At 42.6% G+C, this 142,980-nt stretch overlaps 10 protein-coding genes across 30 annotated transcripts in view; 5 read left to right on the top strand and 5 right to left on the bottom strand.

Moving 5' to 3' along the window:
• LOC105697346 (metabotropic glutamate receptor 1) overlaps positions 1-1,376 on the bottom strand; it is a 30,335-nt gene extending 28,959 nt beyond the window's left edge. For both annotated transcript variants that reach the window (XM_012420592.1, XM_012420593.2), the window contains exon 1: positions 1,130-1,376. The gene's annotated coding sequence lies outside the window, so the exon portion shown is untranslated. The remainder of the gene's footprint in view (positions 1-1,129) is intronic.
• Positions 1,377-8,457: 7,081 nt separating this feature from the next.
• Positions 8,458-49,656, top strand: LOC105697328 (5'-3' exoribonuclease 2 homolog). Of its 3 annotated transcripts, XM_012420554.2 has the most exons (17): positions 8,458-8,719; positions 8,976-9,103; positions 9,178-9,289; positions 9,367-9,540; positions 9,651-9,813; positions 9,894-10,354; positions 10,436-10,642; positions 10,750-10,902; positions 10,985-11,142; positions 11,577-11,745; positions 11,848-11,937; positions 12,164-12,320; positions 12,418-12,640; positions 12,755-12,961; positions 13,045-13,127; positions 46,875-47,191; positions 47,701-49,656. In XM_012420554.2, exons 1-17 carry the CDS (start codon positions 8,645-8,647, stop codon positions 47,743-47,745), a joined length of 2,922 nt encoding a protein of 973 aa, XP_012275977.1. In that variant the 5' UTR covers positions 8,458-8,644; the 3' UTR covers positions 47,746-49,656. The 3 variants fall into 3 exon arrangements, with proteins under 3 accessions (XP_012275977.1, XP_012275979.1, XP_012275980.1); XM_012420556.2 differs by lacking the exons at positions 46,875-47,191; positions 47,701-49,656 and adding an exon at positions 13,204-13,343; XM_012420557.2 differs by lacking the exons at positions 46,875-47,191; positions 47,701-49,656 and adding an exon at positions 25,072-25,106 and having other exon boundaries at positions 8,459-8,719.
• Positions 49,657-78,979: 29,323 nt separating this feature from the next.
• LOC105697227 (homeobox protein Nkx-2.4-like) lies at positions 78,980-112,289 on the bottom strand (the record flags this gene model as incomplete). Its single annotated transcript, XM_012420357.2, has 4 exons — positions 78,980-79,318; positions 90,054-90,140; positions 103,181-103,482; positions 111,566-112,289. Coding segments are annotated over 4 exons (1,452 nt in total), but the record flags the coding sequence as incomplete, so codon positions are not given.
• A 3,562-nt stretch (positions 112,290-115,851) lies between these two features.
• Positions 115,852-118,252, top strand: LOC105697357 (receptor-interacting serine/threonine-protein kinase 1). Of its 6 annotated transcripts, none has more exons than XM_012420617.2 (5): positions 115,856-115,941; positions 116,018-116,125; positions 116,474-116,785; positions 116,897-117,210; positions 117,303-118,252. In XM_012420617.2, exons 3-5 carry the CDS (start codon positions 116,482-116,484, stop codon positions 117,441-117,443), a joined length of 759 nt encoding a protein of 252 aa, XP_012276040.1. In that variant the 5' UTR covers positions 115,856-115,941; positions 116,018-116,125; positions 116,474-116,481; the 3' UTR covers positions 117,444-118,252. The 6 variants fall into 6 exon arrangements, with proteins under 6 accessions (XP_012276042.1, XP_012276041.1, XP_012276040.1 ...); XM_023431865.1 differs by having other exon boundaries at positions 116,003-116,125; XM_012420616.2 differs by having other exon boundaries at positions 115,856-115,945.
• LOC105697356 (deoxynucleoside kinase) lies at positions 117,741-120,142 on the bottom strand. 3 transcript variants are annotated; one of them, XM_012420611.1, is made up of 4 exons: positions 120,038-120,142; positions 119,384-119,580; positions 118,963-119,212; positions 117,741-118,882 (listed from the first exon to the last, which is right to left on the bottom strand). In XM_012420611.1, exons 1-4 carry the CDS (start codon positions 120,048-120,050, stop codon positions 118,551-118,553), a joined length of 792 nt encoding a protein of 263 aa, XP_012276034.1. In that variant the 5' UTR covers positions 120,051-120,142; the 3' UTR covers positions 117,741-118,550. The 3 variants fall into 3 exon arrangements, with proteins under 3 accessions (XP_012276034.1, XP_012276036.1, XP_012276035.1); XM_012420613.2 differs by lacking the exon at positions 120,038-120,142 and adding an exon at positions 119,836-119,986; XM_012420612.1 differs by lacking the exon at positions 120,038-120,142 and adding an exon at positions 119,756-119,846.
• A 1,202-nt stretch (positions 120,143-121,344) lies between these two features.
• On the top strand, positions 121,345-125,984 carry LOC105697291 (adrenodoxin-like protein, mitochondrial). Of its 4 annotated transcripts, none has more exons than XR_001103813.2 (5): positions 121,345-121,624; positions 121,749-121,800; positions 121,912-122,159; positions 122,307-122,471; positions 122,672-125,984. XR_001103813.2 is itself a non-coding variant. In XM_012420487.2 (4 exons), the coding sequence occupies exons 1-4, from the start codon at positions 121,519-121,521 to the stop codon at positions 122,408-122,410; spliced, it is 510 nt and encodes a 169-aa protein (XP_012275910.1). In that variant the 5' UTR covers positions 121,345-121,518; the 3' UTR covers positions 122,411-122,661. The 4 variants fall into 4 exon arrangements, 1 of the variants encoding a protein (XP_012275910.1); XR_001103812.2 differs by having other exon boundaries at positions 122,603-125,984; XR_002762141.1 differs by having other exon boundaries at positions 122,307-122,527; positions 122,672-124,823.
• Positions 122,535-132,195, bottom strand: LOC105697290 (sprouty-related, EVH1 domain-containing protein 1). 4 transcript variants are annotated; one of them, XR_001103811.2, is made up of 7 exons: positions 131,996-132,195; positions 130,838-131,168; positions 130,585-130,753; positions 130,141-130,202; positions 129,499-130,046; positions 128,652-129,082; positions 122,535-128,044 (listed from the first exon to the last, which is right to left on the bottom strand). XR_001103811.2 is itself a non-coding variant. In XM_012420485.2 (6 exons), exons 1-6 carry the CDS (start codon positions 132,013-132,015, stop codon positions 128,926-128,928), a joined length of 1,287 nt encoding a protein of 428 aa, XP_012275908.1. In that variant the 5' UTR covers positions 132,016-132,195; the 3' UTR covers positions 122,535-128,925. The 4 variants fall into 4 exon arrangements, 2 of the variants coding, with proteins under 2 accessions (XP_012275908.1, XP_012275909.1); XR_001103810.2 differs by having other exon boundaries at positions 128,713-129,082; XM_012420485.2 differs by having other exon boundaries at positions 122,535-129,082.
• An 878-nt stretch (positions 132,196-133,073) lies between these two features.
• LOC105697302 (putative OPA3-like protein CG13603) lies at positions 133,074-134,988 on the top strand. 2 transcript variants are annotated; one of them, XM_012420508.2, is made up of 3 exons: positions 133,074-133,321; positions 133,559-133,747; positions 133,898-134,988. In XM_012420508.2, the coding sequence occupies exons 2-3, from the start codon at positions 133,606-133,608 to the stop codon at positions 134,413-134,415; spliced, it is 660 nt and encodes a 219-aa protein (XP_012275931.1). In that variant the 5' UTR covers positions 133,074-133,321; positions 133,559-133,605; the 3' UTR covers positions 134,416-134,988. The 2 variants fall into 2 exon arrangements, with proteins under 2 accessions (XP_012275931.1, XP_012275930.1); XM_012420507.2 differs by having other exon boundaries at positions 133,553-133,747; positions 133,898-134,984.
• Positions 134,989-137,042: 2,054 nt separating this feature from the next.
• On the top strand, positions 137,043-140,684 carry LOC105697301 (N-terminal kinase-like protein). 2 transcript variants are annotated; one of them, XM_012420506.1, is made up of 12 exons: positions 137,043-137,180; positions 137,278-137,424; positions 137,561-137,689; positions 137,875-138,086; positions 138,182-138,272; positions 138,347-138,829; positions 138,933-139,154; positions 139,224-139,476; positions 139,565-139,735; positions 139,822-140,084; positions 140,209-140,314; positions 140,390-140,684. In XM_012420506.1, the coding sequence occupies exons 1-12, from the start codon at positions 137,067-137,069 to the stop codon at positions 140,533-140,535; spliced, it is 2,337 nt and encodes a 778-aa protein (XP_012275929.1). In that variant the 5' UTR covers positions 137,043-137,066; the 3' UTR covers positions 140,536-140,684. The 2 variants fall into 2 exon arrangements, with proteins under 2 accessions (XP_012275929.1, XP_012275928.1); XM_012420505.1 differs by having other exon boundaries at positions 140,387-140,684.
• On the bottom strand, positions 140,674-142,592 carry LOC105697304 (probable glucosamine 6-phosphate N-acetyltransferase). 3 transcript variants are annotated; one of them, XM_023431864.1, is made up of 6 exons: positions 142,122-142,592; positions 141,763-141,877; positions 141,611-141,673; positions 141,413-141,540; positions 140,974-141,239; positions 140,674-140,830 (listed from the first exon to the last, which is right to left on the bottom strand). In XM_023431864.1, the coding sequence occupies exons 1-5, from the start codon at positions 142,134-142,136 to the stop codon at positions 140,997-140,999; spliced, it is 564 nt and encodes a 187-aa protein (XP_023287632.1). In that variant the 5' UTR covers positions 142,137-142,592; the 3' UTR covers positions 140,674-140,830; positions 140,974-140,996. The 3 variants fall into 3 exon arrangements, with proteins under 3 accessions (XP_023287632.1, XP_012275933.1, XP_012275932.1); XM_012420510.2 differs by having other exon boundaries at positions 140,674-141,239; positions 141,763-141,984; positions 142,122-142,591; XM_012420509.2 differs by having other exon boundaries at positions 140,674-141,239; positions 142,122-142,591.
• Between the last annotated feature and the right edge of the window lie 388 nt (positions 142,593-142,980).

The raw sequence follows: 142,980 nt of genomic DNA, 5'->3' as shown, positions 1-142,980 counted from the left end.
TTATAAAAGCTGCGTTACGCAATTAGAAATATCGAGACAAGAAATGTTCACATTTAATCTGGCCCGGAATAATCTGAATTCCTAAGATTTTCTTGTCCGAAAACGGAAACTCATTCATGATGGTCTATTCGCGCGCATCGAGTGTACTTCTTTCCGAGTTTCGTCGCTTCATTTTACTTTTTATCGATCTTATATTACTTAGTTTTATGTATTTCTTTACTCTTTAAGTGGCGCACTTTCTTTTTAAAATATTTAATTAGTCCTGATTCGTTTGGACTACTTTCATAATAATATTAATATTGAAATTCCGTGAAAATGTCGCCTCATTAATGAAGTCGTATTTTTTAATGGAAAAAGATCTTCGGTTCGAGGAGGTAGAGCAAAACTAGGAGCTATAACCTTGGCTTTTCTGCAAATATGCATCTACTGAAAGAACCTCGTTTTCGTGCAGCGGACTTGACCTATTCTGTCACTGTCTAGACCTACATATCAAAAATGTAAGTCACGATCATAACTCGAGGGTAAGTCTTACAATTAAAATTCGTTCATCGCCGGAAATCGAATATTACGAACTTTCACTTTAAGTTTCATCTCCATTTTTCCCTGTACTTTGTAATAAAGCGATCAGCACAATTTTCGCGTGGTCAACGTCACAGTGAAAATTGTATCAATTAAGATTTTAAAATAAAAATTCGTAAATTACTAACGTGCATACACGGACTTTCATTTGGAATAATTTATACGAAATGTAACGAAGACGTTTTTGCAAGTACTTGACAGGTTTCACAACAATTAATCAATCATCCGCTTACCACATGGAACGAAACTATCTCAAAAATTGTCCAAACAATTCCAAATACCCCCTCAGTTAATTAATATTCCCAGAATTTCGGCGGTTAACGAAACAAAAGTTCTCTCTAATTGACGCCTGACAAAAATGCCGGTCGTCAGTTTTGGGTAAAATTCGTCTAAAAATCATCTGAAATAAATATTGGTGCGTGTAAATATCCATTTCTTCCGCACAGAAGATGTGCTTTAATTTATCAGTTTATAAAAAATTAGCAATCCCTCAGAACGGATTCGAGTCGATTTTGAATGATAAGAGCTGCGCGAATGGCCGTCAACTTACATCGAAAACCGCCGCAACACTTGAGTAACGTTCTCGAATAACGGAAACACAAAAGCGCGGATATTAAACGATCCGCAATTTTTGGGGAGGTTTTACGGCGCGTTGTTTCGGAATCTTTAGCGAAGACTTTCGGCAGGCTTCGTGGCGGCTTCTTTGCGAGGCCGCGCGGACTCGTGTATATCGCAAGACTTGTTAGGAGTGACAAGTAATTAAGCGCGACGAGACAGCCGCTCGTTAAAGGGAAGGAACCGAGAGACGCTTCCGCGGATCGCGCGGCGTTTTGACTGCGACGGGCGTCGCGACGCGCCTCATTCTAAAAAGAGTAGGCACAGGACGCGATTCGACGCGACGCGCGATTCGGAGAGCACATGCGCCAAAAGAGCACATGGCGCGCGGGGTCACTGGAACGGGTTTCCCCTCCATGTTTCTTTAACGGATGATTATGTCTAGATCTTAAGGTGAGATGAAACCCCCTCAAATTAGTCGATTCAAATAAAACACTTTTTTTAAGGGTGTTGGATGGCGGGGTCAGTGGAACGGGAATTGCCTCCCCCCCATGTTTCTTTAACGGATGATTATGTCTAGATCTTAAGGTGAGGTGAAACCCCGTCTAATTAGTTAATTCAAATAAATCACTTTTCTTTAAGGGTGTTGGATGGCGGGGTCAGTGGAATGGGAATTGCCCTCCTCCCCCCATATTTTTTAACGTATGATTATATCTAGATTATAAAATAAAATTTAAAAAACTGTAAAACTGTCGATATCCCATGAATTCATTATTCTAACGACTGTTTAGGACTAACGTCGCCATCTGTGATGTTTAGCTGCGACTAAATTTTTGCTCTAAAGACACGTGTTAGCCCCGGGACACGCAGTTTTGCAATCGTTGGTAACAGTATTTTCCGTATTTTCCCATCTGACTGTAACATTCCATTTCTACGGTATCCTACATTTTTCGAGCTTAGTCCCGAAACTCTTCATTTCAGATTCTAAGCCTCCAAGAAGCGTAAAACATCGAAAACGTGTACGGATCACGCCATGTTGGTTCTAGTCCATAATAAGTAAATAAATTGTTGGTGAAGAATGAAATATCATGAGTTTCAGGACCTACTTTAGGGCTTCCATAGTCCCGTGGTAAAATTTGAAACGAATCGGTGCACTCACTTCGAAGAATACTTTCATCAACGATTTGACCTCATATATGTATAGGCTGTCTCATATCACCTTAAGAGCCGTTTGCCTTTGATTTCATGCGATAAATGCGATTCGGTAGCAAGTGACATTCGGCTTTAAAATTGTGACAGTATTCGATGATTTCTCCTTGCGATTTGTAGCTGATTTCCACAGATTTCGAGCATGAAAATCCATGATTTCCTGTGTGATTACCCTCCCAAGTACTTATAGTACTTATTCGTAATTCGAATATTGCGATACCGTTGTGTTCATACAAAGCGCCTTTTAGAGGACGCAAGATTTCTTTACAGTTAAACAAATTTTGCGTGTAATTTTTGTCCACGACATGATTTATTTATAAAACGTATCTGTCTCATTGAGTTACTGGCTTGACGAATCGCCATGTTTCAGAGAGCGGTGGAATTGTATTGGATTGTTGATAAAGAATTTTGTTGACCAAAAATCAAAGGTTTTCTAGGGGTTAGCGAAATTCACTTGAATATTACACCTATCTCAGAATATTTTCAATAACAACCGACTTGCATAATGAGCAGCAACTCCGTTTAGTATTTCGTGAAATACCGGTAACAAATAATCTTTGTCTGACGCATTCGTAGATGATACGTAGTCCGTATGTATATAAGTTAGATAAAAAGCACATGGCCAGTGGAATGACTGAAACAGCGCTTTTACCTCGACCATTGAGCATGAAAAAGCCATGTTTCAGTTTTAAGCAAAGACGAACGAATAAGATTCAACAAACGTTGCGTGGATTTTTATACACGCGGCGCGCTATTCAAAAAGCATATGTACTAAAAGAACATATATCCCGCGGGGCTTTCAAGAGGCGCTTATTCTCCACGTTCGTTTAACGGGCGTTATATTTGTCGGTTTCTCGTCACGTGACGGTGTCGAATAAACGGCTTTGGATCGATATTGCGTAGATTTAGTGTACTCGTTATCCGAGCGATTCCCACGAAGGGCGGTCATCCCTTTGTGAAGTATTCCGTGAAATACCGATTGGCGAATCATTTTTCCCGGACTGTTTTACGTATCCGGCATGTGAGACGAAAAACACGTGGCCTGTGAAACATCTGGAACGACACAGATCACGTCTGGGTTTTAGGAAGTGAATGACGAACAAGATTCAATAAATATTGCGTCGGCTTTTGATACATAGGACACGCGGTTTATAGAGCACGTGGTCAAAAAACATGGCCTACAAGATGATTTTTAAGTTTATGTAAGCGGGCACACGCGTACGTATAAATACAAGGCTTTTGATACATAGGACACACGGTTTATAGAGCACGTGATCAAGAAACATGGCCTACGAGATGATTTTTAAATTTATTTAAGCGGGCAGACGCGTACGTATAAGTACAAGTTTACTCACTGTGGCAATAAAACCGCACCTAATCGAATTAAAAGGAAAGAATTCTGCAACTGGGTCAATTTTGATTCAATAACGTCTCGGAGGATGAACTTTGAAAATATCAAGTCTAAGTCGTAATTCTTCGACCTATTCCTTGTAGTTGTATCGAGGTACTCTTTCTGGCGGCACGATCATCTAAACAATTATACAATTTAAAAAGAAAACATCTATTGAGAAACTTAATTTGGCTGGATTACGCTAGGATTAAAATAGGAAAATACGGAATACGAGAAACAATGCGATTGCAGATAGACGGAGGAATTCCATTCTTTAGGAGGAATTCCTGGGTTGTACTCGTGACGAATTCAAAGGTACGTAGAGAATCAAAGTTGACGTAAAACGTGCTAGTATAGGGCCTCTATCATGGCTGTGCTCATTGTGAAAAAAAGGATGCTTTTTTGCAAAGAACTGTGATATGAGGTACATGTAATATAGATCAAATGAAAGCTCGGTTGGAGCTTCGGAGGTGAAACTCTTCAACAAGAGTGACGAGCGAGTATACTTGGTGTATACAAGTAGTTAGTTCTCTTTGGTTGGTTTCAGGCCTTGCCTTAACCACGATTTCATTTGTTTTATTGTATTATATTTTGAAACGTGATTGACCCCTCTGTTTTTTCACTGTTTCAGTGTTTTGTCGTGTTATATCTTTCTTTAATCGGAATTTCGCTTAATTGCATAGTTGGTACTGAAAACTCCCGACGATGACGGACATCCGTCCACCACCGAGATCGCCGAGCGAATCGTGTATACAAGTATATAACGAGTGTTGCAATGCGATACCTACCGTGGAATACGCGCGATATTAAGATGATATGAAAGGCGCTGAGAAATTTAATCGAGGTCGATAAATTAAAATTCATCTATACCCTTTTCGTGGGGATACTACGGTTTCCGAGGCGCCAAGGCTTGACAATTGATTATGATTGCGTACGATATGGACAAACATCATATCAAGTACCCCTCATTCGGAGAATACTTTCATCAACGATTTGACTTCTCAGAGATATATATACATAGGCTGACTCATTCATATCATCTTAAGAATGTCTTGGAGGATTATTGACTTATACCCTTGCATAAAAAACAGGGAAGATTTAAACGACAACGAAGGAATTATATTTGATAAATATATTTTATCGCGCATAACATCCGTGACGAGTATTCTTTAAAACAGTAGAGGTAGAAAATGATGATAATAAAAACGAAAAAGATAATCGTCGCATTCAGCCGCCGAAAAGAAATTGATTTAGAAATCCCTTATTAATTTCACACGGGATGCACACAATGCAAGTGCATAGAAAACAATCAATTCATCGGGTTCAACCGGAGCTCAATTCTTCCCCTCCACTTTTGTTCCGTTCAAGGAACGCACACGCTTGAAAGAAATATTGTAGTTACTTGTTCGTCATACACTTAAGTCTAATACAAGCGAACGGAAGATGCCGAGTTCGCAGGGGGGCGTCGCGACGCCGATCCTAAAGCGGCGCGTTCCAAAGCACTGGTCGCAGCTTCCGATCAAACTTCGGGTTTTCCGTCGACATCGGAGCTCTTCGGCAGCCTCTTACTCAGAGTGTAACAAAGTTGAATTTCATAAACGTTTAATTAATAACCTGGTAAACGAATTTGGTTTGTATAAAAGCGCATATGCATCTCAATTTTTCATTTTATAGCGCAAAGTCCACGCCTGCCTTTGTACCGTAAAAATGAGGCGGTTTAAAGTGAAGTAAAACCCCCCTCAAATCAGTCGACTCGAATAAGACTTTTTTTTAAGGGTATTGAATCGAACCGTCTGAAAGTTTGACACATGATTCGTGAGCATCTAGGAATTATCCTGACACTACCGAAATTCCGATTTTTTAAACAAATTTTTGTTAACTTAGCCCAGACCAGAAACAATATGGCGTCGAGCTCTCATATTTCGATCAATATACAATTATCGAAAACTCTAATATGAAAAACGAAAGGGTCAGGACAATTGTACGAAAATTTAAAACACTCTGGTAATCGAGACACTCGCATTTGAACGGGATAAAGGCAAAAAAGTGTCTTATGCGCTTCTACGCTAAAACTATGGGAATTTAGGGTCTAAGAGTGAAAATTTAGTTGACATGGAAATCACAGATGGCGCAGGGGGTCCCTTTGGAGTCAATTAGGGCCTCAGAAAGCATGAATCCAGAGGATTTCTGGAGTTTTACTTCGATTTCTTTATAATTATTGTACGAAAACGACAGGTGAAGTATGCCACTTAGTACAATACCCAATATAATCCGATACAGCTGTCAATATAAAAATGAACGTCGGCAACGTAGGTATTCGGAAGAATCTTTTTTTACCAACGTCGAACAATTTCCTTGACATGTTTCATTTCACCTTAATTATATTGCAAATGGATCTACCACGAAACAATTCGGAGCAGGTTTCTCTTTCGGAAGCTGATTAATTTGTAAATCGGAAAACGTCAAAAGTTACGTTCCATCTCATGTTGGGTGTGTCTGCTACATTATGGGTGGGATTTAATGCAAATAGCGGTATTGTGTTTGTACATGTTAGTGCAGTAATGCAGTTTGAAAATCGAAGCATGTAAAGTTCGGGGGAATTCTCTGTTTTCGTGAATTAGTGATCGACGGGTCTTCAAAAGGGGATTTAATGAGAGGCTGTACAGGCGCTCGTTAAATGGAAGGAAGTCAACCCGATGAGACACATTCGCGAATCGCGTGACGTTTTAATTACTATGACGTTCAGACGTGTGATTTCAACGAGCAACTTCAGGCCGAGCTCTAGATGAACCGAAGTATGCGCGTAATTGAAAAATACATACAAGACTCATCGGGCCTTTGCAACGACTCGGTAAAGAGTGTCGATGCGCCTCAACATTTCAACATTGTGTTTTATATTGTTACATTGATATATTTTCGAGTCATTTCATTCTCAACGTTTTTCATTTTCAAGCCGTACTTCAGTTTCTTCAAAGAGACTCAAATAGTTTCCCTTACAGAATAATAAATAATGTATGTAACAAAATTATGTTAATAATTTTTCAATTTCAATACATTGTTTTATGTACAAGCAGTTATACTATCTGCAGTACGTACACGATGTATTCGTTATGTAAACGAAGACAGCGAATATATGTACTATAATTTTTACACATTTAAATGGATGAAATAAATCAACAAATTCCGAATATTCGTAGATTTGCAAAATTCCTTATTTCCTGGATATCAAGCAAGTGCTTTAAAATAAATGATGTTCACTGGTTGTGTACCATTTTTTAAAAAGCCTTTTCGTCCGTTAAAGTATCGCAAATACTTTGTTATGAGATATTTACTGTTTTTAATAAATGATAGGGCGTGTTTATCGCATAAATTACAGTTCGTGTTTAAGGAAAACGCATGAAGCATTCTGTATTAGACCAATTCTGACTTTGAGACAGGTATGGGTTTGCAAAATATATGGAATTGAGAAAATAATATACATGTTTTGTTGGGAACCTTATTTTAGTTGTTTGTTAGGCAATGCCTGTGTTCTTGTACTAACACCGTTGTAGTTAAGAAGTCGATCGTTAAGTCAAGAGTGTCATCGAGCGCTTTTTGCATATATATATATGCATATAAAACTCCGGACTACTTTAATCTCCGACGATTCCCTATTTTCATATTATATGTACTCTAAAACCCAGCAAAATATTAATAATAAACCGAAATTCTTGTTACGAAAACAGCCATGTCTAAAGGTATAAAAAATAATGAGTAATAAATGCTATTTCTGTTTGGAACTTTATACACATTATTATGTAAATAAGTGCTAACGTTTTAAAGTGAAGTGAAATACGTCGAGGAACTTAATCGACGTCGGTAGAAGAAATGTTCTAAATACCTACGTTGCTGTCGTTCGTTTCTATATTGTCATCTGTGTCGAATTATGTTGAGTATTTTACTACATGGCATACGCCATCTGTCGTTTTCGTATAATAATTATAATGAAATCGAAGAGAAAACTCCAGAAATCCCTTGGATTCATGGTTTCCGAGGCCCTGCGATGTATTTTGTGCAATTGCTATGAACTGTAACACGTGACGAACAAAATTTGCGTAAAAAGCCGTACCCACCCTTCCCTTCCTTCAGAATTTGAACTTGCGACACGTACGTTACACCGAACGTCCTACCGACTACGTCAACCTATGTGTTGAGTATCTCCTTCCACCTAAGTTTTATGTGTTCCCTAGGAAACATTCATTCTTTTTTTATTGATTTCCGTAGCTTATAAAAATTGTATATAAAGTACTATTCAACTCTCGAGCACCCACGTTGTAATTTTGCCTGTATCATTTGCGGATAAAATAAATAAGGTAAGTGAAGGATAAAGTCAAAGAGGGCGCCACGAGTGTCCTTCCCTTACCATCGAAAGCGAGCAGTGTCGATAAGCGTAAGTAAGCCATCACCGTCAACTGTGCCGCATGGTATTGCCATCACGAGTACGTGAGCCGCCAACGGTGACTGGTAGATGGTACCGCCATCGCGAGTGCGCGAGCTCCTATCAGAAATTCGTTGTGCCGCCCTTGGGGGCAAAAAACGGTGAAAGCTAATGTACGATACCAGAGAGCAGCACAGGATGCGATAGCACGATCCTGCCCGTGAGCAATCTCCCAACTCATCTCTGGCTGGAACTAACTAGCATGTGGAAACTCACCGAAAGTCGGATCTATCCAATCCGGTATTGAATAAATACCGATGGTGGAGACTTAGTAAATGAGTGTTTATTTTACGTCCGTGTATCCCGTCGCTCTTTCAAGATGTACGGACCAAAATACATATTACATTAACGTACCAGAAAAGCGTTATATTTTGGAAGAAACCATTCGTAACGGAATAATTTAATAACGCATTTAAGAAAACGCTGTCTTAAATATGGGTGTACCAGCATTCTTTCGATGGTTAAGTCGGAAGTATCCATCTGTTATTGTCAATTGCATTGAGCAGAAGGTAATATCTTAAATTTCGTCATTATTGAGTTTTAATGCCACATTAGGGTTCTGATACTTTTTTTTTTAAGCAGATTTACTTTGCTCAGGCAGTATTGTATGGTCTTTGCGACATCTTTGTGATTTATAATTTTATAGGTTAGGTTGTTCAATGACAGTTTTAAAATTTTGAAATGAAGCTTACGGTTGTTTGTCCCAGAATTATTTAAGATATTAATTATGCAATCAATTTGGAATATCATATCTTAAATTTGTAGGCTGTATCAAGTAATGGAACTCGAGTTACAATCAATTCGGCCGATCCAAATCCTAATGGAGTTGAATTTGATAATTTGTATCTGGACATGAATGGTATAATTCATCCTTGTACGCATCCTGAAGATAGGTAATTGTATAATTTAGATATGACCTGTCTGGTTTGTAGAACTTATAATTTAAAATTTGGTATTTATAATATAGACCTGCCCCGAAAAATGAAGAGGAAATGATGGAGGCGATTTTTGAATGTATCGATCGATTATTTCGGATTGTTCGGCCAAGAAAATTGCTTTATATGGCCATCGATGGTGTTGTATGTATTTTTAATGTAACATAAATAAATTATTTATTTAAGAAATGTTACCACTTAATAAATTTATATTCCTATAGGCACCGCGTGCAAAAATGAACCAGCAAAGATCCAGACGATTCAGGGCTTCAAAAGAATCTGCTGAGAAAATAAGTGAAATGCAAAAAATACGTCAAGAATTATCACAGAAGGGTGCAAATGTGCCCCCAGAAAAAGCAAAGGAAGAACATTTCGATAGCAACTGTATAACTCCGGTATGTATTGCATTATATATGCAATGTGTTATGTTCCTTCTATTTACTTTATGTTTTTGTCTCATTATTTCTTCACTATTATTCAAATGTTCTGTATTAATGTGTTCTAGGGTACACCTTTTATGGCAAGATTATCAACTTGCTTACACTATTATATTCATGACCGTTTAAATAATGACCCAGGTTGGAAAGATATAAAAGTTATTTTAAGTGACGCAAATGTGCCTGGAGAAGGAGAGCATAAAATCATGGATTACATTCGTCGCCAAAGAGGTAATATTTTATAAACTAAATAAAATTTATTACACATTTATGATTCATTCTAAATTCATTGGTTAATTAATTGTTAACAGCTAATCCAGATCACGATCCAAATACTCATCACGTTCTGTGTGGAGCTGATGCTGATTTAATTATGCTGGGGTTGGCTACACACGAACCTAACTTTACTATAATTCGAGAAGAATTTAAGCCAAACAAACCAAAACCTTGTGACATATGTGGGCAATTAGGACACGAATTAAAAGATTGTACAGGGACAGAGCCGGATCCGAAAAAGGCAGATGAATCATTTGCAGACGAATGCCAGTACATATTCGTTAGATTAAATGTTCTTCGGGAATATTTAGAACGAGAATTACAAATGCCCAATTTACCTTTTAAATATGATTTTGAAAGAGCAATAGACGATTGGGTGTTCATGTGTTTCTTCGTAGGAAATGATTTTCTACCACATCTACCATCCTTGGAAATCAGAGAAGGAGCTATCGACAGACTTGTTAATTTGTATAAAAAAACGGTGTATAGAACAGGGGTAATTGCTGATACATTTTTACATTTCTGCATGCTTTTTAAGACAATTTTCACAATTCATTATGACACTAAATTATTTTAGGGCTTTTTAACGGATAGTGGTGACGTTAATTTGGATAGAGTACAAATGATAATGTCAGATCTTGGAAATGTTGAAGATGAAATCTTTAAGAAACGACAACAAAATGAATTAGCATTTAAACAACGTGAAAAGGACAAGAAGAAAAGAATGGAAGCTGTTAGTAACTATAAACCTAAATGGATTCCAGCTGGACAATTTGCACCCACTGTTAGTATTATGTACTATTATTTATATTCTATTTATTTTATTTTTTTGTATTGTGAGAGTTTATTGTATTGTTTGTATTTATGATTTATTTCTGATTGTGTGTAAAGCCACTAGGTGAAACAGTGAAACCAATACAGAATCCTAGATATGAGGCTTATCAGATGCGTGTGCAAGGAAGAAATTATAATACTTCTGCTGCCGAGAGAGCTCTAAAGGGGACTAATGCAAATGCTGCATTGGAGGCCATGATAGTTCCTGAGGTGTGTAATTTTTTCAATGTAATAAACTTTCATTGATTTTAATATCATATTATTAGTTAATACTCTGTATTGTTTGCAACAGGGTTCAAATAATCGTGGGCAGAAAAGAAAAATAGATCAAGTAGAGAAAGAAGACGATGATGATCAGGCGCATGACGAAGTACGGCTTTGGGAAGATGGTTTCAAAGACCGCTACTATGAATCTAAATTTGACGTGTCACCGGATAATCTTGAATTTAGGTTAGTTTTATATTTTCTAATTATACAGATCATTAATTCTTTTAAAGTTAATGGCATATTATTTGCATCGTGGACCAGATTTTAAAGGTTAGTACATATAGGATGGAGCACAGCACATTGTATCGCACCATAAGTTCTGCTCCATCCCAGTGACCTATTCCGCCAACAATATGCGATGATTCATATAAAATGTATGTCAGCGATCTGTGTGGATTTTTACATTGCAATACTATATGCTGTGATCCATCATAATATGTGCAAACGTACAAAAAAACAGAAAGACTCCAATTAGATTAAGGAGTTTGTATGTATCCATACTTACGGAGCTAGAACTAGGTCAAATTGAAAGATAGAAAGTTTTTTTTATTGATTAGGAGTAACATAATAGTAAGTTTTGACCATTTGCTAATACTTTGTTTAATTTTATTGTTTAGGAACAGTGTTGCTTTGCAATATGTACGTGGCCTTTGCTGGGTCTTGCGTTACTACTACCAGGGTTGTGCATCCTGGAAATGGTATTTTCCATACCATTATGCTCCATTTGCAAGTGATTTTATTAACATAGGAGGACTTTCTACTGAATTCGAAAGAGGAACGCAACCAGTAAGTGATTCCGAATAAACAAACATATAAATAATGTTTAAAAATCATATGATCCTATTTATTTCATATCTCTTCATTTATCATTTACGTATCTCTTTCCAGTTTCGCCCATTGGAACAACTTATGGGAGTATTTCCAGCAGCTAGTAGCAGTCATGTACCTGCTCCTTGGGCTAAATTAATGACTAACCCCGTAAGTATTGACTAAACAACTTATAATTTTCAAAACGATCTAGTACATTAAAGGGCCGATACATAAAGTGTTAGAATGCAGTCAAACAGAAGACCTGTTGCCGAAAAACTTACTTTTAAAATCTAGTACATCTCATGTTTGCCATTTTCTCTTATTCGTTGCATTACCGGCAATCGTAACATTTAAATCAAATATATCCTACAGTTTCATAACTTTATTTTTTCAGAATTCACCGATTATAGACTTTTATCCAGAAGACTTCAAAATAGATCTCAATGGTAAAAAGTTTGCTTGGCAAGGAGTAGCATTACTTCCTTTTGTTGATGAAAAAAGATTATTTAAGGCATTAGAACCATTATACGAATGTTTAACTGATGCTGAAAGTAAGTAATTGTAGATACGTTGACAATTCTACATACACATCTATTCGTAGGAACTTAAATCTATTGTCATTATACCGGGCCATTTAATTATTTTCAGAGAAGCGAAATATACGTGGTGATGATCGATTGTATGTAGGCCTGGGAAATGGCAACTATAATTTCGTAAAGGAACTCTACACTAGCCGCGTGACTGCAGAAACTGAAGTCTGTATGGATGGTATGCGTGGTACGGTATTATTAGCAGAAGACTGTGTTGGTGAAGGTGCAACATTGCCTTCGCCTATTAATGGTCTGCCGGTTCGGAACAACAAAGTGTACTGGTGAGCTTATTATCTAGATTAATATTTGATTAATCTGTACCAATTGATGAAATTGAACAACGTAAAAACAATCCTTTACATGCGTAGAACTTACCTTAATATTTATTTTTTCAGTATTAGATTCAGAGATCCTAATTATGGTAGCGATTACATCTTTCCGGCTAAAAAATTGAAGGGCGCCAAGGAACCGCCGAGAGTGCTGAAACCTCAAGATTTCGAGCAGATGAACCGGAATAATAATAACCAATGGAGGCCGCAAGTTGGTTTTGTACGTACAAATCAAGTGGCCTCGATTGGAGATGCTGGGCATCGAATGTTAGGGTAGGTTTCTATCAACAAATTAAAATCCAAATTTTTGCTATAGCTTCATGCATTAGTTACATTTTTCATATTGTCTACTTCAGGTTTCATACGAATCTTAACAGAACTGTTCCTCTGTACGGAATGGTGCCGCCGCCACCGCAACCTCAATTTCAACCCAATCGCGGTAAGTCATTTTAACATTTACATGAAGATAATGTACCATCTTATATACTAGAAATGTTTTTTTTTTTTTCCCATAGCTTTGTCTTACCAAGACATTAAAAATCTGGGTTTACAGAAATTCATTTTTAACACATGCAACGTTGACGAACAAAGAACATAGCCGCACTAGATATACTGTTCATTGAATCAATCATATTCTATCCTATTGGTATTAAAATATTCACTATTGATGTGCAGTGTTAATGCAACATAACGGTGAATATTGTTAGTCACGTACTAATGATGCAATTACAATAATATCTGATTCCACGACGAAGTGAAACTTTATTTTTCACAAACGTAATATTAATCAGTATCTTCAGTAAATAAGTCGATACATCAGTAGCTCATCGATATTGACTGAGTAATGCGCTTTGTTTGGTCATGCATAAATTCTAATCCTATGAAAGAAAAACACTTACATACTTTTAAATAATCTTACTGTCTGCTTCTAAGCGATAGACGAGTATTTAACGGAATTTGTTGGACTCCACTAGGATCGAATTCCCGTTCTCTTTCGCCCCTACTTATCCAACTTAAATCCCCATAAGTCATCGGTCATTGGTCATGAATAACGACGAACACCCCCCACGGGTGGCTTATCGATTAACGATAGGTCTTGAGAGGCCAGGCCGCAGTCCCGAGCGTAGGTCCTGTGTTTGTGCATACATATTTGCGAGGGTGGACGAGGGTGTACGGGAAGGGTGGATATCGCGGCCCCACAAGCACGGGGTAGTCAGTCAGTCAGTCAGTCAATCGTTCTCTAACTCGGCCCCGGACTCTGAGAGGTCTCCCCTTACCAGGGATTACCAAAGTAGAATTAAAACGCACGCATGGCACCGCGACTTCACGAGCTTCACGGCTGACATGCTCCACGAGAGTTTTATTGTTTCCCGCCCTCGGGGATTCTGTAATCACCCTCAGCCCTCCGTCGAATTGTTTTTACATTTGTACATCCGTGACCCTGCATGTTACGAGGACGAATTACGTTTGCCGTGACCGGCGCCTCTTTTGCGAAGATTTAAACAACCCTTTTTCTTGAGGCTAGTTTGTGTACATGTACATGTTGCAATTAACGGGAATAGAAGGGTATTGATGATTGAACCGATAATTGTACAAAAGTAGCTATCGGATGTTTTGTTTAATTAAACCTCCAATTTGCAAAATATTAAATTTTCACACTAGTAATTATTAAGTACATTGTAAAATTCATAAATCTGTATGTTCAATAATGGCGAATCGCACCATGTGCAGGGTGGGACACAACTTGAGACACAGCTTGGTGAACAATTTGTTTAGACAGAAAAGTGTTGAATAAAAGTGTCTTGATTTTGAGGAGGAAGTATAATGGCAATATCCATTATTTATTTAAAGTTCAATTTCAAGGTCAGTTTAGGGTCAACTTTAGTTTTTTTTTAATGGGAGTCCTACTTTTTTATTTCGGCATTGTATTGTATGGGAAAAGGGAAGTCGCTTTTATCAGAAACTTTTTTGTACAAGTTCAATTTCACCAAAGAAGGACAAAAATAATGTAAAGAATTTCCGTTCCAAGTTATGTTGTTCAGTAACTCCGTTTCTCTGTTTACGTCAGTCAGCCGTTATGTATATCTTTATAATTTTCACAGACGAATTATTTACCAGGCTCTCAAGGTGTAATCAGTAGCAGTAACAAGTAGTCAAGATGCAATAATATTGTAATAAAGGTGGATAATTGTTAGAACTATTAGAATCAGAAGAAATAGAGAACTCCAAGAAACCTTTTCTCTACGGCAGCTTGTTTATAGTTCTCTTTTTTTCTGATTTCTTGTTAACGAGATTTATTGTTTCTGCAAGGGGTTATTAACCCTGCTTTTCGTTTTTCGCCACTTTCTCCTTGTTGTTTATGATGGCAAATATTTGGTGAAAGTCCTTCATCGATTCTTGCCGATTTTGAGCAAGCCTTCGGAAAAAAACCGTGATTATTCGGAAGAAATTTTCTTGATTACCAATTAAAGTATTGGAGCGTGGTCGAAAGTGATCAATTTCTTAACTTATCAGCTTCAATACGAGGTTAAGAGAGCCCCTTTTACCCTGAATGAAAAAAGTACTTTCTTTAAAAAAAGGAATTCTCGTGATGAAAAGATTTTTCCTTGTTATTATATTCAATTTTCTTGAGCTTAGCTTCATAAAACTTTTATTATTCATTATCAATAGTTCTTCTATGTATAAATGTCTTGGAATGAAAAGTTGATTTATTTCAAACAGTAAAAGATTTTGTAAGAATTAATAATATTCTTGTACCAGAGTAGAATTAGGCAGATTTATAGTAAATCTGACGTTTTCTTTCAAAGCTCTGTCACTTATTAGTGGACTCATTCTTGAATCAACTTTGTACACGAAATTGTTGTCATGAAAATCATCCATTTGATAAAAAATTATCATCATTTGACTTGCAACGTCGACGATTCGCAGAAAATTAATTTCGCTGGAGTCGACATTTTTTTCCAGTAAAAAATGTTTAAATCGCCACAAGCAATTAATTTCGTCTAAAACGAACATTTTTCGTTTAGTGCAGGCTACTTTTTCTCTAAGGAAAAGTGCTTTTTTTTAATTAGAAACCTTATTTATCTTACACTCCTTTACATAGCGACACTAAAAACCTTTTTCCAATCTTAAGTTCATTTTTTAATTTATCGTAAGATTTCAACATTGTCAGATAATCGTGAAAATTGATTTCCCCGTTCACCCTGATTATATATAGTACATTAAGGATTGACCAGTCACCTAGATCAATCTTAATATCTGTCATCCCTATAAAGAGGTGTACACTTTCGTTTAGTTACATCCCTTCCTTCCTGTCATTTGTGTATATTGTCACAAAGTGTTCATACACTATCCTGTTATCCTTACAGTGTCTGAAACCGGAAGGTATACATACAACACATTTGTACACCAAAATTCCATACCATGTATTTTGACAACTACGTAACCTTAACCTTTTCCGGATACCAGGTGGTCGACACCCTTCACTACTTCGTTATTTCTATAATTTTGGAAAAATGGAAAAGTTTTTTTTCCCCTCTCCGTCCACTCTCGCTGTATCTACAATATTTAAGATAAAGTGAAATACATCGAGGAACTTGATTGACGTTGGTAAAAAAGGTTTTTCTAAGTACCTACGTGGCCGACGTTCGTTTTTATATTGACAGCTGTATCGAAGCATTTTGAGTATTGCACTAAATGACATACTCCATCTGTCGTTTTCGTACAATAATTATAAAGGAATCGAAGTAAAACTCCAGATATCTGGATTCATGGATTCTGAGGCCCTAATTGACTGCAGAGGGACACCCTCCGCCATCTGTGATTTCCATGTCAACTAAATTTTCACTCCGAGAGCTCATATTCCCATCGTTTTAGCATAGAAGCGCATAAGACACTTTTTTTGCCTATATCCCGTTCAAATGCGAGTTTCTCGATTACTGGAGTGTTCCAAATTGTCGTACAATTGTCCTGACTCTTTCGTATCTCATATTAGAGCCTTCAATAATTGTAGACCGATGGAAATATGAGGGTTCTCTACGCTATTCTGATTCTGGTCTGGGTTGTTAAAACATTTTATTTTTCAAAAATCCAATTTTTAAAAGTGTCGGGATAACTTCTAGGTGCTCACGAGTCATGTGTCAAAGTTTCGGACAGTTCTATCCAATACCCCTAAAAAAAGTGTTTTATTCGAATCGTCTGATATGAGGGGGGTTTCACTTTCGTATGAAGACATTTAGGGCCCGTTCACATCGTTTTCGAAGGCGGGGTAGTTCACGCAATGACACGGATATATTACGTTTACAAGCGAATGCGCTTTGCTCGTGAAAACGCGTAGTCGCTTGTAAACGCAATACACATACCTGTACCTAACCGTTGCATGAGCTAACGCGCTATATGTATGGACCCGAAGAAGCCACGGAGGTTAATCTTCAGGCAGGAAGCCGCAGGTGCGCCTCGAAGTCGGCCTCCGGAATTGATTCCGATTCTCGGGGCGGTTGTCGGCTGCCGGTTGCTGCAGGTGGGAGGGCGCGACAGCGCGGGGGGTCCCGCACCCCCGAGCGGACTAGGGGGCGCTCGGGGGGATTCGGGGGCGCTCGGGGGCGCTCGGCCTCGGGTGGGATTAGCTGCGAGGGTGGTTCGTCACGTAGCGCGTGACTCGGCCCGGTCGTTGTTTGGCACGTCGACCGAGCGAGCGCGCGGGCGCTGCCGTGCCGTTCGTTTCGCCCAATTATAAAACAAACGCGCTGCACTCCGTAATTATCCAATTAGTGGATGTTCCCTCCGTCGTCGCCGCCCCCGACGCACCCCCGACCCCGGCGCCGCCGACCTCCGCGCCCTCGCACCCTCACCCCTCGCGCGATAACCACTTCCCCAGGACTTGTCATCGACTTGCCCCCTGATTTGCCCCCGTAAACAAACTTCCTCCGCCTAAACCTCGTGAACGGGCGACCCTTAACTCGCTGACGTTACATCCAGCCCCGCCCTCGCGACCCGATGCTCTCCTTAAGGTGAGATTTCGAGGCGAAATCCGCTGGGAGATTCACCAGGGCCTCCTGTTCGTCTTTCATTCCATTTCCGGGATTTTTTCCCATTTTTTATGGGCTTTCCCCCTTTTGGAGCGGGAATTACCTTCGTTTCAGATGTTTGGGCCGTTAATTTGGGCGGGCACAGGGTCGCGAGGTTTTTAAATGGAACGCAATTTTGTATCATCCAGGGAGGACGTAGATGGAGATCGCGCGAAACGAAACCTTTAATTCAAGATTCTAGATAATTACAGCAGATGAAAATAATGAGTAGATAAGCGATTTTTCATACCGGATAATCTTGTACCTAGGAATACCCAGTGATACTATTATTTGCAGAAATTGGCGAATAAGATTTGAAGATACTCTTTCGTGGTACCGGGTATTAATCAAAAAGTACTCACGGTTTTTTTTTCGTTAACCAAGCACACGTTTACTCCGTTTTGTACGGGGTGGAACGTCTATTCTCCTCCCCAGAGTAAACATTTTAAATGATACGTGTCAGAAAGAATGAAAATAGGAAATCAGGCATGTTGCAATAACATAACGTGCAATATTCCTGTGCGTACTTGATACGGTAAAACGTAACGGTACCCTACGTGTATTTTTTAAGTATGTATCGCTATGAAATGAAATATTGAAACTTTAGGTTTTTCATTCCTCTGCTTAAATGATAATGTTTCAGATGTAAAAAGCTTACGTAGTTTTAATTGGTATCATATAAAATTCAAAATTTCTAGCTCGGCAGGCTTTACAAGCTCACAGTGTCGCTCGAGACTACACTGTTAAAAAAAATCATAAAGTTCATACACTTTTAGTACATAAGGTTGCAGTAAAATTATACATTTGATGTCTTAATAGGGAATTAATATACATTTATTATGAAATTCTAAGTAAATTTCTAATTTTATAACAGCGTGTTGTAATTTTCTGAAATTTCGGAGAAAAATTCTAAATTTGACATTCGAAAGTCATTTAGTACGCATTCTTTGCAAATTTTTTCGATGAGTTTTTAATTTTATCATCGTTTACATAAGTTTACGGTTAAACAAACTTAATCGAGAGATGACAAATATCGGTGGTACTGGTGGAGAAGCATTGTAGCGACATTCATGAGTCCGAGGAATATTTTAATAATATTTAAAACAATTCTTACAATCAATAGAAGACTCCGGTAGCATCATGGACAACGGACCTGCTACTTTCCCGTGAGTTTCCGGGTTCGATACTTCCGATAATTGCAAAAGGATTATTTTCAGCGTTTAAGGCAGGACTGTCTCTAAAATCTTCCTCGAATGTGCCCGGAGCATATGTCAAATTTGTTTGTCTGCAGAAAAACCGTTTAAAATCAAGTACCGATCAACACAAATTTATAACATACATTATAAATTTATTACACATATGTACTAAATTTGTAATATATGTCGTACATTTTATTTCAAAATAAAATTAGTACACCATGCCTGAATAGAACTTCCAACAAATATCTTATAAAATTAACATATTTTTTTTAACAGTCTATATGTGAGCGAGCGTTGTCTGTAAAGATGTATGTAGAGGTGTGTAAAAACAAAGTGATGGGGTCCATCGGTCTCACGTGTGATTGATTTACTGCATGGGGAGTAAATGCCAGGAACAGACGAGGGCGGGTGAGCAGAAAGCTGCGACTTGAGCCGCGGGGAAGCCGCGGATTCGGTTGCTTCGGAAAGGGGGACAATTTTTTTCCGAAACCCGGGAAACTCGAGAAAAGATGTCAACTGTTACACTCGGGGAGGATCGAAGGCTATACAGGGGCTACATGTCGACTTTTCTAAAGATCAAAAGTTTCGTGGAGTTCGAGTTCTTTCTTGCTATAAGTTAGTTCCTAGACGAGAGTTTAACATTTACAGAAGATTTTTAGAATACCGTTGAAATTGTTCAACGCACATTTTTAATCTCCTCTAGAAATGAAGATATGCAAACTGAGAGGAACTCCATTGAGCGGTCGATTAAGCTTCATATGTTTCACGCGATTTTATTCGACTCAAACGATCTTTAATCGACTTAAGGTGATATGAATGGGTCATTCTATCTATTAAAACGTGAAAATATTTATAAAGCTTTTCTCCAAACTGGGTGCACCGAATCATTTGTCAAAGAAAGTTGTTTTTTTTATTTAGCCTTGACTAGAACCAAGATCACATTCTTTTGTGAAAAATGAAATTTCACGAGCATCGCGTTCTTCCTTAGGGCCTCCATAACCACGTGTTGACGTTTCAAATGATTCGGTGCACCCAGTTTGGAGGAAAGTATTATCAATATTTTGACGTTCTGATATATAGAATGACCCTTTCGTAACGCCTTAACTCGTACATACTTTACCCGTTCTCCGATCAAACCCCAACATTAGTGCGACTAATAACGCGCAAGCTTCGTTAAATCGTTTTGGTCATCACTCTTTAAGTCCCCAAGACTGGAATCGAAGCGTAAACGCCGCATCATAAGATCAGGACAACCCTAGGATCAAGCTAGGGGCCGGCGCATAAACGAGGCATAACACGACAGGGGGAGGACCGGGCGAGGAAACGGCGAGGTAAACGCTTGGCACGAGCAAGGGGCAGGGCCACCGTCGAAGGGAGAGCTCCGTCCGTTCGTTCGTCCCCCTGTCCTTCGGATGACAGGTGGGGCCCCTCGTTAGACAAATTAAGCTCCCGTTGGTGCTTCTCCGAGTCGGTGGCGGACTCCCGGAGCTCGTTCGGGACGGGGCCTCGAGTGGACTGCAAACACTCGAGCCGAGCGCGGCGGACTCGGCCGACGCAAGACGGAACTGCGGCCTCGCGGAGCTGCCGGTAGCTGCCGGTGGCCCCTGGTAGCCACCGGTAGCTACCGAAGCTGCACGTTCCCTGGAAACTCGCCGCCTGCCTTTCCCAAAGAGGAATTCCACCTTCTATCCGGCGGGTTCCGAAAGGAAGGAATAATATTCTACCACTGAAGCATCGTTATCGCACGAGATGCCTGTACCCGATAACGGCCGATTGGGTTTCCGGGTATCTAAACGGTTGTCAAGAGTTAATAAGGGCTAGAGGAGAACGGGTAGAATTGTAACGAGGTATGATTGTAACATTGGTTATAAGCATGCCAGATTTTCATGTAAAAGACTGGCAACGATGTTCACATGGGTCTGATGTTGCCTCACGTAATCGCCACAATTATAATGCCACGAATGGGACTACCTACTGAACTATACAGCTGAACAGAAACACTATAGAGTGTACTATAAGTATAATTTAATTATGGTACTAGCTTGGCATTCAAAGTATGATGTATGGGACGACAGTCTGACATAAGTTATGAACCCCAATCATTTTTGGAGTTCGTACATGAATTTATTGGGTTCATTCCATTGGTTAACAATTCAATAACCGAATATCCAAATGCCAAGCCAAGAGATTCCGGGTTGGAGTTGGTCGTTCGGAGAAAGAAAAAAAAGAAACAGAAGGAATCTTCGTTTACTAAAAACATCACACAAGCAATTGTAAATAACGTTGCGAGAATTTATTTTCCTTATTTTTAGATTTATTACGGCCAATATTGTGCCAATGCTGAACCAGGGGTGGCTCGATAATGGGGAAACTGTGAGGTATGGGTTGTGGCCCAACTATGGCAAATAAGTCCTCCCTTACTAAAATCTCCATTATCATTCCATATCTGGACTAAACTTGGTTGTCTAATTTTGCTAATTCTGGTTGTCTAATAATGTACAATATTGTGCCAAAGTTGGATCGTGATTCAGTTGTCGCTTGAGATTTTACCCTGATTACTGCAACCTCCTATCAAGGTTGTCCTATATGTTGCCTTGCTAAATGGTTACAATTGCCACAATGGTGGTTTCCTTGTCCATTCTTATTTTACTTGGACTTTTGGGAATTATTTTTCGCCGGAAAAAACGTCATACCCGCGGTGGCATCTTTCGAATGATTTGCCCCCCTCTATCTCTGGATGGTGCAAAACCAGGTTGCCCCCGATCCGAGGGTCGCGGGACGCGCGAGGGTGACACAGGCGTCACCGGCAGCGCCGCGGCTAATTTCCTCGGCATTGAACCGCATTGTGCTCTCTAAATCGGTCCTCCCGCCCTCGAAAAGCAGCCCCCACGCTCATTGTCGTCCCATTCAACTTGCCCATGGGCACCGTAACCTACGCTGGCAGGCCTATCCACCGTGCTTCCTGAGGCGCTCCATTAAATCGCCGCGCTACTTTGAAAGCGCTATCGTTCGCCTCGCCTCGGGACCTGTTCCCGGGCCTCCTGGTCAGTATCCTTTCCAAAGAGTCCCGAGTGTCCTTCCGAGGATCCCGCTCGAGCCTTCGGAGAAATCTTCCTCGTACCGTCCTCCGCGGTTTCCTTTTTGCATTACCCTAGAAGACCATCCACGCCGCAGCCATTGTCGCACGGTGCACGCAGAAAAATAAATTCAGTCTTAAGATGATATGAAAGGCGCTGAGAAGTTTGATCGACGTCGGTTAATTAAAATTCATCTATACCCTTTTTGGCGGTAACGTCATTTTGAATACTCAAGCCATGACATAAGCTGGCGTGTCCCGCTACCGACATTAATATTTTTCTTCGAGTCTTTTGCAGTCTATGTTGAAAATTATACGAACCGAGGCGTTCCGTGCGTCATTTCAGTAAAGTAATGATAAAAAGATCTATGTGAAAATGTCGAAATCCCGTGAATTCTTGACTGTTTATATTTTGACGGACCAAAGTCGCCGTCTGTGACGTTTAACTGCAACTAAATGTTTGCTCTAAAAACACGTGTTAGTCACGAGACAAACCAGCGTTCTCTTGCAATCGTTGGTGAAAGTATTTTCCATATTTTCCCATCTGACTCTGTAATATTCCATTTCTACGGTATTCTAAATTGTTCGAGCTAGGTTCTGAAACTCTTCATTTTCGATTCCAAGCCTCCAAGAAGCGTAAAACAGCGGATACGTGCACGGACCACGCCATGTTGGATCTAGTCCGTGATAAATAAATACATTTTTATGAAAAATGATATTTCATGAGTTTTAGGACTTTAGGGCCTCCATGTCCACGTAAAATTTGAAACGAATCAGTACATCCAATTCGGAGAATACTTTCACCGACGATTTAATCTCTAATATATATATGCTGACTCTTTCATATCACCTTAAGTCTAAAAATTTTAAACGCGAATTATAATAGTTTTTTAACGGTGCGGGCTTAATAACATGCGATGTAAAAATGGCAAGTGAAATTGCATTCGAAAATTAAATAAGACGTTAAATAAATGTAAATCAAGACAAATGTCTTTTAAATAAAACACGAAATAGTGTTCTGTATTCGGAATACGCTGATACGTAAAATGTATTCGCGCTTCTGTTAAATTTCAGACATTTCATATACAGACTCAGGAAAACCTAATTAATCGTTTCGTTATTACCGTAACTGAATTTCTTCCTGGTTTAATGTCTCTTATCGATAAAGCTCCGCCTTCAACGATCTTGGGCCGAGGTCGTTTCCGGAAGAGAAATGGTCCAAAGTTTTATGGAAGAATGGTATTCGTGGAGTAGGCCACGTTAGGCAGACGTTAAGAGGTGGAACAGCTCGCTGAGGAGGGATTAGATGGATCGATCATTTTCGCACTTAGAATGAACAACGATATCGCCATCGCGGAGAAATCATTAGAACACTCCCCCAATAGAGAACAGGGATGCCTTCGCCGTTCGTCTCGGTAGGCACCACCCCGTCAGGGAACCAAGACAAGACGAAGGGGTTGGTAGCGAGGGCTGCGCGAGAGAACCTCCCTCGCTTCCTGAAGAGCAGCCAACCCACCAGACAGTCTCACTAATTACGCCGCGCCTCATTAGCGTGGAGGCCTCCCGCGCTTAGGAGAGTACGCGAACACGTACAGCTCCTCCGCGCCCTCGTCAAAGACATTGATTTTGCGATAACTTTTTTTTTTTAGATTTTTATATACGTATAATAAGCACGATTCTTCGCAGATGTTTGAAATACGGTCGTACTACTAGTTTTCGATGAAGGGATTGATGTCCCCACGAGCATCAAGCACTGTCAGAGCAGTCTCTTCAACCACGTGGAGATGCACCCTCTGTACTTTCTTTTATATAACTGTTGTACGTGTAATTATCGGAAAAGAAGGTAACAGAGTTACGAACAAATGATTTATTCTCGTATAAAACTCTAATACTAGTCACCGGTGTTTATTTCTTTCATTTGTGAAAATGTCAATCACTGTTAAATCATTGATTGTAGAAGTACATGTAGGGAATAGCGACGATTTCTAAGTACGGCGAGCCCACGAAAACTTCCAATTGAAATAGCCGATTTAGTCTTAAACATGTAGAATACCAGAGAACGGCAGGGCAGAAAATCAGCGGGTCCGTTCCGGCCTCGATAACCAATTTTTCGGTTGATCGATTTCGGTTGACGTTGCCGATTTGCGGACGGGGAATTCGATTATCGGCTTCGCTCGATTCGTTTACTCCTCGTCGACGGCCATCGAGGGGTCCGTCGCCTGATAGCTAATGGAAAGCTTTTCGAGATTGCCCTTCGGTTACGAAACTCGAAGGGGGTGTATTTAATTCGTTTAGTTTTGCTTAAACCTCGGACCTGGTCCGCTTTGCAGTTGAGAGGGTCAGTGGCCAGCGCCAGTTAAATTGACGCGTATTGACTTTCTCTTCTCTTTTTAATTATTTTCTACAATCTATTCATACACTTATTCTGAATGATAGCGACGAGGCGATTTTCCTAGATTCTCTTAATCGTCTCAGCGTCAGTAGACCCCGACGTGGACATGAAAAAAGCACGTAGTACCTTGAAATGAGAATTCGTATCCGAAGAGAAGCCACCAAACAAGTTGACTCATTATATGGTCGTAATTTAGTTTTTAATTATTCCTTCAAATGATGTGTTTATTTTCTTCCTATCTGGAAGATTTCCCCAAGGTGTTTTTTAGAATCTTTCTAACCGTCACTTTATCCGATAAGTAGTTTAACTATCTATATATACGTATTCGATCTCAGAATACTTGGTTATCCATATAATCAACTTGCATAAAAATATCACTATCACAATTTAAGTTTTCGGTCTTCGGAAGGGATTGTGGAACTTCATTAGTTGCAGATTATGAGATGAAAGATATTACTAGGATTTCAATTATGACTAGAACGAGCCTTTGATATCGATAAGGTCCGAAACCAACCCAATGACTAGGTCGGGTAATATTTATTAATTCCGTTTATTGGGGGTCGTAACGTATAAATTCGGTGGCAAGAATATAAATATGTTCTCATTCTAACCGAACTTATTTATGTTACGACCCAATGCATTATTTCCAGGATTACTTTCCTCAAATTAAACGATCATTCCTTCCGGAAGGCACCGGCAAGATGCTTCTTCTGAGAGCGCTTCTAACCGGCTTATTGTCAATAAAGACCTTGTTGTGACCATCTAAGGGGCACGTAGGACCTAGATCGAAGATCGGGCCCGAACAAGGGACACCTTACTTTCGGAACAGCACTTATGGCATTCACGAGTGAGAGCTTTATCCCGGGTCCTTTCTGTGCCGGTCCATCGGGCTACTTCATAGGATTCTCGAGAAGGTAAATGGTGCGCATATCCTTCGAAGATGGGCTCCGTAAAGTCGAGGGCCCAGTCGCAATTTCACCTGTGGCGAAACCTCTAATTTTCTGCCTTCCCCGTCGTCACGGGATCATTCATTGGTGCCCTTTGTGATATGCGGCCTAAGCTGCTCCGGGTAATTTCGCGTATCTTTTGAGAATTTTCCAGAATATTGAGGCCTGCTGCGCATCTTTCCTGGCTTGGTAAACGCAGGATCTTGAAATATTTCTAAAATTCATTGAACGGAAATGTAACAAATTTATGCAGATCGCATTCTGCGAGACGCAACTATCGTTCGAATCACGACGACATGGTTAAGATTAATATAAAAGACTTAGCGGCGTATCTTGTTAGTTAATATCGGATCCCCAAATGAATGCATTAATCCATTTCTCTGAATCATCTGGACGGTACACGGCATGGCGCCTCCCACGAAGCCGTGCACTTTCTTTTCGGGTCAGCCGTGCCCTGACCCCGAATTTCCTCGCGCTCGGCCATCTTGGAACAGAGGATCCGCCATTTGAGTCCGGTATTCACGTCGAGCATTCATTCGCGCTTTTGCGCCGTGCATTGCGACTTAATAATCCACTCCGGCGTTTAGCGCACCTCGGAGCGCCATTCGCTTCTTAGAGAGACCTTCCGCGTCCCTCCTCGCTCTCTCATCCTCCCCGGCTTTTCCCTTATACCCCCTCCTTCTCTCTCCTTCTCTCCCACGCGAGTAAACGCAGAGCGTTTCACGTACCATTAAATATAACGTCTCCGCGAATACCTCCACTCCGGAGGGTGTTTTTTTTCCCCTTTTCTCTCTCTTCTCTCTCTCTCTCTCTCTCTCTTCCTCCTTTTTTTATTCCAATTAACCTTGAAGCAAGGAGGCCCCTGCGGAGGTAAGGCACAAGAGGTGGCGCATAAAGGAGGCAGTCGAATGAGATTAATTCAGAAATGATGATGAGTTCTTTAGTCCTGGCTCGCGCGCCAGAGGGAGCGAAAGAGAAATGGATGCGGGAGAGAGCCGGATCCTCCAAGAGAGAGGAGGGCCGGAGCGAGAGGAGACGAGGCCGAGCCAGGGAGAGCGAGAGAGAGACCCGAGCGAGGCCGACCTACCCTCGAACCGCCGACACAAAGGTGCGCAATCGCGGCAATGCGATGAACCGCGCCCCCCTTGCCTCACCCCGCGACCTACCGCCCCCGCGCCCCCGCGCTCGCAGGTGCACCTAGAACCCCCCTCTATGCGGACTCGAGATGGGTGCGGCGAATGTGCGCGAAGCCGCGATTCGAGGACCGGAGGGTGCTTCGACATCCAAGCGTCATTGCGAGGGTACGTGCGCACTTGGGTGCTCGATGACGATGGTAACGTCGCCTCGAGGAGGGCACTGTTTCGGCCACCTTCGGCTCCACGACTCGGACCGGAAATCCGCTCCTCTTTTGGAGGGCCCCGGTCCGGGGAGGTGAACTATCGGGTCCGTTATTTTCCGCAGAAATGGCAATTCTTTGACTTACCGGATATTTCCGGCGGGGGGGAAAATTATATTTTGTGGGCGGTCCCGGGTGGACATTTGAGGGGCCTGGACTTCGATGAAACTGTCTAAATCGAAATTGGAGACTGTATGGATGATCAAGTACCGATCGGAGATGGAACTATCCCGATGGCTTAGATCGAGGTCGAGTAGTTGGTCCTGACCAGCGATATTTGTTAGCGACTCGGATTGTCAAGATGCGATAAACTGTTTCTTTAATGTTGAAAATGTCGAAAAATACGAACATGCCAGTTGCCATTGGTTAGTCGATGAATGGTCTTAGACAATTGTTGCACCTCGCGAACCCAATCGGGCCTCGTTCAGATTGGTCGGACTTAATCGTGTCTCGCTGGTCCCTGGGTTTGCCCCAAGAGCCTCGACATTTTCCCACGGACATGACGAATTTGACTACGATATCTCACATGTACCCTGCATCTGATATTGTAACCCGGTAAACGATTTGAAGGAGCTTCGGATTCTCGGGGACGAGACGTATGCGATCTCCGAGACCAGCGGAACGGCATTTCGTTGCTCCTCTCTTCCCTGATCTCGAACTTTATTAAAGTCCGTGGAAAGTGCGGAGGCCGCCAGTTTACTCGGGTACACGAATTCATTTCATCCTTCTCGCGGGTATGGGCATGCTTTCGCTTTCTTCCTTCCCTTTGGACGGGGTCCCTTTTTTAGCTCTCTCTCCCGTTGGGGAGAGAGAGCTTCAGAGGGCACCGAAGCGAATCGGCTGGCGGGCCTCGCCCTTCGACGAGAGGTCCCGGGACCAGGCCCTGCTCCACCGCGGGAGCCATAATAGTAATATCAAAACCACATAAAGCACAAATCCGACAGATTGGAGGATCCCGAACAAAAAGTAGGCGAAGCCGAAGGGTGCGGTTTTCCGCCGCATTTCCACGCGAAGTGAGTGAGGGAACGCGATTGTGGAGGACTCTCCTCGCGGCTATTGTGCCCTCTCGGGCTGATCCGTCGAATCGGATTTTCGCGGCTGCGTGGGCGGCCCCTGGCTCCCTGAGCTCGAGCCGGAACCGAAGAGTCGAGAACCGGCAGGTCCGCGACTATCTTCAAAGGATTCCTAATTCCTTTCGAAATCCAATCGACGAGCCGAGGGCTGGAAGTGATTTTTGACTATGCTCTTGGCACGAGAGGGTCAAAGGTACTTATTAAGGTGAAGTGAAACCCCCCTCAAATCAGTCGACTCCAATAAGACAGACTTTTTAAGGGTATTGGATCGAACCGTCTGAAACTCCGATACATGACTCGTGAGCACCTAGGAGTTATCCCGACACTTTCAAATATTGGATTTTTGAAAAAAATGTTTTAACAGCCCAGACCAGAATCAGAATGGCGTAGAGCCCTCATATTTCCATCTACAATTATTGAAGGCTCTAATATGAGAAACAAAAGTGTCAGGACAATTGTGCGACAATTTAGATCACTTTGATAATCGATAAACTCGAATTTGAACGGGATAAACGCAAAAAAAAGTGTCTTATGTGCTTCTATGCTAAAATGATGGTAATATGAGCTCTTGGAGTGAAAAGATTTCTTGATAATTATTGTACGAGAACGACAGGTGGAATATGCCATTTAGTACAATACCTAATATAATTCGACATGGCTGTCGATCAAGTTCCTCGACGTGTTTCACTTCACCTTAAGGTGACGTACCATGAAAAAGCATAAGGTACTTCAACTTCCATATGAAAGTAACCGTATATTTTGTCGCCAAGTTATTGCCAATAATAACACTAGCGACTGTTGCGGATAAATCCAACAGTTTACAATTTTCACAAATGGCCGTCATAGTGTCAATTAAAAATATACATAATAATCACTGAACGTTTGCTAACTACCAAATCACTTATTACTTAACATCTTACAAATATTGATAAGTGAAAACGATAAAATCGATGACACAAGCCGACCTAGTTTACATCTGTACCACACGTAATCCTACATCTGACTCATATTTTAAGCGCCGCCATGTTGCATAATCGAGTTATAACAATTTTCCGCAAGAATCGCTGTAGTATTACCGTGAGCTATTTTGACAAGGAAACATTGAATCAGAATTTTCCGGAAAGACCAACGGAGTGGAAGTTCCTTATGCTTACTTCGTGCCTCGACCCTGGCTACATCGTGTCCGCAACCTCCTCTAGAGTACAGGTGCTAGGATGCGAAACAATAACGGAAAGGGAATTAAAAAAAAAAAAAAGAATGCCATTCCGTGCAACCATCCACGCCTGACACGGGAAGAACGGCCGCCACGTTTCCGATCGATGTTCAGGGCTCACCAGGAGTAACGTGGGCTACTAATTGAGCCAATACCGAAACACAATACCGCGCCTCTCTCGAGTGTTCCCGCCCCATTTGGGCCGTCGACTCCTGGCGTCAACTTTGCCGTCGTTTCGAGTTGACTCATTGTGAATCGTGCGTAAAGTATCGCGTTACCGATCCCCGTTAGCTCGCATGGGGCCCCATTGGTCGGGGCCCGACCGGAAGGCGGACTCTTGTTTGCCGGTCCCGTGGCCAGGACTCGTTGACCTACCTACCGAGCGGGGTATCGAGTTTCGTTGTTTCGGCTCTCGAGCGCCTAATGTGCGAACGAGGCTCGGCTTACGTCCTCTGTAAAGGGATCCTTGGAGGGCCCGCCGAGGATCCGCCAAGGATCCGCGGAATTCCAGGGAGAACGCCTCGACCCACCGCCGGAAGACCGCGAGCTCGGTCTGGAAAAGACGACCCTTTCGAGGATTGCACTCAACGATCCTCGAAGAGATCCTCGAAGAGATCCTCCGGAACGCTGCCGATGGCTCTCGAGCGACCCCTCCGGCCCGTCACCGATCTTCCACGGAACCGGAACCGTTTGAGCGCGTAGATACCGATACTATGTCGATCCCGTCCACCTCCGTTCTGGGTGCTCTTGACTTGGTGAAAGAATTGGGGCTGGGGTCGGTAGGACTCTCCTACGGGAAGTTTGCGTTACTTCTCGGCGACGGTGGAAACGGAGGTGGAATCGGCAGCTTGTTTGGAGGCCTTCGAGTGTAATCTTTTTCGAGGTGCTGGTTCCTAAATTGTGGAAGCTTCTGGGTGGAGGGGGGACGTCTCTTGTCCCAAAGGGTTGAATCAAGGCTTTGGAAGAAAGTCCAAGTTTCGCGGTCAGTAGAGCCGGAGTGATCACGGGAAATGTAGCTTTCAAGCGACTTTTGGTGGATATGGTGTCGACAGGGTACGGATGGGAAGTCATTCGTGTCCGCCGATGACCCGCAAAAGACGCTCGATCAGCTCCACGTCGATGTCCCTTGGATTAAAATTTTTCCAAGAATTCGTTAATAAGACTGTCTCGATCTATCTTGAACAACCAATAATGGACTGCGAGTAAAATTGGAGTTTTTGAAAATTAAAGATACCGTCGGTAAACGAATAATCGCACATGCTATAAGTATCCTACCGCGCTTCTATAGTATAAATAACCTGCTACTCCTTGCCGAGTTTACGGAGTCATCCCAACCGTCTCCGTTAACATAGTATCCATAAGTCAATGGGCGCACCAAGTGCCAATTTTTCCGAAAGTATGGTTCATCGTTGAATGCCCACGTCCACGCGTTAACATTCCCTGATTCGTCGCCCCGTTAGAACCGTTCTCGAATGTCGTTTCCAGCGAACCCCTTTGACCGCTTAGCGGCCCCACGTCCATCCTAAAGCCCAAACACCTTGATCATAATCGAGAAGTCATCTACACCAGCAATCCCTCGATATCTCCGTTCCATCCCTCTCCACTGATCGGGGAGGCTCTCGACTCGGAAGAAGTCTCGGAACTACCATCAACCGGTCTCTTTGGCACCTCGACGACCCACGCCGGAGACTCCGCTAGGAGGGGTCGGTACATCGGGGTGGTGCGTACAGTGGGTACCTAGCACTGTGCAGGGCACTCCGGCAAAGCCCTCGAAGAGAGCCCTTGATTCCGCAATCCGTAGGAAAGTCTCGGGGCACACACCGTGTCGGGCAGGGGGGGTCCCTCTCTCCCTCTCCCACCCTCTCCCTCCGTCTCCCACGGTGGCAGTCCCTGTGGGTAGCTTTTGAAGGAGCCACGTCGGTGGCTCCCTTCGTCGTCGCGCACCCGGAAGAGGGGAGGGCATATTTACAACGAGAAACGAGAGGGATAGGAGGCCGAGGACCACCCGAAAAGGGGGGCGGGCCGACGGGGGCACGAGGAAGAGGGCGATGGGAGTGAAGCATCCTCGACGGTTCTAGGATACTCCTTGCCGGGTATCCTCGGGGCCCTCGGGGCACAAGGACCATCCTCGTCCTCTTCTGCACAGTGTACTCGTCCGCCCTCTTCGTCCGCCCTCTTCCTCGGCCCTCTTCCTCGCCCACTCGCTCCGTGCCGGAGTCACTCTTCTTACCTCTCTTATATACCGGGCAGCCACCTACCTAGGGCTCTTCTCGCTCTCTCTTCGCCGCTCTTCAGGATCTTCTCGTCCCTCCTCCGGCTCTTCAGCCCTCCGTACCGCCTGCCCTCCCGATACCTCTCCCGCTCCCTCGAGGGTAGACGTATGTATACTCATATCACCTAATCATCCTCCTCGGCAACTCCGTATCCGAGGACCTCTTCAGCGTCTTCCACTCTCATCGTCGCGACGCCCGACCGACGACGACGCCGCGTTCGACCCTCGATCGGCCCCTGCCGATGCCTCGAGCCGATCGTCGCGCCTTCCCCCGTAATTACGGATAATTAGCCTTGTCTGGGAGAAACGTTACGAAGAAGTAGGCCTTTTAAGGATCACTTCGTTAGGTGGGCGCACGTGAAGCATAATTGATGGATGGTGGGGCCGTAAACGTTTCCTCAATTCAACGGGAAATTCGTCGTCGCATCGCCTTATGTCGAACTCGTGGACGTGGATACTTGGGTTTAATAACTCCTCGATAAATTACATTTTTTGTCGGTGGTCCCAAGATTTGAGTGCTCGATGCTGGCACGACGCGAAGCACGGCATAAGGGATCGCCTTAGCGATGTCATCGGAACAGGTACCGAGCCGAGCTTTAGTCCTTCTTGATCGAACGTTGTGATCTTTCTTAACATGATATTATATGTGGACCAATTCCGGTTGCGCTACCCAGGATTATCTCAAGATTGCCCGACGATGAGCTAAACTGATCTAAATCTACATCGGAAGCAAGACTCTTGTCCCGACCCTGTTACATATGTACATACCCCCTCTAGCAGTTTTCTTATAACCCGTATTCCCTTTTTATCGATATCGATTTCGTCAATCCTGATAACCTAACAGCCCCCCACCCACGACGTTCACGCGTTGACTCGGTGCCCGACACCGTTACCCATTTCGGTAGGTCAGAATCCGGAGCCCTCGTTGGACCACCCCAGTTACTGGCTCCACCCGAGCAGACGCGGGGGTGTCGGCCTTTCGCGACTTGCCCCTCGGCCGGGAGAATCGCTAATGGTAAGGAGACGGGGAGAGAAAGAGGAGGCTGCGAGAGGAGGTTGAACGGGAGAAAGAGGAACGAGGGGGCTGGGGGTGCTCGACGGGCAAGGAGAGTTCTCGGGAGGGAAGTGTGTGCCGGCAGGTGAGGGTGGTCGCGGGGGTGGCCGCGGGGGTGCTCGCGGGGGTGCTTGCGGGGGTGGTCGTGAGGGTACTCGCGTGAGTGTAAGCACCCAGGGCAATGTGGGTGAGGCAAGGGTCCTTGCTTTGACTCCAAACTCGGAGTCTGACTGAATGCCTCTCTATAGCGGAGTACGTGCTTCTAAGTGCATCCTGATTTTTTCGAACCTCTTTGATTACTCTCTTTTCTCTCCTCCCCCTCTCTCCCTCCCCCCAGGCCCCTCCGTGTAACCGAGGACCTCGCATCGAGGGTCCGGGTAAATTATCGAGTCTCGCCTCGCCGACCGCGAACGCGTCCGATTCCCTCTCTCGACGGCCCATCGCGACTGAGGAATACATTTTTGTCTCCGATGCATCGGAAGGTCGCGCAATCGAGATCCGGTAAATTGCCCTCGTTCGTCGGTCCGCTTCCTTCGTTTCCCTTCTAGGAGGCCCCTCGAACCTGGAGCCGGGCGGCTTTGCGTCGTCTAATTGAACCGTCTCGATTCGACATGGTCTACGCCAGCAATTTGAACGGTTCGTTAAAACAGGAATTCTAGGTTTCACGGAAAGATCGAAACGTAAAAGGCATCTTGTTAGGTAGGATTCGGCTTTAAGGTGATACAAAAGTGGCATCTGCGGAGGCCAATCGCTTGTGAAACTTTTCTCTACATTGGACGTACCGAATCATTCGAACGTTTACCATGGGGCCCTAAGGAAGGCCCCAACCCCCGTGAAATTTCATTTTTTATCATAAATACGAAAGTTTTGTATGAAAAAGTTATTAAAAATGAATTTTCGCGAGTTCGGGACGTTTCTCGGGGCCTCCGTGTTCACGTGGCAGGATTTTAAACGATTTCGTACCCCCAGTTCGGGGAAAAGTTTCACAAATGAAACCCTCGGACGCTACTTTCGTGTCACCTTAATAACTCGAATGACGTTACCAATTCCGGGAGCCAACGATAATCATTTATTCTTCTCATTTTATTTCGGTGCTGGATAGTATCGGGTTACCTGTATTGAGTCAAAGTAAACCTAAATGTCCTTGCGTAAATATGTTGAATTCCATACTTATGGCAACTCATCCGTGATTCTGGAAGGGTTGTCCTTCGTCTCTCCTGCAAACATTGTCCCGCGTTACAGAATTCTGTATCGTTGGTATACAGAGCGTAAAGTATCAATTTTACGTTCCGTATCGTAACGTACCGTTCGAACGGTGCAGAACGTAAAGTTTATACTTTATTTTTAATTATTGAAGTTAATACTTTACGTTCTTTATCGCGGGACAATGCTTGCTGGAGAGACGAAGGACAACCCTTCCAAAATCATGGGTGAGTTGCCGTAAGTATGGAATTCTACATATTTACGCAAGGACACTTGATAGTATTGTTTAGGTAACGATATAGAACGTAAAGTTTATACTTTACGTTCTATATCGTAACATAACTCGGTCACCGAATGAGAACCACGAACATCGTTTCGCGGATCCTTGGGGATATTCGGGGCGGATTGCAGGCGTCCTTAGGTTCCCCAGGACTCGGCGGGGGTGCGTCGACTTGTCCCGAGCCGGCGGCTGCGGCGGAGCGGCCCGTACCGAATCTCTTCATAGGTGTACAAGTAGCCGTGTTGATTTATTTGATAAATGAGTAGTGGATAGGGCTTAAGGGGAGAGGGCGGGATGGCTCTCCAGCGGAGAGTCCTACAACGCCGAGCGCACTCCTCTTTCGCTCCTCTCTCATCACTCTCGCTCTCTCCTTCCGCTTGCCGCGGCTCTCTCGCTCGCTCCTCCGCTCGCCGGCTCGCTCTCTCTTTCTGGCTCCGGCGCCCTGTCTCCCTCTTCACCACGAAATCAAACGCCGAGCGAGTCGGTCCACTACAAGTCCCGCTGAGCACGGCTTGAGGACTGGCCATGTCTGCTCTGGCGATACACTTTATCTCCCGTGATTTCGCGCTGATCCCTGCTAACGCTCTTTAAACGCTAAACATTCGCGAGGACACAAGTACACCGACCTTCTCTCTACACGAAGGTACAAATATGTCAAGAGGGAAAAACACGGGAAATTTCGGATTCGCGGGGAGTAGATGTTCCCTTGCGAGCGCACCTTATCTTTAGGTATTCCACTGTAATCCGTGATAACGCGGATATTCGAAGTCAAGACAAGAAACGTCGAGATTGAAAAAAGAGGAGAAATTGCTTCGCTGATTCTTGCTAATATCCTTTAATCGCCGAACATTCGCGAGGACGCGGGTACCGAACCTCTACGCGAAGATAAAAAATATCGAGGGTGGAAAATAAATGTGCAATTACGGATTCGCGGAGAGTAGACGTTCGTTCGCGAGCACACCTTATCTTTAGAGATTTCACGGTAATCGTTGGTAATGCGGATATTCGAAGTGAAGACAAAATGCGTCGAGGTTGAAAAAAGTGGGAAAATTGCTTCGCTGATTCTTACTAATCTCCTTTAAACGCTAAACGTTCGCGAGAACGCGGGTACCGAACCTCGACGCGAAGATAAAAAATGTCGAAGATGGACAATAAATGTGCAATTTCGGATTCGCAGAGAGTAGATGTTCGCTCGCGAGCGCACCTTATCTTTAGGGATTCCACGGTAATCCTTGATATCGCGGATATCCGAAGTGAAGACAAAAAGCGTCGAGGTTGAAAAAAGAGGGGAAATTTTCCCGCGCGAATTCGCGCCGGTGAGTAGTCGTTCACTCGCGAGCAGCGGAGTGGAAGGAACTCTGCAAGCCGGAAGGAATTAACGAGCTTTTTCCCGATACGTTTGAAATCCTGGTTGAAATCGAGGTGTCTTCTCGTGAGCTTACCTATGAATAAGGAATTTGTAGGTAAGGAATTCTAGGTTTGAACCTTTTCGGTTCCTTTGCGCCCTTATCCTTTAAGCGCCGGATATTATACATCATTAGTAATCATTTTTCCTTACTTGAAAAATGCAAGAAATAAAAGGCAGTGAAGAAATTGGAAACGCACTTTGAGTAGGTGTAAACTATACCTACGATTACTTTATGGAAACATCCTTCGATGGGATGAACTCCAACTGATGAAATTCTATTTGATGGATGTTCCTTTGAACGCACTAAGATTACGTAGGACTTTCCAAGTCGAGAGTTGACTCAACCGATTTGGCGCAATTTTTTGCCCGTTTGCGCGGAATTCTCTATGGCCGTAAGTCATCGGGGGACGACTTACGAGTGGACGATTTGGGGAGGAAAACCCTGCAAAGCCGGAAGAAATTAGGGGGCGGATGTAGTATTGTTTCGGGACAATGTAAGGACGGCTTAGTTTGACTGGCGTATTCCGCGATAGGGGTAGGTTTGCACGTGTGCGGCACAGTCGTCGCGAAATGCGGACGGGAGCGATGGTTTAGCCGAAGGGATGTTTATAAGGATCGTTCTGGCTTCCTGGATTAATGGAGGCCCGGGTCGAGGTTGCCGGGAGACGAGCGGCGAAGCAAGGGATGCCGGAAGATCCGCTCTCGATCCGCTTGGCTGTGCCCTCGTTATTCGTCGATGAATTATTAATAGCCGCTAATGAAGTAAGAATTATCGTCAGCCTGCGTTGTTAATCGATGACGGGGAGAAACGAGCCATCGGTCAAAATTCGGGTCGTCGATGAAAGCGAGCTTCCCGAAGATCTCCCGGAAGTATTCGGAAGTCAGGTCCCCGGCAGAAAAGAGTCAAGATAAATCATTGCTCAAATGTTAATCGAATGAACACGATATCTTTAAATTCGATTTGAATTAATTGCTGTTCGCTCGAATTGAAGAAAATTACAACGAATCCACCTAATTCAGTGGATTCGTCCAAAACGATCGAAATTCGCCCTTACTTCCATGGCAGTTAATATCAATCGAGTCGTTAAAGTCAGAAATATGTAAAATTTGAGGATCTTTTAATGCACATAAAATCTGCAAAAACTGTACTCTTTTCATTGCCAAATCCCTCATTTCTGAGGGAATGAAATAATTATTCGCTTGCACGCCCGCGAAATAGTCCCCTTACGATCTGCCTCCTAAAAGTTCATTTGAGCTTCTTACGAATCCTGTCATTTCTTTTTTTAATTTCATTATTTTTTCCACAAACGATTCTGCTACACCCCACGCGAAGGCGCCATAGTTTCGAAAGTTTTCTGGCAATCGTCTCGACTTTTACCGAGAGAACCGAGATTTTGGTACTTTTCGGGGTGTAACGAGTAATCTTCGGAGTCATTGAAATTTCTCCACCGATGGCAAAACGTGCGGAACCGCTTAGGCGTGGTACGGCTCGATTTGCCGGCGAAAAGAGGAGACCGATTTCTTGGGCCCGAGATCGGCGGCTGACCGGAAAGCGCCGGCTCAGAAAAAGCCGGAAGGCGTCGGAGAAGGCGCCACCGTTGATTGGATCACCGCAAGAAATCGATACTCTCTCTCTAGCCAACTCGAGTTCTCTCCCTCTCCTCCTCCGGCGACGTGCGCTCCCTCCAATTTCCCCGTGACGGCCTCCTGGAGGATCCTCGAGTGCCCTCTCATCGCCCTCCGGGCCACCCAGCCGAGCTCTGTCCGGCAGTCTCCATGCCAACACCCGCTCGATAAATTTATTGGTCGCTTCTGACACGACTGCCGCTGCCGACTCCGTGCGCGGCTCTCCTGAGACCACCAGAAGCGGAACGCCTCCCCTACGGAGACCGGAAACCGGACCAGGACGAAGGATGATCATCGCTTCGCGTGATAGATTTTTTAGCGGAAAAAAATTATTTTGTTATAACTACTATAGCGATACTATAGACTACTATGGTGCGGCTCTCCTGAGACCACCAGAAGCGGAACGCCTCCCCTATGGAGACCGGAAACCGGACCAGGACGAAGGATGATCATGGCTTCGCGTGATAGATTTTTTAACGGAAAAAAATTACTTCGTTATAACTATTATAGCGATACTATAAACTATTATAGCGCGGCTCTCCTGAGACCACCGGAAGCGGAACGTCTCTCCTACGGAGACCGGAAACCGGACCAGGACGAAGGATGATCATGGCTTCGCGTGATAGATTTTTTTTAAGAAAAAAAATTACTTCGTTATAACTATTATAGCGATACTATAAACTACTATAGCCTCCTGAGACCACCAGAAGCGGAACGCCTCTCCTACGGAGACCGGAAACCGGACCAGGACGAAGGATGATCATGGCTTCGCGTGATAGATTTTTTAACGGAAAAAAAATTACTTTGTTATAACTACTATAGCGACACGGTGAAAATATTGGGGTAATTTGAATCGTACCTATGGTGAAGTTGATCGCATCAAATAGTAAATGTAACCTTCCCAAAAGTCGAACCCATGACGATGTAGCAGTGATTATTACCGTTTGAAGCTATATTAACCATGAAAAAATGTTGCGATAAGCACAATGTTACAACAACTCGTATCTTGTACATTCCTTTACTAAATACCGAGGTAGCAGTCTGTCCTTTGTACCATGTTACGCTGGGTGCCATAACGTCGTGCCAAGATTATCTCATATGTTTCCTTGCAAACCGATTACGGTTATCAAAGTTGCAACTTTCCGGACCATTCCTCTTTTCCGTCCGCTGAATGAATATCAAACATACGAACAGTTAGAATTTTATAAGAGGGTTGAACGTCGTCGGGGTTAACGAAATAATAGCTTACGGAAGAAGCCACTTCCTGTCGGTTACCTGAAGCGGGATGTTTCTGCCAATATCGCAAACAGGAAATAAAACATGGAAACATGGATATGGGGATAAAAATGAGGAGAGGGAGAAGAAGAGCTAATTGCGGATTTACATTGATACCAAGACAAGAGGATAAATGCGAATACGTATTTAGGAAACGATAAAAAAAATCATTTGCTTGTCGTTCCCTTCCAAGGGTATCAAAACGCGCTCCGGAGTGCGGACGGATTCTCCTGGACATTCCGTCAACTTCGCGTTGACTGTAACCGGAAAATTCATCGACCCGTTAACGTTAACTTTTTACTCGATTAACCGCCAACGGCGGTCTGTTAATAAAATTAACTGTCGTCCCCGTGGGCAAAGTGGCGCGCCCTTGGCCGCGTGCGAACCTGCGCCATTACGCGTCCCTCGTGGGCTGAAAAGGGAACTCGACGAATTATGTACTTACTTTCGAGCGTCTTCACCGGTTACGCTCGGCGAGAGAAGAAAGATGCCCGCCGGTCTTGAACGCTACGGGAAAAGCCACACGAGCTGGCGTCGGTGCACAACGAGGCGCGAAATCCGCGGGAAAGAAACGAGGCGGTCATTTACGGCCGCGGCCGAGGAAACGCGTATTGTGCGCAATCCGCGTACTCGCGGTTCTCCACCTTGAGCGCACTTCACGCGACCTCGACTCGTTGCTCTCCTCCTTTTAGCTCGCCTCTCGCCTCGCTGTCTTCGCAAACTTTGTCGCTTTATGGAGCGCTCGCGGTCGCCTTAATCTTCGACCAAAGGGTGGTTCAATTACGAGGCCGTCGCACTCGAGTAAAGCCTGAAAACCTGGAAGCTCGGAGAAGCTTTGCTTTCAGAGATAAGGTCGCACGCGTTCCGGCTGAAGTTTCCGGCTGCCTCGGTTCTCTCTCCCGATTTTATATATTCTAAACGCGAAACACCGCGCTGGCGTCTGGGTGTTACTTAATTCAACAGTTTTCCAGACCGTAAGAAACGCAATTACGATCACGTTCCGTAAATCCAATTGCCATAATAGCCGGAAACGTCGCCAATCGAGACATCCGTTAAACGATTATCATCGAAGTCAAGAATGTCCACGGAATTTACTTAATCCTTCGTACAGTCGTTTAAACCTTCGATACGAGAGCGGGGCTGCGATCGTCCTTCCGCACGTATGTACCCTACGTGTACCCCCGGGTATCCATTAAGATTTCAACCTCCCAAGGTATCTCTTCCTTTCTGGATGAACAGCGACACCGCCGCTCTGCCATTATTCAAATCGGAGGGACTAGGTTGACCGACAATCGCGGTTCCTCCTCCACCTCTCTCGTGGAAAATTCCAAAAGAGATCGCGCGAATCCTAGTTCTCTATGGCTCTCCGTGAAATTGTAAATATATTAGAGGCGCCCTTCCTCTCCGACGACGCCCATCTCTCTCTCTATCTCTCATTTTCCGCTCGCTCCGCCCGGCCGTGGGAGAGCGCGAGTGCGCGAGTGCGCAGCCCGTTCCGCGCACGCGCGCCCCTCGCGAGGCGAGACGGAGCGCGCGGACGGGCGTGGGCGCGAGAGAGACGGAGAAAACGCACGCTTAGCCGCGTACGCGCGCGCACGACCACCACCCCGGGCCGAGCACACCGTCGGTGCATTTATTAACGCGCGTTCGCCTCGTCGGGGTTTGCTGGCACAGCATCGGCAGAAGCGCAGGCAGGGTCAAGTGGTTCGCCCCCTTGCTCTTCCCCTCGATCCCGGGCCCTCCCCTCGGTCCTCCCACGCTCGTCGGCGGTACTCGACGGGCGCCCCGCATCTCGCCGCACCGCACGGCGCCGTATAGCGGCGTGCGGCGCGGTTCGCTACCGTGCGGGGCCGGCCAGCCGAAAGAATTGTTAAGGTGAAGTGAACACGTCGAGAAGATTTGATCGACGTCGGAGAAGAAAATTCTAAATACCTACGTTACCGACGTTCATATTTGTATCGACAGCTTTTTCGAATTGTATTGGGTACTGTACTAAATGGCATACCCGATGTGTCGTTTCGGTACAATAATTAAAAAGAAATCGAAGTAAGACTCCAGAAATCTCCTGGATTTATGGTTTTTGATGCCCCAATTGATTGCTACCCTGCGCCATCTATGATTTCAGTGTCAACGAAATTTTCTCTCCGAGACCTCGTGTTATCTTCATTTTAGCGCAGAAGCGCATAAGACACTTTTTATGCCTTTATCCCGTACAAATGCGACTTTCTTGATAACTAGAGTGTTCTAAATCGTTGTACAATTGTCCGAACCCCTGCGTTTCTCATAGCAGAGCTCTCAGTAATTGTACATCGATCGAAATATGAGAGCTCGATGCTGTTTTGGTACTGGTGTAGGCTGTCAGAAAATGTTTCTTTGAAAGTCCAAATTTTTAATGTGTGAGGACAATTCCTATGTGATCACGAGTTATGCGTCCACAACACAAAAAGTTTTTTTTTTTATTAAGCCTATACTAGAACCAAGATCACATGTTTTTCGTGAAAAATCAAAATTCCGCAAACATCGCGTTATTCCTTTGCCTCCTTAGTCACGTATTAAGGTTTGAGATAATTCGGTGCACCCTGTTGGGAGAAAAGTTTTATATAAATATTTTCACGTTTTAATATATTCTATATAGAATGACCCTTTCTTGTCACCTTAAAATGGCATCATTTGGCAGATGCACACTCCCGCCTTGTATCATATCAACCGAAGAAAATATTCACGAGAAATCGTGCGCGATGCTGTACCGTACTGTACCTCTGCATACCGTAACCCAGCGCCGCCCCCCGCGCTGTCCCCGACGCGCCACAAGCTACACTTTACCGGCAAAGCTGCGGCACATAGTCATTAAATGCACTCGGAATTAGTTACACGGACGGGCGTGCGCGCGCACGCGGGGAGGGAGCGGCCGCGGCGGGTCGTCAATATCGTTGCGATTTAATTGCGACTGCCTCCGCTAAACGCGCGTCCCCCGCCCCCGCGTCCACAGGTGCGGGCACTCGCCGGGATACGGGCGCGCGCGCGCGCGCACAGCCCCAAATTGAGATTTAATCGGACAAGCGACCAGTGGCCCAGGAAGAGCGCGCACCCGGAAGAGACGCCGTCGCCATGGAGGCGCGTCGGGATAGCAAATAGGATTTTAAGGGCGGCACGCGAGGGGAGAGGGTCCGAGAGCGCAAGTCTCTTGTTTCGGGCCTGTGCGCGGAATTAATCGAGCGCTGACGGCGCGGAATCGGAAGTGCCTCGCGAGGCTATTGCGGGTTATTGCCAACGGCGGCGTTGCGTCCTTCGTAACGCTCGGCGTTTCATTTACGCCCAGTTTTACGATATTCTGCCGAGAATTGGGACGAGGACCCCATTCCCTGGGTATCGAGGGAGGTTTCGTATAAAGACATGTATAGCAGAGGTGGATTTACCTAAACACGGGGAACAAGGATTGAATGATGGGCCTCGAGTATCTTACCTTGACGTCGGTCTGGGAGACTTATCGAGCAGTGAAGTATCTTAATTAGATGCAAGTAACCGTGTCGGGAGTCGTCGCGACTTTTATATACCGCTTGCGATTGACTTTTGATACCATTTCCTTGATCTTTCGTTTTCACCGCGTTTGCCGTTGGATAAGTTCTCTTGGTCGTTCATTCCGACGGTAACGACGCTAGTCCGCGAGGTCCCCCAAACGATTTAACGTGGACTAGACAGCCCTCGAGGCAAACCGCGCGTCCACGTCTTAGACTTTGACACCGAATTTCGGAGAGGGTGGAGAAAACCGTCGTCGGAGCATCCTAAGGCGCGTTAACGGTGAAAGTACGCAATCAAGCGTCCGGCCGTTTGCCCGTTTACTTTCCCGCCGGCCCTCCTCTTGGGCCCTCCGGAGAGGGTCGGGATTTTTTACGCCAGAGAGGACTCAGCCTCGACCCCGCGACCCCGCGACCCCCGAGGGCCCTGTTAAACGCCCTCGGCAACGAAGCCGCACATTTTCCTTTTGAGCGAATCACCGGGGCAAGGGTGCGCCCGGAAGCCGCGGTAAACATCTCGTCTCGTTTCGTCCCGGTTGCTTCGAGGGCCGGCATTAAGGCCGCGGAAAAGTCTTGACTCCACTGGAGCCCTCCTCCTCCCGGTGCGGTAAAGATGAAAACGAATCCCAACTCGACAGACACCGAGGAAATACCCGGGAGAAAGCCCCGAAACGCGAAAGGGTTATCGGCTTGTCTGGGGTGTAACTGGCTTCGTAAGGGTGCGGTCCTTAACGACCCCTCCACCACTCGCAAGAACCGCGGAACGGCCCCTTGATTGGTTATAGATATAATTGCTGCAATTTATTTTGTTTAACGATCTTGTCGGGTCGGCTACAGGGATTAAACGGTGCAATAAAATAACGAGGACGGTACGTTTTCGCATAGGATGTTGAATGCATTCATAAAGTTCATACTTTTAGTACGTAATGTAGGAAAATGATTAATTCGAAATCTCAACAGTAAATTAGCATACATTCATTGTAGATATTTACAGTGAATTTGTAATTTTATAACATCATATTATTTTGTGAATTCCCGCAGAAAAATGAATACACTCCGAGTACTAAATTTATAGCATATGTTTAAAAAATATATAAATAAAGTGTTATCGAGTTAGGTTAAAGTGTGTATATAAAACTTGAAGAAGAATGTTGTAATATATTTTTTTTAACGGAGTAGAACAACCGGCGGATTTGTTGTGCCTTTAGTAGGGATATCTGAAATCCGTTATTTTTACGGGTTTGCTTGTTCCCTGTGTTTAGGTGATGTGAGGTTGGCGTCAAAGAGGTCTCGATTATGAAACTTTTCCCCAACTGGGTGTACCGAATCGCTTCGAACTTTACAATTTGAATATATAGGTTGGAAGAAAGGTTTTGACACCATGAAATTTCTTTTTTTTTTATATATATATAATTTGTATACAAATTTTTTAAATTTGTACAAGATTGAATTTGTCAATTTGTACATTTGACAATTTGTATAAGAAATGAAATTTCACAGGTGTCAGGACCTTCCTTATAGCCTCCGTATTCTCATTGTAGAGTATCAAAAAATTCCGTACACCCAGTTCGAAGAAAAGTTTTATGAACGATTGACCCCTAAGATGTATCTTTCACATCACTTTAAGACTCGTTTTATGGAAAAAGATTGTACGTACCAAGCATAAGCATAGATTGTATGAACCCCGCACCCTGTTCCGGTTACAAAAGCAGCAACACTGGAAGAGAGAAAACAAACGGGCTGATTTCTCGCTCCTTTACTCTTATTTTTATGCGAAACAATTGTTCAAGGCAATACGGCGATAGCCTATCTAACGGCAGGAGAGAGAAACAATAGCCCTTCTATTCGCACTCCTTCCCTTTACCTGGCTTCATAAGAATATCAAGGAAATGGTTAGGTTTACGGAGTATATATTCCACATCACGGGTACCAAGGGGATGATACGTCGACGTTCATGATCGTACATAGAATGCAATTATTGCTCCATTGACGTTTTAGTTGGAATTAATGCCGAAGAGTAACAATAATAATTAGGACGCCTCAATCCGAGTTGGCGGTGCCAAGGTATGGAGTCAATGGACCGCCGAGAATCTCGCCGAGGCCCTTTGAAAATTGCTCTCTCTGCGGAGTTCCGTTGGCCGAGGTCCTAAGCGCGTCCTGCGGTTATGGATTTCCACGGAAGGGAAATGAGAATGGAAATGCCGGGACTCCCGATAGTTTGAAAGCCCTGCGCATCGGTTCTTCCTCGACGCCATGGCGAAAAAATAGGCAGAGCGATATTGAAACGGGAGGGGTCGAGAGGCGGGTAAAATGTAATTTCAGTTCGAAACAGGAGCGGGAGAGGAACAGGAACGGGCGGTGGGCGACCCACATCGAGTCTCGAGTGTTTGTATTGCTGACGCGGCGATCCAATCCAATCCAATCCAATACCCATAGTGGATAGGCGCGTCTATATACAATCCGTATGGACCGACCAGCTTTTCTCTCCGATGCGATACAATTCCGAGCGCTGTACCTTTCTCGTGTGTCCTGCATCCCTGGAGGAAATAAAGGATTCGATCGGAAGGGCCGGGAAGTTTGCCAGGTTCTCCTCGTAGAAATACATTTTTCCTATGAACGCGTCAACGGTCCGGGTCCCATAACCCCCTTGCAATTCCAGAAGACGTCTTACGCGTTTAACGAGACAGAGAAAGTCGAAATAATTTGTAACTTGTCGAACACAACGCGTGAGCGAAATTTCTAAGCTTAACGGCAAAACGTCCCTCTAATCGACGGCTTCTCGTCTTCGTAAGTTTTCCGCCGAGGTGGAAGCGGAAGATAGGTCAGGTAGGAGAAAGGAACGTTTAATAGGTTTGCGCTTTGGGCATTACCGTCGCAGGAATAATTCAGAACGGCCGCGATGGGGTTGAAACGGTTAGGCATGCCGAGGGCGCGTGGCCCGCCGCCGGTGGGTGCGCTATTATCATAAACGCAACAATAACGAGGGATGATCCGACGTGTAAACTGTTAGCCCCCTTTCGGGCGAGGGTGAGGATTACCGGTCCCCCGTAGAATCAGCCCTGCCCTGCGGAATCCACGGGGGTTGTTATTGTTGCCGCAGAACGGGCGAGGCGAGCACCCCCTGCCCTCCTCGGTAATATCAACGTTTATCGCCTCCTATTAGGCCCATCGAAGCGATCCATGCGATTAGTATGCGTCCTCGGAGCTGACCGAAAGCGATACTTCCGCGGAAATGGTTCCCACCCCTTATCGAGGACCTCCGACGAAGATGACGATGGCATCGAGATATTGCGTACGCGACTTGTAACTGGGTTTTATTTTTTCTCCAATTGCCTTCGTCGATTGTTCAAATTATCGACCAAAATTACGTTCCTCCTTTTGTTTTATCTTTTTCGGATGACAATGATACGATGATATGACATCGAAATATTGTGTACGCGGCTCGTAACGGGGTTTTATTTTATCTCCAATTGCCTACGTCAATTGCTTAAATTATCGACCAACATTACGTTCCTCCTTTGCCCTATCTTTTTCAGATGACGATGATACGATGATATGACATCGAAATATTGCGTACGCGGCTCGTAACAGGGTTTTATTTTTTCTCCAATTGTCTACGTCAATTGTTTAAATTATCGACCAAAATTACGTTCCTCCCTTTGGCCTACCTTTTACGGCTCAAGGACTCGAAATTCGGTGGAGTTTTCACGTAACAATCTCGGTTTTCTGCACGAATCATGGAATTGCCGTGGTCGACGTCGGCCGGACGATCGGTCAACGGCCGATATCAACGAGTCACCGACGGTGCGCGTGTTGTCGCTTTGGAAATCCGCTATTAGCATCGAAGCGTGGCAGTAATATGACGTTTCACGATGCTGACAAACATACGCGAGCGTAGGAGCATATATGAGCGCGACACGCGCCGCCACGCTCCCATTGAGGCCTCAATATTGTGTCGCACATACAAAGAACCGATTGTCACTCGGCGAGCGAACGTGCGCGACAGCGTGTATCGCGCATTTCGCGAATCCGACCTTTAATTCGTTAGTCAACGCCCCCGGCCAAGTACTCTTCGCCATCGAAAGTGGCCTCAAGGAAGGGTTGCAAACTCCGCCTCGAATGCACCTAAAGTCATAGCCTTGTTCTCGTAAATCTCTGCGAAAACCACAGTCGGTTTCTCTGTGCACGTATAATTCCGATCCAATCGTTGTTGAACCAAGTTCCACTAAAATGATCAATTTGACAGTCGCAAATTTGACCCCACTCTTTTCTATCAGCGACATGCCGTCGCAAAAGGCAGAGCGAAATCTTGTCTACGTGATGTTGACTGATAGCGACTGGCTAGACGAGATCACGTATCATAACAGCGTCTGTCAAAGTGTTAACTAAAATGAGAATCTAGCCTTTATTACAAAATTACAGACATTACGAGAAATAGTAAATACTAGCTGTTAAACTCGGTGGCTCGTTTCAAACTATTTTCTTATAATTTCGATTGCACGGATATTAAATACTTTATGGTGAAATTGTTTGGATCGATACCTCTGGATTTCCTATATTCGATATTTTCTTATCAGAGGGTGGCCAATTATGAATTCGTTTTCACTACGCGTCATAAGACGTCGGACAATTGTTAGGGGTAATATATAAGGTTTTTTAACATTTTCATTCGTCATCGAGCTTCCCGATACGATAGAATAATGAAACAAATCCAGATCCTTAGCAAGATAATAAGGACTAGATATATCTGTAAAGATCTGATAAAAAGTTGTTCACTAGATTACAAGATCACTGCGATCTTGTAATATGTTGTAAGATCTTACAATTTTATATATCAGTGTAGATTTAAATGTGACGCGCGATTTATACACAGCTTGAACTGTGTATAGGGACTCACATTTCCCTGGTCGTTCCTGTCTTATTGTTTTCAACAATAAACAGATGATATACGAAGAAATGAAAGTGATTTATATACTTTTTTTTTCTCCTAGAAACTAGTACAACAAAAAGCTGATAAAAAGCGGTGTTGTCAATTATAAGCGATAATTGCAACGAGGATGCTTTTCCCTGTACATAATTGTGAACGGTCTTTCTGTTGTACGTCAGGTTCGAACCATGGCAACCAATCGTTCGTTCCAATGTAAAGTTATAATAGGACTGAAGGAACGTGTCCTCTTCCTTTCTGTTGCAGGTTATCAAAGTGGCTATCGATCTGAACAAGGAAATAGTGGATCGGGAAGCAGTGGTTACGGCAGCTCCAACAGCAGACCCAGCAGCAGTGGTAGCACCGGTAGCAGCAGTAGCAGCGGTAGTAGATATGGAGGTAACAATCGTGACCAGTATCAGCAACGGTCTACTTCAGGACCTTGGGCGAGTGGCTATGGTCTCCCGGCTTATCAGCAACCGTATCAGCAGCAACGCAGCCTACCGATGTACCAACAACATGGCCACGGTGCGGCAGCGTTCGATGCTGCGAAGTATCATTCTTACCAGAATCAGCAATATCGAGTGAGTCCTAGATTCTATCATAGAAAAGCTGCTCTGAAGATGAAATTTCAAGTGCCTCCGAAAAATTTGTCACGGATCAAATTATTAAACATTTTGTTGATTTCACTGTACTGATCGCACTAATGTCTTTCTAAGATTACAGCTTCAAATGAACTATTGTATCTAATGTTATCATTGCAGTCGGTATTTACTATTGCTTAGGTATTTGTCCTCGTATTAGAGTATGATGGATCCTTTGAAAATGTATTTGAAATTGAACTTTTTAATTTTAAATCATTATTTTTCACAGGTTTGGGATTTTTTAATATTGGTTCAAATTCTGGGGAGATGATTTTAAGGCATTGACGAAAGTTCCGCTGTCTATGGTATTCCCGGAGCATTAACTTAACCATCTCGTTATAAATTAAGCCGTGTCTTATGGTTTATTGCTAAATCAGGATGTGGCAATTTAATGGCTTCAAATGTAAAATATGCGGCAAATGTATCACACGATATTACTTTTGTTGCAGAATCAACCGTCCAATCGGTATGGGAATGGTCGGAGTGGTCGATAAACGATGCATCATGCAGAAAATCAGTGTTACAACCCGATAGTAAATAATAAAAATCGGTGTTTAATGGCGAACATATTCAACAGCGCGATCTACATGCGCGACAACTGCACACATCGTGGAAAATACATCACGCCTAATTTTTCTTTTTCAATAGCGCGAATTGATTCCCGCGAGATGCGCAGACATATTTACAAGTATACATAAGGTTAGGGAAGTCCTCGAAGGGTTGCAGACTCTTTGAAATGTAGACAATTCTGTATATTTCGATAATTGGCCTGGTTCACCGAGAGAAATATTCGGTTAAATTGACTTATCACGGTTTAATCATCTTGCAATCTACAATTAAACCTTATTTGCTTCAAGGGAACGTTGGTTAATTAAAATTGAATATATAAAAAAAATATTCATCCAATCATTGGTATTTAAATTAATTCAGCTGCCGTCACGAACAGGCAAGTAAATATTTTAATCAATCTACAATAATAATCCGCTTGAATTGAACAAAATTCAGCATAATCTACCGAATTTACTTTAGCCGTGGTGATTTAATTGAACCATTTATTTTTCTCGATATATGGCCAGTTTTTCACGGAAACAAGTGCATATTCGTATCGCAGGTATGCGATGATGAATGTATAAACCAGCGCGATGATTACAATTGAAAACATATTGACATCGATATAGAGTAAACGAGGATGAGGTGGTAAGTAAAAATTTGGGAGTTCATGGTTTTTCGAATAGTACAAATTGAGTCAAGGGATATGTATACTTTTGTTAATCGCTATGGAAAATTTATATCTCAATGTTAAAATCTAATCAAAATAGCGGAAGAAATTAGAATGCTTTCTTGAAATCAATATTGATTTACCTCTTCATCTTTACCACTTTCCCCTAGTTTGCTCTATTCGTACATTTTCATCTCACAATTAGTTTAATACATTGATCGAAATCGCTATCGTTAAATTTTTATTGTCGTGATCAAAAGACCATGTGTTCTACCCTCGCCCCGAAGCGATGGGGATTATAATTACATTTTCTTATACACTGTTAAAATGACTGTTCGAATTTCATTACTGACAAGCAATGAACTTCTTTCGTAAGATTCGCTTTTGAGAAATTTGTAGAACCCACGTATCAACGGACACTCAAATGCCATCGGCAAAAAAATGAAATTAGAAACGGCGTTTCTCGAAATTTAACACTTTGGTGACTGATGGTCTAATATTACATCATTTGACATCCATAACTTGAAACTATTGACGTTGTCCTATCACTGGATATATCTAGAATGTAACGTAGCGAATTCTAGTTTTACATTTCACATGATCAAAACCAGTAATCAAGATTAGGGCTCGTTTACATAGTTTTCGAACACGCGTTAATTCATGCAATGGCACATCGCACAAGCCGCAAACTTGCTTATGAGCAAAGGACACATATGCTCACAAGCAATCGTGCATTTTTGACAGCCATATTTTGTTTGCTTGTGAACACACTATAACTTGTACCATCGCTTGAACTAAAACATGTTGGAAAACGCGCTATGTGAGCGAACTGTTACGCGGTCACCAATGTGTTATCAGATATGTATCCCCTACCTTCGTCTCGACTAACTCTGTTTCTGATTTCCACATTTCAATTAGAAGGTGTCGGAAAGGTAGGACTTTGTTCTAAGGTCACCGGCAAGTAATCTATAAACGTCGCTTTGTTCCGTACACTATAAAATCAAGTCTCCTTCGAGAAGGCGGCGAAAACGGTGGAGACGATAATTATTTTAGAGCGCAAATCTGTGAATGACGTCATACGATATTTGCGTGAGGATGTAACTCAACTGCGCCGATTTGTACCAACGTAACTCCTCTGAAACCTGCCAAGTGTACATCCTCGGAATAATACAGAATATTTCCTTAACGTCTGCTACTTCTCGTTTATCCCGCCCTTTAATTATATTTCTTTATTATTCCTAATTTCCCCGCTACACGTGCAAATATAGGATAATTCCAAACTAATCCGAAACATTTTCATAACGAATTTCAATCAATCGATCTTATTTTCAACTATGTTACCTATTCAATAATGCGGAGATACTTGTTGAAAATTCCCTAAACGAATGCGACTTCTACTATGAATGGACAACCCTGCTCGTAACTATTGTTTCCTTTTTATTTCAGTTTTCTAGGGTTCCATCGTGAACAGTCGTGCCGTTTGTTAAACCAGATTGGCTGGACTCACCTCCTGATATCAATAATTCATCGTTAACTCTCACTTTATCTGCTCGTCTAAGAATGAATCTCTTTTATCGGTAGATGCTAATGGAATGACCCAGTGATTGCATATTCGGAGTCAAACATTCGGAATTCTTGAAAAACAGATTCAGGCGGGTCCATCTCTGAAGATGACCCAATCTACTTTTACGAGAAGTGTCCATATAATCGACATTTGCAGGGTTTGTTTGAGTATTATACTAAGAGGTTATAATATCGAAAATCACCTCATCCTTGGAAAGCCTTTAATCGCGAGGATAAAATATCTTAAAGGGTCCCAAAACTCACCATTTAACTGCTGAACTAGCGAACGTTATAATTTCCCCATCTTCCCTTGTTTTGGCTGGACAATATACATAGTCAACAAATGGTATCCATTTAAGGTTCAGGAACAAAAAAAAATCAAACTAACGTTTCATGCCTCTCTAGATACTGACGGCAAATCAACTGAAATTCAAACCTCATCGCAGGTAAGCTTAGATGGCGAACATCGCAACTTTCTAAATAAATTAACGGAATATACGATTAACGACGTTCTTCGGGAGTAGAATAACATTCCCATAACGCTGCCGAATGACGTTAACGTCAACCATCTGGCAAGGAAACCCCATTAACGCATTCGCGACCGGCAAATTTTTTCCGTTTCAAACACTAAGTACCGGCGAAAATAAGGAAATTCTAAAACGGGTCGCCGCAAACTTGTGTCGTGTATCGTTATGGACGTGATTCACGTCAGCGGGAATGAGGAATAGAATTTAAAATTACGTGAATTCACGTCAGCGGCAACCAGGAATAGAACTTGAAAAGGCGTGAATTCACGTCAGCGGTCGCGAATGTGTTAAGGAAACGTTTCCCACAAGGTTACAGATTCGATCATCGAGGCTCGAGATCCTTCCAAGCAACGTTAACGGCGATAGTAACGAAGTTCATTGATCGTTAAAGTCAAGTTCAACCGGCTGGACTTAAATTTGGAGGTCCGTTTAATAGGAAGCGTATGGTACCGGCTAGGCCCAAGGACCGTGGGTTGCGGGGTAATTATTGCGGCAGGAAACAAAGCAGTGCCCAGCTGGTCCGCGTCTTGCCGATGTTCGATTGAAATCGAAGTGCCGAGAGAGAGAGAGAAAGAGGGTGGGGGGGCGGGGGTAGAGGGAGAGAAAGAGAAGTAAAATGGAACGCGACGGTAGCGCGAAAGAGGCCCGGCACATCTGGTACCGGAGCGACCGAGCGAGCGAGCATTGAACCAGCGAGTACCACTCCAGAAAACAATAGCGAGCAGTGCTCTTGTTCTGTCCTCTCCTCCGCTTTTTTCTCTCTCCCTCTCTTTCTCCCTCCGTCTCTCGCCTCTCCGTCGTTACTCTGAAATCTGGATCCTAGTCCTGACGCAGACCCCCCGGGCGATGGCGTTGTCGGGAAATTCACTGCAGGTTAGGAAATTCCCTCCGGGACGGCTGTTATCTCTCTTTAATATTTGGAGATATTGTCGGCTACACGGTTCCGACGAGTCGAGACTTACCATTAGTTCCGGCCCCGCTACCCCGAATACTTGAATGATTCGTGACTGCGCATTGCGATTACATCGGTTCGAGTCAATGGAAGACGATGCAGAGATTACCAAAAAAGTCGCCGGGGGATTATTTTTTAAGTGAAATGTCTTTTGGCGCGATAATAGGTGTCAGTTTGCATCATGTTGCAATATTAGTTTCAGAGGGTTCGATCGGATACCCTTAAAAAAAGTGTCTTATTCGAATCGACTGATTTGAAGGGGGTTTCACTTCACCTTAACACATTCGCGACCGCTGACGTGAATTCATGCCTTTTCAAGTTCTATCCCTGGTTGCCGCTGACGTGAATTCACGTCATTTTAAATTCTACTCCTGATTCCCGCTGACGTGAATCACGTCCGTAACCATACACGACACAAGTTTGCGGCGACCCGTTTCAGAATTTCATTATTTTCGCCGGTACTCGGTATTTGAAACGGAAAAAATTTGCCGGTCGCGAATGTGTTAATGTGATGTGAACGTAGCGAGACAGAGGTCTCGTTTATTGAACTTTTCTGTCAACTGGGTGTATCGAATCAATTCAATGCTTACAACGTAAATATGGAGGCTGTAAGGAAAGTCCTGATCCTCATAAAATTTGAATTGTTTACGAAATTAGTTTGTAGGTATTTTTAATTTTTTTATTAAAAGAAAATTTCAGCGGTGTCAAGACCTTCCTTATAGCCTCCATATTCGCATTGTAATGTTCGAAGCGATTCGGAACACTCAGCTCGAAGGAAAGTTTCATGAACGATGGAATCCTCGGATGGCACTTTCACATCCCTTTAACGGTTGCTGAGAGACAAACAAGACATTTAGAGAGAAAACCGTGGGCATTATATAATGCATCGATTGCAGGAATCTGGTGATTCATCCATTCTTCGCAATTTCTGTCCAGTCTCGACATCCCAACTTGCGCTCTTATTGCGCGTTAGGCCGCGATTAATCGCAAGGACCCGCATTTAGAGATTCGAGCCAATACTTCCGATAGCCCGCACGTTCTCCATCGTCTCGACTCGCCTGCTCCTCTTTCGTTGTCTTCCTTTCTTTTTTTTTTCACGCTTTCATTGTACTAAGCACAATGCAAATAACCGGTTCGCTTAAATAGCAAGATTTTTCTAAGCGAAATTAAGCACCATCACGTAATCCGCTACTAATATTCTGGGAGAAAAATAAAGAGTACTCTCTGGTGCCATGTTAATCTGATTAACGTGCAAGATAGCCGTTTACGAACTCCGTTAGATATTTTTTTGTTAACCTGTATGAAACTTCAGAGATGGAATATGTTTACGAGTGCCCGTAAATATGCACATCGTATAGTAGGCTGGATGTGGGAAATTTCCCCGGGAATCGTTAAGCGAAGTGCAATTTAGATCGAGAACGCGTTATCAAGCTTTTTGAGAGCGAAGTACATTTAGAGCTCGAAATGAAATCTAAATTGAATTTAGCGATTCGAAAGGCGGCTTCAAAAAGCCCCATTCGTTCGAGCAGTTAGAGAAGTAATCCAAAAGCGAAGTAGGCTAACGACGAGTCACTCGACCGCGCGGTCGGTGCGAATAATTATGCGGAGGTCCTAATAATTTGCATAATCAGCAGGTTATTTGAGTAATTATGTCATTCCGGCCATCATTCCGATGGTCGTTCGAATTCTTCCACTGTTCGATGGATCGATCGCGCAAATAATCGCAATTTGACAAACTACCTGTTCCAAGAGACGCATCTTACGGAAACGACCAAGAGATATTTAGTTCGTTTGAAAATATAATTCCTAACTAATAATTACATCTGTACCCTAGAGTTGTCTTACTTATTCTGTAAAGATCTTAAAAAGTGTTGTTTCACAATAATCAATAATTTCATCACTACCGACAGCCTATGCTCCAAATTTTGAATAGCGACTTCCGATTCGATGTAACAATTCATCTCTATATGACAATTTTCACCCGCTTAAGAGGACTCGGTAACGTTAATAAAAATAAAAATAAAAATAAGGTGATTTTTGGGAACTTAAATGCCCGAAAAAAAATGTCTTTTTTGTGATCTTCTCCCGGACAAATGCAAATTTTATGTCGATTAATTCAATTTCACGAGCATCGCGTTCTTCCTAATGTCGCCATAATCTCGTGATGAAATTTCAAATGATTCAATGCATCCAATTTGGAGAAAAGTTTTATAAATATTATCACATTTTGGCATGTATACATGACACTTTCGTATCACCTTAACCATCCAAAGGTTGTTGAACTAACATTAATGGCATCATTTGTTTGATATATATGTACGATAGGAAAACGGACCGCAAAAAGAAAATGATGAATCCAAGCTGCGGGTAAACCTCTATTCAGGTCGCGCAACGAGTATGTACCGAGCTCGTACTCACCAGTGCCGGTACCTTGCTCGCGTTATCGCGGCTTTGGCCTCCCTTTGATGAAATCAAGCCCTATCCGCGCCGGGATCTACCCTAGGGCGGTACTTGCGGTCCCGGGCGTTCTTTATTCCTCGCGATCCCGCCACCGGGTACAATGCGACCCTTGCGTCTCATCGAGCACGCACTTTAGGCAGCCGCGTGCACGCGCGGAATGCGTCGCGGACGAATATTGGCAAACCAGTCGTCAACGTTACCGTCAATTTTCATACAAAATCCCTCTGGACCAAGAGAAACGGAACTTACAGATTTCATGTATTGCAAATGCATCGTGCGTATAAACTATATATATCATGCAAACTAGATGACATTTGGGGAAGTTTCCGAGTCGTGGCTTCGTCCACCTTGCACGAAGGGAATTGAGGATGAATTTCACCACGTAGATTGCGATTGAAGGTAATTTCCGATTATTTTTCGAGAATTTCCGGGAGCCATACATCGACACTTGCCCCTCCGAACGCAGTTCTATTTCTAATCGAGGAAGCGATCATCTGACAGAGTTCCAAGATTGTCCCGCGATTCACGATGAATTTACGTAATAAAATATAACTCCATCGCGTTATTTCCAGGCCTAAATACGAACAAGAAGAACCGTTCTTTAACCCTTTCGTTACCTTGGACGAGATATCTCGCGACCCGATACTGGCCGATCAACGCTTTTGACGAGATATCTCGCGACCCGATACTGGCCGATCAACGCTTTTGATGAGATATCTCGCGATCCGGTAGTAGCGGATTAACGCTTTTGACGATAATCTAGCTTTCTAGCACCAATATTTTGACATTCTAGATGAATATATTTTATAACTAATTCTATTCGTATAGCTAAAAGGAAGAAATAAATACAGCTACTGCCGGATCGCGAGATATCTCGTCAAAAGCGTTGATCGGCCAGTATCGGGTCGCGAGTTATCTCGTCAAAAGCGTTATTCGGCCAGTATCGGGTCGCGAGATATCTCGTCCAAGGTAACGAAAGGGTTAACGAGATTCCAATGAAACTCAGACGGAATGAACAAAACTGCCCCAGCTACCAAACGATCAGCCATGAACGGAGCTGGCTGAGACGTTCATTCTCATATCGAGATTTCCTCCTTTTCCTTGCACTGCCTCCGAAATGCAGGAAGAAACTACGGCGTCGATAATCTCGCCTTGTAACAATTTACCTTCGAACAGTGTTCTCCTTTGGAGGACCGAGGATCCCAAGGGGACGAGGAGACGTTTCCGGCAGCCCAAGGTTCGACGCGAGACCAAGGTCTTGCCGCCGACCTCTGAAATGCCGAGGAACTGCAATGTCGGTAATCTCACCTGGTAACGAGTCGGTCTCGAAGGCTCCACGAAACGCGCGGGGGCCGCCCCCGCGGTCCCGCAGGAGGACGCGTCGGTGCCTTGGGTGCGTAACGGAGGCAGTCCGTTGGATGGCTGAATCGTCGAGTGGGCGCGGAGGGCCCTCGTGAGCCCTTCGAGAAGAAGGTCCAGGTGTACCTCGTACCCGGAGCACTCTCCCTCTCTGCGTCGCTCCTTCGCATTCTTCCTCTCTCGGTCTTTCTTCTTTCGACCCCTTTGCCCCTTTGCCCCCGCCACCTCCACCTACGTCGCCTCCTTTCCTACGTGCCGCTTACGTGCTCCCCGCATGCCGCCTGCATTCCACTCGCGCACCTCGCCACGTGCAAACCGAGCACGCTGGTACGTAGGTGCGCGCATACGTGTATGCAGTCATCCGGGGCCAAAGAATAGGAACTGAAGTGGTCCGCGCGCAAAATGGATGGCGGATGTAAATGCCAAATAGCCAAGTACCCACTCTCTCGCTTCTCGGCAGCCGCCCTTTGGTAAGTGCTCGTTGCCGCGGGTAGCTATCCGTTCCCGCGAGTTGTCGTTACTGGCTGCGACTCCTCTGGATCCCGTGACTGCCCAAGGATCTCGACCCGATTAACCCTTTCGTTACCTTGGACGAGATATCTCGCGACCCAATATTGGCCGATTAACGCTTTTGACGAGATATCTCGCGACCCGATACTGGCCGATCAACGCTTTTGACGAGATATCTCGCGACCCGGTAGTAGCCGATCAACGCTTTTGACGAGATATCTCGCGATCCGGTAGTAGCGGATTAACGCTTTTGACGATAATCTAGCTTTCTAGCACCAATATTTTGACATTCTAGATGAATATATTTTATAACTAATTCTATTCGTATAGCTAAAAGGAAGAAATAAATACAGCTACTACCGGATCGCGAGATATCTCGTCAAAAGCGTTGATCGGCCAGTATCGGGTCGCGAGATATCTCGTCAAAAGCGTTAATCGGCCAGTATTGGGTCGCGAGATATCTCGTCCAAGGTAACGAAAGGGTTAATGACGGCTTTCCTTTGATCGCGGACGAACGATCGATGTTTGCAAGGTCGATTCGTCGCGACTCCGGCGAGGTCGGGGCGTTAAAAGTATTTCATCAAGTTCCTGCGCTTCTCGGACATAAGATTGTGGTAAAGTTATAAACTTCACGTCTCAGCTGTGAATTATTATACATTTATGATGAACTTCGATAAATAAATCTTGTCATTTTGTAACGTCATGTTGGAGGTTCTTGAAATTTTGCCGAAAAATTAGTAGACTTGTGCCTTAAGATGTTAGAAAAGAAGACGTTAGGAAATTAGTACAACGGGGCTGAATAAAACTTTCATCGAAAGTGTTATAAAAATTCAATGCTTTTTTAACAGGGCGACGATCAGTCCCAACGTAGAATCGCAGGGTCGTGAACGGCGGACACCATTATCAAATTGACCTCGTTAAAATTCATGTACCGTAATCAAGTGCATGGGGTTTCGTTCGTTTCGATGGTGGACGTTGTTCTTTATTTCTACCTTCGACCGGTCGTTTCAATGCAAACTCCTAGATTGATCTGTGGGTTAGTTCAGGAACTGACGGATTGAAATAAGATTTTAGTTGGAAAAGTCGAAGAAATCGTTGGGTATCCTTTGCGAGCAGACATCGTTACGGCCTCGACGATTGAAAGAAGGCAATTAATTATTCTGGAACGCGCAAAGTGCCGGATATCGGAAATCCTAGCCAGACGTAGGTACTCGGCAAAAAGGTAATTCCGTTTGATTTTTCTCGGCACCCCGCGACCCGCGACCCAAAGTTCCAAAGCTGCTAAATATTACGAAAACGACGAGAATGCGAGAGAATCGTAAAAATTGTAAAAATGAGGCAAATCGCAAAATGCGAAAAATTTGTCGAGAGGAGCTCAAGGCGCGAAAATCGTGAAACGCGAGAGTCGCAAGATTCGCAAAAGTTGCCAGGGTTCCGATAATCAGAAAAGTCGCACAAACTACGGGAAATTTCCTGGGAGTCGTGCAAGGCGCAAGAATCACGAGTCGTCGGGTGTAGGAGAACCGCGTAAGGTTCTTTCATTCATTTCCTTTTGCATTCCAAATCATCTACCCTTCATTCTCTGCATCGAGGGCCGTAGATAATACATTATTGGACGTCTTTACAGGTAAATGGGCCACAGGACGAATCGAACGGGGACGACAAACGAACATCTAACAACTTCCAAATCGACTCGCGAAACGGTCTTCTCTCGTATCAAATTCGGAGGAGAATCGGAAGAGCGGTCGGGTGGGGAGTCAAATCAAGGCGAGGCCAAAAATCGGAGCCTAGGCGCCAACACCGGAGTCGCGAAAATGGTACGGAAAAATTGCCGAGCGTCTGCCACGGCGCGAACATGCGGAGCACCGTCCACGGAGGTTGGCCACAAGTCGCAAGATTCGCAAAGGTTGCCGTGGTCCTGATAATCAGAAAAGTCGCTCAAGCTGCGGGAAATTTCCTGGGAGTCGTGCAAGGCGCAAGAATCGCAAGTCGCCGGGTGTAGGAGAACCACGTAAGGTTCCTTAATTGATTTCCTTTTGCATTCCAAATCATCTACCCTTCATTCTCTGCGTCGATAGCCGTCGTTTAATACATTATTGGACGTCTTTACAAGTAAATGGGCCACAGGACGAATCGAACGGGGACGGCGAACGAACATCTAACAACTTCCAAATCGACTCGCGAGACGGTCTTCTCTCGTATCAAATTCGGAGGAGAATCGGAAGAGCGGCCAGATGGAGAGTCAAATCAGGGCGAGGCCAAAAATCGGAGCCTGGGCGCCAACACCGGAGTCGCGAAAATGGTGCGGAAAAATTGCCGGGCGTCTGCCAAGGCGCGAGAACGGCTCACCAGTCGCGAGAGGCGCGAACGTGCGGAGCACCGTCCACGGAGGGTGGCCACCGGGCACTTGAGCACGAGCTGGGAAGAAACGCTCGGGGAACAATGGACCGAGGGAACCCGGGAAGAGGAAGCCGATGCTGCGTCATCCCAGCTCATCCGGCCGAGTCCCGACGTATCTCGGAGGACGTTGCGAGGAGGCCCGGCGTTTCCCTCGCCCACCCTCGGCCGGGGCCGGATGCCGAGTGGAAACTTGCAAATCAGCAGGACGGCAAGCCGTTCCTCGGGCGGACTCGCTCCGACGCCGCGCAGGGAGATCCTAACGAGCGTCGAGGGCGCGACGCTCGACCTCGGCCGCACCCTCGAGACGAGCGCGGCCACGCACCGAGCGGAAGGATCTTCCCGGATAACCAGCGAAAATTCGACTGAACTTTAGTCGGTACCGGCGAACGTGATTTGATTCAAATCGGAGCCTTTCTTTTCGTTCCGTATAGAATAAGGTTTCGATCAACCATTTAGGTTGAAACCATGCGAACGTTAAAACCAACGTGCGTTACGACGGACGCTGTGTTTTAACGAAGGCGACGCCCGTCGCTCTGTGTCCACCTCAATGGGTCATAATATATCACTGCGATGGACGTTGAAACGACACTTATACGTGGCCCCGGCCTTTCCGACCAACCCGAGATGAAACCGTTCGGGCAATCTGAATATCGATGATTCCCTAGTAGCATAGAATAATTTCTAAATATTTCTTTGTAATCTTTGCTAAGTATCTCAAGCGACAGATTTTTTAAGATTTCTTGTAGATTTAATTCGAAGATATTTGAAATATTTCTTGAAAATCTCAATGACATATTTAGTTTCAATAATTTATAAACGCATAGAGGAATTATATTTTTTAACTTATTAACATGATAAAAATACATTTTTCACTTCACGACTATTATCGGATACTTCATTTGGTATAAAAGAACACGAGAGATTTTTGTAATATTTTCATTCCGCTATTTCATTATGGGAGCAGAACGTGTGATTTTGATTTTAAATACTTTTAAAACGTTTATAATGTATTCGGCAGATAATATTTGAAAAAAAATACTTGTATTAAAACGAAATGTTTTGTATATCTGGTAGAAAAATATTATGAAAACACATGGAGCTAATATTATATAAATATTATAGAGATAATATTCTAAAGTAAACGTTTTGCAAATATTTACAAAATGTACGATATTCGTTAAATACATAGAAAATATAGGACAAATGTTTTGTGCTACTAGGGTTGTATACATTTTCGTTGGTTTGAATCTAAAGTAAACGTTTTGCAAATATTTACAAAATGTACGATATTCGTTAAATACATAGAAAATATAGGACAAATGTTTTGTGCTACTAGGGTTGTATACATTTTCGTTGGTTTGAATCAAAGTTAACGAAAGCTTTTATTAAATAAAACACGCTTTCGGTAAATGAAATTCAGCGGCACTTGACAGCAACTTTAGCGGTAGGAGTAACCGAGATTTAACACTGAGCCAAACGATGGAAGCAGAACTTGAAGCTCCAAAGTAAGAATGCGACGAGATGCGACCCCCCGCAAACTTTTCCCGCGCGGAGCACCCAACCATCCCTAATATAATCTCGGCTCACCGCAAATCGGGGCCTTGTGTTTACTCTCGACGAAGTTCCCTTGCATCGAATGAAATTCCTTCAAATATTCCAAGCTTCGTCGTTTCAAATCCACTAAACCTATCCAATGTAACCATAGTTTTCCTTCCAATCACAGATTTCTATCTATATAACCAGATCGTTAGTATAAGTTCTTTAGCATGAGGAGTGCAGCCAAATCCGGATTTTGGGTTTTCGGTCTGTCATTTTTATGAAGGTAAAACGGTGTAATCACCACAGTGTAGTACATGAAACGTCGTTACGTTATAAACGCGTCGAGTACTTTGGAGATTTAACATTGTTCCTATGTCCATGAATTTAACCCGCTGCTTTAAAAGTTGTTCGTATTGTAATGGGAATCTGAATGTACATATTTCAAGAAGTAGCGTATCCCACATGTTGCCTTGCAAAGTGGTTGCGGTTATCACAATTGCAGTTTTGACGTAGAATTACGTCTTTCCTTTCCTCGTATACGGAGTACCAACGCAGCGTCGAGCGGATCGAAATCCAGCGAGCGAGCGTCGCGCAATAACTTATTATTTCTACGAAAGAAAAAATTAATCGCGAAAACTGAAACATCTGTCAAAACGTGTTACGGCACGTCAAATTCATTCAGCATTCTTTATGTTACAGCGTTGGATAAAATAATTCATATTGAGTTAACGGTCCTACATAAATTAACCCTAATAGCATAGAATAATTTCTAAATATTTGTTTGTAATCTTTGCTAAATACCTCAAGCGATAGATTTTTTAAGATTTCTTGTAGAATTCATTCGAAGATATCTGAAATACATGTTGTAAATCTCAATGACATATTTAGTTTCAATAATTTATAAACATATATAGAAATTATATTTTTGAATTTATGAACATATAATAAAAATACATATCTTTTACATTACAACTATTAACGGACACTTCATTTGGTATGAAAAACAAGAAATTTTTATATTTTCGTTCCGCTATTTCATTATAGGAGCAGAACGTGTGATTTTGATTTTTAATACTTTTAAAACGTTTATAATGCATTCGGCAGATAATATTTAAAAAAAGAAAAATATTATGAAAACACATGGAGGTAATATTATATAAATATTATAGGGATAATATTCTAAAGTAAACGTTTTGCAAATATTTCAAATGTCTGCTAAATATTTACAAAATGTACGATATTCGTTAAATATATAGAAAATATAGGACAAATATTTTGTGCTAGTAGGGAATCGTGAAGAGTGATTATTTCAGCCATTCGACATTTCATCCCATTTTAGGAGCAGCGTTAACATTGCGTTTCCGTCCAAAGGGTCGAATTCTACAATTTATTTCTGATCGTTCATTTTTTTTCCGCGTGACGACGTCGATACCGACGATTCTCACCGATGAAAATTGATATCCGAGACAGCCAAGTCGAGAAAGGGAAAAGGGCTCGACAAGGTGACGAGACGCGACCCCCCCTGAGCCTTTCCCGCGCGGGGCACCCGCCCGTCGCTAATACCACCCCGACTCTCGGTCGGGCCCCACGCGCACATCGGGCCCCCCGCGAGGCCCGACCGACTTTTCGACTCCTCGACTCCGGCGGGCCAGTCTCGCGGAAATATCGACACGCTCGCCCGAAAACGCGCGAATGCCTCCGCTCACCCGGCGACGCCGCGGCCACCTAGAGCCCCTCGGGAGCCACCCCTGATTCTCAGGCGGCCAGGAGCGATCGCCCCTGGTGGCCGCACCCTGTGCGGGAACGTCTCTGGGAACCGATCGCGCCCTCTCGCGATCGAGGACCTCTCGAAAGTGCATCTCGCAGCCCCGGGGCTTGCGGCCGTTTCTCGGGGTCCGCTTTGAGCCCTCTTTTCTGCGTGCCCGATTTTGCCTGCGCGTAGAGTGGACCCTGTTAACACATTCGCGACCGGCAAATTTTTTCCGATTCAAATACCGAATACCGGCGGAAATAATGAAATTCTGAAACTGGTCGCCGCAAACTTGTATCGTGTATCGTTATGGACGTGATTCACGTCAACGACAATCAGGAATAGAATTTAAAATTACGTGAATTCACGTCAGCGGTCGCGAATGTGTTAAACCGTCGCTCCGATCGTGACGGTTATTGTTAAGGGGTTCGGAACCGACTTTTAATGGTTCACGCTTATTAACGACTTGGTTTCTCCCCGCGGTTCCAGGCTAGTCCGATGAGCTATCTCCAATTTATAAGCGAATCTTATATATATATAAAGGTCCCTGACTGACCGACCGACTGATTCATCCACGTCCAACCCAAACCTCTGAGCGTAGAGACGTAAAATTTGGGGAATATGTTTCGTTCATAACATAGGTACTCGTACCTATGTTACATAGGCGACATAGGAGGTTACATAGTACGTAACATAGGCCAACCGCTTTCGTTTTTCAATCATGACATTCTCACATAGTTGATTATGACGTTACTCCATCGAAGATTGAAAATCTCAATAAACGCGATTCCAGTCAAGCCATGTTCTGGCGAACCGAAACGACTTCGCCGGGCCGTGTGTGCCAAACCTGGGGCACCATGTATACCATGTGCCCCGTGTGCACCATGTACTTTAGGTATGTATTGCATGTGTACAAGCACAAAGGCGACGCCCGCCCTCCCGGGCGTGCCTTAAACAATGTGTCATCGTGTACGCGCCAACGGGTCGACGAGAGGCCGCCAAGGCCCGCACAATGCCATCTTATGACATTTTTCAACCCAGCCGTCATTTAAGTGCTCGTTAGACGTACCGAGGAAGCTTTTGTACAGCTAAGCAACTGTTTTCCGAGCGGCGACGCCCGGTATGTCGTACGCGTCGTACATAACGTGTACGACCCGTACATGCGACGCCTCGTAGGCGCGAATAATGGCTTCAAGTTCGGCCCAGCAGCCGGTCCCAGGACCCGTTAAAATGGGCCCAAAGGCCCACTTGTGTGTGCAAGGAGAGTCCGCTGAATCGGTCCACCCGGTTGCCTCTGGGAATCCGGAAAATCGCTCCAGAAAATTCTTTTCGGTTATACCCATAAATATTCCAATGCAAATGGACTTCACCCTGCGTCGTCATTATCACTCGTATACGTATCTGAACGTATACGAGTGATATTAATTTCATTTCTGATAAGTTCTCCAAATCATCGATCTAAGAATTGATTCAGCATTGATTTTGAGAACGTATAAACGTGCAATCCATTTTGGATAACGTCAAATATTAGATTACTTTTCTATTTTACAGCGATTGTAAAGCATTCCCCGTACATAAGAATTAATGAATGCGAAGGGAGTAATAACAAATCTTTCTCGTAGCTGTTAATGGAGAAAGTGGTTATTCTCGCCCATAAGCAATATATTTTATAAACGATATAATATATTTTAAAAAAAGATATTACATATTTTATAAATGATATAATTTTAGTGACTTCGCAGGCACTAAAATTGCCCGTCGAGTGAAGCTCGAAGGAAATTCGCGAAAGAATTTAAATAATTTGGCAGATAACATCGCAGCTGAAATGCAAATCTAGGGAGACCCTTTCACAGAGCGGCCCCTAGAAGATTCGTTTAGCCTCCTCGATGTGTCCGCAATACTCGCGCGGTGAGTTCCTCGACTCGGTCACCACGACGCGTATATATACTATCCGGCGACGAGCTCTCGAGAAGGCGGCGAAAATCGAAGACGTCCTCGACAGACGTTGCGATCCGATGGGCGCCCTTGGGCCCTCACGGCTTGCGAAAGACATTCTCGGTCAGTAGGTGTAGTCCGGCGGCTTCCCCTGAACTCGTGCACTCGTTCCTTTCCCTCGGAGACTTACTTTTGTAGGTTATGTCCACGCTTGCAAAGCGAAGGCGGCACTACCAGGCGTGGCCGGGGAGCGCCAGGGGGCAACTGGGCGGGGCTTTCCCCCCGCTGACTGTCCGCGCTCCGGTCTTCCCCCTCCATGCAGCCTCGCTCGCGGAACGTGCCCCCTCCAGGTGATCCGGGCCGAAGTTGGCCGATCTTACCCGATGTCGGCCGAGGCCTCTCGAGGTGCCGACCGGAGCTAACCTATGGAAGCGTCTCGCTCTCCGCTGCGCGCGCCGCCTCAGTGGAAAGGACACCCGAAGACGCGCAACCCCCACTGCGAATTTCCTGCGAATTAACCTGCGAATCATTGCAATCCCAACGATTTCTTCGGCCCTCGCGCAGTCCCGTGGTACGCTCGCCTCACCGATCGCGAATTCCGTCTCGTCCCGCACGTCTAAGCTAGCATGTACAGGTGCAATTCGCTCGAAATGCGTACGGTCTTCGTTGACCGGCTCTCGGGTTTCTGCGTGAGTTCGATTTGCCGCGGGTAGGCGTTTCCTACGGTCTGTGAGGGTACAGAAGAAAATATTGAAGGAGGTTTCTTTCACGCGAGAAGAATAATGACGATAAATGGGATTTCGAAGTCGTGGAAATTCATGAGACCTCGGGAGTATTTCGTTTCAATTGTATCATCCGGAAATATATAATTTGTTATAAAATGTTTCCAAATGATCATCGGTCAGAGCGAGAGTTTTAGCGTAGCTTAACTTTCAATTTTATGATAATATCGCATACTCGAAAGTGGAAGATACCCTAATGTATATGTGGTCTTTGTCACGACTAATTGTTGAATAAATAATAATCCATTTAGATACTAAACGAGAATTGTGTGTACGTAAACTTGGTTAGAGTGGCATCTTACTTTAGGTTATCGAATTTCCTCATTTTAAGATGCGGCTTTCTGTTACTTTTACCATCACTGGTTTATCAATTGCTAAATATTACGGGGATTAATAACGACTTCATTCGCCCTGTATTAGATTGAATGAAGCAAACCCAGTTCAGTTTCATTGAAATGTACAGTGCTTTGTCGTAAATGGTTCCCTGGTGCCGAGCCTGTGATATCCGATGTTGAATATCCTCGATAAATTGTTTCCAAAAAGTGTATATGAATATGCAAATATATACGCAATTCTTAAAGTACATAGTTATATAAATGTTGGTTATATGTTCTCGTTCTTCTTTTAGACTGGTTCGATAATCCGGACCAAAGTATCATTGAGCGGGCTGTAATGATTCAGAACATGAAATTGAATTATTGACGACCTGTTTGCAGACCCAACGCAAATGCAGCCTTTTTTCATTTAAGATGACTTTTTGTAAAGCATGCAGTCATTTTTCAGGTTGTCTACCCTTTCTTTCAGGATTCATCCACACATTTCTATCGACATCCTACCACCACAAGAATTCCTTTCTCCTGAAAAATACTTTTTTTGCTTAGTGTAAGCTAAATCTACCAAAATAAATTAGGTTCCATTTCGCGGGGATGACAACTCGAAATAACGTACGTCGGATATCTATTTACGAGGGGTTATTAACTCAGGAAATCATGGATGTTAATGCTCGAAGTCTCTTGGAAATCTGCTATACATCGCAAGCAGAAATCACTGAAAATCGTCGGAAATCACCGAAACCTTGTCACGGTTTCAAGGCCAAACGACCCTTGTTACCGAATCACATTATTGTGTATTATATGAAATCAAAGGCAATCGGTTCTCAAAGAAGGAAATCGTTTTCACGGATTTCCATGTGGATAACCCCTCGCCTACTTAATTAAAATGACTTCCACGACCGAACTAACATTGTTAATTCCCCTCCACTCGCGAGCACTTCCGAACGAGCCCTTTTACCCAATTCTTCCTTATCACGTTTGTTAACGAAAAACCAGCAGAATCCCTAGTAACTTCTTCTCCGCGAGTTCGCCTCTCCGTCTATCATATTTTCCAGACTTTTGGCTTGACTTAATTTAATTGAACGGAGTTTAATCCGCCGAGCGGCCGTCTGCCGGTAGGGATAATAATTTCCACTCGTCGCTAAATCCACCGGGCCGCGAGAAGGAGGTGCAATAACGTTTTCAACCGGTTGCACGCTGGGTGCAGCGGCTCGAAAAGAGCAGGAAAATTCGCCGAGATCCTGGCGGGGTTTAAAACCGGGGCCTCCGTCAACGGCAACCAGCATCGCCGACAACCGACAACCGGCACCACCGGCGACCGGAGCCGTTCCGTCGTCCCACTAATGGGTTTGAAATTTCGCCCTCGGAGCGAAACTTAACCCACGTCCGCCCCCATGTCTGACTGTGTAGGCGCACCTATTCGGTGCTTCGGGTCGTCATGGTTACAGGACGCCGGAGTACCTGTATCCGTCGCAAGGTACTTCTCGCGTATCTGGCCGGCCTCCGGTAGGGAATACCTCGGCTGTGCCGATTACAGGACGGGGGTATCGAGTAGCAATATCTCGACCCGTCCTACCCTTCGGTTATCCCACTCGGAATGCTTTGAGGATCGTCGCTACCGGTGTTCCCGGTGTTCCCGGTGCTCCCGGTGTTCCCGGTACTCCCTCTACTCCCGAAGCTCCGCGCGTCTCGGTGAGAACGATCAAATTCCGATCGCGCAATCTTTTCCTAAGTCCCTTCTCGATACCGCACCCAGTCCCGGGTTTCGGACGGGATACTCCATGGAAAACTGTTCCCGAATAATGATCGTGGCATTTTTCCAAGTTTCGAGGTTGGCTTGCTTGTGTTTTCTAGGAAGTTTTTCACGTGAAACTTCTTATGGAATGATAATATACATAAGTTCGCGTATTAGGAGAGGAGGCAATTTGGAAAGTAAAACGTTTGTTTCACGATTAATTATTATTTAGACGGGTTTTTATATTTTTGTCTTAACACAATTTGCTTAAAAGTTTTTCTTATTATTTCATTTCATTTTGTTGACTAAAAGGTTCATCAGCGACCGTGCTTCCGGCTTGGCACAGTTGATATTAAAGTCACCATGCATTATTATAGGTACCTCGCCCCAATTCTTCTTTTTTCAATTGATTACTATTTACGTTCATCTTTGTGTTTCAGTGTTGACGCAATTTCCGTAAATTTTACTTTCATAGTTGGTTATTCATTTTTGTGTTAGCATTGAAACAATACTCGTAAACTGTTTCGTTAGTCTTAGTGCGTTATTCTCTCGGTAAATGATCGACACTTAAGGTGAAATAAATATAATATGAATAAAACAAGTCTAAAATCTACTGTACAGGACCAATCCTTCAATATTTTTTTTATTCTCGATATTTGTTTTATTGTAAGTTGGAAATCTTAGTGAAGCTGATGAAAATAGAAAGTATATTAATTGATCTATATCAAAGATACTCGGTCAATAATCGAGATTGCCGTACAAACATGAAAACGAACTCCCCGAGATTCCAGTTAATGAATAGAAAAATGATGTAACAGATAAATCAACAATTTAACCTAAATACGAAGTTGGTGATTTAAATACCATATGAATTGTTTATATAGACAGTTTTTAGGTGAATAACGTTTTGTTAAATTCCTACGCTCATTCTTGAAGTTAAAATCTTGTAAAAAGATGCAATTTGTAGGATTAATATTCGAACGGAGTTCTTACATTTCCTTATTTCTAGGGGAGAAGGTGTTTACCCCCAAGGTCTTCTCGAGAAAGCGCCCCGCGAAATTCGACGACGTCCTCGCGATTCGTTCCGTCGCTTCGTTGTGAATTCATGGGGCCGGGAACTACGGAATGCACCCTTGCCTTGCTTCATGAATACCACGGAGACGAAATCATGGGGTTGTTTCGAAGAGCGATCTAAGATGCCGAGGGAGTCCTTAGCAGGAATACTAATGTGCCCTTTAGTTCTCGACTACCTTCGCCATTGGTCGCGGTGCACGGAGAAGAAATCTCTGAATCGAAGGCACTAATTTACTTGTCTCGGATAACCTATGCCTTTCTTCTAGACTCCGTCTTTGAATGCGACGAAATTTATTTTTCTCGATATAATTCCCTCAAATCGATTGATCGCTTGTTCGACGACAGAAAACGTATTAAATTCTAGATAATACATTTTAATACTTGACACTGACTCAAAGATAAATATCACTCCATTGCATCGGTAAAACGTTATCAAGTTGAATTTAAATTAAGTAATATTAAGTTGTGCAAAAACGTGAAAAAAATCAAAAAGACCCTAAAAGTCCCGCATCCTCAATAGCTATTGATGACATTATTGATTGTAGAGGAATAACAGGCTATCGGAGCGATTAGTTTTCACGTAGGAAAAATCGGTGGATAAAAAGTGTCGAAATTCGAGTGGCCATAAGCGCACAGAGAGGGGAGCCTCGATAAAATCCCAGAATTAAACCTGGCGTTCGTTCTACATGCGAACTCGCGCCCATCTACGTGGGGATGCAGGGAAAAATACATTTTCTGTTGGTCCGATGCCGGATTACACGAAACACAGGGAAAAGATGATAATCGTGTGGGTCGGCAGCGCTCCCCCAAAATTTCAACCGGCCGGACCATACGGTTCCATGTAACGGCATTACTCTCCTGCATTTTTTGAAATCAATAGACAGATTTTCGATATCGGTTACCAAATGCTTTCCAACCCATCCCACAGTTATCGATGACTCCTTTTTGCAGCATTAACGTACCTGACATTTTTGCGTTTAACTGACAGATATATTATTTCATTCATATAAAATATTCTTGTCGATATATAGAATCTTCGTAGCTGGCTGACCTCGGTTTTACTTTAAACAGGGTAAGGTAAGTGGCCGAACACCTCCCTAGTAATATAGAATAATTTCTATATATTTCTTTGTAATCTTTGCTAAACATCTCAAGCGACAGATTTTTTAAGATTTCTTGTAGATTTCATTCGAAGATATCTGAAATATTTGTTNGGAGCTAATATTATATAAATATTATCGGGATAATATTCTAAAGTAAACGTTTTGCAAATATTTCAAATCTCTGCTAAATATTTACAAAATGCACGATAGTCGTTAAATATATAGAAAATATGGGACAAATATTTTGCGCTACTAGGGCTAAGACGCTGTTCAGATTCCGATAAGGATTTAACATATAATGACCGATATGAGGTACAAATGACTTGAATGAACGCAAAGACTAGAATTTCTAGTTTCCAAAACACATGTTATGTACATAGAAATATTGAATAATTAATTGTTTATGTCGCGAGAAGTATGGAAAAGTCGAATGTACTGGAGTCCGAACAGCCATTATTCATTACGTCCCAGTGTTCGAACACTAACTGCCCGGAGCATATCACTTTTATAATTTCACGCTTAGAAATAAATACTCCTACTCGATTCACTTAGCACCTCTATAACAAACCGACATCAAAAGCAATGTATCCCCTAAACGAATAAAATAAACAACTTTTCTAATACATATTGCACATGCTCCGAGGTCTATTAAACATATACTATCAACGAAGAGGACTTCCCCAGCTGTTTTTCAAGTAATATTCTCTATATGATCCTCCTTCCTGTTATCCGAGGGATAATGGCGGTCGTGGCCGTGTCACCCTGGCACACCCTGACACACACTAACACATAGTCATTCAGGGAAATGGAGAGAATAAACAGAGGGAAACAAAATAAACGCCAACTAAGAGAAGTACAGATTATCGGGATGATTATGAATAAATAGATAACGTTAACAAAACTACGGATAATGCTCCTCTTCGTCCCGGGAGTAGGTTTCGCGGATACCGGGATGTAGGTTAGGACGCCTTCGTCGATCGCAGTTGACTAACTTCCTTTCCCGGACTCCGAATCCGCATTCTTTCCTCGATGGGCCCGTTTGAAGACTCCTTGGCCAATCCGAAATCGTCTCGGTTTCGAACGGGCCATCGATTGGCAGAAGGCTCGCGGGGGTGTCCGGTGCCTTGGTGATGTTCCCGATCGCGACAGCGTCGCCGCGGAACATCCTTGGCCTCGGTAGCAAGCGTGGCGAGCAAGGACCTTCATTGTATTCGTCAGGGTCTGGTTTTCTTCTCCGGATAATGAGCATTACTGCTCCATAGGTGAAGGCAATGCACATTTATTCCGAAGAGCCACACCCCTGGGTATAACGTTACGATAGACAATCAACGGTAATTGTTTAATTTCATTTAATTAGAATTGCGTAAAATAGCGATCCCAATACGGAATCGAGCAATGTTCGGTTATAAGAACTGTCCCACTATGCACGTCCGGATGTATTCGAACAGCGTTCCGATACAGGTACATCGTATGTTTTGTCTGTCCTGATAATAGAACGCGAAACTTATATCGCTAAATCTAGTTTTGCACGATAAATGAACAGGTGCATGGGATATTTTACTTCTTCCTTAACAAGATAAGCTGTAACTTTCTCCAAAAAGACATAAAAGCTAAACGGTAAGTGCTAAAAAGCTTTCCTACTTCCTTAGCATTATCGACAAGGAATACATTGAAGTAATCTCCGTAACGCGCAGACCTAAATAAACATCTAAGATTAGATTGTAATCCGGAACGATAATCGACAATTTCCATATACGTCAATTAAATATTGACGGCCCTCTTACAGTTTTTACGATTGCAATTACATTCATGGGATGCTTAATAAAGGTAATTATTTGAAGTGGTATTCGGCGACTGGGACGTGTTCGGTCACTTACCTTAATAACTTATTTTTTGTGAGACGAACCTTCCAATATTTTATTCGAAAACAAAAATAGGTTTTGAATTTTAGACATTGATGTTATTTGAAGAAAGTCGTGGCTGTTGAAAAAAGTTATCATTATGTAGTACCATGAAGTCTTTTGATGTATCAAATACATACCGCGACAGGCCGTAACGCCTTCTTATCTTATTTCATCATCGATCATTTCCTTCTTAAATGTAAACCTAAAAAGAAATAGTGACACAACCCTACGTCAGCAGACTCGCGTTAACAAGGCATGCTACTAACGCCCTTGATACTCCCGACATAACCCTAAAAATCGTAACACAAAAATCATTTATCAATACCGCATACATACAAAACTGTCCGTTTATACCTCACGTGTTAAATACTCGAAATATAAAAAGCATCTCGTATTACACCCTAAATGGTCTGCACTGTCCTAACATCCACAACGACCAGACGTCCAAGAGGCCCCGACAGCCAGGGCGTCCGGAGGTTCCGGGACGTTGGACACGGGTGGCGAGTAATCGCGTCAAAGGACAACAAATCCCAAGTTCCATCCCATCCCGGTCGGGAGCAGTCACGTGCTGCTGTCACTGGCACATATTATATTATATTATATAGGAATGGCAGCGAATAGGTGTAGATATAAGCACCGTGCGGCAGTTAATAAATATGATAATGGCGGGGAGGGACAGGGTGCGATGGGATACGTGTATAAGAGTGACCAGCAGAAGCGTCTGCAGAGGCCTGTCATTGTCAGGCACCCTCGTATGTCACACGAGACCCCCCTCTCCGCGCCCCTCGTTCCTCGTTCCGCTCTTCACGCTGCAGCGCGCGTATCCACGTCCCCGAGAGTGTGTGTCATTCGAGGCTCGGCCCTTCCCACAGAGCGCTGCCACTAACGCGCCACTAGCGCCACACCGCCGCTTCGGTGTATGCCAAGTGTCACCGCTTCGACACCTCTCCGCGGAATCCTTGCTTTTCAGCTTTTGTTTTCGACTCGCTTATCGGGAACGTCGATCCTTCCAATGGATCCCGATGCTCCGAGGTGTAGGTGGGGCTCAGCGGACGGGTAGCGTGGATACCGAGGAGCTCGTTTCCGTGACAACACCGGAGGAAAGTGCAGGGTTGATATGAAACCAGTTTAAGGTGAAGTGAAACACGTCGTGGAACTTGATCGACGTCGATAAAGAAGATTTTTCTAAATGCCTAAGTTTCTGACGTTCCTTTTTATATTGACAGCTGTATCGAATTATATTAGATATTGTACCAAATGGCATACTCCACCTGTTGTTTTCGTATAATAATTATAAAGAAATCGAAGTAAAACTCCTGAAATCCTCTGGATTCCTGATTTCTGCGGCCCTAATTGACTGCAGAGGGACCCCCTGCGTCATCTGCGATTTCCAGGTCAATTCAATTTTCACTCTTAGACCTCGTATTACCATCGTTTTGGCATAGAAGCGTATACAACACTTTTTTTGCCTTTATCCCGTTCAAATGCGAGTTTATCGATTACCAGAGTGTTCTAAATTGTCGTAAAATTGTCCTGACCCTTTCGATTCTGATATCAGAGCCTTCGATTATTGTATATTGATCGAAATATGAGAGCTCGACGCCATTTTGATTCTGGTCAGGGCTGAGTTAAAAAGTTTTTTTAAAAAATCGAAATTTGGAATGTGTCTGGACAATTCTTAGATGATCAGGAGAGATGTGTCAAGGTTTCGGACAGTTGGTCTAATACCCTTAAAAAAAAGTGTTGTATTCGAATCGACCGATTTGAAGGGGGTTTCACTTCACCTTAATATGTTACGAATATACGCTGATAAATCAATGGTCGAATTAAAACTTGACTTCAACTTGCATCTCGTATGGAGCTTCAATAACTGGCATAGAAACTGCAGAAGTCGTTCCGTGACAGCACCGGGACAAAATGCAGGATGGCGATGAGACCACATCGCTTGGTACGTTATGAACGTCCTCTAGAAAATAAATACAAGATTTAAAACGTGACTTCTATTTGCACCGTCTAATGTCTCGGTAAATGACGCGAAACCGCAGTGATACTTCGATTCGTGATCGATAGAAAACGAGCTGTACTCTGTAAACTAGGAGAATTCGAACGCGTCAATTCTGATGTTTGAAACAGCAATTCTGGGCGCAGACGGCTTTGTAGCCAAACTGCTGCATAATGTAAGGAATAGCGCATCCACCGCTTTATTTCCCCGACGACCAATCGTTAGATCGTACAAACGAAGTTTCGATAGATTTCAGGTTTCGGTCGATCAAACTTCCCCTGAATCAACTCGTTGCATCAAACCTTCGTTCCCTGACCTAAAGCGACGTTCTTCAGCGCCCATCGACATCAAAATCCAAGCGCTCGTGCATCCGTTTTACGAGACCATCGGAGTAGCGAAAATTTCCAGTAGGCATTGAAATTTCGAGACTCGGGGCGGTACCGCGGATTCCCGTGAGCCCGACGGGGTTCCTCCGTGACCTTAAGCTCCCATGGAGCAGTCGGGATCGACGAATACAGCGAAAGGAAGAGCTTGGAAGGAGAGTCGGAGGGAGGAAGAAAGCGAGGCCACGCTCGTCCGGTGGTCGAGTGGTGGAGTGCAGAGTGGCGGAGGCTGTTTTCAGAATGCGCAGTCTGTACAAAAATCAAGTGGTACTAATAGTGGTGGCACTCTTAACCGCCTCTTTCGGGTTGACGCATTGAAAGCGCACCGCGGCCGGTTACCCGTCCGCGTGGCGCGCGGCGCGCGCAGCGCCATCTCTGGAGGAGCTCTGGCGGCGGCGGCAATAAGCGCCGAGTCGGGCGCGGCGGGCGCGTTGGCAATTAAGCACGCCGCTTTATAGGCGGCCGGAATTCATCCCGCGGAAACATCCAATAACGAGCCCCACGGCTCGGCGCGCTGCCGCCTATATTGGGCATTAACCTTTCCTAGGAGAAGATCGGCTTACCTTAATAACCGCGCGGCTCGCCTCCCGAAGGGATCCGGTCGCCGGGGCCGAGCTCGTCCCGCGGGGTGTTTCCATGACGCTGTAGGGCCTGGGCGAGAACCAGGCCGAAAGCACCGGAGATGTAATGAAACATTCTCGGCTTCATTGATGCAGAGGGCGCCCCGGTTTTTATTTACAACTCACCGAGAACCGGAGTTCGCCACGATCTTCGGGGTGTCCGGTAACTGTTTCGCTTAAATTTCGGATATTCGTTTACGGATTTCCTTAAATGATTATTCGCGCCTCTATATATTTGGCGCGATACTCTACCGAGTTTCTTAATAGCTATTTGAGTGTGCCGCTCCATGACCGGAGTGGTGTTTCATGATGTGAGTTTAAGGTGATGGGAAAGTGGCATCGAAGAGGTTTTGTTTATAAAACTTTTCTCCCAACTCGATTTACCGAATAGTTTGAAACTTTGCAACGTGAATAGGGAGCCTATAAAAAAGGTCCTGAAACTCATGAAATTTCAATTCTTATCAAATTTGTTTATAAGTATTTTAAAAATAGTTTATAAGAAATGAAACTTCGCGAGTTTCAGGACCTTCCTTAGGGTCTCCGTATTCACGTTTTAAAGTATGAAACGATTTGAGACACCCAGTTCGTAGAAAAGTTTTATGAACGACTGAGCTTTCGGATGCCACTTTCACATCCCCTTAACACCGATTTTAATGTTTTGTCGTTTCCTGAAATTGGTCGGTAAGAAGCTAATGGTGATTACTTTTGTAGGGTCAAATGTTCGTCATGTATTTTGAGCCGACCTCCCGAAATGAGATGAAACTGCATTATTTGTAAATATACAAAACAAACGTCATTTTCAAATTCCTTAGAAATGATAGAGAACTCATAGATTTGGGTATGCTACAAAGAGAACGCCGGAAGTGAGCGGCACGTTTGCATAAGTATCGTTTTATTAATATCTCTTCTCAGTATTTACAAAACTTTATAATAATCTCTAATTCTTCACCGTCACACGCTACTTACTATCGATCATATACTTTATCATTATATTAATATTAATAATATCCATTCTCTCTAACGTTGTGTATACATAACACCGCTTCAAACCTTAGAAATTCGTTGGTACGACAAGAACAACGCAGTCCATCCATGAATGGATGAATATGTACACCTTATACCTGTGATTAACGTTATCACAGCGCGAACACGAGGCGTTCGTCGAGTCCCATTTTAGGAACCCGTGATTACACTTACGAGATAAGCGCAAGGTAAGATAAATAGACAAATATTAGCTGTTCCCAATAAACGTGTAAATTTCGCGTAATTCCGTTCAGTATCCGCCTATTATGTCACATAGGAAAAGATATTCAATTAAGCCGACGAAATCTATCGAGGTTAATTCGAACGAGCTTCATACGCTCATGTAACTTCGTAGCAAACGAGCCATAATTAATTGAAATAAAGTCTAACGAATTTCCATTCCCTCAATGAACTGAAATTCAAATCGACTAATCGTTATCAACTAACAATCCGTGACGGTACCATTTAATTGCTTTAAATACAGTCGATAGAGATAAGCAAAATTCTGTTACATTTAATGTGAGCAGACTGAATTCGCTTAAATTCGATCAGATTTAGTTGACCCATCCGTGATATGTTTTACGTTGTTAAATGAGTTAAGAAGGGTATTGATCGGACATTTGGCCGTACAACGCACGGTTTACTCGCTTATTAACGAACATGTAATATTCTTTACTTACGCGGCCTTGTACTTATCGAGTAAAGAGATTATCGGAGCTCCTCTCGGGGAAACCGGCCCCGATCGTTTCCCCGTTTCTTCCCTCCGTGACTCGCGAACGCCCTCGGTACAGTGTCCTTCCTCTTCCTAAGTATTCCTTAATCCTTTTTCGAAGGGGAGAAAAATCTAATGCGACTCCTGCGACCGGACGATATACATATCTATATACACATGTAGACCGTTCATTGTCTCGCTACTTCAATGCAGGTGTGCCGCTAATTATTATGCACAATGTTCGCATTGCGGCCGTTTCGTATTTCACGCTCGGCGAAATCGATCGCTCTCTCTCCCTCTCTCTCTCTCTCCCTTTCTCTCTCTTTCTCTCTGCCTCGCAAGGCCTCGTAATTGAATGCGCCCCATTCAACCACTGTTTCAATTCGTTCCCCGACAAGAGCCGCCCTGGGACCGATGAAATTCCGCCAGGCGAGCCTGCGGAATATTCGCGGAAAATCCACGGGGCTCGATTTCGCGGTCGACGTTGTCAGCGGAATGCCGATTGTCGCCAAGAGAGAGCATACGGGACAAAAAATTGAGACTCGCGAGATTTGACCGTGGCGAGACGACGTGCACCTCTAGACATCCTCCGAATGTCCATCCTCGAAGTCGAGCGATAATAGTCTTATCGAGAATTTAGACTTTCTTCTGATTTCAAAACCGCCGTAGAAAAAGCCTCACGGTGTAGTCAACGTCCATTTCGAGCGAATTCGAAGGCAATTCTTGTATCGAAAATGAGTCATTCAGCTCGGATAATACACGTAATCATTCACCAAGTACATACCAATGGACTGTCTACCCATAATTGACAGACCTGGTTATTGACGGTTGTGGACCAACCATTGTCCCTGGCAAAATGCAATTATCGCTTATCAGGACTGCTGTCGAGCAGCGTACCTTCTGTTTCGCGCTATTTATTCATTTTTGACAGAACTTATGACAATGTATTTAATTAAATTATTTAATATATGCTCTGTCCAATTTACTCCGAATGGACGTTAAGACGTTTTTCGTTTGGTACGAGACAAGTACAGCGTTATATTATCACCACAATCGAGAACAAACTTCCGAAAGTCGATTCATCGTCCATTTTGTCATTTTACCTATCGTCGGCTCAAGGTCGTCTTTATGTCTACCAAACTGCTAACTCCTAGGTACAGACAGAATCGGTTATTTACAGTTTCCCTATGACTTTCATATGCGTTTATCCCGAATCGTGCGGTGCGCTCGTTTCGCGTATTATGCATTAACGCTGGCGAAGAATACGATTCAATTGTATTGAACTCAGAAGAGGCCACCTCGATAGCGAGACTTTTTACGGAAAAAATGAGGGCAACGTTCACCCTGGGGAAACCCGATGTTGTTATTAATTGTGTAGAACGAATTAGAACAAGAATTTGGTCTAATGCCGCTTTTACCCTTTATCTTTCCGTGCTCGGATTCGGTTCAAACGCAAATATGTAATTTACATGAAGAACGTCGAGTGGTTATTAAAACACTGAGTCAATGTTGAAGAAGAATCAACGTATCGTTCCCTCGTTTTTCGCAATGCAGTTGGCCCTCCTTCCGTGCATCGGTTTGCGGGGTCAAATGTCAAATTTATCCATTTTAAGGGCTCGTTCGACTAGCAATTAACGCACCGAATTTCCTAACCCGTGTACATTATTCGTCCTTTGCGTCAGAAGGAATTACTTATAAAGCAAAGCATCGGTGTGGCTGTAAATCCATAGGTTTGTTCGTTTTGCCTACACTTTCTACACTTTTACGAAAAGTGTACACTTTGGCGTTCGTTTTGACGGAAGTGACGCAGCCGTCGCTGTTCGTTTTGCGATTGCATCTACACCGAGTGTACACTTTCTCTACACTTTCTACCCTCGATCCCGAGCGAGTGCAAGAAGCGTAGCCCGCGAATTTGGCGGCAAATTTCAAAATTGAAAAGACCAACGGACAGGAAAATACAAAATTTATGCTAACGTCTCAACGTAATATAAATAGAAATAATTATTAATGCATCTTCTTCATGTATAGAACGATTTAGCGTTTTAGTTTTGTACATAATGTTTGAAACAATTTACAATAATTATGTATTACAACCTAACCGCGGTTGGAATGAACTAAACTATAATTTTTCACCGCAGTAGTTAAATTGCTTTTCATTCTCCTGCAATAATATTCTGACCCTTATTAAGCCTCGATACCTGAAATTCATGAAAGGAATTTTCATCTTTTACAATTACAAGGTAATAGAACGAATTGTAGGATTTGAAGAAAACGAAGACAGCTCAAGAAGGAAGGCTGGAAGAAGCATTACATTTCCGTATTCATCGTCCGGTACAGATAACCTCAAAATCGCGTACCTCTCTACTAAATCGGTCATCTTGGACTTTCGTGAGGTCTCTGGCGTTCGGGACGTCGATGAAAGTGTATCTGCACTTCTGCACTTTTCAAGAAAAGTGTAGTACCCTTGTTACCCTCGAGTGTAAAAAGTGCAGTCAACGCGAACAAACCTCATGGGTCGGCATGTTCTTTATCTCCTTTCGTGTCCACGGTTTTCTTAAGTTGCTTGAAAGTTAAGAGTCGAAAAGTGTTGACGCAGTGAGAAGTCCGAACGCGATTTAAGGCGAAGGATTTAAGTCAATCGCCCGGGTAACTCACATACGGTTCGCGTATGCGTACTTCAGGTACGCATTCTTCTGTCGAGGCGCGCCGCACAAGATCACAGAGTTAGAAGTATGACAAAACGCATTGCGAACGGCTCGAAGGTAAAGTATCAATTCCACCGATACAAGGACACAAGGTGCGTCTCTTCCCAAGAAAATACCCCGGATTTCCCGTGGATCAGTTTTTATAAACTGTAAGTTGGAATAGCGGAGTCTGCCTTGTTCCATTAATCCGTCAAAGGCTGGTCAACATCTAGACCGCGGCTCGATAAGACGAATTTTACATTAAATTTCATAAAATATTGCCTCTACGGTTACCAAAACCTCTGAAGACCCTCCCTTAAAGTACAGGCTTATCAAGGGTTAAAAAAAATAGATTTCTGAACAACTCCTTTTTGCAAAACCGCGCACTCCGCTTTCCGCGGGACTTCCGTTCAACGTACGGAAAATGACTGCCGGAACCAAAAAGAAAAAACGCACCTTGCCTCCTGGCCTTTAATTACGCACCCATGGATGAAGCACCGCGGTCCATCTCTAAAACCAACATCCAAAGTCACGCACCCGACGATCGAGAATAATCGAAATTATTCAAACCAAATTTTGCCTCTCCACCGATGACATCGATCACGTTATTCTCCCATCAAACTTGAAAAATATACAGGTTACCTATATACAATCCAAACTATACATTCAATTTCTATACACCGACGCGACGTGTACAAAAAAGCATCGAGCCCGAAAACCCGTAGCAGTGTGCTGCACGCGAGGAATCTTAGAAAAATACTTTGAAATAAATGAATTCGTAACCAATCCAATTTGGCAGCATATCAAGTTTGTGCGACTCCCGCGGAAAATGGCTCGATATCGTGAAAAATGCATCCCGGGTCGTTCGAAACGAGCGTTCCTCCCGGTCACGTGACTCGGAGATTGGTCCCGTGGAGATGACTCGGGGCCCAGCGGAGAAGGGCGCTTCACCCAGTCGTGCCTGATCCCGGGGCTTAGGGGACGACGCCCGACGAGCCGTGGCAACGTGGGGCGGCCGGGTACGCGCGCGACAGCCCGGGCAGGGCCTAGGGGCTGTCGTCGGGGATGGCGTACCAGGCCGCGGGGTCCGCGGCGAGGGCCCAAGGGCCTGCGACGGAGGGGTTGGCATAGGCCGCGGCCCCCGCCGCGGAGGGCGCGCACTACCAGGCCCGACCCTGGAGCGGCAGGTACGCGCTGCACTGGGGCTGCTGCTGCTGCTGCATGCCCTGCTGGCCACCGGTCCTTGCGTACGAACAGTGCTGCAGACTCTGGCTGGAGGTCATCACGTGGCTGACCCCGACCACGGAGTGGTGGGAGACCGCGGCCGCGTGGTGGGACCCGTGGGGGCTGGATGCGGCCGTCATGTGGGGCGCGGGGCTAGCCAGGGCCGCGCTCGGGCCCCCGCGGCTGCCTTCGTTACCCCCGCCGCCTCCGCTTCCGCAGGGCTTGCCGTCCTTCACCAGCACCGGCACCGCCACGCGACGGGGCGAGCTCGCACTCTGCAAGCACAACCGATCGAATCTGGTTAGTCGGAAACAGTGGCTGGGTGGAACGAGGAAATGCGACGAGAATTAGACTTCCGGACAACGCGGTTAAGGTGAAGTGAAACACGTCGAGGAACTTGATCGACGTCGATAAAGAAGATTTTTCTAAATGCCTAAGTTGCCGACGTTCGTTTTTATATTGACAGACGTGTCGAATTATATTGGATATCGTACCAAATGGCTTACTCCACCTGTCGTTTTCGTACAATAAATATCAAGAAATCGAAGTAAAACCCCAGATATCCCCCATGATTCATGCTTTCTGGGGCCTTAATTGACTGCAGAGGGACTCCCTCCGCTATCTGTGATTTCCAGGTCAATTAAATTTTCACTCCGAGACCTCGTATTCCCATCGTTTTAGCATAGAAGCGCATACAACACTTTTTTTGCCTTTATCCTGTTCAAATGCGAGTTTATCGATTACCAGAGTGTTACCAAAGACTATATCACAATTCATGTTAATATTTTATACATAAAACTCTGTTCCTAGGGTCAGGGGCCAGCGAGAGAATCTTGAGGATGAAATGAGGCTAAAGTGGGTATTTATAAAAAATAGAGGCTTCCGAGGGTTAACCGAGTCTCGATCCAATGCTCGTTTGAACCTCAACCCAACAAAGACGAACATATATGAATATTTGAGGTTGAAATGAAGTCGATCTCATTAAGATCCTCCTATCTTAAATTCTCGTATTATACTCCAAAGCCTCGCGTGCATTCGTGAAGTTCAGGTATGATACAACAATTTTCGATTCGAAGAAGTAGGAACGTTCAGCTAATCGTTCTCGTAAGCGAATGACACATTCTGGCATGTGTGTAAAACGGTTCGTCAAAATGACATATTAAAATGATTTTCCTGCATATGCATCTAAAAGAAATAAGAAAGAAAAAGACACCCCCGTTCTCGTCAAGGAACATTCGGCCGAAGTTCTCTGAGGTTCTCGGACACGCCAAACAGAAGCCAGGCGAGCAAACTATACCTGCCGAGTTGGACCACTCAGCTGTATCAACATCCAATATATGACATTTCTCTCGGAACTTTTCACCACGACGGCTTAATAATAATTCTCAAAAGCGAAGCGTGGACCGCAGGATTACTCGTGGAATCGTTTGTGGCCGACTTGAGCCGACGAAACGCAGGTCATACTTATAAAATCTCGGTCATGCGAGATTCCTCGTGCATCAAACATAAGATTTCCCTGAATCAACCAATCCGCTGTAAATTGACCGACTCGGTAAAATTTCACGAAACTTAATTGAACTCCGAAGGAACATTACTTAAGGGGGTTTAAAATTGTCTTATCAAGTGATGATGAAAATTTCAACTTTCCCTTAATTACCTTCTCAGGAGAAAAATAATTTCATTAAACTGTCCAATGAAGTTTTTTCCACTGAATAGACATCAACCTTCCCTCGAATTGAAACAAATGAAATAACGATTCCACGGTAAACCACTGGGTATAAATCGATAAGTGCAACCAGAAGCGGAAACTACGCGTTCCTCTGGTAGATCCACATTAATTCCACCACAACGTTCAGTGAAATCCTCTCTTGCATCCCAACCCATTCTACATGACGAGGCGGGAGCAAAAACGCCCATGCCAACAATTTTTATTATAATAAACTAATCGCATCATTAAAAAAATTGAATTTATTTTCAATTTCTCGTTTTGCAAAGGGCGATAGTCAATTTCTAATTATGACAATTCCATTAAACTATCTACAGGAAATCGCTAGACAGTTCTTATCTTTCAAAAGTCTATATGCATGCCTGAATGTACATTAACACTAACCGTACTGGCACTTCGCATGTACCTAACCATACCGTAATCGGTCAAATGATCGGTTACAAAAAAGACGTTGCTTTTATGAAAGAGATTGTCAATTTCTTCTAAGAAATGGTGCACAAATACCCTTGACATTATAATAAAATAATCAATCATATCTTTTCTAGATTTTTATACAAAACCAATGTACCGAACATTATTAGATTCGATCACTCCTTGTCCTACTTGGTTGCTCTGTGACTATTCGATCTGCACTTTGTGACTCTCAAAATGACGCTGCATTTAGATTTCATTTAAACACTGCATTCAGATGTATACAACTATACACTTTATATCTTACTTGAGTTCAGAGCTAAGGTTCCAGGCGGAGAAAACTTTAGACAAAGATGTAAATTCGTCGAGCCGGTCAAACGACCGGACGCGGTAAGCAAGCCAAGTAATGAATTTTCCTCAGTAAAAAAATAATCAAAAAATAAATAAATAAAAACCGACAAATTGATTAATCAGATAATATAAGAACTTACGTAAAGTTAGATGAACCAAAAAAATAATAATAACGAACGTGGAATTTTAAATGAAAACTTTAGAAAAAGATGTAAATTCGTCGAGCCGGTCAAACGACCGGACGCGGTAAGCAAGCCAAGTAATGAATTTTCCTCAGTAAAAAAATAATCAAAAAATAAATAAATAAAAACCGACAAATTGATTAATCAGATAATATAAGAACTTACGTAAAGTTAGATGAACCAAAAAAATAATAATAACGAACGTGGAATTTTAAATGAAACTTTGAAAACCGGTCATTTGACCGGCCCCGGTACGGTTAGTGTGTTAATGGTCCTCCAATGAAAGCAGCGTATTACGGGGCAAAAACCGACGGAAATTCAGTCAAAGTTAACTACACCGGCACGGACGACCTCTCCCCCGGTACGTCGCCGAGAGCTCGGACACTTTGCGTTGGGCTCGAAAGCTGAAGAGGCGACGGTGGAGGGATGATCAAGTAGAGTGCCGGAACGGACTTAGGAGGTAAGTGCAGGCATGCCGTGCACTTCACGGTGACGAAGTGTGATTGCGCTAAACGCATGACGGTCCGCGCGCGTCACGCGTCACGCGTCACGCCACTTTAGCCACTTCAACACGCGTTAAACGATTTCCGGCGAAAATGATCGTGCTCGGTATCTCGCGTAGGTGTGCGTCTGTCCAGGACGGAATCCACGAGAGCTCGTGGTGCGAACGGGAGCCACGAGAATCGATCGCCGAGCACGGTTTCATCGCCAGATCCGCTTTTCCTGGATGGAAAACGGACGTCACCGTTGTAATCGGGTTGTACTCAGCGAAAATAGATAGCCATAGCCAATACAAGACTTTTCACTAACTCTAATTGCAAGTAAAATTGAAAATTAAGTGTTTCACAGAGGTTGGCTTAACAGGGTGTCTTGTACTGGAAAAAGTTGAGGTAAACATCACGACTGAATGAACGAAAATTTATAATCTTCGGTAATCTTTAAACTATTTAAATCGAGTTGATACGTACGACGTCTTAATTAAAAAATGGTTTAGCTTTCAATGATGAACATCACGGGCTAGTTTCACATGTAAGTATTGTCTGATTGGCGGCAATATTAATTACCTTTGCGCGTTTTATATGAATCGACAGTTCTTTTAAATAAAATAAGGTTTACTTGAATTGACCAATTGTCAGTTTAAATGGTTCGGCAGCGACATGACTTTACTGCATGTATTTCACAATATACCTGAACGTAGACTCGATACTATATTAAGAAATGCACCGTGACATTCCCAAAATCTCAAATTGTATATTGTTTTAAATGTGGACGAAGAAATACTCATAATTCGCAGTCGGTTTACTTCCCTCTTCACCGGGTAAAAGTAACAATCTCTTTCTCTTATCCTCTTAGCCAGATTTTTCACTGACCCATTTACACTGAAACATTCCGCTTGCGGTTTTAGTCGGGTTTTGGCTGGAGAATTTTTTTTGTCAATGTATGCAAAACTACATACGGTGATTCCATTGTGAGGAATTTTGTAAGCTTTCTCGGCGCATTCGATTTCGAGGAAATATCCGCCCCGCGGTAATTACTTGGAGATCCGCGGTGGTTAAAGCTACGTCGAGTGCTCGAGGAAAACAGTTATCATGAAAATTGATGTAATTAACTAAAAGCGTCCTTCCGAGGAGAGGAAAGCTCGAACAAAGAAAGCGGTAATATTAAAAGAATCTTCGCGGAAGCCCCTCTTTCTCTCTCGTTTCTTTCTCCCTCTCCTCTCGGAAGATTTCAATGAGCGCCGTCCGAGCAAGAGAGGTTTTAAAATCTAATAACCAGCACATTTCGCGATGGATACGCGTTAAATGATCATCTAATCTCATCCAAAGATTCGGAGTGAAATAATAACCTACAAAATACTGATTTCCAATTTATATACCAATTTATGTCCAAAAGATAAAACAAGGATAAGAAGTTAGTTTAACTAAAAATTATCATAAAATCCACAAAATCCGTATTAAACAATTTTCATTGAATTATTAATCAGTCCAGAACCAATAAACTTTACTTCAAATGTAGCTATCAATTAATACGGCCTCGCAAAAGTCTGTTTGGTGGAAATAATTGAGTAAAAAAATCAACACAATACATTTGGATAGTCGTATTCTTATATTCAATTCCTTTCGGTTCTCCAAATTGCAAATTTCACGTAGTCTTTATCACCCAAAAGTCCTAGCAAATAAAAATATAAAATTGCAATAACTTGTGAAATTTTATCGAGTCGATTGGCTGACTAGTAATATTTAATCTCTGTGCTACACGTCATCTAATCCGAAATAAAATTCAGTCGAATCTCTACTGGAGCCAGCGAATCGACAAAACATTTTCCGAACACCATTTCGCCGATGAAAACAGCTAACGGTAAATCCGACCGAAACGATAAAAAAGAGATTGCCTGAAAAATAATCAGACCTTCCTTCTCGCTGTTTCCTCGATTTTACCAGATTCGCCGCCTTGCCGGGTTGCCTACTTGTCGAAAAAAAGGAATTGCATACAGCTTTGCGAACAAAATAGCTCAGACCTAATTTATACGATTAACGTGGGATCTACATTGAATTAAACCGACCCGAATCAACTGAATTTCTTCAGAATAAAATTAAATCAAATCCATTGACGGCTCATCTCTATTACCAAATATCCGGCAATATACCTGAGAATACAAAAACGAGAAGGCTATAATGCTATTTACATTAAACTCAACCACTTTATGATATAACCAAAATTACTGTCTTAACCAATATCTTCCTGACATACGGAATACTCGATAAAATAAAATGTGGAAAAATAAAATGGCCGGCTTTTGTGTATGTCCCTCTAGCAATAATTTATCATTAACCCCTCCCATCAAAGCACTGACCTTCACTGAGAATTTTACCTCTAGTATTCCATCACTATTTCCTGTTTACGAGACAGTGACTATACCTTCTCGAATGGGTACTTAAAACTAATTTTAAAATAGACCTATCGGACTAAACTAGACGTATATAGAAATCAACTGTAGTAATCATCGGGAAAGATCGGCAATCATCGGGATTCGGAGGGCGAGCTCGGTACACTCCGAGTCGGAGGCCGGCCGGCACGGGCTCGACGGGGCGCAGGTGCTGACGGCGACTGTACTCACGGCAAGATGGCGACCGGGCGGCCCTCGAGAGGCCGTTTCCGCGCTCCCCTGCGAGCTCTCGTTCGTTCGCTCGCTCGCTCGCTCGCTCGCTCCGCCACTTGAGGGATTTTTTACCGCCGCGAGGGGGAAATGGAATAAAACGAAAAAGGGAAAAATCTGAGCACGGTTACTGCTGCCGCTCCTGCCTGCATGCCCGCCGTCGCTTTCTACGGGCCGCGCGATATTTAAACGCGACGCACACGCTCGACTGTACCATACACGTGCGCGCGTGCACACATGCCTTCGCTGAGTATTGGAATGTGTACGAACGTTTCTGCATGTACATTCATACGTTATGCGTCCGGATATACGTATAGATATTATACGCGAGCGTGCGCGCAAAAGAGCACTCGCCCGGACTCGGGCGCGCGCAGATGCACCCACATAACGTAAACTCCCGTGCAAGCGCGTATAAGCTCGGGTGAGTTCGTGTGAGATCGGGTGAGTTCGTGTAAACTTGTGCAAACTCGTACGAGCCCGTGCAACGGCAAACGCGCGCGCCGATTCGCGCTCATCGCTAGGGCGTCGCACACTCGTAAATCGCGCCCCGAGCATCGCTCATACGTGTAATGACGATCCGCGAGCATTCGGGTCAACGATTTCAGTGAAACTTCGGGCGGCGCGCGTACACCCGGACCTTTTTCCAGCCACTTCCTAACCTCTTACGCGCCCGGTGGCTATGACGTTCCCCCCGCCTCGTGCAGAGGGCCCCGCGCGTCTTAAGGCCCGCTCGCGACCTGAAATGAACCACCCCTCTCGAGGATAAATATGCTCGTCCTGTTATGGAAACCCTTGGATATGATATCCCGACCCCGGGATCGGAACAGAGTTAAGAATGTATGCAAAGATTATCGGATTGCCCTCGTAGTATTCTAGATAAAATTCTGTGTACAATGTTTAGAGATTAATGCTGGGGTATTCCTTTTTTCATAAGATGTAAATTACTTATAAAAGCTCGAGATTGGCATCGATAATTTTTTGACAGATAGAAAGTTACCGTGGAGCAGGGTCGAAAGGTAAGTTTAAGCGAGTTTACTGGATTAACCCCTTGCCTTACGATTTAAATTCCAATAGCACATGCCATAAACAACAAAAATGTCGATCATACATCGGGCCATTTCACGGTTTAACTGATCGTTCAAAGTCTCATACGTTTTGTTCACATTTGGCCTAATTGATATACCACGTCTCTCACACGATATTGGAAGTGAAGGGGTTAATAAAATGGGAGGTTTTTAAGGCCTTTTGAGTGGTTAAATGATTTTTTTCAAGTTTCCCTGAGAACACTTTTGGCTGATATCGAAATTCATTGATTTTCGATTCCCGCCTCATAAACGATGTTTTAATCCTGAATGTAAGCGAATTAGATGAATGTAGAATATTTCGGAAGTTTCCACCCGCTCTCCGACGTTAAAGTAATCTCTCAATACTATCGATAATTGTAGTGTCTGCTAACGAAATTAATCCGATTTTTTTTGGACTACGTTCTCAGTTTACAATTTATATTCTATCTCCTTGAATACTGAATGTAAATAGATTTACCTAAAATTCCTAACTTCATTGAGCGAAATATTTACGCCCATTCAGATCGCAAAGCTGTTTCTTTTAAATATAATAACTAAGGTGGCGAATCACCGTACAGACCCCCAAAGTGCGCGCTTGGGACTTCAAAAGTAAGACTGTTACGTTATAAATTTTTACGCTCTGTTTTTTTGCCAATGTGAATAAATTATATATTTTCCCATTTCTGAAGTACAATTATTAGTTAGTCCTTTAGAATATAGACTTGTTTATTATGTATGTAATTAACTAATAAAACGTTACAAATTAATTTGACGGTAATACAAAATACTACGTCCTTTGTGTGACAATATTTGGCGGACCTACCTTAGTTATACGATAAGTAGAATCGGAAAAATGTATTTAGAAGGAAGGGATCTCAAAATGATATTACCCTTGAGGCCCTTAACGTAGTTACATCGCTACTGACAATAACCACTTCCATTCTGTATCGGGATTACCTAAATCTTACGTAACGGTTAAAGGACGATGTTTCAGTATCCAAATTTGGAAGTGCCTCCTGAATTATTAAATTGAAAAAAGTGTTCAACTCCACTCGGGCGGTAAAGCGACTTTCGAAGTTCCGACAAGAGCACTTCCGTCCTTACAAGCCCCGATGGAGATAAGCGAAAGTCGTGTAAACAGAGCCACGTCGGGCGAATTGAAATCACGGGTAGAAAATGGCGGCCGCATGCCCCGAGGGCAAAGGCGGTCGAACTAACGAGGAAATTATGGGGTGGTGGCTCATCCAGGCGCAAAGGGGATGTAGATCGGGGCGGAGATATCTTTCAGCCCCGTTAATACCGGGCGGCGTGTTTACGAGCTGTTTACCGGCGACAATGTTACTCCTATTGTTGCGGCATTATGTATCGATTCGTTCTCGACAATACAGCTCGTATGAAAGAACTTTCGTAGAGAATACCCCCGTTGTACGGCACCATTTTGAATTCAGCCGAAAACTTTATTTTGACAGAGAAGATTCCCCAGACTTCTACAATTCACGATTGAACGGAATAATTCCAAATTCAAGGACCTAATTATATGCATTTGAAAATTATATATCGTAGAGAGTGTTAATTTTTCCTCAGGTGTTATTGCATTGCACCGAAGGGGGAATTGTCAACTAAGGTAACTTAGGGTAATAGGGTTCACCATAAGTTAAAAGGCTTGGGGAAGCTAAAATACAAAGTATTTTGGGATGGGGAAATGGGCAGAGTGTATGCGAACAATGTTTTTTCAGTCACAAACTATAAAAATAAAATACAATTCTAAAGAAAAATGTAACTGACAAAATTTTAGTATGATGCTACAGGGTTTTATTACCCTGGTGTACCTTAACTCGTTTACTTGATCGTAAGTATAAGTAGGATTTTACTAAAATTTCGTCAAATTTTATTTGACTTATTCTTCTAATTGCTGAAATTATGTCTAAAAGTGGCTGGCAGAAACGATTAACGCACAAAGAGGTCAAAGTCCATCAGGTAGCATGTCATCATTCGAGAATTATGCAATGCCAGAGAAACCGTGAGTACGGAAGCTTTTATGTAAATCACATGTTCAACACCCACTAACGCACGCAAAGTCAATATACATGTATTAGTTATTTAGTTACCCGTTCATTCAATCCCAGAATTAATAATTTATACCCTGGTCATTTCGTTGAGAACAAAAGTTATCCCTGCAATAACTACCGCCGAAAGGTCAAGCTTCATTTTAGTACTTTTAACATAAAATAGAAAGCAAAGATACAGTAGCCAGGTATATCTGACTCGATTTCGAAAAGTCATCCAAAAAAGCAATAAAACGTCGTCCCAAAATTCAAACGAGCGGACTATTCTCAAGTGTCAGTAAGAACCATTCGTCGAAAGAAGGGAAAAAGTCACGACTGAACACACAAGTCAGATCTAAGTAAATCGACGAGCGATCGTCAGATATCACCATCCATTACCCCCATTCCAACGGGAAGAACGAAAGCACGGAAGCTTTTCCGCAAATAGTTAGTTACAGCACCCCCTCATTTACGTCCGCCCATTCCCTCCCCTTAAGACTCGACTCCAAGGAGCCATCCAAAAAGGCGACAACGAGCCGTTTAGAAATTCCGACAAGAAGCACATTCCCAAGCAATCACCAGGCCGTTTTCAAATAAAAAGAGACGGTGAAGAACGAAGAAAAAAGACCTACGAGCACACAAGACAGATCGGAGTAAATCGAGGAGGGATCGTCGGATATCGACGTCCATTATCCGCGGGCTAGAGGGAAGAGCGAAGGCACGGAAGCTTTTACGCAAATAATATTTGCATAGTCGAGCCGCGCACGGGCGTGTATGACGGGCCGTGCATAAATCTCGCATTGCAAACGAAAGGAAGGACCCGTCGCCGCCTACGTCGCTCGTGGACGACAAAAAAATAGAGGAGGGGTAGAAAGAGAAGAGAAGAGAAAAAAGGAGTAGGGGGCTTCGCGAGGCATACTCGACGAAACGCTGCCACCTGAATACGCCGGAAAAGTACGTTCGATTTAAGTCGGCATAGAGACGCAACCTACGATAAAGGCACGCCCGTGATCGCGCATATACGTGCCGCGTAATGTATTCGGGGACATCTGCGTGTATCGAGCGCTATCAGCCCGATGCCATCTGCATCGGGCTTTTCTCTCTGGCACCTATGTTCCTCGCGACGCGAATGGCAGATCTAGACACGGCACGGATACGAAGTACGGACACGCGGTATCTCGAAAGGACCATCTCTCCACGGTGCCGATGTTACCTCGCTCCCATTTAACGAAGGCCGTTCTCCATTCTTCCTTTTCATTTATGCCCTCCGTTGAAAGGTTCCGTGTAAAAGGACCGCGGAGTTTAGGTCGTACTTTTCTAACTCGTGGTGGTCGATTTTATTTTCGAGAAACTGGTCGATTCAGTGGATATAGTAGTAGCAAGTAGTAATCCTCTGATTGCAAATTTGTTTTGGTGGAAAATTAAAGTAAAATCTTTCCAGTAGTATATTGGGGTTGACCAGACGAATATTCGACTGATTAAAGGAATGTGATAACTACATGGAGAAACAGTAGTTCGAAAATAGGCGCCAGTCCCTAAAAGGGATATGACATACAACTACAGAAGGAAAGAATAACTTTGCAGGTGGTAGCCTTATAAATTGTAGTTATGTGTCATATCTTTTGTAGGGATTGGCTCCTATTTTCCGACTCACGCGATAATATTTAATATTATTTTTATCACGGTATAAAAGATGAAATTGAATACTTGTTGGCTTCTTATGGGTAAGGACCGTTTTCTTTGACCATCACTCTGGATTGCTAGTTCTTAATTTTTTCGAAGTCGCTTTTGATTTTAAGGAAAATTGAATCACTAATTACTACAGACTAAAGTCATGAAACTGAAAACAAAACTATAGGTATATGCAAAATAATGTGCAGAATGGTATGCAGAGTACAGGTTAAGTGGTCTAAATGATCATTTATCTATTTCGAATTTTTCCTGATTTTATATGTAACCAATTTGTCAGCTGAATGTTTTGCTTGGCTAGCCATTTATCGACCTAGCATTTGTACAAGATTTATGTCTAAGCTTCGATTCGGGCAAGACAGGATTTACATGGAATTAGGCTCACCTGGTTCTGCGCGTTTTGCTCAGCCATCGCCTTCTCTTTGGCTTGTCGCTTGCACTTGTACCGGTGATTCTGGAACCAGATCTTCACCTACAACAAAAAGGTTGAAACATTTTAAGGAAATCTCGTAAGCTGTTGAAAAATATCTATTTCGTTGAATCACCGTCACATGTTACCATATATTCTCTGATAACGAAGGCATTAATAAACGTTTACCAAACGTAAATTTAATAAATTCGAAGAATTATGACGATGCAAATATATTGCCACATTGTCCTAACAAATTCATTTAATTCAGGATCATTAATGTTGCCATATTTAAGCAATTTTTTTTATCCGTACAGCTAGTACTTAAGTCAGAACGACGGAGCGTTTTGAATATTTCTAAATACGGTGTCTTATTAAATTCTCAATTGCGAAAGTAAATACCATGATTGGTCGATCGGTGAGGCGAGTTTGCTGACCAAAATGGCCGATACATCTGCGCGCTAACTGGCCCCTCAGGTAAAATCAAATTGTTTTTTTAGGAGTTCCTCGACGGACGGATTTCGAGGCTGCCTTCGTACCTTCTGGCCTGGCAAAGCCTTAATCCCGCGTTAAACGTTTCCTCGTGACGTCTGTGTTATTTCTTCGAGAGCACCTTCACTCCGTCCAGTCATTTCGTTCCCAGTGAATTTTTCCCTGCCTCCAAATTTGTCTTCTACTTCCGTCGCAACACTTGACAGGTGTCGAAGACACCACTACGGTCCTTCTAAGAAATTTTCCCCACACAATTTAGGTCCGAATAAGTTATCCCACTTTACGTCCAACGGGGAAACAGAATTAGTCCGCATAATTTATTTTCGATTAACAAGAAATGAACATTTAAACAATTTAAAATATACCATAAAAACCCAGAGATTTATTTTATACTAATCTGTACATATTAAAGAAAGTTTTCTGACCGACTAACTGACAGACTAATCGTCAACATCCAGTTCAAACCTCTGAGCATAAAAAAGTGACATTTGGGAAGGTATATCCTTTTCGCACACTAAGACGGTTCTTTTTTAAATTCACTTCCTAAAAGAGTAAAAAAGGGGTAAGATGAGTTTTTAGAATTTTCTTAATATCTCTAAAGTCTGCTGAGATATCGACTTGGATTTTATTCTAAAAGAATATACATACAAATGCCTAAAAACCATTTCAGAATGTTGGACTAACCAACTCCTAACGAAGTGAAAAGGGTTAAGAAAGACTGTACATTTTGAGTTCTACCTGCATATATTACAAGCGAAGCCGTGACGAAAGATGCTAGTACTCTGTATAAATGTTATCAACCGAATCACAAGGATTGTATATTTTTTTCTGGAATTATACGTCAATATCCCCAAAATGGAAGAATTTGAAGAACGAAATTTCCTTGACGAGCCAGATGTTAAATTCAGCCTCATTCAATGTAACTACCGATCATTCGAGGTTCAGTTTACACGTGAACTGTGTAAAGAAAAAAAAAAGTGGAAAATGTATTTATTGGGCAATGTATAAAGGGTGAGCTAAAGTTCTTGTGCCAACGAACCCCAGGAGAGAAAAAAAAAACCGATGCCGAACTCAGGGCAGGAAGGCGCTTTTATGGCAATTGAAAGCGATTAGGTTAGTCGGGCGTGTGTGGACGAGATCGGATCAGCGTCTGCTTATGACAGGACTGCGTTATAATCCTGCATTATGCGGAGTTCACAGGGGTGTCATGATCGCTTTAGCATTGTCGCTTGCCTTCGAGGAAAACAATGACAACTGCGGTTATATGGGTCCTCTCAACGTTTGCCGAGCGACGAAATAGACCAATTGCCATCCGAATGATTAGGTTTCCGAAGTTTCTTCTTCGGTGATTCCTTCTACCGAATATTCCATTCGCTTTGTAAAAATACAAAACAAATTTGAACTCTCCCATCACTAGGTGCTACATATGCTTTGTATGATTACTCGTATTTACAAAAAGCAATGACGATACAAATTAATTTATCTTTCCTAATACACATTTGAAGATTTAGATCGTACGACATTCTTGCTTTCTTCTGCTCTATCATAAACAACGCTATAACTTATAAATGCCATCAATGTTATCTGTCCAGTTTCTCTGATAATTACACCATTGACCAAATGAATGACGCTGCAATCAGTTTAACCATCTTATAAAATAATGTGTTGACACCGCGATGTTGGTTCCAGTCTGCGATAAATAGGAAAGTTTTTTTTTCTTTTTTTATTAAGAAATAAAATTTCATGTGTGTCAGGACCCTCCTTAAGGTTTCCATAATCACTTAATATTTCAAACGATTCTGTACACCCAGTTTGGCGAAAAGTTTCATACGAACTATCATGTCTTAAATGTCACCTTACCTTCCGGGAAGTTAAGTTAATAGCAACTGATGATTAAAATGTATCCACACCTTGAATTGAAGAATATATTAAATAACGTTAATTGTTGCACTACGCAGATGTTGATTTTAAAATTGACATATTTCTCGAGTACGGATTCTGTAAGATGGTCTTTACTTTGTCATGAGGCACGTTGCAAGAATCCCAAACTCTTTGCAGTGTTCGTAACCCAGTGGCGAACCGCCCTCTGGGGCCCTTGTGCCCCATTGTGAAAGCCACACACAAGCCACGCGTAAGCCACACACGAACCACATATGAACCACACATGAGACTCAACGAAAGCACTTTATCGCGGCATGAGTGCTCCAGGAGCTTGGGGAGATGCTTGTTGGACCGTGAATCGAGTGCCAGCAACCGCCTGTCTAATTCTTCGAATATTAGGTACTACCATACGTGATGTTCGTCTCTCCACGTACTTCATCGAGTGCTGCGCACACGGTTCTTACAGCTGACCACTTTGCACGCAAACGCCCCAAATTATGCGTACCAAGCGACAAGGGCCCAAGGAGGAGAACCTTAAGGTAATATAAAAGTGGTGTCTAAGGGTCTCGTTTCTAAAATTTTTCTTTGTATTGGATGTACCGAATCGCCTTTCTGTTTTTTCTTTTTTTTTTTGACGGAATGTGGAAGATCCTGACACCCATGAAATTTCATTCGTCTTAATCTGCCTATAAACACTTTTTAATGTTTTACAACAAATGAAACTTCATGGATGGCACGGTCTTAAGTAATCTATTCGATTGATTTACCTGGCAAGCTCTAAATGCACCCAATGTCGATTCGAGCGACATCACTGAATGGTATGATAACCATAATATCCTAAAGTTTATTCGAATGTTAACCGAAAGTCGTATATAAATTCATATTTCCAATTTGTCGAGTTTCGTTGATTTCGGCGGCTGAGAGAAGTTTTCTCTCTCTATGTGTCATCTCGCGAAATGGGAGCTGGAGGGTGTGGAATCCACGGGATGCAAGGATATATACGGTAGGTACGCACGTACATAATCCACCGAGAAGACGTGGGATCTGGGGAGAGCTGTTATTTCAAGCGGCCGTCCGCCCGTTCGTTCGGCCGTCACTCCGCAGCAATGCCGTGTATAAACAGGCGCGGATGGACGAGATAGGGATGTAGTTGGTGTGTACAAGGACCGAAAGGAACACCTCGGCTCTCCCGGAGAAAGAGAACCTCAGAGGTGCCTCCGGAACGACAGATTGTCTCGAAGGTTCCCAGGATTCCTCCACGTCCCTCCAAATAGTACAACTATATGATATTTCAATATCGACGATACCAATATATACGATAAGCCTGGACAAATGCAAATTGTTTGGTAATGACAGTTCCAAAAAAGGATAACCGTCAATTAAAGATGGGTCTAACAATAATAACAAATTTACAGGTTTCCGATGAACATTATACGAAATGCACGTTCTGTATATATATTGAATACATTGAATGTTTCTTTTTATCTCATGGCTTTATTTTCATCGAAACATCAAGTTATCTCAATTATGACATTAATTGGGATACGTTAAATGTTTTCTCAACGAAATTAAAAATATTAGGTCAAGACACGAAAGAAACGAACATTTTTTCATCGAAGATACAACCTTTTATTAGGAATTTCACGTGCAACACTCATCAAACATATTTTCTCATATTTTTTACTAACGTAGAAGTCAAACAACATAAATTCAAAAACTCACAAAACAAAAATATCATTCTACCTGTCATTGTGAACATCTTACAAAACATTTTTTTGTTTTCCTTATAAATAAGACACCATTACAAAACTGAAAAATTACTTTAGCATGTACCAAACCAAGTAGCAAATGGATGAATTTCCTATATCAGATCTCTTCCTTTTTTAAATAATTAAATCCCCGTCGTTGTAATTACTTTATAGTTATTATTAATATCCCTTTACTTTTCAGGGCACCGGTACTCCTGCCGAAAGCCTGACAGCAGTTTAACCACGGTCTGTCGGTGTTTACTCACGGTAGGCACGTATAAGGAGAGGAACCGCTGCGGAACCGCTACGGACCCGCTGCGGGGAGCCTTTGCCCGCAGGGGGGCCACTGAGTTTACTTAACACACTGGGCTTAACTTTAACTTCCGATTAACTTACGGTTAACCGCAGGTAAATGAAACGCCTCGAGTGACCTGCCGACTCGGTCGGACCTGCTCGTCCCGATGGTTCGTAAAACCCACTGAATGCTCCTTTCGGTCCCACTTGTTCCCTGTAATTCTGCCCACTTTGAGACGAATATTCTCGGCTATGACGATGAAATATTTCCCATAAAAATGAGTGAAATATATAACGTAATCTTCACTCAAACAAAAAGTCCAGTTTAAAGAACCAAAATTTCTCCTAGATTACTTGACGAAAAAAATTAAGCGACACCAAATGTCCATACACAGACCTTTTCGTGGTTATTCGATATGGTCTTATTTGGATTAAGTACAAACCAATCCCAGAGAGCTATACACCATTCATTTCGCATCGTCCTACACTTATCCTGTACACCGGTGGGCCATTGCATTTCGAGTTTCCTGCGGAACGATCCAGCCATCGGGGAGACCATCAAACGACAATGAATCACCAGGGCGATTAATCAGAGGGTAATTGCAGGCCCGCGTCCCGTACCTATCCCACCTGGGGCCACGTACACGCGCGATACTTGCACACAACCTCCACCGGGGCTTGGATCCACCTGTGAATCTCGGTGTTCGGCGTTAACATCGGCCTGCGTTCGACATGACGGGGCTCAGAGTGGGCGATTGATCAAGTTAGCGTAACGTCATTGCGCGGCCAAATTGGGGGTTGACGCAAAGCGGCCACGCACCCTTAGCAGTCCACCCATCGGGGGTTCCCCGGCCAATTTCACTCGACACCAACTTCCGAAGGATTACACCCCGCCTCGGGTAGGGTTTTCTCTCGGAAGTCCCTTTTTCGCTCTCTCGCGACCCCGCGAGGATTTCTTATCGATAAGCGAGTTCCTCGCCGAGAGTCAGGGGGGGGGGGGGCGACTGCCCCGCCGATGGCATCGCGATTAACTCCGACATCGAGGTATGATTAGGTCCGTTAATTGGAGCCGTGTTGACCCTACTGAGTGGCGGCCCGAGGGCAAACACGAGGAGCCACCCTCGTGTTGTTTTAACTCGAACACCATTGGCCGGGATGAGTTACCGATTATCCGCGAAGAGGACTCGAACTCCCTTACGACGAATCGATCCTTTATTGCTACACTCGAGAAGAAATTCGGCCGACTCGAGTCAACTTGGCGAATTTAAAAGAAATTCCATTTCCATTCCGGCTGACTATAGTTAACTCGAGGGCAAACGTAGGAATGTTTTTCTTACGTTGTACAGCTGAGGTTTGTCTAAATAAAGCATGTAGCTACAATTGATATGATTTAAGTGGGAGGTTACCTATGGCACAAAGTACGTAAATGTCCGGATCAGAGGGTCATTTTATATCTGCAGCAGTGCGTATGCCCTAATCCTAAAAGAATGGTCTTCCGATTCAAATACGCGGAGGATATGAATCCTCGGACGAAACTACCTACCTCGTTACCCTCGCGCGGTACGCGATCACCTGTCAGACTTTCCCAATGTTATGAAAGAAAGTGACTTTATTCCAACTCCCCGTTCTACTTGCTAACAGTTCCAATCGCCGCAATCCTCGTCCGCGAAAGCCCGTTCTTCCTCCGCGTTCATTTCCGCGATATAAGTACATATGCACCGCGGTGCATTTTTTCCGTCCACAGTTGGTTACGCCCGGGCCGGGAAAGTAATTTGCGAAATTTCGACCCCCCGCGAAGGGTCGGGCGGCGCGGAACTCGCGCCCCGAGCCTCTAATTCCGGAGTATCGTTCACCGTGGGGTAGGGCAGGGCCGTCTAAAAAGAAAGGCGCGGTGTTTGCCCAATGCAATGTATGCACCCTCGGTCGGTGCACGGAGTGCATCCGCAAGGCTGGGGAGCACCTGCGAGGAGTGCCGGGAGGAGGGAAGCTGGGGAGAGGGAGAGAGGCCGAGAGAGGAATGCAATTACGCCGGCCACACACCGCCAGGACGGCGCGGCGGCACTCCTACCTGCACCTAACGCCGGTGCACCGCAAAAGGCGGCGACATATTCATGCGCGGGACGCGCGCATGATTATGCGAGGGAGGCGAGAGTGCACTCGAGAGACTCGCGTGCGCCAAGACCAAAGTACGAATTAACCCGCTACCGGAGGACGGGGCCTCTCGCGCCGCGTCTGCTGCGCTCCATTTTGCGCGCCATTTTGCCAGCCTTCTCCCGCCGCGGGACGTTCGAACTCCGCGGGTTACTTCGAATGCCCCAATATTTTCGAATTCAAATAGATGGACGAGAAAAATAGGAAAGTGCGATCACGCATACATATATAACGGATGTAAGGGTATATTTGATGCGAAACCCTGTCGAGTTTCCTGATTGCGAGCGGAGATTTTGTCAGCCTCCCGTTGCAAGACGTTCGAACTCCGCGGGTTACTTCGAATGCCCCAATATTTTCGAATTCAAATAGATGGACGAGAAAAATAGGAAAGTGCGATCGCGCATACGCATAAAACGTATGTAACTGTATATGTGGCGCGAAACTCTACCGAGTTTCCCAATTACGAAATATAATTTTGCGCCTTATTTCGCATGTCTCCTCCCATCGCAGGACGTTTGAATTGCGCGGATTATTTTGAATCCGTGAATATTTTCAAATTCGAATAGATGGACGAGAAAAATAGGAAAGTACAATTACGAGGTATGAACGAGGTGATTTCATGCCTGCCGTTCACCATTTTGAAATCTTTTTCGGACACAGTGGGTTCAAATAGCGGAAATTATTTCGAGCGCGGTGATATTTTTGAAGTGAGATGATGGAAAAGTACAATCACACGCGAGTAATAACTGAGACTATGTCTGGCGCACGCGATCTTACTTGAGAAAAACTGAGAATATATCCGATGCATATCATTTTAAAAGCTTTCTCGGACGCAGTAGGCTCAAATTGCGGGAGTTATTTCGAACGCGATGGTACTTTCGAATTCAGGTAATGATAGAAAAGTGCTATCACCCGCGAATATTATCCTCCTTTACTAAAGCGCTGTTTTCATCTGTATGTATGTCAGAAACCAACCTCACGCGATTTCGACGGGTTCCAGCCCCTAAATCGAAAATCCCTGAAAAATGTCCCCCCCTAAATCAACCCTGTTTAATAACGAAGATCTTCAATATTTTCTAAACTTGCAACTTTTTTTCAATTGTGTGGAAATTTCATGCGGATCAACACGCCGGGTCAATTTACCCCGACTAATAGGTCAACTTGCCCCATACCCAGGGAATGTATGCCCTACACTTCGATGCATCATATGTTCGATAATTCTCGTTATCCTCCTCGCAATTAAGCATTATCGAAAAAGTTGATCAACTACCCTCGGTCTCCTCCACCGCTCGCCACTTGGCCCCGGGAAGTGCGGGACTCAATTTCACTCGTTAGACCCTCGAACGACTCGCCCGATCGCTTTTCTCGATTCTCGGGATTTCTCCTCCCCTCCCTCTCGTTTTTATCCGACTCGCCGATAGGAGAATCGCGCGAGTTCGGTTATCCAGTGTCAAGACCGCGCAAGGGGGAGACTCGGAAGTCGCGGATCGAATCCCTCGAGCCGTCTTCTTCGAGCCTTTCCGAGATTGCCGGCTCGGCGGAAGTTCGCGGCTCGTGAGCAAACCCATCGTTATCGTTATTATCATGATTATACGCGGGGGTTCAATCGCGCGATCTCGGCATAGCCTCGGATAGCTCCGGGTAACTCCTCGGAGCTCTTTATAGTTCTCGTTGCTCGGCACCCCCTCGGAGAGGTTCGCCACCCCTGCGCTACCCCATAGAAAAATAATGTTGTGTGCACAGCCATCCCCCGTTCTGACACTCGCGTCTTTATGCTCCCGTACCTGCGGAGCCTGGCGCGGCCGCCTCGAATTTGCTCCCACGAACAAAGATTGAGACTTTAATGCTGTTTGCGCAGCTCCGAGATGGCGTCGCCCGATGCAATGGGGTGCCCGATATGCTCTAGCTGGGCCGAGACCGCCCTGGCGGCGCGGACTCCTCCGATGCAGATCTCTTCTCGATCGCGGCCCGAAACGTTTTCTAGTTCAATCAAGTTGTTACGTTTTGGGTTACCGAGCAACCCAATACGTAACTACTTGATTGATTAAATCACACAGAAGAATGATGTTGTAATCATTACATCTGCTCGCGGGTAAAAGTATCGTTGTAATCTTAACAACAATGATTGCAGATATAATTTCAATTTTTTGTCCTTTTAACCATTGCGGTTGTGGCACCGACTGCAGAATTCTTGTAAATAAATTGTAGTTATATTTGCATCTGACTGTGTTACGTGTATAACATTGGAAAGTAAAAATTACGCGTATGAAGGCACGTGTAAAAATAACCATCACCGATGTAACATTTAAAAGCAAGGACTCTATTGAAAACCGTAAAATATACCGTACCACTAGATTTTTGTTGCAAGCGTGAACTATTATTGTTCCTTTTATGCGATTAAGACAGAGCGAGAAGCATTCGGGTCATGACATGCATTAGTTGCGCAGTCCTGCAAACTGTTAGATTCATTGTGACTTTGGTAGCCGCATCATTCGGTCCTCTTCGAAATTCGGCTTTCGATCTAATTTAAGATCGAGTTTTACTTTTTCAATTAATTGTAATGGTTTGATTACAAGTGACTACATGGATGAGTTTGTAAAAAATGAACTTCAGGAGTGGAGGTTAGAGAACCTACAACAATCGTTCCAAGGTAAGCTTTACATAAAACAAATTCGACATTTCACCCCGCAGAATTTTACGTGCTATATTAACTGTTGCTGTTCTGTCCAACGGGTCGAATCCTGAAATGTTGTTCCAACGGATCGTGCCCTTCGATTAAAATCCGTCCACATATTTTGTAATCATAACAATTATTAAAATTCTTATAGATACTCTAACTTCGTATGAAATGGTTTGCGAAATAGATCGTATCGACCCTAATTGCGAATACATCCCAGACCGGGGTCTTTCCGATCGAGCCCGAGATTCGACATTGCAAATTAGTACACGTGCTAGTCCCGTCCCTGAAGGTGGTAGACCTTGCTCGGAGGAAGTGATTCTCCAAAGTGCGGATTTCGGCAGGGCAGAGAGAGCAAAGAGGCGCTCCTGTAATTTGCCTCTAATGCGGTACTCGATGAGCAGCTGGCTCGCCGGCCCTCTCTTTCCCCGTCGCGAGAATAGCGATAATAATAACAATGCCAGCAACAATGCCGGAGTGGGCAAGCAGTAACAATACGGGCTGCACTTAAAGTAACAATGCAAACGTAAAATGGAGGGCCGCATCTGTGTCCTGCCTGGAGAACGCGAGGGGAGGGGGAGGGGCCCGGGGCGCGACGCGCACTCTCGTCCGCGCATGCACGCGTGCACGATTGGTGCGTCGGCTGCACGCAATATGGGAGTGTTCACGCGCGTTGGTTACACGAGGGAAAGACTACCTTTTCGGGTAGCCCCGATGGCATTCTGCTCGACTAGGGTCCAGTTAACTTTGAAATCGATTTTCGAACCTTCCCCGAGATTTTAGGTCACGTGCAAGCTCCCAACACGACTTTTTCTTTCACGGGATGTTCGATCGCTCCCCAGCATCCACCACCAATGCGTTTTTTTTTATCACGGGATTTTCTATCCGCACGCGGATCTCAAACCAGGCTCCAATTCTGTAACGAATACGTCTCACCCGTGGCTCTCGTTTTCGCGTTGCCTCTCGAGCGTTTACAAAGTTACGGGCAATTCTGCCGAAGAGAGGGAGATTAAATTTACATGCAATTGTTACGGATTTGGAAATGAAATGCAGCGGGGTGGGCGGGGGTGCTCGCGCATTCGTACAAAGAAGTAAAGGAAGGGCTGGTCGATCCGAAAATCGAACGTCACGCGTAATTATCTACTCCGTGTCCGCCGACTTCTAGAGACCGCAACCATTTTTAAACGACTAAAGGGCCAAAGACGGAGACCTTTCCTCCACCGTGAAGTTCATAACAAGTGGTATATAAATCGGAGCGGAAAGAAAGCTCTCGGTGATGATCCGCGTACGCGTCCTTCCGACACTCCGAGTACATAGGTGCCCGGGAGAAGTTCGAACTTAGGTTGAAGTAGGTCCGAGTGGGTGGTGCCGGGGTGGCACATACAGATTATGCAGGATCGAGGAGCTCGTTTGGGCTCTGTTTGTCCCCAGAAGTTCAAGTGCGCTCGATACGGTGGCTGCCTGCCCTCCGTGTGGGGTACCGGCCTTCATGGCCGCCATTCACGACTCGGCCGAGTTCCGAGTGCCATCGACTCGAACTCGTTATTGAACCTTATGGCGAGTCCCACTCGCGGTTCCCCGACCTCGCCGCATGAAATCCCTTGATTGTAATGACTCCGTGCTACTTCCGTGCTCGTGCGAGTCATTCGCGACGCCTCCGCTTTGCGGGCCGGGCTCTCGCCATTTTCCACTTTGCTCATCCGTCGCCCGCAACCGCATCGCCGCCCTCCAAAGGGATGTAAGTGCTCCTTCTGTCTCTCTGGACCGAGCTCATTTCAGGGACGCGTCGAAAGCGAGTTGATGCCTCCAGGCCCGTCTAAAGACATATCTACCGTAACCGAATTCATCCCGGTGGTCTCGACCGTTTATCACGGGTGAAACCTCTGGACTTAATTCCACTTTCTGAAGCTCCACTTGGCAAAATGGTTTCTCTGGCCAATGTAGTGACGTAAGCGAAGAAGATACCTGTACACAGGAGAGACCAATACCGTGCGGAAATAATTTCCCTAATGCCGTATACGATAGATTTGCATTCTCTTTAAATCACGCGGAATAATATTTCCCCTCGATCTCGCGTATGTTCGGTAAGATTTGTCACAATTAACTTGTAGCAGCTCAGCGAGTTAAGCCAAATATTTCCGCGTACGGAACTGCTGTGCAAATTCTAAAGACGAACCCGAGAGCCAAGGGGTAGACGGTCACGTAGTTCTTTTATTTATTCGTTTTTTATACGTATGTCCCGGGACAATGGGTTGTTGCGAAAGGTTTCTAGACCCAAGATGAGGGTGATTCGAGCTCTTCCTGGCGGCTAATGCGATTCGCAAGCGAATCCGTGCGGTCACTTGCGCGGGATTGCCGACCCGGTCGGCAGGGCAGACGCAGAGGCAGACGAACGAGCAGACAGATAGACAGACAGTGCAACAGACAAAACGAGGGGAGACCCTGCCCGTGAATGAATGCAGGATGCGGCCAATGAGCTGGGCAACAATTATTTATTGTTACCAGACTACCACCGACCCCGTGGACATGTCCCTTCAATGAGGGCTCTTAAAATACGCCCAAAGCGAACGTTCCCATTAATCGCGCCACGAAACTGTTACGACTCGAGGGGGTATCCTCGATGGTTAGCAGATATAATAATTAGACCTCCTCTGAAATTAAGTACTCTTGATAATGTGACAACGCATACCTAGACTGTCGCTCGAAAGCTGCGCTCGGTCGTAACGGAGACCCTTGATTGATATGCGCTTATATATCTGTTCCGAACCTGCCGAATTTCTTGATACGAGCAAAATCAAGGTATCTCGAGGAATATAAACACATATATAATAATATAATAGGCAATACGACTGTTCAGAGTTTTTCTGATCGTTTGAAATCAACTGTTTTAAAGTGAATTTCATTGAAAATTGAACCGATACAGTTCATGCTCATTCTGGCATGCAATTAAGGGCTGATTTTCTTGCCACGTGCGTCTTTCAGGACCATAATTTCCCGTTTTTCAGATTAGTGTATCAATAAATTTAATAATGATAAATACTGTTACCACTTCTAATCAAACAATGTCATCCTTTCACGAATTTCGTAATTTCGCTAGAGGTACCGCAGGTACCGTTGAAACGGATGAATTAATTGGACCACTCTATATTTTGTTTGCATTGTCGGCACCAAGTGCGTTCTCCTTTTCCTTCGCGTGATTTAAAAATTCGGATGCGAAGAAGCCACAAGGAACTTGGACTCGCTCGGAAATCGAACAAAATAATGTCCCATGAAGAATAACAAGGTACTTCGGTATTAAGTGACGTTAAGCATAAAAATGTCTGTAATTCCGTTCCAGCGATTTCCAACGATTTTCACTGATTTCCAGCATTCTACTTGCAATTTCCATTGCGCCGAGTAATCCGCCACTGATATCAAACCATTCTTAACGAGTTCATCGTTGTCATTGGGGTCGAACAGTATCAGCGTGTTACATTCTATGATGCTCTTAATGACTTTCAGCTGATTTTCCCGGGATTTCCAGCGTTAAAACGCGCGATTTCGCGAGTTAACGACCCCTCGGATAGAACGGCCAAGTAAAATAAACGAAGAAATTATATTTCTTTCCCCCCACTCCTGAAATCTCGATCCTTACTGTATAAAACTTTGTGACGTCTTGCTGGAATTCAACGCGGCAAGGCGCGTTTCTTGCATCGCTCAACGCTACGAGTTCCTCGCTCAAGAAATGTATTTGGCTCGAAACTCTACCGACTTTTTTGATAATCCCGGACGTTATTGACATTGTTGGAGCCAGAAGAATTTTTCTCCTCCCTGACACAAATTAAAGGTCAGAAGCGAGGTGCCAGAGGTCGGCCACGTACCTGGGTGGGCGTTAGGTGTATGAGGGAGGCAAGGTGCTCGCGTTCCGGGGCGCTGAGGTACTTCTGCTGCTTGAACCGCCTCTCCAGCTCGTAGACCTGCGCCTGGGTGAAGAGGACTCGTCGCTTCCGCCGCTGCGCCAGGGGGAACTGCATCGCCCCGACGCCCATGCCGACGCCCACGCCGACGCCGACGCCTACGCCCATGCCCGAGGACTTGGTCACGTCGCCCATCGACTGGCCCACCGAGCAGCCGGCCATGTTGGTCCCGGCGCCCGCCGCGGCGGCACCCATCAACCGCGAGACTGCAAAACATATTAACGGGAGAATCGATTATTCTTCGGCGTTCGTTCAACGAGCTCAAGTTGGAAGAGCGAGTACTCGACGTTAATTTAAAGGGGCTTCTTGCTTTACGATTGCTTCTTAAACTTACAAGATCTCATTTCTCGGAGAATGCGTTGGGATCATTTGAACATGTAATGTCGTAAATCGTTGAAATGTATGCAGGGCGATATATATTGTATATATTTATAATTTGGAGATCCCTCATACGAAATTCTTGCGATCGACTCTACCCATTCTACAACTATTAGATGGTATCAAAAATTACAGCTTATATAAATAAAATCAGTCTATTTTTGGTTTGTTTATATCGGTGAAAAGGAAGAATGCGGACAGTTAACGTTGTAACTAACAAACCCATAAAGATGACGGATTTCAGATGGTCCACCAATGACAAAAAAATCCGCCGGTAGTTTTAGTGGTAAAGCGTAACGACTGTATTTTGTCAAATTTCAAGGCCTTAAGCGCGAATTTTTCTGTGATTCGTCATTAGTTGTATACCAATAAACTATTTCTACAGGACTTCGAAGGAAGCACGTTAATTACAAAACGAATAGTGTTCACAAATTAGTTGGTGTCGCCCCATTTAGGTTTAACCTGGCTTCTAAAAATATTAGGTGTAAGGGAAAGTTCTGTCGTTTTTTGAACATGTACACTTCTTTAGAGAAAAACAACAGAACCTTCCCTTACACCTAATAGTTATAATTTGGAGCGCCAGCTCTCCAAACTATGATCCGACAAAAATCCTAAGTTTTTCATTTGCAACGAAGATGCCGAAGAAACGAACACTCGTAAACATTTTTCCTATAATCGAGACATTTACGTTTAAGGTGTTACGAAAGACTTAAAACTCGCGAAATTTAATTTTTCGGAAAAAAAAACAAATAATGTATTTATCCCGGACAAGGTCAAAAGAAGACACTTTTTTCGAAAAATTAAATTTCGGNCATCTTAAGTATTCAAAGTAATTTTTTTGTTTTGTTTTAATGCATTGCATTATGAAATCGATACCTATAGGTACGTAGTTAATCATTCGAAAAGTTAGGTGGATTTAAAGAAATTACTTTTGACACGGGGACGGTTTATTTAGTTCAGGGTAAATCAATTCCCCTTTTCTCAAATGAAGGGATTCTTTCTTCCTCGGAGCGGTGGGAAGGGCTACCGAATCGGGTGGGCTGGCCTTCCCTTCTCAGCCAGTGAGGACCCGTTAAAGACCGACAGACGTGCGAACAATGGGACGATTTAGACGCGAAGTGCTACGTCACCCGACATGCGAGGTCTCGAAAGATAACTTCGAATCCCTGCCACGTCTGCCAGATCTTCTTAATAAAAAAACTGAAGACAACGGAATAGATTTTCTGAATAAATTTCTGAGCAACTTTTTAAAAACCGTTCTCGCATATGAAAAAAAAACTGTAAAGGTAAACGACCTCATAATTCATTAGCATGAATTCCTGACAGTTATCTAAATCGCGAGGAAGAAAAATTCATATCACGATGAGGTTCTCCACCTTGAAAGACGTCGAACCGGATTCGAGTAGATAGATTTTCAGATCCTTATTGTAACTCGGAGCCTCCACCAGATCCATTCGTATAATTTTCTTAATTACGGTAGATATACCAGAGTGGTCGATTGATCCAATCATATATCATTTATGTTTTGATTTAAACAATATTATCCCTTCAGAAATCTTTGTGAAATTCAATCTATTGCAAACAGTGTTTAGAAAAGAAATGATACCGCAATGACGCAAATGACTCGGCCGTGCGATTGTAATTTTACCGGAAGAAAATCCTCTCTATAGCGATCAGTCTCAATGTACGGGGTATCCCAACATCTGTCCCATTACAGAAACGAACACTCATCGATCCATCTTATCGTTGACGGAGTCATTAACGATTTGGAGTTCCTAACTCCACCGCGAAATTCCACGGAACAGTATCCGGAGCCCGTGAAGTTTTCTTCCGAGGAAAGGCAGGAGATGGCACCTCTTCGTCCCGGGACTCGCCTTGGACAATGGAACCGAGATCGACTGACAGTCCGGGGGATAAAGTTACGGCATATCCTTCAGCGGTGGAAGGCGATCCCAACGCGTCCCGAGTGGCTCCTCGTTAAGTAAACTCGCGCGTTTCTGACGATCCTGACCGCCCTGGCTGGCCGGGTCCACTCGAGGAGTCCGGAGGTCCTTCTGGGATGATTCAAAAGCTCTACTCTGCTCGAGAGAAGCCAGGCCAAAGGGATAGAAGGGTGCCAACGAGGCTGAAACAATCGCCGCTCGGAAGTTTCTCACCCATAAGGTAGCCCGAGTCCCGAGGTGGCAACGATGCGTTCGTCTCTTCATTGTCCCGAGCATCGCCGAGTTCCAGCGATCCTATCTGCAAGGTTTTTGTCCAGATATCAACGGTCAATGGATGGGTTCTCCAGGACCAAGGTAGATTCTAGTCCCAACGAGTTGGCGGCCCTCTTCTCTAAGCATCTGGACCGCCATCGGAGGGGTCTTAGGTTCTCCACGGTTTCCGATTAGACCGGGTTCGCATGGACCCCACGGTGACTAGAAGACGAGTCTAGGGAATGGAGCGCGAGATTCGACGGTGTCGAATCATTTTTATGGTAATATAAAGTAACCATTGTCCTACCGAGGTACTAGACACAAGAATTCGTACAGAAGGTGAAGTAACCACTGATACGAGCACTGGACGTCTTTAGTAAATGGCTCTAAATTTACTAATAAAATCAGTTTCTCCCTTATTTCCGAGATTAACGGACTGACATGCATAGAATTCGGTTCTGGACCAACTATCCGCTGACCCTGAGAAATAATAATCCGAGAAAAGTTGATCAACCGATGTGTAAATGTTTATTGGCAAAAAGCAGAAAACACGTATTTCTTCATTTTTTGTGAGCAATCATATGGCGTAAGTGGAACTTAACTAGGAGTGCTTGTTTAATAGATATTACAAAAAATGTCGCCTGAAGGGTAGTTCACCCCCTTTGGGGGTTGTAGCATTGCTGGACAATATTGTGTTTTCACCGTCCTTATACAGAATATGTTTATACCAAGTTTCGTCGAAATCCCTCCATTGCTTCTATGAAAATTATTATACAAATCGAATTTTTGCTAAACTTTAGGGGGTAGTTTCACCCTTCAAATGCGGACCATTGCAGATATAAAAAAAACACGTGTCTCTTAGATTTTTGTGTTCTTCAATATGTATGAAAATCAATAAGATCGGGGGCGGACACTTGGGAATGTTTCCTTGTTAGACCCCTGCTTTCCCCTAGGTCCAGCTCGCTAGGAGCCGAAGCTTATTTGCTTAACTAAAATCTATGCATGCACGAACATTACCAAATCATCACTACAAGTTTGGTATTCCCGACATAGCCTACGTCCATGATTAAAACCCGATTCCTGAATTTTCCCGATAGCGACACACCCTGGCAAACATCCACGCTTGGATAGGAAACAGCAAATCGATCGGAGGATGTGCTCGCGGCATGGAAACCCCGACTTAGACCCCTGCTTTCCCCTAGGTCCGGCTCGCTAGGAGCCGAAGCTTATTTGCTTAACTAAAATCTTCGAGGACGACCGTTTGCCACGCGTCGCGACGCCCCTTGCGAGGCCGAGGGCCGAGGATCGCCGCGACGCCGATCGGACCCGGGTCCCCCTCACCCCCGCGCACCTACCGGTTCGACTCGATTCGACTCGATTCAATTCGATTCCATTCCATTCCATTCCATTCGACGCGGGATGCGTGCTGTTGACACAGGCCAGAGGATGGACGCATTGTCGGCGGTTATGCGCGCCGAGCTTTGTGGACTCTGCCGCGAGAAACTGATACGGATACTGGACCGTCCAAATGGAACCAGGAAATCGGGGAGCCAGCGTTTCGTGACAATGGGGAATAGCTCTTATACGGTGGAGCGAAAGGGGCAGAGAGAGAGGCAGGACCGGAAAAATGGGAGAGAAAAAGAAACAAGAGAGAAACAGTGAGGTGGCGTAAATACTATTAAATACAAAGCCCCACATTCGCCCTCGTTTCGTAATCATGTCTGAGAAAGTAGCGAAAGGTCGGTTAGCGTCTTGGCTTAAGTTCAATTAGATTAGATCGAGCTCTGTAATGTCGGTTGAGCAACATCCGAGGGAAACGGATCGTTGGTGCTGTCACGTGAATCAGAGAACTCGATAGAGTTTCGCGCCAAATACACGTAAGAAGCATGTGCTAACGGCACCGAGTACTTAGCGCCTAACTTTTGGCTGCTCAGTTTAATAGTTATTATTTAATATTAGATATTTATCTCTTAAGGGAGCTTATCTCAAACCCATGATTGCCGTAATTAAAGTACGTCTCGTTTTGTAGATCTTCTAATTCTCGCAGACTTCTCAGCGCCGTTCCATTACGAGTCCGCTGATTTTCCTTCGACTATTTTTACGAGCAAAGATTACCGAGAAACAAATGAACGTTGGTAAAATATCTACATATACGAGCAGAAAAGTCTCGTTGGTACCGGAGATACCGAAATGAAAGAAAAGTGAGAAAGAGATTTGAATTTCTGCCGCGAATTATGCGTTTCATCCGTTAAACAAGAAAAGTTAATAGGAACGTCAATCCTTCATAATTCTGATGTATTTGTTTTCGTCTCTTTTTCTGGACCATCGCATTTCTGCCGACACGAATTTCATTTATGTCGTGATAAGTCGAAATTCGCATAGTCGTACGATTGGGCGTGTCGCGAGCGCGGATTTTGACAGGAGCGGCGATTCTGGCAGACATCGCTGACGATCGATACGAATGGGAATGGCACCTCGAAGTGCTCGAGTGTGACGGGATGACGAGGATTGTTTACCTTTCGCAATCGAGAGAGCCGCCCGGTGGCAGCCCATCTGCCTAGATCAACGATCCTTCCAACATTCACACATTATCCCGCGCCTCCACGGAACTGTCAAACGGCTCGAGTAGCGTCGAAATGTGTGCGATGCAAATGAATATTTTCGATTAAACAATATTTGACCCTCCGGGTAGTCCGCGGCTCGGCCGTAAAAATGCGTGACCAATGGCCGAGCCCTTGGCAAGTTGGAGTGATGTCTGAAAGAAGCCAGTAAACAGGCGAGGATGGAAAAAAAAAATTCAACTTTTCACATAACGAAGAGCCGCGGGCATTCCAGAGACTCCTCGTTTCGGTCTTTGGCCAAGCGACTAGTATCTGTGCATTGTGTAAATGCGTCATTTACTGTCATATTACACGTCTGGTCATGCGAATACGTCCAGTAAAGTAACTTCCATTTATACAAATTCTTAAATTATGGAAATTATTAACGTACTATTTATGAAATACTTGATTAAAATAGTTTGGCTTAATTTGAAGTAATGTCCAGTAAATTGGCGGGGTATAAACAAGTTCGGCCGGTTTCGAATTAAGCCAAGCTCTGTTTTGGGTGAACTAAACGCGGCAGAGACTAAATAAAAAACAAAATAGTTAAACTCAGGTTTCCGTTTAACGCGTGGTTATATAGAACTTCGCTTTAAACTGATGGGATCGATTTTGACGGAGTACGGTCCCATGGAAATGAATACGATGCCAAAAATTCGACGGTTTAAGACCTGTAGAACCAGCAGATTCAATGCAATCGGAGGCACACATGCTCACATATCGGGAATCGTTTGGTTTAGGGTGTATAGCATTTCCCAACGGGACCGAATCGTGGACGTAGGATATATGGACCCCGCAAACCCATTCATTCCCTTCATATTCTTGTGAAGCCATAGAAAAGGAAAGAAAACGAACGGAGATACTACACCGTTGAAAATCCTCATAAAATTCATACGCTTTTAATACATAAGGCTGTAATAAGATTATAAATTTGATGTCTTAATGATGAATTAATCTACATATTTCTTATAAATCTCTAAGTAAATTTATAATTTTATTGCATTTTTTCATAATTTTGTGAGACCCTGTAAGAAAATTAATACACTTATGTACTAAACCTGAAATATATGTTTATAAGATATATAAGTAATAAGTTACGAAATTTGGGTATATCATGCCCAAATAAAATTTCTAAAAGATGTTTTAAAATTATAATATTTTTTTTTTTAATATTGTACTGCACAAATGTTTCACGTAAAAAAAAAATAGAAATGGACAGAAAATAGCCCCTTTGATGTCTCTCTCGGTCGCGCAAGTTTCATTGTCTGATCACTGAATGAGATCCATACATTCTACGTCCATAGATCTAACGTTTCCAAGACAATGGCGATGATTTGCGTTCGCTCGAAAATGTCCAAAAAGAAGTTTTGTTCCAGTTCATGCAAGGTTTCAAGAAAGAAATTCGGTATGAACCGATCGTAACGAAAGTTTGTTAATCGGCATTGATTACATTGAACCCACGATTCGTCCGGGCCTTAAGACTCACGTATATCCCAAATAGTGTTGAAAATACAAAACATTGTTTAAAATATATACGTATAGATTAATCCGCCGAGAATAGAAATCGTTGGACTACTATCATTTATACTAGAGAATTATATTTTCTAAGGAAGAGACTTCGAAAAAAAGAAGCAAATAAACCGATATGATCCTTCAACAGAAATCCATTTTATGGACAATCCCAAGTGAAATGCTTAAAATAAAACAGGCGTTGCCAAGAGAATATTAAAATTAATAACGTTCAACTCTACTCAAGGTTCTCAGAAATTCACGTCGTTGAATGTATAACGTTTTTCTAAGTTGCAAATAAACTGAGGAAAATACAATTACGACCCTCTATCGAGAGACGTTTGCGTACGACCTCTCTCGCGTGGATTTCCGACTAAGCATATAACATGAGAACTCTCTCAAAGTGTCATGCCCTTTTCACGAAAAGACGACCCCTAAGGCATGCCACCTCACCGCAACTATTCCCTTGACCTACCCGAATCCCTGGATCCCGAAATCGAGAAATTCTTCAAGCCAAAAAGCCACTTACGAGAACTTTTTACAGCCCTCTCGCAAAGGAATGAAAAAATGTCTTCTACATACATTATGAAATTTCAGTATTACGTTGAATAATTATCAATTATTTATCGGTTCGAGTCCTTCCCCTAAAATTCCAAAACCGATTTGCATTAAGCACATTAACCGTCTATCGTACGAGATAGGCATTTACAAGGACAAATTCAGCGTCATTATACCCGTTGCAATAATCTCAGCATACAAGAAAATCGAACGCCATTTAAATATCATTGTAACTAATAAACGCGAAAACATTTACTCCTCTCTACTCCGAACAACAACGGAATCAAATCGTTGCCGTTCAACGTAGCAACTTCAACCAAACGTCCTTCGATTCACGTCAACGTTCAAGGAAACATTTTTCCATTGATTACCCGTAAACCAATTGATCGACTCCGTCCCGAGCTATCGACTAATTTTCGACATTTACTCGAGAACGACGACGGTATCGTTAAATCGATTCCAAATGCATTCAGTCGAATGGGTGGAATTCTCCAAAACCCTCTGGACGCGACATTTCGACAATCGAAAGAAATTCATCCAATCTTTAACGCTGGAACTACCGGCGGATTGTTTTTTGTATAGGATGGGCCATTTGAAACCAGTCATTTTGACTGGTCTTGGTCGATTCCAAATGCATTCAATCGAACGGGTGGAATTCTCCAAAACCCTCTGGACGCGATATTTCGACAATCGAAAGAAATTCATCCAATCTTTAACGCTAGAACTACCGGGGGATTTTTTTTTGCATAGGATGGGCCATTTGAAACCAGTCATTTTGACTGGTCTTGGTAGTTCTAGGGTTAAATCCGACCCGAGGGGCTTCCCTTCCGACGTGAAATTTCCAACGCCCCTAATTCTCCGGAAGCTTCGTAGCCCACCTCCGTCGTCAGAGCCAAACGACAGAATAACCCCTAAGAACAACGATTCCTCCGCAATCGACGAGGAACCCCGTCGATCCCTAACCGCGGGATAATTGCCCCGATAGGATCCGCGACCCTCCGGAGTCGGAGTCCCGAGAAAGGGGATAGCGATCTCAATAATGTACTCACTGGCAAACCTCGGGTCGTTGGTGGTCGGCGGGGCGGGCGCGTACCAGGGATGGTGATGCGACGAGACGGCGTGGGAGCGCATGGGGTCCGAGGCGGAGGCGCCGCCGCCGACCCCGGGCCCGGCATGGTGGTACGGGGAGAGCTCCGCGGCGCAGTACTGGTACTGCGAGGTCAGCTGCATGGTCGCGTAAGGATTGCCCATCGCACTCATTCCACCACCACCACCACCACCACCACCGGCGGCGGCCCCGCCGGCGCCGCCGCCGCCACCGGCGCCGTTCGCCGCGGACCCGGGCCCCGGGGTGCTGCCGCCGGGGGTCGAGCCCCCGTGGAGCGGGGGGCTGCCGCTGCTGGCGCTCGAGCTGCCGGTGTTGCCGCCGACCCGGGCGCCGCAGGCGTTCGCGTACGGCGAGCCCTGGGGGTGCGTGACGACGCCGACGCCGACGGCGGCCGCGGCCGCGGCCAGCTCCAGCTTGCGATAGGACTCCTCGATGGGCGAGAGGATGTCGGTCACGCTGAAGGGGGTCGTGTGAGCCCCGGCGCCGGCCTGCACGTGCGAGACGTGCTGCTTGGGCGAGAGACTCATGGCCAGGTCGACGCCGTTCAGGTCGGGCAGCAGGCCCGCCTGCTCGAGCTGGCTCTGCTGCTGCTGCTGATGCTGCTGGTGCTGGTGGTAGCTCGCGGCCGCGGCGTTGCCGCCGCCCTGGACGCCGCCGCCGCCTCCGCCGCCGCCCCGGCCGCCTCCGCCGGCTCCACCGCCGCCACCGCCACCGCCGCCTCCGCCGCCGCTGCCTCCGCTCATTTCGGCGACCTCGGCCCCGGAGAAATACTTCAGGGTGACGTTGCGCGGAATCGTGGATCGGCACTAACGACTCCGACGGGTCGACATGGTCCCCGAGCTCTCCGTCCGATCCTTGCCGCGCCGAATGCCGGACTTTAGCCGCTGCCTCCAAGGGAGGCTTCCGTCCGCGATTCTCTCGGAGTCCTCCGGCGCCTCGCTAACATGCCGTCGGAACTCCTCGGCGGCGTCCCTCGGGAGATCCTTCGCGCCTCGGTCCGCCGAATCCTCCTGACGGCACCCCCGATGGCAGACGGCGAGGAACGTCCGCGTCCTGGCCGCTTTTGGGCCAGGGGAATTTACCGCAAACTGGCCACTCGTTGCACCTTCGGCACTTTGTTTCTCTCCCTCCTTCTCTGCTTCGACGTCGCTTAGGACCCGACCTGATGGTAGCCGCGACGTTGCTTCTTTACTTCCCGTGAACCGCACTTCGCGTCCTCCGCACCCCGACGCGCCAATCGAGCCACAAAACCAGCGGGAAAATGTCCATCCGCGCCCAGGGTCAGCGGGGAGGACGAGTCCGAGTCGAGCACCGGGGTTGACCGTTCGGGTCCGACCCGGCCACGTGGTCCCCCGTTGCGCCGCGTAATCGGCGGGCCGAGTCGACGACGCGAGTTCCTCGAGTCCCACGCACCACCTCGAAGCCCCGAGGACGCGGCCCTGGCTCCCCCACCACTTCCGGCGGCACTGTAATGGATGCGACGTACCTGGGACACGTCCGTTGGCTTGGCCGTCAGTGGACCGGAAGCGGCGCTCCAGGGCTCGCGTTGCCGGCGCGGCCTCGGGGCGTCTCGTGGTTCCGGGCGCGGGCCCGCTCCCGGCACATTTCGGTCACTGGGGGTCGGCGAGGTTGACTCCGGCTCGGGCGATACGCGTGGCTGAGGAGTGGCCGGCAGCCGGCCGGCGGCCGACTGAAATCACTCGGTTCGTCTTCGAGTCCTTGGACTCTGCCGATAGACGATGGTAGTGTGCACACTCTACTTGGGCTTCGCCGCGTCGAGGATACGCTCTCTCGCTCCCTCTTTCTTTCCCGCCCGCCGTCTCTCTCTCGCTATCCGCGAGAGGAACGGCTCTATGGATGGATGGATGGATGGATGGATGGATGGATGGATGGATGGATGGATAGATGGATGGATGGATGGATGGATGGATAGAAGGATGGATGGATGGATGGGTGGATGGATGGATGCCTGGATGGATGGATGGATGGATGGATGAATGAATGGATGAATGGATGGATGGATGGATGAATGAATAGAGAGGACCGTTGGGTTCCTGGAGAGGTCCTCACGGCCGCTTAGACCCACTCGACCAGCGCCAGCTCGCTCGCTCGCTCGCTCGCCCGGGCGAAGCCCACAGCCTCGCGAACCCGTAGACGACACGACGAGTGGAGTGCCCACTACGGAGAAGTGCCTGCTACCAAGAGTCCTGATGAGATGTCCCCTTTCGCCGTTTGCGTGTGAGAGGAGTCCTTCTCGCGGCAGAAGTGCGCTCGAGCCGTTCCGCGATTGGTCGGCGCCCCGCGACTGGGCGGGTGCCGCGCTTCCGTTGGCTGCCGCGCCGACCCCGCTCGACCCGACGGACCGCGGAAACGCCCGAAGAGCGCCCGCATTGGCCGGCCTGGCCGGCGCGACGCGCGCCGCTGCCAATCGACGCGCGCGCCGCGCCGGACCCCGACCCGGGACCCGCGGCCCTAGGCATGGCCTCTCCACGCGCCGGTACAGTCGCGAGCGAAAGTGGCCGCGCTGCGCCCTCGCGGCCCGCGATCGCCGACCCGGATACGCCGCGGCACGCCGCGCCGGCTACTTTGCCCCGCCACTGACCCGCGACGTCGGTTACTTTCGACTACTTTCGACTACTTTCTCGAAAAACCCTACCTATGCCGTAAAGGTGTCGAATGTCAACGATATTCGTTTAATCCGTATTTTTCCATTTCTTAAATGTAACTTTAGTATTTGAATCGGTAACAGGTTCCATAGTTGAGTAAAAATTGCCGTTATATTCCCGGGAGTTCGGGTGAACGTAAAGGCAGTGTTCGTTCGATGTTCATCTCACTTTTTGTGTGGACTAGGGGGTATACCTGTCGTTAAACAATGAAATATCCTTATTTTTTAATATACAGAGCCTTCGTTGCAGGATATTTGTGAATCGTAGCATTAAGATCTTATTCTATGTATTGTTGAATTTACAAGTGGCCATTCAATAAATGCTTGAATGCTGCTCTCGTGGAGAATTCGGTATTGCTCCCCACTCTACAAAGCTTGGTCGTATTTTTTTCTGTTGTTGGATTTTTCCATTTCATTTGCGATCCAAATTTAATGAAAAGCGGTGCGTTGCAAGACTGGTCATGAAAACCGATATTTAACGAAGACTTTCTGAGAGTTGCAACATGCAATTGTACGAACACTGAATTCCGCACGTAAACATTAAAACTAACAATATTTTTATTTCTCCGATTATTTTTCACATATTTACATGATGTTAAATAAATGACACACAAAAATTATAGCGGACTACGGGTATCGATACGAATAACTAGGCGCCATCTGAAGGAGATTTTTAACAGTAGACTCGACACCTTATCAACCTATGGTACTAGATAATAAATATATGTAATTGAATTTTCAGTAATTCAAATTGCAATGCTACAAAATATCTCTCCTAATAAAATGTCAAAGTAATATAAATTCTGTCAGACTATCGCTCTTTGCTGCTTATATTTTGAATTACTGGTCAGTACCCGCGTTTTAGATGGCGCTACATTACCGGCGGATGTGTGGCTCCATCTCACGGAAATAGAATAAACTGACAGGGAATCATTTGTCGATAATAAAGATAAACTGAATAGCTGACACGATACAAACTCATCTTTGATACAAAGTCACTGGAGTTATAAAATAATGATTGTTATTTTCTTGCGTAAAAGTTGTTCCCTATGACGAGAATTTAACCACATAAGAACAATTGTCGTTCTATAATCATAAGTACATTAATCTTAATCCCTAAAGCTAAAAAGATTTCGATGATTTTCAAAACTCAGTACAATCTTTAGTTCTTTCAGAAAATTCTGTATTGACCGTTTTATCTACTGAGTCTACTATTATTTCAATTTATTACAGTTTTTCAAATTTACTAGAATTAGGTACAACCCTGTATGGAATTGTAGGTTTACAAAATTTTAAACAAAAAAATCGAATTAGAATCACTTAGAAATACTATCACTGTCAATCATAAAGAAATCGATTTTACGCACTGCAAATAAGTGCAGTGTTAGCATTGACGATGCAGAAGTTTGTAAATCAGTCTAACGATAGATTTATATATTTTTCAAAATTGACTTAAAATATGTCGTCTGCTAATTGATCGTTATTTGTTTCGTAACGTGTAATAATTTTCAGCTGAAAGTTCGTTCATCCTAGAAGTTCTTTATCGATCGAGTAGTGCCACGATCATTGACGATCGGTGTAGAATTCTTTGCTTAAAGACAGCTCAACAAGGTATCACATTAAAGCGTACTTCTGGAGAAGAGTGAATAGTTGTATGTATGTATAGTTATATAAAACATGAAACAAAGAGTGGGTCTAAAAATAAGTTTTTAGTGTTTTTTTTTGTAGATTTGCATCATACGAAAAAGCAGACTTAGGAAACTTACATTTTGAAATAGTTTCCTGTAAAAGATAAAAACCAGGTACTGAGGTTCCAAAGAGAAGAATCTGAAATAGGTGATTACTTAAATTTTATTAGAATTATTCCTTGTGTTGAGTTTTACAAAAACATAAATAGTGACGGTTGATTTACATTTGCACAAACTATGTTAATATATGATTATTCTTGTTCTTGTTAATTTAATTAAATCTGTTAGTTAGTCAATATTTATTATACCATAATAAATTATATTCAATATCCCATTTAATGTGTATTTAACAGTCAGTTTATTGTTCTCTTTATTGTCTGCTACATTAAGACAACGTAATATTATGACCCATATATTAAACATCGTTTATTGAAATAACCACTCATCATAGATGTAGGACGTTTTTTCCAGCATTATAATAATTGCACGCTTTCAGAATTTAAAATGCCAATTTTATCGAGTTTATCAAAACGATTACATTTGCTGACAACTGATTCTAAGCCGGATCCTCCAAGGATTCAAAACGCAGCATATACAAATAATTTAGAACCACCTCCTTCTGAAGTTAGAACGAAATCTACATCATCAGTTCCAAAAGGGGGTACAGTTAAGAATGAGAATGTTAACTCCACGTCAGATACTAAAAAAATAAACACCGAATTACCTTCAATTGACAATACTGATAAATTTAAGAAACGAAGAACAGAATTCAAAACTAAAGCTTCTCAAGCCAAGACAGAATCAAAGGGTAAAGTATATTAATGAACAAAATGTTTTTTGTAAAGAAAACATATGTCATTAAAACTTAAATTTTGAAGATTTGGAAGAAATAATTAGTTTTTATTATTGTTTTCCACAGCAAAAGTGATAAATTATAATATTGTAAATTCAAACGGAGTGCAAATTGGCCCCAAAACTAGCTATGTTTGTAACATTAATCAATTTTCTGAACGTACATCATCCAGTGATGTACCACTGAAGCCAAAGGAGAAAAAAATGACAGAAGATGTAAAAGCTTTAAGTATGTGCAAAAAAGAAATCACAATGGATGATATGTTTCTAATCAAAACACATATTGGGCATGGGTGGAGAGATGTTGCTAGAAAACTTGGTTATTCAGAAGGTCAAATGGATCAGTTTAAAGAGAATTATGGAGAATATGGTATAAATCAGGTAATGAATACATTATCATTCATTGTCTTTATATCGAGTAAAGAAAAAATTGTAAACATTTATAGCTAATTACAAAAATATCTTTATTTCAGGTGATTTATCAAATACTCCTTGACTGGAAGCAAGCTAATACAAAAGATGCACAACTTGGAATTTTAGTGTCAGTTATGTGGTCCTGCCAAGAATACGATTGTGTTCAGAGACTAGTTCGGATGCATGGATTATCGTTATAGATTTGCAGGAAATTAATTAAGATGAACCAAGATCAGAGATGAGTATTTTACAGGTTACGAAGAAAATATTCAACATATTTTCCCCACAAAAAGATTATGCCACAAAGTAATATGTCTCGAGTAAACACTTACAATAGTAAAATTGTTAATATATTTTATCTTCCTTCTTTGTGTTTGAACTGTCAGAATCAAGGATTATTTGTAAGATAAAGCATATGTTATATAAAGATACATTTTTTTTAATAAGCTTTGTATCATATACCATTAATATATATGATCAGTGAACGTATCGTATCATAGTTTGTGGTCAGTTTTATTATAACAATACTACACATGAATAATACTTACAAAATCAATTACTTATAACATTTTATAATTGTTGTTTATTAATATCCTTAAAAATACTGTTCTAGACAGAGGTCGAAAGTAACTATCATAGTTCTCAAGTAATAAACAAAAGTGTACTTAAAATGAAATGAGTATACATATTAAAAAAACAGCGGTTATAATATTGATATCAATATAATTGTCCATTCTTTCTTATGTAAACCAAGTAGATCAAGCAGAAAACAAAGAATGTTAAGCATATTTGTTTATGTAAAACGTCCCACTTGTTAAGAGATTTAATATTGAGTTCATTTCCACACATTTAAAGATAAAATTCAAATTGATGTGTAATAAGTATTGCGAAAAAACATGTAATGTTATATTTCCTTACTGAACAAATGATTAGAAAAATAATGTCAATTACATGTTTATAGAAAGAATTCAGTAGTTCTAATTTAAATAAAACAAATTGGATGTTATAACCTATGTTACCAAACTTAGACACAATTATAACCTGTTTTAATTATTTTTGTAATAGAATATTGTATATACATTGATAAATTTTTTCATACTTTACAACTAATACAATGTCACATGTTATAAGAGGAATGTTTTATAAAATTTAATAGAAAACAAGTGTAACTCTTCTGCATTTACCTACATAAATTTGCATGGCAATATCAGATCATGGAAATAATAACTGATTTATTTTGTCAGACAAGTTGTTCTTGGTCGTTTAAAAATATTTTATTATTAAACATTTATGTCAAAATTTGTACCTTATGACGAAGCACCTGCTTTAACTTTTCCCTGCATACCAGGAGATTGAGAGACAATTGATAATCTTTTTATAATTCGGTCATCTATTGGTTCTTGGTTCAAGTAAATACTTTCACGACATAATTCAAATTCGTGAACCATCTCGTTCAAGCTTTTATCACCGTCCAAAATCATTACTGGAGCTGGAAGCTTAAAGAGTGCACCATCTTTCAACCACTCATCATGAATTTGATGAATTTGTCTTAAATATTCTAGAGATACACTAGTTTCTTCTTTACGACCACGAGCCTGCATCCTTTCATATACAACTTCAGGTGTTGTTCTGAGATACACTGGAATTATTTCAATAGAATCGAGTAATCTATTAATATAAAATTATACAACAAAAAGTAACTTAATAAATCCAATTTACCTATTAAATCAGTTTCAATCTTTGTTTCTTTCAAAGAAAAGTCATACCACTCGTTTAATACTTTGGTTTCAACATCCTCTAATACCTTTGTACGTCTCATGTTTTCAATGAAGCAGCAAGCACTATAAACTGATCTTTCCATAACTTTATATGGTCGATGGCATGGTTGTGCATGTAATTGCAACATTGTTAATTGAACATAGGATTGAAATAAAAAGGAATATTTGCCTGGATTCTTATACATTAAGTCCTAGAAAGAATTGTTGTATTATCACCATTATTAAATACTATATATAACTGTAAGTAAATATAAATATTAATAATTCCAAATTACTTTAATGTACAAATTTAATTTCATAATTTTGTAACAATGCGTATTAATAAAACATTATAAATTAAATAGTTTAAAGTAATATATTACCAAGAGGTTTGTTCCACCAACATTCCGCCAGAGTTCAATGGGCTCTTGTAAAACAGTTGTATTATCATACTTTCTAAAATGACTTAGAAATGTGGTTTTTCCACTTCCTATGTTGCCTTCGACACATACAGTAAATGGACGATTGAAAACTTTTACGGGTGATCGGGACATCTTGATTATTTTTAATGTAATTTTATCTGTAATGCAAATAGAAAAGTCATATAGTTAATGTCGTTAAAAACGTTAAAAGAAAAAAAAAGTTAAAAGAGCATTAATGTTGTAGCAAAGATATTCATTGCACATTTAAGTTATAGATAAACCTTTTCACTTCTTTTACTTTATATTCTAGAGATATATAGAGATTTACATTACATTTATATTAACTTGGCTTATAAATTATTTCATATATGACGAAATTAAAACGGAACTAAGCTTAAAAAGAATGCAATCACCTCAGTCTTGACCACCTAATGAGTTCTCCCGCCAAAACTTCACATATATATAGTAAGCTTATCCAATCAATGAATAGATCTGTATGTAGTAGTACATAACCCTGAATACGAAGCTTTTAAAAGTGTCCTGACGATTGTAACACTTATCGTTTTAAAAATTAATACATATTGAATGTATGGTGCATTTACTATTGATACTTACGGCTGACAAACATATTAAACTGTTACTTTCTCCACATTTAAGATTTAATAAACAGAGACTTGATAGGTTATAAAATGATGGAGGCGCATCTAATCAGTGCACATGCTTCTCAAGGGGTTGATTTTGAGAGCATGTGCATGTACATACATTTTAGTCCAATTCGAGAACTCGAGTAAACCGAAGTTTAACTTGTTTTCACTTGGTTTAAACCTGCTGTAAACCAATTAAGCTCCAGTTAACTCGAGATGAAACGTTCGAAATGCTCGCATACAATTTTAATTTTGCATGTAGGGCGTTTATTACGTATTTTTGACGAGCGCGCTCACTTCCCGCACTTTCATCTCATGTGGATTTATTCGCCGAATTACGTATTCGCTATATGAAAGAACGAGATCACTAGCACTTATAGTCTAGTAATATAGTAAATAAAGGTATGTATCTTATAAATCGAAAATTGTTGAGAGGTGTGGGTTACAGAGATGAGTTGGGAGATTGCTCACGGGCAGGGTCGCGCGATCGCANAATAATTATAATTTTATTTGTTGTAATCATTACATATGGTAAGATGGCAATTCCAGTTATATTTTTTCGGCGCCCCCCGGTAATCAGCATCGTGGCTCCCGGACCGGAAGTGCGCTAGAATAGGGGAGATCGGGGCAATTTATCCCGCGGGGTAAATTTACCAATGTTTAATAATTTTTCTATTTTTTATTTTATATCATTCTCGATTTTAGCATACATTCCTAATCGTATCCCACACTTTCGTTGGTACTCGATATCATTTTCTGCTACGTTGTTTATTTGTTTAAAAATAAAACGAAAACTGCAACGATAGGTAAATTTGTTTAATCCCCTTTTTCTTATTTTTTAGTGAACTGTAATACTCTTTGTGATTCTGAAAATATGACATACGGAAATAGCATCCATGAGCTTTGCGTTACCGTGTATATTTTCTTTAAATAAAATAGTTCATCGTTTGACAATCGATCGATATAGTGACGACCGGAGAGGGTTGATATCTCTAGGAAATATATTAAGAGCGATTGTCAATGTAATTGTCCGGCGAAGCCGCTCGACCACGTGCTTGGGAGTACGTGATACGTAATAACGTAACGTAATTGGGAGCAGAGAAGAGAACGATCCCTGACTTGGGCTGCCATTGGGGGGTATCAGGTGGCAAGTGCGCGAGCCGCCTGCATTCTCTCCTGCGGGCAGCACATAACGCGATCGCGCGACCCAGCACGTAAGCAATCTCCCAACTCAACCCTATAAATCATGCTTGAAACCACGTGCAAGCTTGGCAGAATCTGGCAGAATCAGACGCAAGCAGACGTTTCGCCTCTTTGTATTTAGTTAACCTAAGTTGCAGGTTGGTTAATAAGTTTCTATTGTACGCGATTGTGAGTAAAATTGATGGATTTAGCTTTACATCCTACGTACATGTAATTATTATTTTAACCATTCCTAAAAATTAATAAGAGATGACATTTGCACTGAGGCCGTTACTCATTAACTGTATAACGAGACGAAATCATGGTCTACGAAATAATTTAACAAAAACAAGCCTTCAACTGCATACATCCAAAGGTAAATCATTTATTTGTATAAAATGTCACTGGCGGCTAGGTGGCGTTATATGTATAGCGCGAACTTCAACGTGTTTTGAATAGATCTCTATACATGATTTTACCTTTTTTTGCTGATGTTCAAGGACTTCTTCATGGGGAGTATGAATTCCAGGATCCAAAATCAGAAGATGAAGTGTAGGTAAAATGTTCTTAATACTGTCATTAGTAATCTAAATTACATGTTGTACCATAAAGATATTAAATAAACAGAATTTTGATGGGATCATATACAAATAACTGTTCCAGGGTAAATGTAATTTTTATAGACAAAAATGGAAGCAGAATACCTATTAAAGGTAAAGTTGGAGACAATGTATTATATTTAGCACACAGGTATAATATCGAGATGGAAGGAGCGTGTGAAGCTTCCCTTGCTTGTACTACTTGTCATGTCTATGTTCATCATGATTATGTGGATAAATTACCAGTTGCTGAAGAGAAAGAAGAAGATCTTTTGGATCTAGCTCCCTTTTTAAAGGAAAATTCTCGATTAGGTAAAAATATCTGAAAATACTTATGTCCATTATCATTGAAATATGTGAAACTATCTACAAATATTAAAATGCTAGTAATTTCGAGAAGAATTGTATCAGTACATTGTAAAGCAATAACATGATCAAATGATAATTATTTATTTTCAGGATGTCAAATTATATTAACAAAAGAATTAGAAGGTATCGAATTAGAGTTACCAAAAGCTACAAGGAATTTCTACGTTGATGGGCATACACCCAGTGCGCACTAACATCATGCGATGCAAACTTAGATTTTTCACCCTGAGACCAGTGCTATGTAAATAATATTACGTAAGATGCACTGATACTATAGGAATAATTCATTCAAATATTATCAACTTATAAAGGCACGTGTTACGTCATAATACAATATATTTATTTTTCATTCATTGAGATTATAATACATATTTATTTAATTACAGTGATATAAGATTTAAACATTTATGATATAATGAATTGGTGAATTAAAATCTTACTCGTTGATCTCGCAGCATTTACAACATGCATGGAAAACCCTGCAAAATGGATTCAACAACCGAAGTCGTCCCACTTTAGTATGACCACTGACGCGATTAAAATTATTGATAAGAACGACAGGGCACCTCAGTGAACCTCCTTCAATTGAGCATTCTCTCACACTCTTAATACACGTACGCAATTTTGACCTTTCGTTTGTACATGTATATTCATTCTCCTCTCTCTCCCGATAATTATCGTCGCTATCATTGTTACACGTTACTTTATAATAACCTCCATTTTATCATGGATCAATGTAATTATAGACACGATATAATTCTCAACACATTTACATCTTGCATTCAAACTCTATTAACGGCAGCAACTTAATTACAATTTTCTTCGTCTACTGAAATATACACATCCACTCGGCATTGTACCTTTTAAGATGATTACATGCATATCCTCATTTGGTATGAGTCATCGTAACTGACTTATTGGGAAAATAGCTTTTGTACTTATTTCTAACTAAAAGTGTCACAATATTATAGATTATTGTACATACAATGTGTACGTTGGATATATCGATGTAATACTTCAAATTAGTAAAATTGTGGTAATTACACGAACGACTAAATTAAATGATAACCATGGCAGTAAACAACGTCATATTATGTACACTTTGAGAGACGCTCGATCTTCACAATTTTCAACGATTTGTGACTTTGAATCATGTCATAGAGCTTCCTACCAAAAGCGTTTACAAACTTCTCGCGGAATCTTTAATAATTTAAATGTAATACTACAATTAATGGCGCAATGATGAAGCACAATTAAATGACACTGGATGTTTTCAATCGGTTCTAACTTTGATCCAGATTCATCAAATCGTAACAGTAGAATGTTCGAAGCTCTTTGGAGGGTCGCATACTAAACTACAATTGAAACGAACGCTTGAAGGAGTACTGGCATTAGAAGAATAGAATATAACTTAGGATGCCGCATATTGTTTCTTTCCCTACACGTTGTTATTATTTTTATCTGAAACTCGACTTTCCGAAGAGGAAATTCTTCGATCATGTACACGTTAAAACTCTCTCGTGCGCGCGTTTACTTGTACAAGAGCGTACAAAACAATATTATGTCTATGGCTACTCTAAGGAGAAAACAAAAAAAAAACTACAAGTGTACTCCTCTGAGACCTTAGGAACACACCGTCACCTTTTGAATATACAAAACCGTAAAAAAGTCAATACCAACGAATACATTATTATCCGCTTGAAAAAGCACCTTTCTTGTACATTTTACTCTCCCCTTGTATAGATCGTTATCGAGATTATGTATTCGTAATTAAAGAAGCTCGTGCTTTAAGAGACATTATTGAATATATTATTTCCATAATTTACACGAAATCCTTCAATAAGTTTCCATAATTTACACGAAATCCTTCAATAAGTACATGTTGTTTAACTGTCGAGAACAGAATAGATTTCACAGTTCTTAACTTCCTCTCCATTTATCGCGAAAGGAAGAGAAAAGAAATGCATTAAATTGAGATGCATCCGCAACGCTATTTTCAATCATTTTCACATCTTATCCCGATCGATTCCATTCCTCTATTATCATCCATTACGAATCTATCCCGACAAAATTCTCTCCAGCTTGCACCATGTGGGAACTAATTACTAAAGCAACGAAATAATGATCACAGGAACAGCGTAATGCTAGATTTCCTATTTTGACATTAAGTAAAACGCATGAACACTCGTTTCATCACGAGACAAAGAGTAACATTACTTCCGTCTTTGATCCAGCATAATTGCGGATCTAATCAACAAATCAAGTACAGAAATTAAGCGACAAAGGACTATCTTAACTGACAAATAATTATAACGATATTACATCGATTGTTGGGTATTACTGATTACCGCAAATTTAGATACATTAAGATAATGTACAATAAAACGATGCTAATAAGATTCTATTGCAAGAGAACACGATAAGGATAAACGTTTTGTTTGTTTGTTTTTTTTTCTTTCATCATCATTAGACATCTATAAGAAAGAAAGTTACACAGAAGATGCACATGTAACAACGAAGAAAGAATGTAAAATCCCATTGATATAATCGCTTTAACACATATGAGCATAAGCTATTATAACACAAACCAAGAGATTTCATTGAAATTCGTAACATCCACACCTACGTCAAAAAGAATATTTATACTCGTCAATTCAAATGGTACTCCACACGTGAGGACTAAGAAGACATCTATACAAAGGGAATCGAATATGTACCTATTTATGTATAACAATTCGTTTCGCCTCGATTAGGGATCGTAAAAAAATAATTAGTCTCAAGTAAGACACGAAATGCTTTTGGTGTAAATACGAGTAATCGTTTAAATAAAACAAATGCGTTACAGGTTTTTCTGTGAAAGAAGTCAGCACAGATTCGAGGTTGCAGGCTCTAAAAAAATCTAGAAGAAGCTAATCTAAGGACCCGTAGCAGGTACATTTGCAGTCTGTAATTTCATTGAGGATATCGAGCCCTTAGATATGATACCTCCGATACGTGTCCAGCGCAGTGAACAGCAATTCCCCTTATAAAAAGGAAAGATCAATGAAAAAGAGAGAGAGAAAAAAAAAGAAAGATACAGAATTACTCTCAACGAATAATTGCATTATACATACACTTTCCGTCCAATAGTGCGAGTGTCGCAGACTTGCATTAAACGCGAAGAAACAGTAAAAAAGGATTCGATACCAGGGCTCGAAAGAATGCGCGTTCGTAGCTTTTTATTTTCACGAGATTGAGCCTATCACCGTGTTCTTTAAATAATTCCATTTTCCCCGATTTGCATCGATAGGTAAAAAGTCGACTGAATAGGACATACTCGTACAGCACAAAGCCAGAAAGCAGCCATTCAAATAATACATACAAGACATTTTACAAGTACTTACGATGTTACTATTCATTATATAGGAGCACAAGAGGGCTTCGATAGAAAGCCGAACATATTTTCTTTTTTAAATGAAATCGTCAAGGAGATATCCAGAAATTAATAAATTAAAATACGCATTCCTTCTTGGGGAAGGAAAAATAAAAAAATTCAGTAGAGGGAATGTACATAATCAAGGGAACTAGTACATTACAGGTTCTGTTTGAAATAAAAGTGAAATGGAATGAAAGAAATTAACACGAAGTACACAAGATTACGAGTAAGTTTCAAACAGTCGGTAGAAATGTGGATAAAGCTGAGATTTTGTCAAAAGCTGAAAAAGTGCCGTTCCAGGTAATGATGCTAAGGGAACATTTACATTTGAAATACTTGGTTATTCTTTTTAATGCGTTACATGAGACTGAGTAGGTATCAAAAATGGGGAGAAAAGTATGTTGCGTATCACTTGAATAGCTCTAATGACAGTGGTGCTTACATTCTTGAACATTTTGTGCTGTACGAGGAGAGCTAAAACGTACTCTCAAAAGTAAGTGAGCTAATAAGAACCACGTTACTTACGCTCATCAAGAACTAGTCGCGTTTCCCTTATCTGTAGAAAAACTTACGGTATTTTACATGTTTAACACGTTCACTGCCACGGCAGGCACCGGCGACTGACAATCGTGTAACAGTTTCCTCGCCAGTTGTTCTGGTGGCGAACGTGGTAATTTACGGTGTACATTACTTTAAACAATTGCTAACTACGTCATATCCAATAGCTGCGGATGTGGCAGATGTGGATGGTTTTTTTTACTTATTATATCATTTTTATTTGTATTACGCGTGTACCAACTTCGGGATACGTCATTCGAATATTAAAGCAGGCTCTCTGGGTTCTTTGGAGTGCGTTGAAAATCACGAAGCCGGAAGAACTGTCCTTTTTCCATTTTTTCTCTTTACAGCAATTAATAAGTGTCGCCTATAGAAAATTCTCATATTGGCTAAAACGGGCCTGACACTTATGATTTTAATAACAGTACGGGGCCTTTAGGTGATTTATAAGCCTTAATAATATTAACGGAAAAATCATTATCAAAATCCGACGATCGATTAAATTAATCATATCGGTATGAAACACTAGTAAGACATAGAAGTAGTCGGCATAATTAAGAAAGGAGTAGTCCCATGGATAATGTAACAATCATAAATAAAAAGCTATTGAAATTTCATTACACGAATATTATGGTCGCAGAAAGAAAAACACGCAATATCAGAATCAACGTGTATAACACGGTAAAATCTTAAAAATGCCGTAGGATCGATAAGAGCAAAAACATCTGAATTCTACGATGGGAACAGCAATCCAACGTGAAAATTGTGCATTCAAAGTTGGCTGGATTAGATTCTTCGGAAAGAACATTTAAAAATAATTAGAGAAAAAATGGAAACTGTTTTTAATACTGTTGTATTCGTCAGAATCGAGATCTAGAGAGATGATGTCGTGTCTCTTGATCGGTATGTTGCCAACACGAAACGTGGAGCCAGTCCAGGCTCAATATTTCTGAATATCAGTGCATTCTACTTTCCACAGTTCGAATAAGTCTTATGTTAATATAACAACGTAACATATTTGAAAAAGGAACTTTCGATAAAGTCAAAAATCATTGACTGGCATAATACATAATCAAGGTAGCAACAAGACAGGCTGTTGTTTAGTTTTAAATTTCCATCGGTGCTTTTGCGCTTTCATTACCAAGTACCGTTTACTTATACCGAAAAAGTAATTAACCACTTGTTTCTGAGTAGCTACTGTTGTACGAAAAGCAATCATATGGGATTTTCCTCGTGCATTTCTTTGCAAATTTGAAAATGAGCAACAAATAGCAATAATGTACTTCTCATTCTGCCATTCCTAGATTTCAACGGTATTAGACTATATTTTCCATGATGAGCTAAGTATTGATGTCACCTATGGACCATCCAGTAAAGATGGTTCAAACGAAACAGCTTATTTATTACATTATGTTCTATCTCGCTCAAATTGAAGGCATTGTCACGTTAAGAAGTAATTTCTCCGGGTTTAAGTAAAACGTAAGGTAAACTTCGTGTGCTTAGAAAATATTACCGGCCACCACGCGAGTGGATTAGCCCGTTTTAAGCAGTGTCCATTTGTGCCCATGGTAAAAGTCCGTGTGTTCATACTAAGCCTCACATCATATCGAATTCAAAAACCGCACGTAATAAAAAGTGTAAGGAATAAGAGACGAAATATAAACGTTAGAATACCAAGCAGTGTATACTTGCAGGTAAAAAATATTGATGATTTCTTGGAATAACAGTGTCGAAAAGTTAAAGGCATTTAGCAGACGTATAACGTAGCCATTATTATCATCTCGAAGGCGTCATCATTGAAGTCTGCAATTACAGATATTTGAACCAGGTCTCACATGTATGCTTAAGAAGAGCCCTACAAAGAAAATATAGAATTACACAAAATTATAACGCAGAAATATTTACATCGTGTGAGTCTAATTACAGATCACTTCTAAAATATTGTCTTTAAGACATTTCAAAGAGATGGGTATTATAATCGGTAGTAACTTATCTTACACTTCTTACAAAAACCGAAAATACAAACTCTATTTTAATAGCATGTTAAGAGATTAAAAAAAAGGTCTAATCCACAACAATAGAAAACGTTAGAATCAGCATACAAACATCAGTGATACAATAAATGAGAGAACTCCTCGCGACACCGTCCCTTTTTCCCGGATATTTTGTTGCAAACTGGAATATGAAAACGAGCCGGTTCAATTGTCTGTAACACATGCTTTCAGACACTTCTAGATGCTCGACGTTCACGTCAGTTAAAAACCTTTTCGCAGATCCTTATTCCTTATGACGTTCATTGTGCGGTGGACCAAAAAGCACGCGGTACCCCATTACAGGATAATGGTACGATCAGTGTCCGCGAGCTATCGGTTTTTGCACATTGTGCCAGTACTAAATAACTGCTCAGTTACCGGGCGGCCCGATAAACGTCTGACCATATATAGATAATACGATCTACTAACAAAATATACACAGTTGGCGAGCGTACACGTGTCAAGATTAAATGCGATAGGTTGTGCTCACGTCGTTTCTTCTTTTAATGGTGCATATGCTGACTCAGAGGTGACGCTGATGAATAAGCGCGTGTACCGGAAGCTGCCTACCCCTTTGATATCTCTGACACCGGCCCATATTCAAGTCGTGACATTCGTAAACATTGGCCACTACGTTCCGCGACGACGTCAAATGTTCCAGCTCGACTGAGAATGGAGCAGAGATATCAAAGGGCTCCTCCAGTTATTCCATGGGATAGTGACGACCACCGCACATCCCGCAGGTCATTCCGCACCAGTGGATGGCTCTTAGCGGTGGATAAAACAATAAGCAAGGAACGATCATCGACAGCAGTGCCAGTCCGAACCATTGCCGAGCACAACCTTCTTCCATCCTACAACTAGACAGACAATCCATGTTATAATATGAAAAATGTAAAATCTCGACCAGTACTTATACATAAAGTTTACTCAACAGAAACGAGCCGCAACCTATATAGGCTTTAATAAGACTTATGCGGGAATCACGTGAAAGTGAAATTAAAATAATTGTAAATTTAAATTGCACAAAGTAATTGTATTGCAAAATCTGGTCACAAAGTAGTAACCTAACAGGGGATAAAAGGTTCTGAAATAAAAAGCTTTACCGTTATGTATTGCTGAACGTGTTTTAAGGAAGTTATTATTTTAAACAATCCGAAAGTAAACAGATGTCCACAGCAGACACTCACCGAATCTGCCGTATATGTCTAGTCAAATCGTTACTGTTTGTCAGAGTAGTAGGGTAGAATTGATTGATTTTAAAGTCAATACATACCTGCACGGGTTTTGCGTGAAGTCACCCTCGGCGTCGCTCATGCAGTGATAAAGCATGCACTGAGCACAAGAGAGGCAAGACACTGTATCGATTCCTCGCCTTATCGGATCAGGGGCATATTCACAGGACCCCTTTGAATTGTGTTGCTCGGAATACAGTTCCTGGCAATGTTTACAACGCAAACGGATGTTGCGTTTGACTGGACTCTTGGTAGGTTGCGATACTATTATATCTGGCTTCTTCAGAGACCCTCCAGAATTGCGCCTATCTAATCTGTCTCCCTTATGATCCTCGATGACTGGGTATAAATATTCATGATTAAGTGTCGTGAGCTGCACGTAAGGATAATTGTCCGATCCAACATCCCCGGACGATTCGAGTGGATGTTGCGATGGAGGTACTTTGACGGACGACCCGTCAATATAATGGATAGGTCTGTGCGGATCCGGAAGATCTGGGCACTGGGAATGATAACTGGGCATGCGACCTATCCCGCTTCGCGTTTCCGACTGATGTACATCGAGGGGTTCTACTGGTAAGTTTAGTGTCTGCAATAAATAACAGGGTAAAATTTAAACAGAATATTAATTCAGAACAGGTGATCGATGCGAGTAAAAATCATGTTGGCTGTATGTTACATACCATAAATACGTCATCATCACCAACATCTGTGGAATCACCAAATTGAGTTGAATCGGCAAGACCTGAAAATAAATTCAACATTAGTCCTAGTGATATTTATATGATGAAACTAATTAGTACCAGAGGATATAAAGTTAATGATAAAATTGAATTTTTCTTGTACTTACCATATTCGTATTCCATAAAAAAGCAGCAAGTGAATTATTGGAGCAGGTTAATACTTTCATAAGTGTACAAATTATAAAATAAATAGTTAAAACACATAATATACTATCCACATTTCTCTTATAATCGTACAGTTAGTAATAGCGATAAGATTATAAAAATTGAAACTACTTTTCAGGTGGTATTGTCACATTCATGCACTAGATAAATGTTAGATGGATAGGTTAGTTAATACATATTCCTAAAGATCCTGAACAACTATTAAGCAGTAGTTCTAACCTTCCAACAGTTCTTCGACTGCTGTACGAACGCCCTTATCGAAGGCTCTTGCATCAGCAGCCGTTTGAAATGTTAGTCCAAATTTCTTATCTCCTGTACGCCAGTGATGAAACGTGGGCATGACCTTATTATATTCAAAATCCTTTTTTATTGTACAGCTAAGAACAACCTGCAATTTATAAGGTTTTAGAATCACATGCCTCTAAGGTGGTAACTATGGTAATGCAATAGCTAGTAATGGAAAAATGATTACCGATTGATCGGTTATGCGTTTGCCATAAATGAGGTACTCATGTCTTCTTTTAGTAGCGCACGGTGGTGACGTGCTTGAAGATCCATGGCTTTGAGTATTGACAGTTGTACTTGTGGTGGAATGCACAGAGTTGGTGGTTGAGGACGTCAACGTGACCGTCGCCGAAGGGATAGTGGTACTATTAGTACTAGTAGGTTGTTGTCCTCCCACGAAGGTTGGTCTTCGCCTCACAGAGACATTTGCCAAGCCTCCTCCGCTTAAAGGTACCCAACCTCCGGAACTATCGTCCCGTGTCATTACCTGTGCCCGTACCCGTACTAAGTAGTTACCACTGTTGAGGAAAATGATATAATTTAATGCGTTATTACAGTTTGAAATGTACATGAATAATATATCAAATTGCTAACTAGTTCATGTTGACAAAAATGACCTACATTATAAGATATAAGTGCTGTAATAGTTAAACAATTTAACTTCTAAAATATTTCATACATATTCAAGCATAAAGTACTAAAAATTGGGGTAGTTGCAGTTTCATATCTTTGAAATAAACGATTTTTTTACTAAATAAAACACAAATCAACAGAAGATGCAACCGAGGTAACAAAATTAATCTTTCGGAATCTTTATTCAATAAGTATACCGATGGTCAAGTATAATCAGTAATTAACCGAACCAATGTTCACAGTTTGCTAGTATTCCATGTCAAGTTGACATGTGGATATCGTTGCCATTATAAACAGCAGAAAAGAAAAGGTCTCGACTCAATGTGCCAGTACGATTCGCCACAGACCTCATGGATTAAATCACTGGGAAACATTGGCACTTCGAAAAGCACAATCATCTCAGCAATGCTGATCTGTGCAAGCAGTAAAGAGAAATCCTTTACTCCAGAAGTACGAGGACAAACACTGATGGTTCTAAGACGACCAATGAAAAGTTGTCAACCGCACAACGAGAAGGTGCACGTGTCGTTGATACAGGAGCGTGACAGTTGCTTAGTGGTCGAGAAAAACGGACACAAGGCTCAATGAGAACAACGTGCCTCGGAAGTCGGCTCGATCGAGGGCGAGTACTTTAGATTTTGGAGGTGTACATCATCCCCCTCCCCTCGAAAGCCGTGCGGCTGGAAAACATCTCGTAGCCACGTTTACTTACTCGTCCGACGCCTCTGTCATGATTCGAGCTACCGAAGTCTTCACTCGATGCCCACTTTTTCCCACGCTTCACCATTTTCGTCGCATTGAAAAGACATTCGGCCGCGTTTTTGACGTGAATTTTTTTAGGCTAGCGCCAACCACAGGAAGCGCCCCGAACCTCCACCCTCCACGGACTTCGTGGTCCATCCTCACTAGGGATGTTCGATTCCGATTCGATTCTTTAAAAAATCGATTCTTTTGGTGAAAGAATCGATTTTAAAAATCGATTCTTTACTATTCGATTTTCTTAATAATCGATTATTTAAACTCAGAATCGAGAAACCGATTCTTTTTGACTAAAACGGTAGAGGGGAAAAATTCGCTTCGCTCATTGGTTGCTGCTTATCGCCACAAGATTAGCTACTGAAAATCAGCGTCATGACGCACTTCCGTCGTAACTAACTACCTGACTTTCAACAGCCAATCAGAACCTCTCATTTGCTCCGTCGACCATCTCGGCCGGAAATATCGGCCAAAGGGAAAGTTGGAGAAGCGTCTCTGCGTCTCTGTAGAGATGAGTCTCTACGAATACGTAATTCGGCGAATAAACCCACGTGAGATGAAACTATGAGAAACGAGCGCTATTGTCAAAAATACGTAATAAACGCATGGTTTTCTCGCGGACCTACTGCCCTCTCCGGCGGCGCGGCGTACTAGCGGCGGGAGCAACGCGGAATTTGAATCGCCCTAGAAGTAGAATGGATTTCCTAAAGAAAAAAAATGTTTATAAACAAAAACGATTAATGAAAATTATTTATATATTATTGTGAAGTGTCCCTGGCCCACTTAACGTTTTTTTTTCATTCATAGCGGCATTTTCATTCATTGTCTTTTCTTTATAAACATTTATTTTTTTTAGGAAATCCATTCTGTCCCTTGGGCGATTCAAATTCCGCGCTGCTCTCGTCGCTAGTACGCCTGCGGCCGGAGAGGGCAGTAGGTCCGCGAGGTACCATCGATGAATGGCAGTGACATAATATGTATAATATGTACATACATGCATACATGAAGCACGTGTGACGGTCTTGAAAACTAGCCTTCCGGCGGTGAAATGTCAATATGGCTGACAGGCCGACATTAAACACCTTCTTTTAATCGTTATGGAATTATTCTCAAACAGATTTACGTTATGCATATACTTCGTCAATTAATAGAAGAAGAGGAAACGAATTCATATATTCTTTATGTTTGTTAAAACTTCACAGCCATAATGCTAAAATACAGCAATAGAAATAACGTATGACTCCATCACGGCCGTCTGCTGTTCTGCAGTGTGATTTTGAAGGTGAGGAAATAACTTCGGAAATTAAGAAAGCGACAATGATTCGTGGATGAATAAGATAGAAATTGAATTATAAATGTTTTTAAACTAATTTGAGATTCGTATACATGGCGCGACTTCTAGTATTCTGTTACAACATATGCTGTATTTGCATAATTCTGACCTTTGACTAAACGAACCACGACCTTGTACGCTTGATAAGAAATTCATTTTTAGCAACAATGATTATTTAAGTTTCAGTACACCTGATAATTGGATCATAAAATAGGCACTACTTTGCTATCAAGATGGTTGTTGGAGTGTTTCCAGCCATTAAACTGGGTGTTTTGTTTGTCAAACAAATCAGTAAACCCATGACGCAAATGTTTATCAGAAATGCAAAAAATCATCCTTTCTTTAGAACATATTTTATCATACCACCTGCTCAATGTAAGTAGAAATATTGAGGACATTTTTAATAAGCTATTAAAAGCCTGTTCTAAAAATGGGAAAATACTTTGAAAGAATGAAAGTGTAAAAAAATAATACAGTGATAAGGTCATTATTTATATGGAGTAAATATAAGTTAATTGATTGTAGTCTATCATTGGGCGGAAGTAAAGGCTAAAATGTACTTAATGAATCTTGGCAAACCCACAAAGGTTGCAAAATTAAATGAAACCATGGCAATAGAGCTGGGTGCCAGTTTATTGGGTGAAATTATCATCTTCAGTGTTGCCGGTGGATGTCTTATTTTTGAATATACTCGACAAGTAGCTAAGGAAACTAAGAAAGAAGAAGCACGACTAGCTCAGATGCAGAAATTCACAGATGACATTGAATCCTTACACCAAACAACTTCGAAACAAGAGGAGGAAATACGTGATCTTTTACTTCTCATTAATGAATTAGCAAAACATACGAAGTGTAAATTACCGGATGTGAAAGTGACTACAGAAGAAAACAAAATAGGCACATCATTGGAAATATATAATACTATAACTGACAACGCTAAAAGAGAAGATGTTGAAGCACATAGAAGTACTGAGAATCAGTCGCTAATTCACCGAGCCATCATGAGTTTTAAAAAGAATGTAGAAAGTGATAAACTTAGTTAATCAAATTAACATGTACATTCATTTGTTGAAGTCACAATGACACAACAGTGTTTTAGGAAGAATTGAATAGTTTGCAAATGTCTATAAATGATTAAAGAAAAGAATTAAGTTGACTTGAATGAAGGTGTCCTGTTTTGAGCTCAAAATCAAGACTATTTCAAAATAACTAATTTTGTAAAATTCTTAAGTCTAATTAACTTCTTAGCTTGTAAAGTTAAAAAATCTATTTTACATCACATATGAGAAAGAACTTCATTTTTTAAATATGTTTTAAAGAAACATTTGTTATATCAAATATTGGATTTATTATACCAGTGTTCAGAGTAAGAGTAATATTTATTAATATATTTTTAATTCTTTTGTTGCTTATAAAAAAAACTTCATGGTTAGTATAGAAGTTCTTTCAAACGAAAACACTGATGTCTCAAAAGTAGAGTTACTGTATAAGCCATCTTTATACCATACCTTTTGTAAATAGTTCATATACATAAAAGTATGTAAGTAACATTGAACACATATTGATCAACACCAATAAAAATATAAAGCATATATTAGAGTACGTACAGAACGATACAGATATGTATATATGGACACAGAACAAACGCGGCAATACCATCCATTTCATTTCAAGTTTATCCCCTCCTTTAGCATTTTCTACAATGTATGAATCCTGTATTCCAGCTTTCCAAAATCAATTTCTGAAATGAAATATTACTTGCTTAAAATATTCCTTCGGTATTAAACTGTTACTTTAAATATACCTTTGGCTCCAAATTTATAAAGTCTAGTAGCATCTTGACGCGAAGAATCTCTGATTTTCATAGAGGCGACGGAACTGCCTAAAAGGTTTAATTCCTTGAATGAATATCTCTTTTTATACTTACTGCAAGTCTCGTTTTTGTATTGTTACCTATCATAATGGTAAATAGTTTAAAGTAAGTAGCTAATCGTTTAGATAAAAAAAAGTATCGATTTTCGCGCTGCATGTGACTACAAATTATCACATGATTCTTTAAGCACAATTCAAATTAATTCTTGAATTAAGTATAACTACTTAGGGCCGATTATACCATCCGTGGTTAGCGAGAGATTTCTTAATTATAATTAGTCAATTTTAAATTAATGCAATTCGTGTAACCAGGTTGTACCAACAAAAATTAAGCTAACGAGAGATTAAAATCCATTGTTTGATAACCGCCTGAAGTCGAGTAATTAATTCAAATCTACAATCTTCCACTAGTCTCCTGTTAGTTAGCGTTAATTGTCCGATTTTCTTTTGCAATTGTTTATTTATTCCCACCGACTGCAATCTCTCTATCTCAGCCTCCAACCTTCTAATTGTTGCTTGCAAGTTTGTTATGTTGGGAAGTGCTTCGATCACCTCTAAAGAGGATATTTTGCGAAACTAAGGCATCCTTGCTTAAATTTTCGCATCGAATCGCCCACGAAATATGCAAAACCCTTATAAAAGAAAATTGGGCGCAAATTAACCCTTTGATTGCGAAGAGCGCCTAAATTGAGTTTTTTTTTTCTTTTCTTACTACTGTACCATGTGATTGGTACGTTTTCATATTTTCGATGCTCCAATTGACTATAAGGTGCCTCCCTACGCCATCTGTAGTTTCAGTGCCAACTAAATTTTCTATCCGAGACCTCGTGTTACCTTCGTCTCAGCATAGAAGATACAAGTTACTTTATTTGCCATTATCCCCTTCACGTGCGAGTTTCTCAATTACTAGTGTTCTAAATTGTTGTACAATTGTCCTGACAGGTTCATTTCTCAAATCAGAACCTTCAATAATTGTATATTGATCTAAATATGAGAACTTGATGCCATTTTGGTTCTAGTCTAGGCTAAGTCAAAACAATTTTTTCGAAAATCTAACCTCCGAAAGTGTCAGGACATTTCTTAGGTGGTTATGATTCATGTGCTAAAATTTTAACCGGTTCGATCGAATGCCCGTGAAGAAAAATATTATTTTAATTAGCTAATTTGAGGAGGGTTTCATTTTACCTCTCACTCAATGAGTTTAGCATTCTTTGAATCATCTTTACCTACGCTCCACCGCTGTAGCTTTCAGCTACTGTCGCCAGATGGTGGTACGAAACTTATTCATCATTCGGCCTGTCTTATCATTTGTTATAACCTCAAAGTTCGAAATGTCAGATTGCTTTAAACAACGATAAGTGTTAATAAAAAGCAAGTAAACGTACAAGTGGCATCGTACGACGATTGCCAATCTTCCGCGGTGTATTTATCAGTGACTGTGAGTTGCAAGCTTCGTTGACAACCTTTCAGGGTAACGACTCTCATCTTGACGACGTATTCCTTGCCTCCCTTAAATGTGTAGGTTGTCACCAGGTTGGGACCCAGTTCGTTCCTAGCTTTGATTCCCTACGACGGAATGAAGATTTATCCGGAAACCTGGGAAACGTACGCACGAACGTGATCTATCATCCGACCTCGCCGGTGGAACGTACACGGTGAAGTTGCAACTGAAAGAACACTTGAGAATGCAAAAAACTTATACTCTGTCGTCGTGACACATCACGGCGATGCGTAGCTGTCATCGAAAGTCGTGAAATAACGTGGCGTGACGATGAACTTGAATTTCAATTCTCTGAGAGTATAACAATTGGAAAATTTAGACATGTGGTCATTTTTCTCACGGGACCCAACCAAGGACTTTCCTTATGAGATCGGTGAGCCCAATCCTGACTTCGAAGGACAGAGTATTTGGACACTGCACAAAGCGAAGAAGAAGGTACCTTGAAATTGTTTTCTAATTGATGCGATTGATCATTATCATTAGAAATTGTTTTTATACATGAAAGGATTACACTGAAATATTGTTTCTCTAGGGTGCCACTGGAGGGGAAGATGTATCTGTGTTTGTTTTTGAAGTTAAAAATGGTGGGGAACACCTGTTAGATGTTGCACGTGGTGCAATTAAACGACTTAAGACTTTAAGACACCCCAGCATACTTGCTTATCTAGATAGCTTAGAGGTATATCAATTGTTTTATTACATCTCATTTTTATAGACTTGTAAATATTTAATTATACGTTTAATGTAATTTTTGAACTAATTCACTGAAATTGAACTTTGTTTTAATATATTGAACATTTTTTCTATAAACTTAGACGGAGAAGACGGTTTATCTGGCAACTGAGAGAATTGAACCATTATACAGTCGACTCTCTCGACTGACTGCATTAGAAGATGGGCTGCAAAGAGATCTTTATTTTTCTTGGGGAATATTTCAAATCACTGTGAGTATTATTGTATATCTAATTTATTTATTGACTACACTGCATGTATAAAAAAATTATTTTTTATTTTTATTATTAAATATAATGAGTATTTGTATTTGTATACTAAGAACAATGAATTAATTATCTCTTTAATTAATTCTTGAATAGTTTGATATTCGTATTTTAAATTATATACATTTCAGAGAGCTTTAAGCTTTTTAAATAACGATGGTAATTTACGACATAACAATGTCAATTTATGGTCAGTGTTTGTTAATGAAGAGAGTGGAGAATGGAAATTGGGTGGTGTTGAATACATGACTGCAGTAGATATTACATATACTCCATTACCTCCATCGCTTCAAATTTATTGTCCTCCGGAGGCTAAAGAAAATGTCAAGCCTCCTACAAAGTGGTAGGTTATTATTAAGTGAATTTTAAGTAATTATTAATCAGTCTTTTCAATATTACACTTCACTTTTAAAACTATTTAATATTTTGAAATAATAGCTCAATAGATATGTGGGGTCTTGGTTGCCTGATTTGGGAGTCATTTAATAAACCAATTGATTCAGTATCGAATTTAAAAACTACTGACCAGGTACATAATCAAGTTATTTTTGTTAACCTTTAAGATACGTATACTTATTATTAAGAAAATTCGTATGTTAAAAGCTCCCAAAACAATTGGTGACAGTGTATCGAGAACTAACCGGTGCAAATGCTGAAGGAAGACCAAATCCTGCCGATGTTATTGCACGTTGTCGCAGTAACGGAGGATTTTTTAAAAATGATCTCGTTGATGCTCTCCTCTTCTTAGAGGAAATCCAAATGAAGGAACGAGGAGAAAAAGGGCGGTTCTTCCAACAGCTTGCCAATCAATTAGAAAGCTTCCCAGATGGTGTGGGCAGATATAAAATTTTGCCACAATTACTGGCAGCTTTTGAATTTGGTGACGCTGGAAGTGCAGTTTTACCGCCACTCCTACAGTTAGGACGCCAACTACCCGATGCAGAATATCAGAAACGAGTCGTGCCATGTGTTGTCAAATTATTTGCTTCAAATGACAGAGCTACGAGATTGCGACTTCTACAACAATTAGACCGATTCGTAAATCACCTGCAGCCAGCCACTGTTAATGAAGCTATTTTTCCACAGGTATTTTTTTAAATGTATTCTTATCATAAAAGTTTCTTAATTTTACCTGTAATTATAAAAAGTCAATTCAGAGCATTATACTACGTGTCTCTTTTGACAATAGGTAGCACGAGGTTTCCTGGATACAAATCCAGCTGTCCGAGAGCAGACAATAAAGTCAATCATACATTTAGCGCCGAAGCTGGATTATAATAATCTTAATGTTGAGACATTGAGGTATTTCGCGAGACTGCAATCTAAGGACGACCAGGGCGGCATTCGAACGAATACGACTGTATGCCTTGGGAAAATTGCTCAGCATCTTCACCCACAAATTAGACAAAAGGTCATCGTCAAGAAAGACATTGGCATTAAATAAATTTCAAACGATAAGCTACTTCAGATATTGTTATAGGTACTAATAGGGGCGTTTATTCGCGGTACTCGGGATCCATTTCCACCAGCGCGCAGCGCAAGTGTTCTGGCTCTTGCTGCAACGCAACAGTACTTCCTATTACAAGAAGTGGCAAATCGTATACTACCTGCTCTCTGTCCTTTAACTACTGATGTAGATAAAGGAGTTAGGGATAATGCTTTCCGTACCATACGTGGGTTTCTATCTAAGCTAGAAAGAGTATCGGAAGATCCAGGTCTTCGAGAATCTATGGGTGGGTGATTATTGGCAGTCATATACATGCCACCTTAGTTTATTTTTTCAAGGAAATACAACTTAAACAAGGTATTCTTTTCATTCAGAGGCGGATGTGAACACTGCTACACCTAGCCTTAGTAATGCCGCGGCAACCTGGGCTGGATGGGCTGTAACAGCTGTGACAGCCAAATTCTATCGCAGCCAATCGGATACTCCAAAGTCATCACATCCTCACAATGCGTCTAGAATTATACTTAGTAAACCAGCTTCCTTAGGTTAGCAAAGCCCTAAATCTGGTTCTTAATTTGCAAACGAAGAGGATATTTCTCTAATGTGTAATATAACTTGATATTTATTTTAGAACAAGCGAGCAGCTCACAAAGTAGTGCAAGTACAACTGCGACGACGAGTAGTGCGACAAGCATGACTTCGTTGGACCATGATCACGAGCATGATAATCAGAATACTGGAAATTCAAACTCTGATTGCGACTGGGATTGTTGGGAGGCTGACAATTGGGGAGACATGGAACAGCAACCACAAGTATCCGGCAATACAATGGTGTCACCAACAACTAATTCTCCCAAACCCCATGATCAATGGACCAGTCTGGAGGAAGAACCGGTTTGCACTTTTAACCTTTACCTTTTCATATTTTTTTAATTGCCTTCCAACATTTTTCAATTCTACTATCAAAAACATTAATTTACCGTACAAATTTAATCTGAGAAACATTTTGAATCTTCAGGAAGAGGAAATCGCAGATGGAATACAAGAAAAAACTGATGCACCTGATGTAGGATGGGAAGATACAGAATTTCAACCTCTTGAAGATTTTCAACAAGAACAACCAGGTATTACATTTAAAATTCGAATAAAATATACACACGTGACTATGGGTAAAAAATATGTTATTTGTACTTAAGAAGAAGCTGAATCGGGTAGCACAAGTGGAATCAATAAATTCGAAGAGGCTCGAAGAAAGCGAGAAGAGCGAAAGTTGGCGCGACAAAGACAATTGGAAGCAAAAAGAGCAGCAAAGCTAAGAACCGGTGCACCTGCTAAAAAGATTTAATTTGTGTAATTAAATATCTTCTTGGTAATTAAGCACGTAACTGTAATTACTTACTGTAGTTAAGAAAGCAGATTGACAATTTTCACATATCCACAGTGCAAAGAACCAGAATCAGTGTCAATATACTCATTCCTTGGATTCTGATGAAACTTTTTATTGCAAACATATACAGGTTAATAGACGTGAAGAACTTGAATGGACCACATTTAACATAACAGTTCATCTCTTTATAAAAGCATGAGGCTTGGCCATTTACAAATTCAAATTGCTGGTACAATTTTCCCAAAATTCTATACTATGAAAGTACTGAATTACTATGTAGTAATAGATTCTTATACATGTACATAAAGTATGTATATAAGGAAAGTAGCAATTTACAAACACCTTTTGTTGATTAAACGTTCATTTTTTTAAACAATCAAACATGATTTTGCTTACTGCATTCACGTGATGTCTTCAGATCATAAATGAGATTGTTCTTGAGTGTTTTCAGGAAGTAATCGCATGTTCAAAGAATTAGCATTGCTATGTTCTTTCTTGAATCCCAAACTTTCATAAAATGGAATAAGTGCGTCACGGCAATCTAGGGACAGTTTGTAACAATTTAAATGCTGTGCCAGTTTAGATAGGGTCGTAACCACCAATTTTCCCAACTGTTTCCCCCTGTATTCTTTATTTACAACCACATCTTCCACACGACCTCTCTGTTAAAAACAAAATGCAATCCATTATTAAAGAGAATGAGTTCTTAATGTTGCTCGTGTATGAGAAGTTACTCTTCTCAATAGTTATGAAAGAACTGGAACTTTTTTTTAGTAATTGAAAGAGTAACGTAGTTAAATTATATCCTGAAAATTAAGTTTATTACTATATTTACCAGTGCGCAATTATGAATGAACTTTTGTTCCAATACTAATGTAGCGCATCCGATTACTTTGTCATTATTTACATCTTCTATAACAATTACATAATAACTACCAGATGCCTTCATTTTCCAAAATACATCTGCAACAAAATTCAACATCATATACCTTCCATTTAAACATCCTGTGAAAGAGTATACTGCTAAACGTACTCAAAAATTGTTCCTTGCTAACATTTCCCACTTCTGTCAACTGATTCAGAATTTGAGGAAAACCTGTAATTAGTATTATGTATATATTAATATGCATGCAATTAAAACTTTCTATATCTCATCATGTCCACGTTAAATAATTTAACGTATACCTTTATCGTAATCTGTTGTCTTCAAAGGTCTAACGATAAGACTATTATCTGTCTTTAAAATTGACAACCTTTCAAGAATACTTGCATTGAACAAAGTAGCTTCCTCCATATTACTCTGATTTAAACAACAAATAAAGAATAGTTACTTGGGTATTTTTGGCTGCAATATGGATGTGAAGAAATGGATATGGCATAAACAACTGTTTACAAAGTCCTTGTCACCTAATACATTAAAACAATGAACATAACAGCTACTTCCATTATTATAAACTAACATTTTATTTCGTAAATGTATCATCTGTCAATACAAAGCATATACATTAAATAAAAAATAAGAATCACTTATTTTAGTAACTTACGGAAGGAGGTCCCATGACAATACTTGTTAAAAAAAAATGCACTAGCCAACTGCGCGCCAAAGGCTTTTATTTTCAACTTATCAACTTATCGAAATACGAACTGTGTAACTTCTGTGGCGTGGCATTTCAAGATTGTTACTTTCACAAACGAGCCTCCGGCTACGCCAAGCTAGTACCGGATATTATTTGCCTCCACGTGAGCACGGCCTTATCATTGATTTTCGGCTATCCTCGTGTGTGTCAGAAGGCTAGACTCTATTTGGCTTTTTTAAAGACACCTGCGAGACTTATTGGTAGGCAAATTCAGTTATTACATAAATCATTTTTTTAACCTTCGCGATAAAATACAATAATTAATGCTTAGGAAACAATTAAAGTCGCAAGGTAACGTTTATCAGGGATGACGTTTATCTTGTCATTGGGTATTGAATCAGTCATAGCCTTAAGGTCTGTGTCCACTGGTGTCCACGATCAACGACTTTGTTAAAGTTCTTTATCAAATCTTTTACCTCCACTCAACACCTTAGGCCGATAATTCATTCTTCCAACGGGGTTGCACGATAAGAGATTTTGATAGGCTACAAAGAATGTACAACGGAAATTTTCTCATTTCGTAATTCCTGTGCAGCTAAAGCCCGCTGCACACGGTACGTAAATTTTTGCCGACCATGTTGTAAAGGAGATAAGAACTATGTCTCCATCGTACTCCTCAATCCGGGATTTATTGGGTACGGTTCCAGTAAATCGCATGTCTCCATCGCATTAATAATTACCAGAGATGAGTTGGGAGATTGCTCACGGGCAAGGTCGCGCGATCGCACCGTGTGCTGCCCTCTGATTTCGTACGTTAGCTTTCACC

The sequence above is a fragment of the Orussus abietinus genome, unplaced genomic scaffold (genome assembly GCF_000612105.2).
Source record: "Orussus abietinus isolate OABI.00-Male unplaced genomic scaffold, Oabi_2.0 scaffold198, whole genome shotgun sequence".
NCBI lineage: Eukaryota > Metazoa > Arthropoda > Insecta > Hymenoptera > Orussidae > Orussus > Orussus abietinus.
This window is presented reverse-complemented; position numbering and strand designations above follow the sequence as displayed.

Excerpts from the sequence above, each read along its gene's own strand:
- LOC105697328 (XM_012420554.2), top strand. The coding sequence starts at position 8,645 with ATGGGTGTACCAGCATTCTTTCGATGGTTAAGTCGGAAGTATCCATCT. Across the intron at positions 11,143-11,576 it reads CCGGATAATCTTGAATTTAG|GAACAGTGTTGCTTTGCAAT; the intron begins GTTAGTTTTATA and ends TTTATTGTTTAG. Across the intron at positions 13,128-46,874 it reads TCAATTTCAACCCAATCGCG|GTTATCAAAGTGGCTATCGA; the intron begins GTAAGTCATTTT and ends TTTCTGTTGCAG.
- LOC105697357 (XM_012420619.2), top strand. The coding sequence starts at position 116,482 with ATGCCAATTTTATCGAGTTTATCAAAACGATTACATTTGCTGACAACT. Across the intron at positions 116,786-116,896 it reads AGCCAAGACAGAATCAAAGG|CAAAAGTGATAAATTATAAT; the intron begins GTAAAGTATATT and ends TGTTTTCCACAG. Across the intron at positions 117,211-117,302 it reads GAGAATATGGTATAAATCAG|GTGATTTATCAAATACTCCT; the intron begins GTAATGAATACA and ends TCTTTATTTCAG.
- LOC105697356 (XM_012420611.1), bottom strand. Across the intron at positions 119,213-119,383 it reads TTGGTGGAACAAACCTCTTG|GACTTAATGTATAAGAATCC; the intron begins GTAATATATTAC and ends AATTCTTTCTAG. Across the intron at positions 118,883-118,962 it reads GATTGAAACTGATTTAATAG|TGTATCTCAGAACAACACCT; the intron begins GTAAATTGGATT and ends AAATAATTCCAG.
- LOC105697291 (XM_012420487.2), top strand. The coding sequence starts at position 121,519 with ATGACATTTGCACTGAGGCCGTTACTCATTAACTGTATAACGAGACGA. Across the intron at positions 121,625-121,748 it reads TCAACTGCATACATCCAAAG|GACTTCTTCATGGGGAGTAT; the intron begins GTAAATCATTTA and ends CTGATGTTCAAG. Across the intron at positions 122,160-122,306 it reads AAAGGAAAATTCTCGATTAG|GATGTCAAATTATATTAACA; the intron begins GTAAAAATATCT and ends ATTTATTTTCAG.
- LOC105697290 (XM_012420485.2), bottom strand. The coding sequence starts at position 132,015 with ATGACAGAGGCGTCGGACGA. Across the intron at positions 130,203-130,584 it reads AGTCGAAGAACTGTTGGAAG|GTCTTGCCGATTCAACTCAA; the intron begins GTTAGAACTACT and ends ATTTATTTTCAG. Across the intron at positions 129,083-129,498 it reads TTCACGCAAAACCCGTGCAG|TTGTAGGATGGAAGAAGGTT; the intron begins GTATGTATTGAC and ends TTGTCTGTCTAG.
- LOC105697302 (XM_012420508.2), top strand. The coding sequence starts at position 133,606 with ATGGTTGTTGGAGTGTTTCCAGCCATTAAACTGGGTGTTTTGTTTGTC. Across the intron at positions 133,748-133,897 it reads TATCATACCACCTGCTCAAT|TCTATCATTGGGCGGAAGTA; the intron begins GTAAGTAGAAAT and ends AATTGATTGTAG.
- LOC105697301 (XM_012420505.1), top strand. The coding sequence starts at position 137,067 with ATGTGGTCATTTTTCTCACGGGACCCAACCAAGGACTTTCCTTATGAG. Across the intron at positions 137,181-137,277 it reads TGCACAAAGCGAAGAAGAAG|GGTGCCACTGGAGGGGAAGA; the intron begins GTACCTTGAAAT and ends TTGTTTCTCTAG. Across the intron at positions 137,425-137,560 it reads CTTATCTAGATAGCTTAGAG|ACGGAGAAGACGGTTTATCT; the intron begins GTATATCAATTG and ends CTATAAACTTAG.
- LOC105697304 (XM_023431864.1), bottom strand. Across the intron at positions 141,674-141,762 it reads GACAACAGATTACGATAAAG|GTTTTCCTCAAATTCTGAAT; the intron begins GTATACGTTAAA and ends TACTAATTACAG. Across the intron at positions 141,240-141,412 it reads TCATTCATAATTGCGCACTG|AGAGGTCGTGTGGAAGATGT; the intron begins GTAAATATAGTA and ends TGTTTTTAACAG.